Below are 110,379 nucleotides of genomic sequence, written 5' to 3'. Positions count from 1 at the left end.
GATGCCAAGGGAAGCCAGGCGTTTAAAAATAAATAATAATAATAATAATTGTGTATGTTTCATAATTTTCCTTCAATTCGCAAGAGGCTGAATGTATCTCACAGGAGAAAGCATACGAACGATTTAAACAGTGCCCCTATCTCTTTAAGTGTAGGCCATATATTTATATCTGATACTGTCTGGTCTAAACAAGTATGATATTGTTGCCGCCCGTAGAATTGAAGGCATGCGAAGCCAGCGAGCCCCTATTAAATCCCATTGAGAGCATACGTCCATTGACAGAAAAACAGGATTTGATGCATCTTGTTGTTTTGTCCTCCGGTGGCTAGCTTACCAACTAGCTAAAATTGAACCTTTCCTAAATTAGCTATGGATGGCGATATGGATTTGGACTTGTGGTTTTACTTAATTCTCCATACTGGCCAATGATTAGAACGACGAATGATTATAATTCTGATCCAACCATTATTTCATACACTTTAGTCCCCCTGGCCTGAGATGGAAGTTCAATATGTAGCTAGATGTAGAAGGCTAACGTTAACTAGCTAACATTGCCCATGAATGGAAATTAGCAAGAATTTTAGCCAGGTAGCCTAATATAACAAAAAATACAAGTGTATACTGTATGACAGAATCATATACATTTTCGTCAACATGAAAGAAGATGATGGCATTTGGCGTTTCTCTACAAGTAGGGTGAGTCAACATGTTTTCTACCTGAACCCCACAGAAAGAAATCAAAACCATGGACAGCCACATCATATTTAGCTTACATTGATTGGACTACATTTGTTTGGCTTCCCCAGTGATTTTACCCACGCACCGGTACTGCAAGCAGACCTGAATGCCAGCGAAAATGAAAAATCTGCTGTGGGGACTGTGGACATTGACCGCTTGGCCTCGATGCAATTGGTGCATTTCCCCACAGCCATAGACAGTCGGGGGGGGGGTGTAGGTCCTAAGGTAGTGCCAGCATGGAGTCGAAGACCTTACACGACACTTGCCCCGTACTCTCGACCACGCAGTTAACCAAAAGGCCAATCACAGTATATGTGCTGTGACAATGTTGTTGTCAATAAACGCGATCACTTTCCAAAGGGAAGCGCACAGATAATAATGTATCCAAATCATCCGGTAACACTGAGGCTAATGCCCAGAATTTGCGAACAAGCTGAAGGCACAGTAGGCTACTTCTAAATGGTGTTACAATGCCAACAGTGGTTACCTTTATAAAAGCGTGTAGCCTATGATTGTACCTGTCGACCATGCCATGGCAAAGCGGTTTGTATGCACCTGTGGGATCTAGATGAACTGCACTTGATAACAATTGTCTGGTGCTGTGCGGATTGGCCCGTTGGTGTGATAGGCGAATCAGTAGGTCTGACTGAAACCTAATGTAATAGGCCTAACAATGCCAGTAGACGACAGATGTTTTAGAGGCAGAATTTGCACAGGCAGCCCATTTCTGATCTTTTTTTCACTAATTGGTATTTTGGTCCATCGGATGAGCTCTGAAAAGATCTGATGCAAAATGATCTGATGTGATTTGGCAATTAGTGGAAAAAATATCAGAATTGGGCTGCCTGTGTAAATCTCTTACTGTTTTATGGTCAAGTCAACATGCATCTCTGGTTGTTATCAAGAATCTCACAAGTCATTCTAAATAGTTCAAGGTTTACCCACCAAGCAGAGCAGAGCAAATAGGGGTGTATGTACTGGTACTGGCTCAAATGTTTTACCACAACAGAGAGAGAATTCTCCTCACTAAAACTACAGTCAAAGTACACATTTGAGAGATTAATTGTTGCACTTTCATATATAAATGGATAATACAGACTGATTAAATTATACTGTTTATTTACAATGATCACAGGAACAATGTTAAAATGGAGACATAACTCCATTGATATATTCCTAACCTAATGGATTTTTATTTTACATTAATGGATATAAACAGGTTACTTTAGTGGTTGAGAAAATAGGTGTTTAAAAAACAACAATAGTACACTTATAAAATAACTCACAACATTATTACTTTTAACTCAACAAACCCATTCAAGTTCTTTGTGATTACAACACTCACTGTTTTCGGTATAAGAATTGTCAGACAAGTCCTTTGAGCACAGTGTCCTAATTTAAATTGAATTGAATTAAGTGCAAACTCTGCAAATAGCACTGCTGGGTGATTTAAAAAAAAGTCATAGTCATTGATCAATAATATAATAATACTCTTAGTTTCATGATTAACTTTCATTTACAATATGCAGAAATGATGAGAATAGAAAGGTTCAGAACTTTTGTGAAACATCCCAGCACAGTTGAAAAATATATGGCAAATACAAATCAAAACGGGATGGTGTTCAGAGATAGATGGGAGGTGTCGAGTAGAGCTGAAGGATGGGACTGGATGGTGTTCAGAGATAGATGGGAGGTGTCGAGTAGAGCTGAAGGATGGGACTGGATGGTGTTCAGAGATAGATGGGAGGTGTCGAGTAGAGCTGAAGGATGGGACTGGATGGTGTTCAGAGATAGATGGGAGGTGTCGAGTAGAGCTGAAGGATGGGACTGGATGGTGTTCAGAGATAGATGGGAGGTGTCGAGTAGAGCTGAAGGATGGGACTGGATGGTGTTCAGAGATAGATGGGAGGTGTCGAGTAGAGCTGAAGGATGGGACTGGATGGTGTTCAGAGATAGATGGGAGGTGTCGAGTAGAGCTGAAGGATGGGACTGGATGGTGTTCAGAGATAGATGGGAGGTGTCGAGTAGAGCTGAAGGATGGGACTGGATGGTGTTCAGAGAGAGATGGGAGGTGTCGAGTAGAGCTGAAGGATGGGACTGGATGGTGTTCAGAGATAGATGGGAGGTGTCGAGTAGAGCTGAAGGATGGGACTGGATGGTGTTCAGAGATAGATGGGAGGTGTTGAGTAGAGCTGAAGGATGGGACTGGATGGTGTTCAGAGATAGATGGGAGGTGTCGAGTAGAGCTGAAGGATGGGACTGGATGGTGTTCAGAGAGAGATGGGAGGTGTCGAGTAGAGCTGAAGGATGGGACTGGATGGTGTTCAGAGATAGATGGGAGGTGTCGAGTAGAGCTGAAGGATGGGACTGGATGGTGTTCAGAGATAGATGGGAGGTGTCGAGTAGAGCTGAAGGATGGGACTGGATGGTGTTCAGAGATAGATGGGAGGTGTCGAGTAGAGCTGAAGGATGGGACTGGATGGTGTTCAGAGATAGATGGGAGGTGTCGAGTAGAGCTGAAGGATGGGACTGGATGGTGTTCAGAGATAGATGGGAGGTGTCGAGTAGAGCTGAAGGATGGGACTGGATGGTGTTCAGAGATAGATGGGAGGTGTCGAGTAGAGCTGAAGGATGGGACTGGATGGTGTTCAGAGATAGATGGGAGGTGTCGAGTAGAGCTGAAGGATGGGACTGGATGGTGTTCAGAGATAGATGGGAGGTGTCGAGTAGAGCTGAAGGATGGGACTGGATGGTGTTCAGAGATAGATGGGAGGTGTCGAGTAGAGCTGAAGGATGGGACTGGATGGTGTTCAGAAATAGATGGGAGGTGTCGAGTCGAGCTGAAGGATGGGACTGGATGGTGTTCAGAGATAGATGGGAGGTGTCGAGTAGAGCTGAAGGATGGGACTGGATGGTGTTCAGAGATAGATGGGAGGTGTCGAGTAGAGCTGAAGGATGGGACTGGATGGTGTTCAGAGATAGATGGGAGGTGTCGAGTAGAGCTGAAGGATGGGACTGGATGGTGTTCAGAGATAGATGGGAGGTGTCGAGTAGAGCTGAAGGATGGGACTGGATGGTGTTCAGAGATAGATGGGAGGTGTCGAGTAGAGCTGAAGGATGGGACTGGATGGTGTTCAGAGATAGATGGGAGGTGTCGAGTAGAGCTGAAGGATGGGACTGGATGGTGTTCAGAGATAGATGGGAGGTGTCGAGTAGAGCTGAAGGATGGGACTGGATGGTGTTCAGAGATAGATGGGAGGTGTCGAGTAGAGCTGAAGGATGGGACTGGATGGTGTTCAGAGATAGATGGGAGGTGTCGAGTAGAGCTGAAGGATGGGACTGGATGGTGTTCAGAGATAGATGGGAGGTGTCGAGTAGAGCTGAAGGATGGGACTGGATGGTGTTCAGAGATAGATGGGAGGTGTCGAGTAGAGCTGAAGGATGGGACTGGATGGTGTTCAGAGATAGATGGGAGGTGTCGAGTAGAGCTGAAGGATGGGACTGGATGGTGTTCAGAGATAGATGGGAGGTGTCGAGTCGAGCTGAAGGATGGGACTGGATGGTGTTCAGAGATAGATGGGAGGTGTCGAGTCGAGCTGAAGGATGGGACTGGATGGTGTTCAGAGATAGATGGGAGGTGTCGAGTAGAGCTGAAGGATGGGACTGGATGGTGTTCAGAGATAGATGGGAGGTGTCGAGTCGAGCTGAAGGATGGGACTGGATGGTGTTCAGAGATAGATGGGAGGTGTCGAGTCGAGCTGAAGGATGGGACTGGATGGTGTTCAGAGATAGATGGGAGGTGTCGAGTAGAGCTGAAGGATGGGACTGGATGGTGTTCAGAGATAGATGGGAGGTGTCGAGTAGAGCTGAAGGGTGGGACTGGATGGTATTCAGAGATAGATGGGAGGTGTCGAGTAGAGCTGAAGGATGGGGCTAAAAACAAACAAAAGATAACTATTGTAAAATATACTGTGTCTGTGAAATGTATATAGCATGTATAAACTGGAAGTAGGAGCTTAAGTGTTGTTGTCTATTAGTATACTACAATTAAGGGAGGGCTGGTAGGGTTAGGGGAAAATAGTAAACGAAAATATATAAAATAAATGTATATTTTATATACAGTCAATAGTTTGGACATCTACTCATTCAAAGGTTTTTCTTTAGTTTTACTATTTTCTACAATGTAGAATAATAGTGAAGACATCAAACCTATTTATTTATATTTTACCTTTATTAAACTAGGCAGTTGTGTTGTGACAAGGTATGGGATGGTATACAGAAGATAGCCCTGTTTGGTAAAAGACCAAGTCCATATTATGTCAAGAACAGCTCAAATAAGCAAAGAGAAACGACATTCCATCATTACTTTAAGACAGGTCGGTCAATATGGAAAATTTCAAGAACATTGAAAGTTTCTTCAAGTGCAGTCACAAAAACCATCCAACGCTGTGATGAAACTAGCTCCCATGGGGACCGCCACAGGATAGGAAGACCCAGAGTTACCTCTGCCACAGAGGATAAGTTCATTAGAATTACCAGCCTCAGAAATTCAAGCCCAAGTTTCACAGAAGAAACTTGCTTAGGCCAAGAAAGATGAGCAATGGCCATTAGACCAGTGGAAATCTGTCCTTTGGTCTGATGAGTCCAAATTTGAGATGTTTGGTTCCAAATGTTCCAACTGTCTTTGTGAGTTGCAGAGTAGGTGAACGAATGATCTCCGCATGTGTGGTTCCCACCGTGAAGCATGGAGGAGGTGTGATGGTGTGGGGGTGCTTTACCAGTGACACTGTTGGTGATTTTTTTAGAATTCAAGGAACACTTAACCAGCATGTCTACCACAGCATTCTGCAGCGATACGCCATGGTTTGCGCTTAGTGGTACTATCATTTGTTTTTCAACAGAGCAATGACCCAACACACCTCCAGGCTGTGTAAGGTCTATTTGATCAAGAAGGAGATTGATGGAGTGCTGCATCAGATGACCTGGCCTCCACAATCACCCGACCACAACCCAATTGAGATGGTTTGGGATGAGTTGGACTGCAGAGTGAAGGAAAAGCAGCCAACAAGTGCTCTGCATATGTGGGAACTCTTTCAAGACTGTTGGAAAAGCATTCTGGGTGAAGCTGGTTGAGAGAATGCCAAGAGTGTGCAAAGCTGTCATCAAGGAAAAGGGTTGCGACATTGATTTGTTTAACAGTTCTTTGGTTACTACATGAGTTATTTCATTGTTTTGATATTTAACTAGGCATGTCAGTTAAGAACAAATTCTTATTTACAATGAAGGCCTAGGAACAGTGGGTTAAAGGCCTTGTTTCAGGGACAGAGTGACAGATTTTTACCTTGTCAGATCGGGGATTCAATCTAGCAACCTTTCGATACTGGCCCAACACACCACGAGGCTACCTGCCGCCACAAATAGTGACCCAATAGTGATGTCTTCACTTTTATTCTACAATGTGCAAAATAGTCAAAATAAATAAAAATCCTTGAATGAGTAGTTGTGTCCAAACTTTTGACTGGTACTGTATATATTTACATACAAATATCTGGGGGATTTGAAATTATGCGGACAATTACATAGATGGAACCCACAATCTCTCTGCAATATTAAAGCTGATCAGCCCCCTATTCTTTTTTATGTATATAAAATGAAATATACACTACAATTCAAACATTTTGGGTCACTTGGAAATGTCCTTGTTTTTGAAAGAAAAGCATTTTTTTCTGATAAAAATGATCAGAAATACAGTAACATTGTTAATTTTGTAAATTGCTATTGTAGCTGGAAACTGCAGATTTTTTATGGAATATCTACATATGCGTACGGAGGCCGATTATCAGCAACCATCACTTCCAATGGCACATTGTGTTAGCTAATCCAAGTTTATCATTTTAAAAGAATAATTGATCATTAGAAAACCCTTTTGCAATCATGTTAACACAGCTGAAAACTGTTGTTTTGATTAAATAAGCAATAAAACTGGCCTTCTTTAGACTAGTTGAGTATCTTGAAGCATCAGCATTTGTGGGTTCGATTACAGGCTCAAAATGGCCAGAAACTTCTGAAACTCATCAGTCTATTCTTGTTCTGAGAAATGAAGGCTATTCCATGCAAGAAATTGCCAAGAAAGTGAAGATCTCGTACAACGCTGTGTACTACCCTCTTCACATAACAGCGCAATCTGGCTCTAACCAGAATAGATAGATGAGTGGGAGGCCCCGGTGCACAATTGAGCAAGAGGACAAGTACATTAGAATGTTTATTTTGAGAAACAGACGACACACAAGTCCTCAACTGGCAGCTTCATTAAATAGTACCCGCAAAACACCCGTCTCAACGTCAACAGTGAATAAGCAACTCTGGGTTGCTGACCTTCTAGGCAGAGTTGCAAAGAAAAAGCAGTACCTCAGACTGGCCAATAAAAATAAAATATTAAGATGGGCAAAAGAACACAGACACTGGACAGAGGAACTCTGCCGAGAAGGCCAGCATCCCAGAATCACCTCTTCACTGTTGACGTTGAGATCCCTCCTCTGCTGTGCAGTTGGTGTATTTCCCTCCAGCGATCGACAGGCAGATGCCGACGATACCGGTCAGGACGGACATGATGATCATGGCTCTGGCGGCCTGGAGATCCTGGGGTAGTTCCAGAATGGAGTCGTAGACCTTACACTGCATCTGGCCCATGCTCTGCACCACACAGGTCATCCACATTCCCTCCCAGATGGTTTGTGCTGTGACAATGTTGGCTCCGATGAATGCTGTGACCTTCCACATAGGCAGGGCACACACGATGATGACCGTCAAACAGCCGATCAACGACATGACTATTCCCATGACCTGGATCCCCTGGGAAACCATCTTGACTAAATAGTTCCTCTCACACACACTGTCAACTGATTGTTCCTGACCTCACACACTCCAACCTGAGTACGGACAGATCCCGAGGAGTCCAGTTATTCCCAGAGTTCAAATATGGTTCACACAAAAGAAAACAGTATTTTTAGAGTTGTGTTGTAGAAGATAGTTTGTAACGCAAAAACAAAACAGCTATTCCTTCTGACTCACTACTATGTGACTGATATCAAAGAATGACTTGGAAACTGACTATGGAGATTTAACAAGAAGGCTGTGAAGAAAGAGTTGGGTTATTAGGAAATGTGTTATTTGGAGGTGTTTAAAACTATCGTTTTTTTATGACTGCACACTGATGTACACTCCTATCAGGACACAATGTTTTCACGGAGACTGACAAAATACAAAATGAAGTGGGGTGTAGTTAGCAGTGATGGGGACTATGTAACTGAATGTTGTTTTTACTTCTTATGAGGATGTTATATATTTCTATTCCTATAGGGGGCATCATTGGACAATGAAGGTTTCTCAAGATGCTATGGGAACTTCAAAGGTGAGTCATCCGACTCGAAATTCTAGTGTAGACTAAAGTAACAGTCCCATTCCAAAGGCAAAGCATTTCTCAACCCCAGGTCTTATCTAGCCATCAATCAGTTTTTTCTTCCTCTTATGTTAAATGTACCAATTTTGGTGCGTGTTATCAAATTGGGCTACTGTAGGAAATGTTAGGCCTACATTTCAGCATGGCTGGAGGGTATATATGGTATATATTTAAAAGAGAATAGAGATGTTTACTCTTAAGGTGAAATTGTCTACTAAATAGTAGTCTAATCTATCTACTCTGATTTCTCAATGAAATAGTCTGTTTGACGGTTGGTGTGGGGTGTGGCTGAAGAGCTAAGAATAAGCATGACCGTGCTGAGGGATAAAGATTCATTCATTTGATATATGATAAAAGGTTGTTGCTCATGTTCAGTCAAAGAAAACATGAGACAGTGCATTTGAAGTTGAACAAAAATATTTATTTACAGTTTTATCACCATTGAAATTCACATTTTCTGAATCACACACATTTAAAAAATATATTTAGTGAAAATGTTGAATGAAATGTATGCATTCAATGCAAGCGTTATGGGAAACCCATTCAGATCATTCTGAAATATTTTATACATGTTTTCAAATAATAGCTTTGGCTAGTTCGTATTCATTCTGCGTATTGTGAATATACGTCAGAAGGAGTATTAGCTGACAATGTCCATCCACACCCTTTTCTGGGTGCGTTACATGCCATCATGTCATTTCTTACTTATACAAGTGCCACTGTCTGGAAGTCTGTCTTTAATGAAATACATTGGAATTTTGTCATTTAGCAGTGGAAACAAGCTGTGATATCATACAAACATGATCGAACAATCACAAAATCACAATGTGAGACAGTAAGGATCACACTGCACGGCACCTGTATAAATATACAGAGTCTCGTTCTGTCTTTTATAATCTCTCTTGCTTTTCTTTCTCTTCTTTCTCTCTCGGGCGTTTCTCCCACTCAAACATAGTCCCTGGGTGCTGTGGACCTGGCAGCTGAGTACTTAGTGGGGTAATTGTCCTCTTTAGGGGGACAGTTGGCACAGAGGAACCCTCCTCCCATGATCATGAGGGCCGCGGCCCCCCATCCGATGTAGAGCGCAGCCCCCAGCTCCATCTTCTGAGAGCTGATCAGCATGGGGTTGTAAAAGTCCCTGATGATGGTGTTGGCCGACCAGCAGACGGGGATGAGACACAGGATGCCAGCGATGATGAAAACTACACCCGAGCCCACGCCTATTTTGGATTTGGCCCTCTCATCCTCCACGCAGTTGGTGCACTTGCCCCCGGCCACGGCGAGCAGGATGCCCACCAGGCCCATCATGATAGAGATGATGATGAGAGCACGAGCGGCCTGGAGGTCCTGGGGTAGTGCCAGCATGGAGTCGTATACCTTACACTGCATCTGACCTGTACTCTGGACCACACAGTTCATCCAGATGCCTTGCCAAGTGGTTTGGGCTGTGATTATGTTCTCGCCGATGAAGGCTGTGACCTTCCATTGAGGAAGAGCACAGACCACGATGGCCCCGATCCAGCCAATGATGCCCAGGGCTATGCCCAACATCTGAAACCCAGCAGATGCCATCTTTTCTTCTTCTTTAAGTCCTGGAGGAGTCGATGAAGGAAAACTGCCAAAAATGAGTGTCTTCTTAGAAATCAGTTGCTTGGTGTGTCTTGCTTGAAAAATATCCAAGTGTCATTGTTTAAGCCATACTGGGAGCATGTGCTTTTATACACCTGACTTGGAAGGGGCTTGGCACACAAACGTTCCAACACACCTTTGACATGACTTGCTGCTTCTCCCTCAAGGCATATGTCGTAATTCCGTTTTTTTGTCTTCTCTTGTCAGTTAAATGGTACAAGTGGAACAGTCTCATTGTGACTCACCATTGTTCAAACAGTTTTAGCCAAACTAAAGGGGAACCGTGTGTGTCAACACCCTTAAAATATAAAGTCAGTATCAGGATATCAGTATTCCCTCCTTGCCAGTTTCATGCTGACACGACACTGTGGAATGAAACTCATAGAAACACATCTGTTCATGTCTGAGAAAATCTGTGAATAAGGATTTTCTACTTTTACATCAAACTCAAATATCAAAATTAGACAGGTATAATTATAATCTGACATTTACACAATTATTTTGAAATTAGTTCCAACCTCTTTCCTCTTAATATGAACAGAGCCCTATAATTGCTCAAATGAAAGGGTTGGCTCTATATAGAGCTGAAGATTATAGAGTTTTAACTAAATGTTATTTTATTTTGGATATCTATTACTTGACATTCACTCTTCACCTTTGACTCAATGGCTAACCTTTGCAGCTCTGGGACTCCCATCAGATCGTATTGACTTGAAACAATGCCAGATTACATCAAGATATTCACTTATTTAGTTATGTGAAAAACCAATGTATCATCCTACAGATCCCCTTGAATACATAGGCCTACTGTAACTTATTATTTTCCTGCTTGACTTTACAATCCCTCACATAGAATATGTTAGAAGCAGTAAACAGTAAATATGTAAGGTGCTCTTTGGTTTCCCAGGCTTGTGACATTGTCAAAATAATGAAGACATGTTCCCTTTCCAAGGGATAATCTCTTTTCCCTTACAGAAACGGTACAACTACTAAAACTAAAGTTTAATTTCAGCAGGGGTGTAGGGCTGCAGGAGCACAAGGAAGCAGCGCTCCCTCACTTTTTTCAATTTGAGAATACACGGAGCTAGTAAAAATATTTATTGAAAATGATTAAGTTGAATCAATTACTAGCCAGATCACATAATGATGAATTAGTATTTTAAATAACATACTCGAATATAGTAGCATAGAATTGTAGGTCTTTAACACCTCATTTGTAGTGAGATTTTAGGATGGTTAGCTGAAGCTGAATAATCACATTTCTTTTCTCATGCAGCCAAAACTCAACAGTGGATGCCACTAGGCAGGATTTACAGTATGCTTTGATTGAAACAAAATGCAAGAAAGACTAATTGTTTGTTAACACCCTCTGTTCTAATTCACTCACAAAACAGTAATTCAAGAAAATGTAAATGCATATTCCCATGAAACTGATTGAGAGCTTGCAGATGCAGCTTGGACATTTCACCGGTAAAATGTGAAAATGATCATTCATGATTGACAGTGATGATGGCCTATTTTGAAATGAGGTAAGCCTAACGTAGTGTTTGAGGGTATAAAAAAATAAAAATGTTATTGTGTGTGGGCATAGGCTGACGTTGCCTTGTGTGTGGGCATAGGCTGACGTTGCCTTGTGTGTGGGCATAGGCTGACGTTGCCTTGTGTGTGGGCATAGGCTGACGTTGCCTTGTGTGTGGGCATAGGCTGACGTTGCCTTGTGTGTGGGCATAGGCAGACGTTGCCTTGTGTGTGGGCATAGGCTGACGTTGCCTTGTGTGTGGGCATAGGCTGACGTTGCCTTGTGTGTGGGCATAGGCTGACGTTGCCTTGTGTGTGGGCATAGGCTGACGTTGCCTTGTGTGTGGGCATAGGCTGACGTTGCCTTGTGTGTGGGCATAGGCTGACGTTGCCTTGTGTGTGGGCATAGGCTGACGTTGCCTTGTGTGTGGGCATAGGCTGACGTTGCCTTGTGTGTGGGCATAGGCTGACGTTGCCTTGTGTGTGGGCATAGGCAGACGTTGCCTTGTGTGTGGGCATAGGCTGACGTTGCCTTGTGTGTGGGCATAGGCTGACGTTGCCTTGTGTGTGGGCATAGGCTGACGTTGCCTTGTGTGTGGGCATAGGCTGACGTTGCCTTGTGTGTGGGCATAGGCTGACGTTGCCTTGTGTGTGGGCATAGGCTGACGTTGCCTTGTGTGTGGGCATAGCCTGACGTTGCCTTGTGTGTGGGCATAGGCTGACGTTGCCTTGTGTGTGGGCATAGGCTGACGTTGCCTTGTGTGTGGGCATAGGCTGACGTTGCCTTGTGTGTGGGCATAGGCTGACGTTGCCTTTGGAGGATGCATTTAGCATATTCTATAATAATATTCAATAGGCTACATCTGTCGGTACAAACGTTGATTTAGAAATGATGGCGTAATTAAACATTTTGGGGGCGATCCCGCACCAGAACAATAGCGTATTGAGTCAGTGAACGATTGTCCAGTTACTCTACTCATTCTCAAGAGAGAAAAAGTGAAGTCCCCTTCAGCCATGTCTGTTAAAGTATCAATCAACCAACCAATCAAATCATTATTTATGTCACCTAAGCAGTTGATAGATTCACAGCTGGCAAGTCATTCAGTTCATCCACCATTTTGTAAAGAGGCAAGACAAAAAAAGAATACTTGAAAGCTGACCTTGCATGGTGACGTCAGTCCTTGGGGGTTGGAGGGCTATAGACTGTCGTTCTTCCGTTTGCCTGGAGGACGTGTCTGCTTTGACGGACGAGGAGTTTGACTGGTTAGTTCTGTGGACGGGTCTGTCTTCAACGTGCCACAAACAACACCAAGGTGATCACAGTTGTCGGACTGTAAAGAGAATGGGGGGGGAAAAGAGAGAGAGATACAGATTGTTTCCATACATGAAAGAGGCCACTGTTAGCGAGCTAAAATTACCTTTAGGAACAATGCCTCTATTTAACCCAGGCAGGTAGCACGTTAAAGATACCCTGGCATGGAGCAACCCAAGGAGATTGAGTACCACACTCAGGTACTACGCATTGAGGAGGAGAGATTGTTTTGGAGCGTATCGCCTTCAAACTGAGATTATACTCCCAGCACTGGGAATCAGATAGGCCTCAGAGGGTCCACTATTTTAGGATCAGGAATCCTACACCAGATCATGTAGTCAAACACTCAAACATCAGCTGTACTGCTTCAAACAGCATACATCTGGTTCTATGGTGTAACGTTGATCTTATTGTTGTGGAACTCCTAATAAAGAGGCAGCTGAAACAGAATAGTAGTATTTCCAGACATTGTTATTGTTGTTCTGGGTGTGACAAATAAAGGCTTGTTGAGACACATGCAGTGAAAATAATGGGCACACACTACTCCCAGGATCACATGACGTTGGTCACAAAGACACAAAAACAACTACTACTCTTGTCTAAACCAGGGTTGTTCAATGTCGGTCCTGGATGGCCAAAACACTTCTGGTTTCATCCTCTCCTTCTAATAAGAGACTAGTTAAGACCTGGGACACCAGGTGAGAGCAATTAACTACCAAAACAGAACTATTTCGGCCCTCCAGAACCGGAATTTAACAGCCCTGGTCTAAACCTGTACCTTTCACACCACAGAAAGTGCTGAAAATGTGCTTGAAGTTAACTCATTTTGGCATGTGAAAATAGTTTTTGAGGTAAATTCCAGCGGTTTTTACAGTGATGTCGCAGATTAAGTAGAAAATTGCCACTGTGAATGAAACAGTTTGGCACTAAAGCTAAGTTATTTCACATTACAGGTAGTTCAATCCACCTGTGTGTAAGTCTTGGGGGGGGGGGGGGGGTAATACATGACAAGTGTCAACAGGAACAGAGGGCAGGCCGGGGCCTCATGCCTGGGCCTCACACACTCTAACGGATGCTGGTTTTGGATTATAAAAGTACAACCGAGTAAACTGGCTGGGTCACTATGGCTGTGTTTACACAGGCAGCCCAATTCTGATATTTTTTTCCACAAATTGGTATTTTGACCAATCACATCAGATCTTTTCACATCAGATATTTTTCAGAACTGTTCTGATTGGTCAAAAGACCAATTATAAAAACATCAGACTTCGGCTGCCTGTGTAAACACACCCTAAGTGTAGTGCTCATAGAACTGTAACTCCTGGGGTTGGATAGTCAAACATTGTTACTGTATCTTTTTGAATGAGGGATTCAGAGATCAAGGCTTATTTTATATAATACTAGGTGGTATCACCCAACCACACATTTATAATTCTTAAAAGTGTGAATTAGCTTATATAGAGGCTCACAAGTACTATGTTCAGATATTGTTATTGTTGTGGGTGTGAACTAAAGGTTAGAAGGCATGTTGCACCCCCCTGATGCTACTATGGGAGAATTTGGTATCAGTGTAATGGTTGATAAAACTGGGATGTGTGATGTTCTCCTACAAATACGGATACCTGTGTGTGTATCTGTGTGGGTGGTTGGGCAGGAGTTAGGGGTAGGTTGTTGTGTGTTATCTATGATGTATTATTCCGTGCCCAAGAGTCATGCTCAAGGGGACGGAGTCACAGTTTCAGTGGATTAACCAAGCATGCAACAAAGATCTCACGTTACCTAGAAACCATTAGAAGCACGGGACATTCAATGACTCATGTGGTTCTGGACTGACATGCATCAAGACATGTAAATGAAATCAAAGTGGATTCAGGTGTAATAAGAGTTGTTATAATACTTTATTTATCATGAGAATCTTTATAATTCTCAGAAGATTTAGGTGACTATCATCCAGACACAGTCAACTCACAAGTTCCTTTAAACTCACATGCTGAATGTATCCCCCTGTAATTTCATATTTTTTAATAAGGGATCAATTTAGAGGCAGTGATCACTTTTTAAATTATTATTTTTAATGCTGAGAGATGTGCCGTAGTGTGGCACCAGAGACACCAACCGTTACAGCCTGGATTGTGCAATAGGTAGGGAGTGACAGGGACAGAGAGGAATTCCGCCTCCAGGGATTTTCTGTTATTTATTTTCTGGAACCTTACCTTAACTGTGAATGTACTAGAGTACAGGAACGTCAGAGAAGTACATTTCTCCCAAAGTTCTCTCTCTGTTTACTTTTGGTTGTTTCATTATTTCAGATACTAGAAGAAAAAGAGTCACAAAATAAAGTTTAAAATTGAAGAATTTCCCTTCCTACACTCCCGACACTCTTCAGCTGTCCCCATAGGAGAACCTTTTGAAGAACCCTTTCCACAGAGGGCTCTACTTGGAACCCAAAAGAGTTCTACTTGGAACCAACAATAATTATCCTATAGGGACAGCCAGAGAACCCTTTTGGAACCCTGTTTTCTAACAGTGTACCTTCCACTCTCCCTTCCTCCCGCTCGTAGTTACCTGTTCCCAGAACGCAAGTCTCTACTTAAGCAATAAGGCCAGAGGAGGTGTGGTATATGGCCAATATACCGCGGCTAAGGGCTGTTCTTATGTGCAATGCAGCGTGGAGTGCCTGGACACAGCCCTTAGCTGTGGTATATTGGCCATATATCACAAACCCCCGTGGTGCCTTATTGGTCACCAACGTAATTAGAACAGTAAAAATACATGTTTTGTCATACACATGGTATACAGTCTGATATACCACGGCTGTCAGCCAATCAGCATTCAGGGCTCGAACCATCCAGTTTATAATTGTTAGTTATTAATGTAAGGCAGGCAGCTGCCTGGTGTGTATAGTGTAGTGTATCTATACATGGGCAGGAGGTAGTGAGCTAGCCAGGCACCTGTAACCCTGGAAACTGGTCTAACCTGCTCCTGTTCCCATGGCAGGTGAACAACTGGGAAGTGTTTGTGCTTGTTCCCTTTCCAGGGAGAACTCTTACCAAATACCTGCTTCAAACCTGATGACTCCCTAAATTATACCAATAGTAAACATTTAATTTCCACAGAAATAAATGAGTTGGTTAGTCGCACCTAAATGGTCAGAAAATAACTTGTATCCTAGAGTACCGGGTCTCAAACAACTGCATAGTCATAGTCAACAGCTAACTTCCTCCACCACATGGTGTCTCCTTCAGTTGCAGTCTGTTAGGGAAGGTTGCACCAACATGGATTATCTCCTAAACTGGGTTAAATCAAAGTTTATCTATGAATCTTGTTGCACCAAATCTTTAACCTAGTTCTAAATTAATCCTAGTTAAATTAAATCCTTCCTCTAATCTAAGTTTAGTTTTCACTTTAAACCAAGATTACTTTTAAGCCTGTTGCTCAATTTAAAAAAAAAATGAAAATACATTTAGATTAGAATTTAATTCTAAACTGCCACTTGAGTTTGCTTAACTGATAAAATGGCAGCATATCTACTGTGCAGAGACGAAAGTGACAGAGTTCCTCTGAGAATAATTAGAGACAGGTTGAATCCTATTGAGTTTTATGATAGTGATCAGTTTTCACGGAGTTACCGCTTCTCCAAGGACTCTGTAATGCAACTGGAAAGAAAGGCTGGGCCAACCTGTCACGCCCTGGCCATAGAGAGGTTTTTATTCTCTATTTTGGTTAGACCAGGGTGTGACTAGGGTGGGCATTCTAGTTTCTTTATTTCTATGTTGGTGTAGTTCCCAAGCAGCTGTCTATCATTGTCTCTGATTGGGGATCATATATAAGTTGTCCTTTTTCGTTTGGGTTTTGTGGGTAGTTGTTTTCTGTTTAGTGTCTGCACTTGACAGGACTGTTTCGGGCTTTTGTTTGTTTGTTTGTTTGTTTGTTTGTTTGTTTGTTTGTTTGTTTGTTTGTTTGTTTGTTTGTTTGTTTGTTTGTTTGTTTGTTTGTTTGAGTGTTTGAGTGTTTTGAGTATTACATTTTCCATGAACACTTACCACACTGCGTTTTGGTCCACTCCTTCATATGATGATCGTTACACAACCATTAAGCATGGGAGTGATGGGAACACGGCTGAACCCTAACTACTTCAGCTCCAGATGGTGGATGGGGATCTTATTTGACTCCACAAGTCAACCGTCTGTAGGATTGTAGTCCATGTCCAGTGCTATTGCCGCTCTGAAGAATCGGTACATAAGGTTCAATACTACAGAGGAAACGGCAGCTGGATTTTACAGAAGAGCTAGATTTTCCCAGGTGTACTAGGGGCAATAGACTACACACATTCCCAATCCTGGTGGCCAACCCATGAGAACCTTTCACGATGGGATTGCAGCAGGGCTACACAGTTATTATTTTATAAGGAACATCAACTTTGTGGCCTCATTTGTCAAGTAGGCCAGCTACTTCGTTTCAACTCACAAAATACCTCTCATATTGGTGTACCATGTCACTAATCATAGTTTAAAAACGTTAATCATAGTTTTACTGATCCAGATTTAAAATGAAGTGGTGCAATACATCTCCAATTAATTATAGAACTAGATTTACAAAATCTAGATCAGCTCTAATCCTAGATTAATTTAACCATGTTGGTGCAACCCACACTTAGGTTTAACTAGGATTAATTTAAAACTAGGTTAAAGATTTGGTGCAACAAGATTCATAGATAAACCTTGATTTAACCCAGTTTAGGAGTTAATCCATGTTGGTGCAACCTTCCCTAACAGACTGCAACTGAAGGAGACACCATGTGGTGGAGGAAGTTAGCTGTTGACTATGACTATGCAATTGTTTGAGATCCGGTACTCTAGGATACAAGTTATTTTCTGACCATTTAGGTGCGACTAACCAACACATTTATTTCTGTTGAAATTAAATGTTTACTATTGGTATAATTTAGGGAGTCATCAGGTTTGAAGCAGGTATTTGGTAAGAGTTCTCCCTGGAAAGGAAACAAGCACAAACACTTCCCAGTTGTTCACCTGCCGTGGGAACGGGAGCAGGTTAGACCAGTTTCCAGGAGGTGTTCTGTCTATGGGGAGCCTTCTCTAGGTGTTCCTGGACACGTTTTTTTGTATTGTAATATGGGTCTAGGATTATAGCCAGTCTCCCTAACGCTACCACAGACTGGTACAAGGCTGCTGCCAATTGTTAGGAAAATAGGCATTTTGCAACAACGAAACTATGCATTTCTGATTCATTTTGAGTCACAAAGCTGCTCACACATATTTTGTTTGCAAATATTATAGTAACTACAGTAACAGGAGCTAATATATACAGCATAATTATGTTGAACTTAATCATAGCTTCAGTCTTCATGACAAGGCTTGTGTTATTGAGGCTTATCCTCACACAGCACTGAAGTCTTCAGTAAACGGAGATCAATTGTCTCTTTTTACCCCTCAGTTCCCCTTCGTATTAGGAAGTAACCACTGAGATCTTTGAATGTTTAGTTGACACTTTTTAATTTTTTTTTGTAGTTTGCATTTAACACCACATTTAATGAGCTTTATACAATGTGCTGGAGGCAAAACTGCAATAGGGTCAACCTGAGATCCGGTGTAAACCAGATCCTCTTTGGACCATTTCGACAGACAGACAGCTATTCAGTAAGACACTCACGGGATGATAATGTTCAGTACAGTTTAACTGTACCAGTACTTCACGTTGCTCCCTCTGGCTGTAAAAACATTATACACACCCATAAACAACTCTGGCTGCAACCTCCCCGTTCTGATCTGAATAGGACATTCTGCATCTCACAAAAAACAGAGAGTTCATAAGGTATTTGGTAATTCAGTGATGATTCAGTGATGATAATGTTCTAGCCTTCCAACAACCTGTAGTGGAGATCATCCAAGTGAGATGGTACGTGTTCTTGGGTGTTGATTTCACTATCAGGTGGGTGGTATGAGAAAGCAATGACCCCTGTTTTGACCTATGACCCCAATGATGACCCCTGTTAGTGAGACAAGGGCCTATAATGGGCGATAGATCACATAGAGCTGCCCAGCCAACCCTAACAACCCTACCAGGAAAGGACAGTTGTTTGTCTGTTAAGTGAAGTGTACAGAGCCACCCTTTATCATTTTATTTACATCCAGAGGACATCCATTACAACTTGAGTGAGCACGCTAACAAACAAGGGCAAACGATGATAGGGCCATTAGAGTTTTTCCTGTTTAGGTCACATGTTTCTTTATGGTTTAAGACAAACTTTATTGAACAAAACATGCACATGTTCAGAGACACATGTTCAGTGCCAGGCCTGTTCTGAACAGAGCAGTTTTACCCAAGAGGTATAATGTGTCTGTCTAACTGACTGAACAAAGCCTGTAATTTTCTCTCGTTTGCAGAGACGGTGATTCAGCGTTTGGTGTTATTTGAATGTAAACTGACTCCACCTTACAGTCTTCTTAGCAGTATAAAGAAAGGAATAATCGGTTTATCCCACTCTTCTTCTCTTTCCCCCACTCTTGATAACTGACTAAGTATTATCCAGGGCATTCTGAGCCAAGGAGATCTGATATCGTCTTTAGAGGGCTGTGCTCTGAGACAGAGCACCTTCTATCCAGACCAGACCTGAGAGACCTAGGGATAGGGAGTGACTGCTGCAGCCCAACACCAGCCCAGAGAACTAAGGGACCCAGAGAGACAACAGCCCAGCACCAGGGGACAAGGGGAGACTACGACAGCCCAGAATCAGGGACAGACCACTGCCCCAGATCAAAGCACCAAGGACAAAGAGAGACGACAGCCACAGACCAGCACCAGAGCACCTAGGGACAGGGAGAGACCAGTTCCAGAGATGGCCTCGGCCGGCCTGGAGATCCTAGGTATGATCCTTTGTGTGTCAGGCTGGCTAGGGGTCATGGTGGCTTGTGGCCTGCCAATGTGGAGAGTAGCTGCCTACATTGGCCAGAACATCGTCATCTCTCAAGTGATCTGGGAGGGCCTGTGGATGAACTGTTCTGTCCAGAGCACGGGCCAGATGCACTGCAAAGTCCACGACTCCATGCTTGGACTCCCTGTGGACCTACAGGCAGCCCGTGCCCTGGTCATCGTCTCTATGGTGCTGTGCATCATGGGCATCGGCCTGTCAGTAGCCGGGGCCAAGTGCACCAACTGCAGCTCAGACACAGGCAGCAAGCCTCGCATGGTGCTGGGGGCCGGAGTGACCTTCATCGTGGCGGGGCTGTTGCTGCTGACGGCCGTATCGTGGACGGCTAACACCATCGTCTTGGATTTCTACGACCCGATGCTGGAGGAAACGGGGAAGAGGGAGTTTGGGAACTCACTGTATTTTGGATGGGCTGCCTCCTGTCTGCTTCTCCTAGGGGGAGCTCTGCTCTGCTGCTCCTGTCCCCTGAAAGCACCCCAGGGTGTTAGCGGGGCTGGGTCTGGACCCAACAGGGTGATGAACTACTCTGCGGTCAAATACCCCATGTCTGTCAATGGATATGTGAGGAGGGACTATGTGTGAGAGAGAGTGTGTTCAATGGCTTTAGTATAGAGACAGCCCGTTGAGACTGATGGGACTAAGGGGATAACTAGTGTTAGCGTCCCCCCTTTCCTGACTAGGTTGGCGAAGAATAAATGCAGTATGAACGATTGGCGATTAATGCTAGATTGTGTTTTACATATATGATTTCTGTAGAGTTGGAGACATGCATTTATAGACAATTCAAGTAAATGTAGATGGTAGGATTAGAGAAATATCTTATTCATGTTTTGCTGTTCGGAAATATTTTTTGTACTAAATTTCACATGAATGTTACTCAGTGATGACGATGTAGATCATGAAAATTTTAATTTAGTTTAAAAAAATAAATAATAACATTTCCATTTAACCTTAAGTCATTTTTGCACACTCAGAATTTTCTTGCACATGGTGATACAAAATGAAGATAAGTTCACCCTTGATTTCATAATGTGAGGAAATCATGCATTGCGTTAACTAATGTTTGTATACAAGCAACTTCTTTTTCTTTGCTTAATTGGCTTATAACAGGGCCATTCACATCTGAAAGTAAGGTCTTATCACAGAGGATGTCACCACAGGAATGTTATGTGAGTGAGGAGAGGTAGTCTTGCCTACGTTTAAGGACAAATCTGGCTTAATAAGGTCAGGCTACCAACAGAACACTGAGACAGGACAGGACATCCCATCGAAGACACAGGGTCTAAAGAAATAGACCAAAATATGGGGCAGGAATGCCTGCAGGTCCATATCACCTGAAATCTAGAAAACTCAGCCCCTCTACCCCGCACAATACGGTTTATGATTTCAATGCAAATGTGAGTGAGTAGCAACATTGACCCTTTTGTTTCATTTGGGAGAGTGAAACTGAGCACGACAAAAAGCAGCCATTTTGATAAGGAGGAGTGTAGGTAACCCGCACTGTAATCATAGGGTGAACCAATTTCTTTCACAATCCTCCCATTTATTAAAGATAAGACAATGGCTTTATTTACATTCTAGTCTAAGAACAAGATAAGGGAAACTACTTTTAAGACATTCTTATAGCATAGACTTAAAGTACTTCCTAGGGAAGTTTGAGTGTCGTACAAACAAACATAGCCTCCAATTGTGCTAGTCAATCTGTTCACTTGTGGAGTATAAGTACTCGTCTATAACCAAGTAAAGTGCCTGTGTGTGGAACTTCTTGAGCTGATAGACACGTTTCTAACTTTGATCCCTAAATCTGTCAGCCAATCAAAGACAAAAGACAACTTATTCTCACTTTTTGTCATCAATATTCAATGACAGTCAGAAACAAGATATCATTTACTATGAAATTCAGGCTTGTCTGTTTCCTGAATCATGGCAGTGGGAAACAATGAGCAAATGCAGATTTGCATTAATTCATTGTGCAACGTTACCTCCAAATATGATGTTATCTGGTACCAGAGAGAGCATTCATTGGCTCCTGACCCAGGTCAGTTCATTTTGAAAGAAACGGATCCAAGAAAGAGCCCTGCTGATGGGGTTGGAAACCAGATGAAACAATATTCAGCAACTTTTTCTATAGGTCAATGGAAGTTTGTTTAAAGATATATTGATTATTAAAACCAATGCAATTCATCTTATGCCTTCATCAGGGTATTTTGGGTTGGAAACTAGCCAATAGTGCTTGTATACAGTAGGCTGCCACAGATCAGCCATAGATCAGCTCTCTCTCAGGGTTAGCAGTAAGACACAGAGGTTAACACTCCATAGAGAGCTAAATATTTATTTTGACCTGAAAATAACTGTACACTGGTAGACACTTGTTGAATGAACACATTTGTAAATGTTATTCCCAATTCCTCCACGTGTAACTATTAACTTGTCTATTCTTAACCTGTTCGTTATCCTTTAACTATTTAGTATTGGTACTTTGGCCATTTATTGATTTTCCCCCTCAGCCCAAACAGTGGGGGAACAACCATGGCCCTACCATTCAATCATTAATGTGTGCAGCCAAGCCGTTCACGTGGGGTTTGTTGAGAAGAAAGAAAAGAAAAAACATTTGAAAACCTCCTTGGCCAATGCCCATGAGACTCTACCTTCAGTTTGTGGAGTGCTATAAAGATAGCTCTGAATATACAGACGGTGAGAATTACAAAAGCAGAACCCAGACAGTGAAACCCTTTTGTGTGTGAAGTTGAGACAGTTAAGAGAGTGAAGACACGTGTAGACTTACTTACAAAGGAAGGTAAAACAAGAAAATGACCGTGTTGGGACTAGAGATCTTGGGAGTGATCCTGGCTGTCCTGGGTTGGATATTAAGCATCGTGTCCTGCGCCATGCCCATGTGGAGGGTGTCCGCTTTCATCGGGGTCAACATCATCACAGCTCAGACCATGTGGGAGGGCATCTGGATGACCTGTATGGTGCAGAGCACGGGCCAAATGCAGTGTAAGGTCTACGACTCCATGCTAGCCCTCAGCTCCGACCTGCAGGCAGCCCGAGCCCTCACAATCATCTCTATAGTTGTGGGCATCATGGGGGTGCTGGTGGCCGTGGTGGGGGCTAAGTGTACCAACTGTGTTGAGGACAAGACGGCCAAGGCCCAGGTGATGATCGCAGCCGGGGTGGCCTTCATCGTAGCATCCCTGACCCAGCTGATCCCTGTGTCCTGGTCAGCCAACAGAATCATCATGGATTTCTATAGTCCCATCACTCCTGAGGCTCAGAAAAGGGAGATTGGAGGGGCTCTCTACCTGGGCTGGGCAGCAGCCGCATTACTCCTCATCGGGGGGGGGATCCTGTGCTGTAGTTGCCCCCCACAGCCTGAGAAGAGGTATGCAGGGCCACCCTCACAGATGGTGTACTCCCCAATCAGATCTGTGGCCCCCAGCGGCTATGACAAAAGAGACTATGTTTGAACTGACCTGCGTATCTGGCAGCAGCTTTCTGCTCACGTTTTTCCCACAGTCGATGATGGACATCTGATACCAACTTTGAATTCCAGAACATATCAAATGGGGGTGATTTCTACTGAAACTATTTTGTTATATGTTTTGACATGAAGAAAATACTGCTTTTAGTGGATCATTTTTGATGGTGCTCCGTTGAAGAGAAACAACATCAAACTGGACTTGATGTACTTGCATTTCATACTGTATGCCTATTTAAAACATGCATAGGTGTTGTAAATATTGTTTTGGAATCTTACTATTTGAAAGGAGTTTAATTAAAACATCTGCATTGTTAGATTTTATATTCTATAGACTGAATTAATAACAGCTTATCTTGTGCATATGTTGGATAACAATGTGCCAAATTCTGACAGTTTAGCATCTTTCGTTAAGTGTGAAAATATGAATGATTTTGATGTTTTAAAGTGTGTCAATTTCACAATAAAAACTGTTTCATAATACTTGCATTTTTCTTAAAATATTTTAATCCGATGACAGAAAAATACATTGTTGCAATAAGTTACTTTATACAGTACATTTAATTAACATTAGTAAATGCTTTGCTACATGAGAAGGGAGCACTAAGTCCGGTGGTACTAGCTATGCAGTTTATAAGAAAAAATATGTTTGAATCTGCTGCCAAAAAAAGACGTAGGCTAAGGCTAACTGCCTCCGTGTCATTCATTCTGCCCAGATCAGGATATAACAGGCATTTTCCTTCACTGATCCTTGGGTATCTATGGTAATGATGTGTTGAGATGGATTGTCTTTCATAGCTGCTATCTACCTGGCTGACTCTCATATCTGTTGGCCCTTAGATAACAAGAAGCCTTCCTTTGTCAGCCCCCCACTATTCAGCCATTCCAAAATGACCCCCAGAACAATGGGTCAGTTTCATAGCACGATGGAGGTCAGAGTGAGTCATCAACACTGGGTCATGAAATGTTGGGGGGAAAGACTATTATCCCAGTTTCTGGGGCATAATTAGGCATAAACCACCACCCATAATTAGACACTCCAGTTGTAAGGAATTCAAGGGCACTGGAGTCAGTGACAGACAGACATGGCCGTTAGACCACATCAAATAGAGTGAACAAGATTATTGTAAAGGAACTGAGGTCAGGCATTCTTCTTTTACAAGCTGCTTCAAATAATGTTGTGAGAGAGTGATTGCTCTGAGGAGACTAGATTAGTGCTAATCTATTAATGAGTAAAGGGCAATTCCACCACTCTTCAACCTCATTTTCATTATGTTTTGCACATTATGTAAAAACTGCGCATTTATTTAAAAGGTTAATCGGTTCTACCCAATGACGACATCATCAAAAGTTAAAACATTTTAAAAACAGTGATTTCCAAACACTATGAGATTCGCAGTGATGTGGGGAGCAAAATAATACCCTCCCTCTGGCTAGAAAACTCCTTGCAGGTTTTGAAAATCACTATTGTTTTTTTACTTTTAATCCCACACTGTGATGTCACAGATAAGCATTTTTGGGGGGATCTTCCAGGGCTCCTCCCTTCAGCTGATCTGGGATATAAAGGATACCAGAACATCACACATCACACACTCACAGGTACTCAGGCTAAATAAATTGGTGTTATTGTCTCTGGCTCTGTCTGGTCTCCTTCTTTCTCACAGATCCTCTCAGGTCTCTCAGGTGTGACGGAACACGGAGCACTGAACGGAACACAGAAGGAGCTCCAGCAACAACTGAACTATCACCATGTCTGCAGGGTTGGAGTTAGTGGGGATCGCTCTATGCATATTAGGATGGATCATTGCCATCGTGTCCTGCACCCTGCCCATGTGGCGAGTAACAGCCTTCATTGGCAGCAACATCGTCACGGCTCAGATCATCTGGGAGGGTCTGTGGATGACCTGTGTGGTCCAGAGCACAGGCCAGATGCAGTGTAAGGTCTATGACTCCATGCTGGCTCTCTCCCAGGACCTCCAGGCCGCCAGGGCTCTCACGGTCATCTCCATCCTCCTGGCCATCCTGGCCGTGCTCATCGCCATCGCCGGCGCCAAGTGCACCAACTGCATCGAGGACAAGGCATCCAAAGCTAAAGTCATGATAATCTCTGGGGTGTTCTTCATCGTGTCAGGAGTCATGCAGCTGATCCCAGTGTCCTGGTCGGCCAACACTATCATCAGGGACTTTTACAACCCGCTGCTGACTGATGCACAGCGCAGAGAGTTAGGGGCAGCGCTCTACATTGGCTGGGGGGCCTCAGCCCTCATGATCCTCGGGGGAAGCCTCCTCTGCTACTCCTGTCCCCCTAGGAAGTACAAGCCCTCACAGATGGCATACTCTGCCCCAGGCTCTGCCCCAGGTGGGCCGGGGTTCCAGAGAAAAGACTATGTGTGATGGGACAATGGATGGGACAAGGACTATTTATGTAACAACCAAATACGTTATTCTACACCTGTTTCTAATGGTGTGTCTAAGAAAGGGCTTCATGAATGAAGGAGACTCCGTGATGAAGGGATGTGTTTTATCATTGTTTTGTTGGATTTGTCTATGTGTGTACAGTATTTGTCTCTGTATTATCTCTTCTGAAAGGAAAGCATAGAAGTTCTGGCTGTGTAAGAAAACATTTGAGAAGGATCATGTACTTTCCATTTGGGTTTAGTTGAGAACAAAGGAAATTAAGAATACGATCAGTAGTTATTAAATGTTTTAATTATTAAAAAATTTTAAGTGTTGAATTATTGGTGAGCTATGCATATTCATTGAAACTATATCAAGCTCATTTAAAAACATTCACAAGCCTCATATAATTATTTACATAATGTTTGTACTTTAATGCATATTCGTCTCTAAGATGTTAGTCATTGAGTCCATTTATATATTAAATCACTAACATTGAATTATTTTCCTAGCTTCAGGCAACTACGCTACATCAAATAATACTTTGTAGAATATTAATTCATTATCTTCTCATTGACATTTCTCTATGTTATTGGCTCATATAAATGAGGCACCGCTTAGGCTTCAGAAACTAAGGAACACTGTTAAAAAGACAACATTTGACTGATGCTTTCACAAAAAGATAGAGGTGGAAAGGTGTTTCTTTTACTGCAAGAATACAGTAGAGTACAAAATCAGTATGTTCACATTGTTTTTTAAGGAACTATGTTTCTTTTTATGTAGGATTTTTTGTATGTTGGGAAATGTTGTACATTTTCCCCCAAATAATTTGTGAGAGAGATGCATTTGTTTGATGGTGATGTTCTATCATCAGTGTTAAGGGTGTGATTGTGTCATGTACTCAACTGTTTGGACCCCAGCAAGAGTAGCGGCTGCCTAGGCAGCAGCTAATTGGTATCCAAATAAAATACTAAATACTACTAACATACAGAATACTGTATCTGTACTGAATTCTGTCACCTGAACTCCTGACAGATGACAGATGTATTAAACAGAGTGTGGCTAGCAGTGCACAGAGGGAATGGGGAACAGTTTGGGAGCAGACAAACTGAAGGCCTCAGTGTTTTGGGGCAATGAGGAGTAATGGAGGCATTGTGCACCTGTGTCCATACAGAACAGTGCTAATGTGTGTGTTAGTCCTGCAGTGTTAACTGCACATCACCTGCTTTTTAATAAAGGTAGTTGTTGTTTTATTAAGGTTTGCATCTCTACTGAATTCATTCAGAAAGCAATAATCAATTTTGTATATTTTCTCTTGTTTTATTGAATTACCATCTGCACACAGAGATTCACACTATCAACAATATATTTGTTGGACTTCAGCAGTTTTGTCATGCATTTTTTTACCTAATGAGAAGGTGACGGATGCTGAGATAAGGATCAGTACATGTGCCAGTGTAAAGGTAGCCTGATATGCAATCCAAGAGGCCATGTTACCGGCCACCAATCAGCAACTTCACCACAAGAGCTCTAAACAAGTACCAACAAGAGATCACCTCATAGGTGCAGGTGACAAATGTTATGTCAGCAGAGAAGGACAAAGAAGACTGAAAGAAATAATGAAAAGGTAGAATTATAATCAGTAGCAGCAGGCCTAGAGTATATGTCATCTTCAATTAAGGAAATAGAAATTTCCAATTGTTTCTATAAGTAATTTCAAGTCTGTTTCCTGCATGCTGGCTGTGTCTTTAAGACTTCCAGTCTCATGTTTAAAACACATCTTGTAGCACCTTACAAAAGCCTCTATGTGAAATATTGATTAGGATCTCATAGTAAATATGGGAGAGAAAAGTTCCTGGAGACTGGAGTCTCACCTTACCAGCACTTTATCAGCCAACTGTTGAGTCTCTTCCTCTACATATCATTATGACAAAAGATCTATCAAGTCATTTGACATGTAGCCACCATGACTGGATCCATTGATATTAACTATTGATATTAACTACTGTACATTGATATTAACTATTGATATTAACTACTGTACATTGATATTAACTATTGATATTAACTACTGTACATTGATATTAACTATTGATATTAACTACTGTACATTGATATTAACTATTGATATTAACTACTGTACATTGATATTAACTATTGATATTAACTACTGTACAGTTTCAGTTTCAGCTAGTATACAGTCCATTGTTCAGATTATTTCCTCCAAATAGGGGGATAACATGTACATTAAAAAGCTAAGATATGCATATGAATAGAATAAGCATCTCTACGGTTATTGATGCATAGTGTTTATATATTTTTCAGTTGACTATTCAATTTACTTTTTCAACTGAGTCAAATGCAGCCTTTTGAAATTACAACAAGCGTTCAACATTTCATACAGTTGAAAAACAAAACCACTGTATTTGTAATTTGCGTTGTTTTGGTTGGCTGACTGATGGTCCTACTAAATGAAAGTTAGGATAATGGGATATAATTTATATTTCTAAGAGGGTTGGATATCTTGGAAGTGTGATGCTCAAAAGCTTCAGTTTCAACATATGTAGAGCTGGCGAGAGACTATTACTAGACTGACCATGTTCAGTGATACCTGCTACATATGAAGTTCAGATTACTTTTCCTTTATAAGACAGGCAGTTTAGTGTGTTTGCAGGGTGTTAATCGTTGATCCCACCTCAGGGTTATTTCAGCAGTATTACCATGGTGGGCTGGAGATCTCTATGCCTCATAAAGTACATTTGGTTTGGGGGTTATACAGCAGTCAGTGCAACATATTAAATTGAAAGGACTAAGGAAAGTAATGTAGACATGGTAAACAAAGCACAAGTCATAAAATTGGAGTTCAGAAGTGGCGAGAGACTATTATTAGACTGATCACGTTTAGTGGTACCTGCTGTGTTACATATGCAGTTTAGATGTCTCTCTCTCTCTCTCTGCTGGCTCTGGACAGCGAAACCCTGGCGGATCACATGACCGATACTGAGCTATGTGAGGGATGGAACAGAGAGAGAAGTTGCTAGTCTGCAGGAGTTGTCAGGGAAAAGGCCTTCCTTTATTCATCCACCATGAAAGGAACAACACGGCCCCTTTGTGGGTCCAGTCCTGTCTACTCTGTCGGAACAGAAACGTAGACACTGCCGTTGGCTCACATGCTCCCACAATAAAACACATGCTAAGATCTACAGTATGGTTCCAATGGCGTGTTGCTTTGCAGATGAGGCACTATCGTTTTGGTGCAATAAACCAAGTGTGGCTAACAAAGTGACTGATCTGCGGAAGCTACTTCCAGCCACTTCTCAATATGTCTTCTTCCTCTATCTTCATCAGTAAATGGAAGTTAAACAAACAGCTAACAGCTAACAGCCAACAGATAATGATATCATGAAGCAGGTGAGCATAACATCTTTATCTTGGTCCGACCACACACAGCCAATCATTCTAGATCTATTTTGTGGTGGTTTCACAAACGTCTTAAAGGTCCAATCAGCAGTTGAAACAATACTAAAGAGTACTCCCTGCCATTGTTTCGGTAAAAAGCTGAGGGATGGTCCACTCTCAAATTCATAGACAGAGCTATGGATGCAAGGACTGACCATCCATGATATGAAAATGATAGTTTTAACCATGTTTTGAGGCCATAAAGTGTTTGTTAATATTTACTTTGTTTACAAACATTGGAGTGAAACAAGCTTATATTTTGGGTTCTGATGGGGTACGACAGTTAAATTAAGCTCACAAGGCATTTACAAGTTATATTCTTCAAGAATCAATGGGTACATATAATTCAATAATATGTCCAAAAATAGATGTAGAAACTGCTGATTGCCCCTTTATTAAGTCCACTCCTGGGGGTTTGATATCCAAGCAGACCCTCTGCCAATAGCCTCACCTAAGGACGGTCAGAGACAGAGAGCACGGCCTGTACCTGACACCCATCTTTAATAAACAACAGTTGCCACATATCAGTGTTTTTCTTGTTGCTATTAACCTCCCTACATTCCTGTGTTCTGTCTTCCAACTGACTTAATCTATGAAAATAGCAAACAAGGCCTGAGATTGAAGCCCAACCACACAGGCCATGTATATGCTTTCCTTCTTTTATCCCACTCCAAAACACAGCCAGAAGTTTACTGCCTATCATGTTCCTGTCTAAACACCTCGTTATTCTGAGAGAGATGCCCCATTAGCTGCATACCAGAACATTGAAGCTACACTCTAAAAATAAAAAATTCCTGGAGTATCCTTTAAGGGTTCTTCCAATTGAAACTGTGAGGGAACCCCTATAAGTTCTTTGAAGAACCCTTTAAAAGGATCCTTGAATAACCTTTTGTGGTCAATTTTTGAACTACGCCCACTCCACTATTATTATAAATGTTTTAGTTGTCAGTGTTTATGATTTTAGTGACAAAGCAGAATAAAGTAGGGTCCTGTGTGGCTCAGTCGGTAGAGCATGGCGCTTGCAACGCCAAGCGTCGTGGGTTCGATTCCCGCTGGGACCACCCATATGTAAAAAGTAGTGGCCCCAGCCGACTTGTAAGTCGCTTTGGACAAAAGCGTCTGCTAAATGGGATATATTATTATTTATTATTATTAAAAAAATCCAAATATGAGGTAAGCTCCCAGCAGAGCCCCAAGTCCATTGGGTATATCCTCTGGCGTGTTGATGTTAATGTGTTGATGTTCTCTGTATAAAGAGCCAGAATGATTTAGCAGTGCATAGTGATCGAACAGGTTTCCTGTTATATTCATCAGAGGTGTAGGGAGGGGGAAGTCTGTGAATCCAAAAAATTGTACTTATACAGATGATTAACAAAAAATGCACATGACAGTATTCATACCTTGTTTTCTGTGGTGAATGTGAATGAAAAACACTATTTTGATAATGGTTTTCTTACACATACCTTGTCCATAATGTAGAGGCCTGTGGGATATTCATTGACGAGGTAAGGGAGGAGGATGGTAAATGTGATCTGCATAACATCTGCATAAATGGGAACTGCATTTGTATGCCTCTTCATCTATACACCTGCAGACACAGATACAAAAGTGAGCAGCTCAGTCATCTGCACACAATACAGCCAGCCAACATATTCTTATAGCCTACATATTATTAACTCTATTTTGTTCATTTTCTGTTTAAGAAAGATTTGCACAAATATGAAAAGATAGATTGTATCATCATACAAAACTATCAATTTAGATCATACAAAGGACAACACTTACCTTAAATTGAGACCTTTACATTTATCAGTTATGTGCCTGCACCTGCTGTCCTTTCAAATTCAAATCTAAATGTTTCAGTTGGTTAGCTCGGTTCCTGCAAGAACCCCCACCAACTAAGGAGGTTCCTCAAATAACATTTTAAGGGCAATTTTCAGTGCCTTGAACCTTAAGGTTCTTCAAAGAACCCTTGGTGAACCCCACATTTTTTAAATGTATAGTCTGCGATTCGAAAAACAACCCAACAACATCCCCAAGACATGTTTTGGTATTCAGCTGAGGGATGGTGCTGGAGAAATGTTTAACGCCTTTCAAATTCTTTAGGTTGTGATGAAAACATGTGTGCTAACCTCATAAGGCATTCCTAAGTCATTTTCTTCAAGAATCAACAGTTAAATATCAAGTATTGAAATGACCATTGAACAGATTCCCAGATCCCAGACTATTTCAGGTGAAACTGTGAACAATATGAAATCTATTGTAAGGATCAGTGGTGGTGTCGGAACAGAATAGAACAAGACGTATAGATCCAGGTTGTAATACACACCCTTATTATGAGCCTGGCCAGGCCAGAGGGGTATAATTCAAAGCAGGATCAAGAATTAGCCAGACAACTTTTATAAGCAACCAGAAATGACTATTGATTTTCTGGGTCATTAAGAAAGTTAAACTTAGATATATGTTTTTGGTTGTTGAGTCAATTAGACCCTGCTCACTTCAAGTTTATCTTTCCAAAAAAGTTATTTCAGAATATTTAGCAGATGGGCCTTACTGGTATGCAGTGCCGATGAAATAAATACTTCCAAATCTGAATACTTCTACAGTACATTTCTTACATATAGCAGATATAGTTTTGAGAAAATCGAATGTGTTACAATATTATGTTTTAAAATGTATTCTTCATCTTTCAAGTTTGACCTGAAATGATTTAATGTTTTTTCAAGGTGAAGATGCTTCTATATGGAGTTAATGTGGATAACCAGCTTTATCTTGTAGGCCTATGCGATGTATGCAACAAAGTATTTCATGCAGTCCATGCAAACTATCAATCAAAGGCATTAGCATATTAAGTACTGTTTAAAACATGACTTTATTTTCAGTGTAAAGGACATTCTGTGTTCACTAATACATATATAGTATAGAGTATAGTATATAGTATAGATTTTTTGTTTATTTAACTAGGCAAGTCACTTACTATTTACATAAACACCATCTACATACAGAATACATCAACTACATACATCATGACACACAACAACATGCATGGACTTTGATAACATTCATATATTACAACAATAAGTCATATGAATCTAGAGTTTTGCTATACTTCTTCAGCAATGACAGGTGCAAGTACTAGACGTTTCAGTCATTCAATCAACATTGTCCTGTGTTTTTACTAAATCAAATCATCTGAGGACATTCTGATTCTGTCAATAAAACATAAATGAAAATAAACAATTAGCAAATGTTGATGAACAACAGCACCAACTTACATCATGTATTGACAGCATATTGCATGCATTCGGTCCATTAGATTATTCTGGTACTTTGATCAAAATACCTTATATGACCTTATATGACCTGACCATCCTAGTTAGAGTTGATCTATATCATTGATCTATATTGATCTATATTGCACCCTTCCCCCAAAATGTCCCCTTCAGTAGTGTGGCAAAAACTAAGGCACATAAGGGAAGAATGCAATGCAAGAATGCAAAATGCATTTTGGACATATTTCATAATGTATCTAGTTCCCACAACATTTCATGACATTCTGTAGATGATTGGTTTATTTATGAGCACCAATTTTGTATTTGGTTATGTTCTACTAAGGCCTGTTATCTATGAATACATAATGGCAAACATTTTGCATCGACAGCAGGCAACATTTAATCTTATTACATCTTTTGAAAAGACTGTAGTGAGTGGAATATCACTTATATCTGGATCCTCTGTGTTTCTAAAAATCTAAATATTTACAACATTCATTATGTGCAATGACTGGAGTCCAGTCACTCTATCAACTTGCTTGGATGAAATAATTAGTCTGAGCAAATACTGTCAGTATTCTTTCAAACATTGACATTCACACATACATTTACAATCTCGGGCATCAATGACTTCATTATAAGGCAGAAGACGGACACAACTTCTAAGCATCTTTCGTTGTCGTAACTCTCACCATCCGAGTGTGTGACTCCCTGGCCATGCTAGCAATTACTATCCTAGTGTGTGACTCCCTGGCCATGCTAGCAATTACTATCCTAGTGTATGACTCCCTGGCCATGCTAGCAATTACTATCCTAGTGTGTGACTCCCTGGCCATGCTAGCAGTTACTATCCGAGTGTGTGACTCCCTGGCCATTCTAGCAGTTACTATCCAAGTGTGCGACTCCCTGGCCATGCTAGCAGTTACTATCCAAGTGTGCGACTCCCTGGCCATGCTAGCAGTTACTATCCAAGTGTGCGACTCCCTGGCCATTCTAGTATTTACCATTCTAGATGCTTTTTAACCTGCTCTAACATGATTTGAATGTTCTTAGGTTATTCTCAGTGACAGTGGGGAAACTACTGTCTACTTACTGATAACTCTTTGTCCATTAGGGCTCTTATCTGGTCCTTGTTTCCAACACACCATGGTCTTGAATTCTAATACTCTACTGAAGTCTACTATATAACATTGCTGAGTGTTCAGCCTGTCCTGTTTTGCTTGGTACTCTATCTACCAAGACTGATAGTTCCACTCAGTAGTGTTCCACCAGCTTGTTCTTGCCTTGATGACTCAACTCGCCTTCAATGGCCAGCTGGTCAAGACATTTCTGTGCTCTGTGCCAGTCCTCCAAGGTGAAGCAACAGACATTCCAGCTTACTATTTGCCTGGCTGTGTCGCCTTGCCCCGTCGAAGCCAGTTGCTCCAGGGGGACTGGGGCTTCTCTTGCCCAGCTTCTGAGGTCCAGGAAGCGGGGGAGGAGAAGGGCCGGCGGGGCCTGGTGGAGGTAGCTGTGCTGGGTCTCCTCCAGAAGGACATGGGGTTAGAGGCAGGCTTCTTCTCGACCTGCTCCAACTGCTGCTGGGTCCTCAGCTGCTGGTTGATGATGATCTGGATATCATCCTGTAGAAAACAAGTAAGAACATTACACCTCTGTTGATAATTTTTATTTATTTATTTCACCTTTATTTAACCAGGTAGGCTAGTTGAGAACAAGATCTCATTTGCAACTGCGACCTGGCCAAGATAAAGCGTAGCAATTCGACACATACAACAACACAGAGTTACACATGGAATAAACAAAACATACAGTCAATAATACAGTAGAACAAAAGAGCCAAATTACACTTTAGATACATTTTAAATGCAAAAGCTGGATATAACAAGATATTAAATACGCTTCTAATAGCATGAGGTTGAAATTGTGGGAAAGTTTCAATCGTCTTTATTGAACTGGTCAGTTCCAGTGAATGTGTTGCCATGTCTTCATATGACCACTAGAGGGAAGTAGTCACCAAGCAGATGGCCTGGCACTAGCACCATGACTCAGCAGTAGACGAGAGTAGTAGAGAGACTCTTCTAGTCTTGGCCACCTGTCGTTTTGTTCAGGTCCCTTCACTCCAACTTAGAGGGCTGTTTAAAGGTTGATGTGTCCCTAACACCAGTGAGGATACTATAGTTAAAGAGCAGTCTCTATGGAACACTAGAGTTCTGACTCTGTGACCAGCGATTAGATTACATTGAGACTATAGGAGGTGCCCTAAAGATAACAGGCTTAACAATATTTTCACAGAGTTTATGAAAGTGCCCTAATGTGTTACGAGAGTGCAAGAGAGGAGCAGAGGAAGGGAGAGACAGAAATAGGATAAAGAGAAATCCAGAGATGGAGAGAGAGAGAGAAAGAGAGACAGAGAGAGAGTGAGGGGGGTGACAGAAACAGAGACAGACAGAGAGACCGTGGAAACCCACCTGCCAGGCCTCTAGCTCCTGAGACAGCTCCAACTTGCGTTGTATAGCCTCCAGCAGCTGGTTGTTCAGACACATCATGTCATTCTTACTCCTCACCAGCTCCGCCTCCATCAGGTTCTTCCTGCCATGTTGTAACAGCGGGACAAACACATGTTAGGTCACAGTGACATCATCATAGATTCATAGCAAACAAATATGGCAATTTTCCGACGACAACCAAGCACAGGGACATATCTTACACTTACACATAAAATAGCATGAACTACGTATAAATGCAACATGTCATTTTAAGAATGACAAATGCTGTGTGAAAATTACATTGACGGAAATTACAGAGTGTAAATAATTCAATGATAATGACAGAAAATAACTAAACAATAAAGGCAAAACCACACCTACTTAGCTATGGCTTCATCTCTATCTCTGATGGCCTGTTGGGCCACCTCTACTTCATCCTGTCTGTTTCCGAGCCTCAGCCTCAGCTCAGCATTCTCTTCCTGGAGCTGGGAGATTTTAAAGGAGGGGAGAGGACAAGAGAGAATATAGTGAACTGAAACCAGAGTCCAATATAAGTAACTCCAATGTCTTGGGTTCAACTCCTGCTGTATCAAGAACTCATAACCAAAATGACCACAAGGTGGTGCACAAACCACACACACTGAGATGAGCCAATGTAACCACGACAAAAGCAGAGTATTCAGTGTCTGTGGTACTTAGTTATGCCCAAATTAGGTTAAAATTACATTAGAGGGCATAGTTTCTAGCCTGGGGTGACCTGCCACTCTATGAGTGAACACACAGGACAGGTGGGTGTTGTGTTATAAAACAGAAGCTCATGGTATTTACTGGACATTCAGAACTGTAGACTGACTGTCATTGTACCAAAAAAACCCTCTCACTCTCTCTCCAGCCCAGTCCCCAGCTCCTAGAGCCCCACACAAATAGACCAGCAACACAGAAACTCATTTTAATCAGTGGTGGAAAAAGTTCCTAATTGTCATACTTAAGTAAAGATACCTTAATAGAAAATGATCCAAGTATAAGTGAGTCACCCAGTAAAATACTACTTGAGTAAAAGTCTAAAAGTTTTTGGTTTAAAATATACTTAAGTATCAAAAGTAAATGTAATTGCTTAAATATACTTAAGTATCAAAAGCAAACGTAAAAGTATAAATGAATTAATTCCTTATATTAAGCAAAACAGGCGGCACAATTTCTTGTTTTTTTTAATTATCGATAACCAGCGGGACACTCCAACAATCAGACATTATTTAAAAACAAGCATTTGTGTTTAGTGAGTCCAGCAGATCAGAGGCAGTATAGAAGACCAGGGATGTTCTCTTGATAAGTGCATGAATTGGACCATTTTCCTGTCCTGCTAAGCATTCAAAATGTAACGAGCACTTTTGTGTGTCAGAGAAAATGTATGGCGTAAAAAGTACATTATTTTCTTTATGAATGTCAAAAATATAAATAAAGTACAGTACAGATAAAAAACTACTTCAGTAGTCCTTTCAAGTATTTTTACTTAAAAGTACTTTACACCACTGCTTTTGTCTAAATCTAAATCTCCATGGAACGCAGGCTTGACTGACACCTGATCTCTGTGTTAATGTCTCTGTCTCCGAGGGGATGAATCAGGACTTTGTTGTCAGGGCCGGCAATCCATGTGAGAACCCAGGCACTGCACTGAGGACTCTGAACAATGAGCCCTGGTGTGCTGGGCTGAGCAGACTGTAAGAGGTGGAGGTGATTTAGTATTATCTATGTATCAGTGTTGTCCTTGTTGCTGTAACTGTTGTCCATCTCATATTCAGGTCAGTTCTCCTGTAGACGATGTTCATTTTCATTTTTCATCTTCTGTTAGTGCTTTTTGTTTCATCCTTTGGTTATTTCCCTTTTTTGTCTGATATTATCATGATTTCACCAGTCTCGTTTCCCTTTCCCTCTCTATGACCAGTGTAGGCACTAAAACTAGGGGAAACAACACTTGCATTGTTTTGACAGGCACTTTCCTGGAAAAGTGGGGTTCCCAGTGGGAATAATAAACCTTACCTGCTGTGATCTGTGAAGCATTCAACATTCCCAACCACTCCTCTCCCAGATCGCAACCACAGGCTTCTAACAACAATGTCTCAACAGAGACGCAAACCAAAAACCACAGCACTGACATAACTCCAACGTCATCTGTCCTTATACCGGTCCATAGTATTGTATGACACAAACACAATAGCACCTTACAGGTAAGGTAGACTGTGGTGTTTCTGTCTTTCAACCTCTAACAACAGAGCATATATTAATTAAGTGGGGAAATTGAATAAAGGCTTTGCATTTAGGCCAGAAAGTGTATTTCTTTGCCATGTTTTTTTGCAGTGCCTTGTTGCATACAGGATGCATGTTTTGGAATATTTGTATTCTTCTTTTCACTCTGTTATTTTGGTCATTATTGCAAAGTCACTAAACTGAGGATGGATCAACAACATTGTTCTCCCATCACAGCCATTGGACTCTGTTTTAAAATCACCAATGACATCATGTTGACATCACTGAGCAGTTTCCTTCTTGTCCTGCAGTTCAGTTCAGAAAGATGACTAACGTTGATGTGGCTGGGTGGTTTAATACATCATCCAGAGCATAATTATTAACTTGACCATGCTTAAATAGTTATTCAATGTCTGATTTGCTATTGTTACCCATCTGCCAATTACTGCCTTTCATAATGAGGCATTTGAAAAGCTCCCTGGTCTTTGCAGTTGAATCTGTGCTTAAAATTCTATACTTGACTGGGGGACCTTACTGATGTTGTATGTATGGGGGACAGAGGAAGGAGTAGTTATTCAAAAATAAAGTCAACCCCTATTACTTGCATGTAACGCATTATGAGATTTGCTTCTTGTATTAATGGTTCTTGTATTGCTTCTTGTATCCCCCCCAAATGGATTTGGATGGATTGGATGGTAGGCACAGATCGACAAGAGCTTTTGATGCAGTTTTAGCACATTTGGGGATTTTAAGCATAACAACCTTTATTTATTCTATTAAAAAAAGCTACCCTGCCTACCCTGGCTGCACATCACTGGTTAGAGTTAGTTAGCTTGCCCTGGTTAGTGGCTTGGTTTCAAGGAAGACATCTCACCTGTGGGATGTGTGTGTGGTTGGCCAGTTTCTGAGCTAAACCCTTTAACTGTCGGAGCATGGCCTGCAGATCTCCTTCCTCCTGACCTTTAAACTCTGACCTCTCTGGAGTCTTCACTACCCGGATCAGGGGTCGCAGGAGCTCCATGATGGACAGAACCTCCTGGGTCATCTATTGGAGAGAGAATAGAGAGAAAGAGAGAGCGAAACAGAGAGATGAGATTAACATTTAAACTAAATCAAATTGTATTGGATAGAGTTTACAACAAAAACATTTTAACCCAGGTAAACCGGCCTAAACCTGTCCGCCTATAACAAGCAGTAGCACCGTGGCAAGGAGAAAACGCATTTGAAAGATAATAAGACTAATGATGTGACTATGGTGTGTTAGGTCAATAAGTTATGTGTTATTTTAACACTACAGTATGTGTAGCTCAAGACCACTGCATTATGATCAGCCTAAATTATGACTAGTCTTCTTTCCTTTCAAAAGTGTCAAACTCATTCCTTAGGAGAAAAGGTAAAAGAATAGTAAAAGTGGGTTAACAATATTAAAAAGTTGGGGATCCCATTTTCTTGAAATTTACACTTCTTAGGCTTAGATGACATCAGAGGAAGGAACATTGTGCAGGGCTGTGTTAATTATTTATATAACACGATGGTTGAGTCATATACAGTGCCATCGGAAAGAATTAAGATCCCTTGACTTTTTCCACATTTTGTTACGTTACATCCTTATTCTAAAATTGATTACATTTTTAAAAATCCTCAGCAATCTATACACAATACCCCTTAATGACAAAGCCAAAATATATTTGTAGAATTTTTTTGCAATACAAAAAATAAATACTTTATTTACATAAATATGAGATTCAAAAAATTTAGCTCAGGTGCATCCTGTTTCCATTGATCATTCTTGAGATGTTTCTACAACTAGATTGGAGTCCACCTATGGTAAATTAAATTGATTTGACATGATTCTGTCTATACAACGTCCCACAGTTGACAGTGTAGGTCAGAGCAAAAACCAAGCCATGAGGTTGACAGAATTGTCCGTAGAGATGCGAAACAGCATTGTGTCGAGGCACTGATCTGGGGAAGGGTACCAAAACAATTCTGCAGCATTGAAGGTCCTCAAGAACACAGTGGCCTCCATCATTCTTAAATTCTTAGAGCTGGTCGCCAGGCCAAACAGAGCAATCGGTGGAGAAGGGCCTTGGTCAGGGAAGTGACCAAGAACCCGATGGTCACTCTGACAGAGCTCTCTGTCAGAGAGCTTCGGGACAAGTCTGTGAATGTCCTTGAGTGGCCCAGCCAGAGCCCGGACTTGAACCTGATCGGACTTGAACCTGAACATCTCTGGAGAGACCTGAAAATAGCTGTGCAGCAACGCTCCCCACCCAACTTGACAGCGCATGAGAGGATGTGCAGAGAAGAATGGGTGAAATTCCCCAAATACAATGCTTGTAGTCTCGTACACAACAAGTATCGATGCTGTAATCATTGCCAAAGGTGCTTCAACAAAGTACTTAGTAAAGGGTATGAATACTTTAGTAAATGTAATATTTTCGTTTTTTATTGTTTATAAATTAGCAAAAATATTTAAAAAATGTTTTTTTGCTTCGTCATTATGGGTTATTGTGTGTATATTGATGAGTTGGGGGGAAAAAAACTATTGAATCAATTTTAGAAAAAGTCTGTAACAACAAAATGTGGAAAAGGTAAAGGGGTCTGAATACTTTCCGAAGGCACTGTACCTCACCTCACTACCTAATCGGTCTTTCCCTAGCGCTTTTATGAGTCATAGATCACAGTTTCTTTCTTTGAGACTACTGAGTTCTATAGGAAAAAACCTTCCATAGGTATAACCCCTTTAACACAAAACCTGACTGAATGTGTGTGTTCTCTGACAGTGAGCGGTGGAAAGACACATCTAGCTTATGTGGTTCAACCAAACAGGAAATGTAGGCTAGCGAATGACTCATGGGTGCACTAAAACATCAGTTTCCTGGTATGGAACAAAACAAATTGAAATAATGACAGAATCAGACAGTCAAAATGTGGTATAATTTGTCTCTTTCTTTCTTACCTTTTATGCTTGGTTTCAAGCATTCATTATCACAATGTTTCCTACTAATTGTACCCTGTACTCAGGAGATGTAATATGCCTCAGTAGCTAGCGGCAAAGCTCTTGCAAGAGGTAGGTACTGTACCATCACACAGAGTCACCAAGAACATATCCAGAATGTTATGTTGCTATGTATCATTCTTCCATTACAGTGTAGTGGGAATATTTAAGTGATCAACACAAAATATTTTGCATAGAGTTTCTGTAATACACATCATTTCCAGTGTTCAATTTGTGACACTCAAGGTGCAGACTGACGGTCACTAGACTTGACGCTGAGTGTTATTGATTATTCTCATATCTGTCGATAGTGATTGACGCCAGACTGGAGGTACAAGGGCAGAGGACACACGGATTATTCACTATTGTATTGATGACATTCTATGGACACTGTGCGATTCTGTAGAAGCTGACAAAGTTAATGCCTTTTTGTTTTGACTTCCTACAATTAGGATATGAAGGGCCTGTGTCCAAGAGGCTGGTGTTTAAAGAAGCTGGTGCAACTTGTAATCAAGTCCAAGAGGCTGGTGCAACTTGTAATCAAGTCCAAGAGGCTGGTGCAACTTGTAATCAACGAGATAGATTTTTGAAAGACTGCTATCCTTTTTGTTCACCTGGAAATTCCTTTTACATACCGTGAATGGACTTTGATTGCATATCTCTCTTTATCTTTCTAACACCTCATACTGTATACACTTTTTTAGAAAAAAAGGGTTCCAAAAGGGTTCTTTGTCTGTCCCCAAAGGAGAACCCTTTTTGGCTCCAGGTAGAACCCTTTTTGGTTCCATGTAGAACCCTTTTGGGTTCCATGTTAACCCTCTGTGGAAAGGGTTCCACATGGAACCTAAAAGGGTTTAACCTGGAACCAAAAGGTTACCATCAGTAACACACTACACCGCCAGGGACTCAAATCCTGCAGTGCCAGACGTGTCCCCCTGCTTAAGCCAGTACATGTCCAGGCCCGTCTGAAGTTTGCTAGAGAGCATTTAGATGATCCAGAAGAAGATTGGGAGAATGTCATTTGGTTAGATGAAACCAAAATAGAACTTTTTGGTAAAAACTCAACTCGTCGTGTTTGGAGGACAAAGAATGCTGAGTTGCATCCAAAGAACACCATACCTACTGTGAAGCATGGGGGTGGAAACATCATGGTTTGGGGCTGTTTTTCTGCAAAGGGACCAAGACGACTGATCCGAATAAAGGAAAGAATGAATGGGGCCATGTATCGTGAGATTTTGAGTGAAAACCTCCTTCCATCAGCAAGGGCATTGAAGATGAAAAGTGGCTGGGTCTTTCAGCATGACAATGATCCCAAACACACCGCCCCGGGCAACGAAGGAGTGGCTTCGTAAGAAGGTCCTGGAGTGGCCTAGCCAGTCTCCAGATCTCAACCCCATAGAAAATCTTTGGAGGGTGTTGAAAGTCCATGTTGCCCAGCAACAGACCCAAAACATCACTGCTCTAGAGGAGATCTGCATGGAGGAATGGGCCAAAATACCAGCAACAGTGTGTGAAAACCTTGTGAAGGCTTCTGTCATTGCCAACAAAGGGTATATAACAAAGTATTGAGATAAACTTTTGTTATTGACCAAAAACTTATTTTCCACCATAATTTGCAAATAAATTCATTAAAAATCCTACAATGTGATTTTCTGGATTTTTTTTCCACATTTTGTCTGTCATAGTTGAAGTGTACCTATGATGAAAATTACAGGCCTCTCTCATCACTTTAAGTGGGAGAACTTGCACAATTGGTGGCTGACTAAATACTTTTTTGCCCCACTGTATGTACTAAGAGTATGTATGCACCAAAGGGTATTAAACCCAGGATAAGTGTCCTAACCATTGCCTTTGTCTTATGTCTCTTATGTTCTATGCCCCTGTCTCTTATATCCGTGGTCCTCTGTATCTTATGCCCCAGGTCCCAGGTCCCATGTCTCCTAGTTTCTATATTGTTACCTGTTCTCTGTCTTGGCCCAAGCCCATGGTGTCCAGACTGGTCTCCAGCTCAGACAGTAGGGATGTGTTTCCATGGCTACTCCTGTACTGCAGAGAGACCTCCTCCTGCAGCTCCTCCACCTGGACCTGAAGCTGCTGGGAACGCCCCCTTGCAGCCGCAGCCTCCTGCCATGCCTCCGTCAGCTACCCACACACAGAGAGGGGCACACACACACACAGAAAAACACACAGAGGGAAACACACACAAAGAGAGATACATAAGGTCTGGTCAGTGTGATCTAAAATCAACCACATTATTCAAACACAATGAGATTCAGACCCCATCAGTCTGAGTATTGCAAAGCAGATCTAGCTCTAGAAACACACAAGTATACATAACATGCAAAAATGTCATCCATAAATCACATATTAGACAACATGTGCACAATATCAACATACAGTGCTATTGTAAAGTTATGTCAAAAATGTAAACTGACATGCCAGAGTTCAGCCTGGTGCAGAAACTCCACTATGGCCTGTGTGGAATCCAGCATTGCAAGTTGAAATGACATGTGACAATGGGAGGGATGAGTCTATTGTAAAGCAAAGTTCTCCGTAGATCAGAGGTTCCCAAACTTTTTATCCCCGGCCCCCCTTTCGCGCACCACGTCCATTTCAAAGGCATAAGCACTGTTCATGACACAAACTGTTCACACCCCTCTTGTGGCCAGAGAGAACATTTTGGAGGTTTAAAATTCATTTACTGCAATTCTACACATTTTGTCATGGGGTGCAAAGAAAATGTTCCCGTTTTAAAGCAAATGTTCTTGTAATTTTACACATCTTTTACACGTCACTCTGTTGTTAAACCCCAATTACCAACAGTGTATCCCAGGGTCACAGTCACTTAGACAAGTGTGCACTATTGACGTGATATTAGTGAGTAAACAAGGAGAAAGATACCAAAACTAAATTATGTGTGTATACCTGTTGGCTCTGCTGCTGGTTGTGTTGGTCCTGTAGAGTGGAGCGTGTGTGTAGGGAGGCCAGTCTGTCCCGTAGGTCTGCGTTCTCCTGACACACACTCTCCAGCTGTTCCTCTAGAGCCTGACCCCTCTGGGACAGACGCACCACCTGGACACACACAAGGAGCGAGACAAAGCGTGTCTGTGTGTTTTTGTTTAACAGTCCTTGTGGAGACCAGAAGTCTTCTGGTCTTTAGGGGTTAGGTTTAGGGTTACAAGTAGAGTTAGGATTAGAATTAAGGTTAGGGTTATGGTTAGATTTAGGGTTAGGGGTTAGAGGAAATAGGATTTTGGATGGGAATCAATTATTTGGCTCCCACAAGGATAGCAATGCAAAACTGTGTGTACGTGCGTGCGTGTGCGTAGCCTACCTGTTCACTCATGGCACTGAGCAGCTCCTCTTCCTGTGGTCTGTTATGGTGGCCTCTCTGACAGAGCTCCAGTTTCAGGGTCTGCAGTTGACTGGTCATTGCCCTCTCCACCTCCATCGCCTAGACCGCAGCACAGACAGACACCAGAGACAGGTATTAGATATACATAGAGAGACAGGGGAGGCAAGAGAAACAGGCACCAGGTTTAGGAGACATGAGATACCTTAGACTAAAATGGTAGAGACATTTAAGTCACTAGATATTAGATCCAGAGATACATATCTAAAATATAGACATAATACGAGGAAGTGTAATTTTAAATAAGTGAATCTGTATTATTGGTTGCTGTTAGCCACGCTGCAAATGGAAAACTAAGATCACATACTACAGTCAAAGGAATGGTTCTTGCCTCCAGCACATGTGCTTATGTTTTTGTTATAACAAAATAACTAGAAACATCTCTCTGTGGGACCAGTGTTCCATTAACTACCAGATGGCATAGTAAGCAATTATTGACATATGCCTACACAAAAGGTGCTATCTAGAACCTAAAAGTGTACTTTGGTTGTCCCCATAGGGGAACCCTTTGAAGAACCATTTTTGAATTCAGGTAGAACCCTTTTGAGTTCCATGCAGATCCCTTAACATAGATGGTTCAAAATGGAACCCAAAATAGTTCTATCTGGAACCAAAAAGGGTTATCCTATGGGGACAGCCGAAGAACCCTTTTGGAACCCTATTTTCTAAGAGTGTACCAAGAGAGTTGAGGAAAGTAAAAGTTCTCCCTTTCTAAAAAGGTTATATGCCATAGGTTCCAATGTAGAACTCATTTTGTGTAGTTGAATGAGCACTGACGGACAGAAACAAAAACAGGGGGCATGTAGACACACACTATAGGGGGAGTGGCAAGGATGCATGTTTGTGTCAGTCAGCCCCAGAGTCCCGCCCGCAGCTTATCTTGGAACGAATATGGACAATGGGGCAAGCGGCCCACTAGGAATCCACAGAGGGATGCTCCATTTTTTAGGGACACAAAATCAAATACAATACCCCCCTACTAAGGTACAAGACTTGGCCTTCCCTTGTCTAAACTATGATGCACATAGAAGCTGATTCCTACTGCAGTAGTAGACCCCCAAGAGCCCTCTCAGAGTGGTGGGACAAAGCATTCCCCTGGGATGGGAGGACTCATAGATAACATTAGCACACGCATCATGAGAGTAAACCCCTCAATGGAAAGAGTGATAGATGTATATCTTCTCCAATGATAGATCTTCCTGGCGCTTCCCTCTCTACACGGCGTGACGCTGTCTGAGTCAAAGGTCAAAAAAGGGGGCCTCAAATTGCGTGTCTAATTCTACATAAACGTAAATCAGGAGTGAGTGATATAACAGGTGCCATCACTGTGGAAATCAAAGTATATCCTGTTGGCAAAATCCCAAAGAAAAGTGCAGGTGTTTCAGGTTACAGAGTCATTTTATTGGTGTCTAAATCTAAAGTTGAAAACCTTAGCTAAACCCTTTTAGGCTCAATGTCTTTTTCACCTGTTTTCACATGATTCATCACACCAGTGATGAAAAAGCAATCTTATTAACTTCCTTGTTTGAGACATGTGCACTTGTTTCTTTCTTATGTTGGAAAAATAAATGATTTCCTTGAAGGCCTTTTCCTGTAAGTTAGATTGGACAATAACGTCATTTCTGAAAAGGTACTAACTAACTAGATGTTTAATCAACCAAGAGTTGTTCTCATTTCCAGCTTATCAAACCACAAACATACTCCCTTCAGAGTAACGTGTTCCTTCGCCAAAAGTATGTGTACATCATGTTATTTAAATGCAAGTGTTTGACTTGAGCTTCCACAGAACATCTGTATGAAGTACACTAGAACCAACAGAAGTGAATGCTAGACTCTGAGTGAAGCATTGTTCACAGAGGAATACGGATTAGGTATTCTGTGGAATAGTGAGGCCAAGATCCATCAAACCTTTTGTATCATGTCCATGTTCACATTCGAAACTGCTGACAGGATAGAGAATGTAATAAAAACAATGACACTGCCAGGCAGTCACAGATGTCTAAATACTAATTTCCTCTCACACTCAAATGTTTGAATAACCTTCATAGATGCAGCAAAAACCTGATAACGAACCAGTTTCTGACTGGCAAAGATCAACATAGTTTTCACACTTCCTTTACAACTGAGGTGAACAGCAACAGTAAGCATATCTAGTGGTCTCTAGAGATATTTATTAGCTGAAAGGGATTTCTGTTTTCCTGGTAGTGTGACCATAGGTTGTTTTATGGATGTTAGTTTAATACCTGGTAGTCAAGGTGATATATCGAAGCTCTTTGAGTGGTAACCTCCCTCCCCCTGATTCCTGTCATGCTCTGTCTAATTTCTCACACTACAGTTACACCCATCAGACCCTGGTAAAATAGAACCACTTCAACCACACATACAATCCCATTCAGGCACCGTTGTACACATACCCTATTGAAATCTCTCTTTAGGTACACTGATTGTATAGTTATACAAACCACCATTCAGATATTAAACACATCGATGCCCCCCCCCCTCTCTCTCACATACACACTCACCGCGCCAGGCAGTGCTGCACACCTGGAGAGAGGGGTACCACCACCACCGTTCACTACCACGTCCGGTAAGAAGACGTCAGCGACCGGACCGAGAGAAACACTCTTCAAACCTTTCCTCTCCACAACAACAGCTTCTGAAGTACTACTCTCTAGCTGTTCTTTTACTTTAAAATGTCCAGAGAACTCAGAGTCATCCATGGTGGAAGCCAGTCAGCAGAATAAACCCACTTCTCTCCACTTCCTCCTCTGCCAGAACTCAGATAGAGAGCTCCTGTAAATATAATGTTTTCTGCCCCTTTTGGAATTCTGGAAGACTGTGAGTGATAAATGAAAATACGTCCTCTACATCTTCTGACCACAGGGTGGTGACGATCATGGTTCCTCTATCTGAACTGAAGAATACTGAGCAGACAAAGGGAGGTTGTGCTTTTTTCCATTGACTTATGTCCATGCACTGGAATGAAGTTAGATATTCAACTTCCACACTTAAGACAAGCACAGAGTCCAGGTGGTTAGTCATGTGTTTCACTAACTGTAAGTTTACGTCACAATCATAAAATTCAACAATGCAAAACAACATCCTTGTTGTTAGTTGGCACAGAACTAGTCTAGCGGCCCACTCAAGGTTGCTAGCCTAGTACACAATTGCCTATTATTTAGCCAATCAGTTCTTCTACTGTACCTACAAAACTGATAAGAGACTATAAAATACCTAATTGACTGCAACGGAAAGCTTCCAGTCTTAGGTATTATGGTTTTCACCTACACAGCATTTATAGGGATAACCCAGGACCTCACCTTTACAAAAAAAGTGTTGTAGGGTTAGTATTAGGTATCACTGTGGATATAGTTATAATAAAGTAAACATGAGTCACATTGAAGCATGAGTACACAGCCTGACAGCTGTGGTTTTCCAATCACGTGGTCTAGGTCTTCTACAGCTCAGAGCCACATGGCTCAGTATACAATTAATTCCAGTGATGACAGATACAATTCATAGACCAATTTCAGATATGAGACTTTTCCCAAGGTCCACTGATGTCTCCCTGCTCTGAAGACCTGGACCACATTCAAATTGAGTTGATATTCTTTCAGTCCCACTCCCTACTCCTCTTTATAAAATGTTGGCATCCACTCCTATAGCCTCCCAGCTAGATGGGTTGCCTTTAGGCTGTACCTTAATGACATTCACGTTAGAAGATCCTGACCTTTCACCTGATCCTGAACTGTTGAAGTGGTTTCACTTAATCACAGGTTTGTTTTTTATCTACAATTTATTGCTTATATGTACAGTCTGTGTATTACTTAGCTACTATTACTATGTATTACCTAATATCTGTGGCCTTGCTTTATACAGCGGTAGTCTTAGTACAGTCCATTTATTTTCAGTAGGTAGATTGGGTAACACCCCACCTGATCGCTGTTGGCGCTATCCCCAGGCATAGAGTGGTTAGGTTTCACTAAGGTTAATGTGTTACTACAATGACTGGCTTTTATTTACTTCTGCCTTAATAGAGAAATATTTTCACATGTCACTTTATATGACCAAAATAACAAAGGGTCTTATATACAGCATTCTTTATTTTATTTAACCTTTATTTAACTAGGCATGTCAGTTAAGAACAAATTCGTATTTACAATGACGGACAACCAAAAGGCAAAAGTCCTCCTGCCAGGACGGGGGCTGGGATAAAAATATATATATATATAGGACAAAACACACATCACGATAAGAGAGACAACACTACATAAAGAGAGACCTAAGACAACAACATAGCATGGCAGCAACACAACATGACAACAACATGGTAGCAGCACAAAAAATGGTCCAAACATTATTGAGCACAGACAACAGCACATAGGGCAAAAAGGTTGAGGCAGCAATACATCACACAAAGCAGCCACAACTGTCAGTAGGAGTGTCCATGATTGAGACTTTGAATTAAGAGATTGAGATAAAAGGTTAGCCTTCCTTGCTGGGCTTATTGCTAGCAAATTAAATAAATGTAGTTTCAGTCGGTTTACGTCCATTTGTTGCTTAATGAACATGACCCAGGTGTGAAGGGGTGGTAGGTACTCACGGTGCTGAGCTGTTCTCTGAGGCGCTGGGTGTGTTCTGCGTCTTCCTCCTGGGCCCTGGTCTTGTCCCTCTCTGCGTCGGTGAGGGCCTGGGTCAGCCTGGCCACCTGGCCACTCAGATCCCTCATGTCTCTCTCCAGGTCCCCAACCTGGCTCACCCACCCAGACTGGCACCCCTCCAGCTTCAACCGCAGATCATGCCTGCTCTGCTCCAACTCCTGTGGGCAACACATAACAAACAGATGGGCACAGTGAATGCGTGCCAATGGGGGTCTCTTTGGTCTGTGATTAGGATACTACCACTGCTATTTCATTCTAATCCATGATATTACTGAAAGAGAACATTAAGAGTATTTGTTCAGTAGCTATTGCTGTGTTATTACTGTGTACTTATTGAAGATAGGTGATGCATAATTGGTATTTCAAAAGTCTGGTACACCTCTGTTATTTTTTTATTGTAACTATAAACTCTACAGAGCTCACAGCATTGAAGACCAGACATGGTTAGACTATGACATAATGACAAGTGTGTAATATACTTTCTGTAATAGAAACTATAATTATTTCATAATAGTAAACCAATAAATCAGTTTGGTGACTGGTCTATATAATATTCCATGTGTTTGCCCCTCTGATGCCTAGACAGCCCTACATTAGATCTATCCATCCACACAGACAGCAGTAAAACTGTCTCTGAAACATCTCCTAATGTGGATTCATCCCTGGCTGTTAAAGACACTTATTGGATCTAGGAAAGCTACAGCTGTCACGTTCTGACCTTCATTTCCTTTGTTTTGTCATTATTTAGTATGGTCAGGGCGTGAGTTGGGGTGGGCAGTCTATGTTTGTTATTCTATGATTTGGGTATTTCTATGTTTCGGCCTCGTATGGTTCTCAATCAGAGGCAGGTGTCATTAGTTGTCTCTGATTGAGAATCATACTTAGGTAGCCTGGGTTTCACTGTGTGTTTGTGGGTGATTGTTCCTGTCTCTGTGTTTGCACCAGATAGGGCTGTTTAGGTTTTCACATTTCTTGTTTTGTTAGTTTGTTCATGTGTAGTTGCTTTATTAAAGTACCATGAATAGAAACCACGCTGCGTTTTGGTCCGCCTCTCCTTCACCGCAAGAAAACCGTTACAAAAGCCCTCTCTGGGAAGCTTATAAAATTCCATACAGCATTGCAGTAAGAGAAAAATTGTAAATCTGAGAGACTGGGTGACAACCGTAACTACATTATTTCATGGGGAGGGGGGGGTCAATTTTTTTCCTTCCACTCATACAGGAGCAATAAAGGCCTAGTTCACACATTTTGTGATTATTATGACTTATTTTATTTTGATATATCAGGGGGTGCCGCAGCAGCCTCAGCACCCCTACTTCCCACGGCTATTTATGAATTAATACTCTCCAGATACAGACAGGGCATCATATGTTTCCGGTGGTGTTTACTACATGGTCAGGCCTAATGGGAATGAGGGTGCAACAAACTGCAGATGGCTCGAACTAAACCTGTCAAGGACTCAACAAGTACGGAAGGTGCACAAACAACAGAATGTGCTTGTTTTGTTCCTGAGAAGCTAGACAGACATTTGAGGAAGATGCAGACTGCAGGTGTAACACCCTTCCCTACCTGATGTTGGATTAAAGTTATATGCTTTTCCTCACATGGAGCGAGCAATTTATTGAATAAATCTCTGTGCTGTTTTAATGCGATGTCCATATTAATTAGCAACCCAGTGAGGGGAAAAGGGTGCGTGGAACTCAGGCTTATCACACAAACACAAAAGAGCTATTCAGAGAGCAGAGAAAGAGTGCAGTGTTATAACATTGGCCTTTGTTTTACGGGGAAGCTCAGACTCAGTACATTCTTATGACATCTCCTTTGAAGAGGGAAGTGCTAGCCTCCTTAGATGATGGTCTTATTGGCTGTAGACCCCTAAGAATACAAGATCCATCCACCTATAACATGTTTGTGAATATTTTCAAAGGCCTACCTAAAAACCTTCCATTCTTTCTCAAGCCACAGGTGAACCTGAAGTTTAATAATTTGGGTGAAATTGCGCTGCTTTATAATTGCCTATTTATACATTGTATAATAAAGACTTGCATGATGTAAAGACTGTGAGGGAAAATGTTACATTTGTGCTTTTCTAATAACCAATTAGATTGGGTTCATGCAAGTGACTGATTGATCGTGCCTGGGAGGAATTCTCACTATCGTAAAAGAAATTTGGCAGTACGCCCAGAACATTGCTTTGAGAAACGAAAGGGGTATCTCAGTTTCAAGGTCTCAGCTTGGAGAAAAGAAGCCTTGAGGTATTGGTCGGTCACAGACAGGAACCAAACGTTAACGATGAATTAATGATGAATAATGAATAATGTAAATCACGCAAATATAACTTGTCCGTGTAAGCAGTATATGAGAGAACTAACTGGACTGCCCCGGCAGAGCTCCCGACCGACGTGTACTATGGTGCATTAAGATGGTTGGAACCTCTCCAGCATGCTGATAATAAATAATTATTCATTTAAGACTGACTTCAGGTGTCCCTGCTGGTAATTTCCACAACTATTTGTTTGTTGTTGTTTACCTTGAATGATATGTCAACACATAGCAAATAAAATACAATTTTATTGGCCATGTACAGGGGTTCCAAAACTGTTCTCCGGCTGTCCCCATAGGAGAACCCTTTTTGGTTCCAGGTTGAACCCTTTTGGGTTCCATGTAGAACAATTTGTGAGAAAGGGGTTCTACCTGACACCAAAAAGGATTCTTCAAAGTTTTTTTATTTAATTTTTTCATTTCACCTTTATTTAACCAGGTAGGCCAGTTGAGAACAAGTTCTCATTTATAACTGCGACCTGGCCAAGATAAAGCAAAGCAGTGCACGAAAACAATGACACAGATTTACACATGGGATAAACAAACATACAGTCAACAACACAATAGAAAAATCTGTATACATTGTGTGCAAATTAAGTAAGGGGGTAAGACAATAAATAGGCCAATAGTGGCGAAGTAATTACAATTTACACTGGAGTGATATATGTGCAGATGAGGATGTGCAAGTAGAAATACTGGTGTGCAAAAGAGCAGAAAAGCAAAAACAAATATGTGGATGAGGTAGGTAGTTGGTTGGATGGGCTATTTACAGATGGGCTGTGTACAGCTGCAGCGACCAGTAAACGGCTCTGACAGTTGACGCTTGAAGTTAGTGAGGGAGATATGGTGCGCGCTAAATAGCGTTTCAATCGGTGATGTCACTTGCTCTGAGACCTTGAAGTAGTGGTTCGCCACGCCTTTTGTGGAACGATGGGTAACCATGCTTCGAGGGTGACTGTTGACGTGTGCAGAGCGTCCCTGGTTCGCGCCCAGGTCGGGGCGAGGGGACGGACGTAAAGTCTATGCTGTTAAAGGTTCAGCGAAATGCACATTCTATCAATGGCTGTTGGTTGATTCTCTGTCTGGAATGATTAGAAAAGGTAGAAACCAGTATCCTACATAACTATTATGTTATATTTCTCCCAGTGATGAATTACGTTTCCTGTCACATAGTCGGATGAGAAATGTAAAAAAAATGAGGAAAAAAACCTACCCTAAATATTGTTTTTAATAAACCCTATCAAAATAAATCTTGAACAATAGTTTATAAATTGACTCATTTCATAGGCCTACTTTTCAAGATCTAAATTAGATGCGCTTTGTGATTCATGTTTTCATTAAATTTCAGATAGGAACAAGCGCGCATATTACACTTTCACTGGAGCGACCACAACAACCTTCATCATCTCGTACAACACACAGGGCTGCTTTTAACCCTTTACTCTTACCTCAAGTTTGTATGCATACTGTTCATTAAGTTTGTCGCTCTGTTCTTTCAACTGACGATTTTCCAAAAGCAATGCATTTCCCAACTGGGCCGCCAAAAGGACTTCTTCCTCCTTTTGTTTCAAAGCAGCTAAAAGTTGATTGGGGTCTTGATAATCAGATATTTCTCCCGCATCATAATCAAAATAAAAACCATCCTCCAATTCCACTTTCATCTTCTTCGGTTTGAAACTCCATTCACCAAGTCGATCCATAGCTCCTGATTTAATGGAAATAGCCACATAATAATATATTACATTTAAAATCTAAAAAACTAAAATGGTGGCATATTTGCCAACTCAGTCATTCAGATCCATTCCAATAACTATTTAGCAGTTACCTATGCCCCAGTGCGCAGCCTGTGCGCAAATGAACCTGTGGTTTGACAAGGCGGTCTCCAATATGATGCGAGTGAAAGTAGGCTGGTCCCCAGAGAATCCATTGCACCTACTTAAACCTGCGCGTCTGATGCGTCGCTGTGCAACAGTTACCTCCCCGAAGTCTGTTTGTACCACCATAAACATATACATTTGACAAGTCAAATCAGTTACTGCCCCTTGCAATAAAAGTGCGCTAGCCTAACATCTTACTCCAAATTAGAAAATGGTGTATTATTGTTCAATGACTGACTAAATCAAATTGCTGTTCAATTGGCCTAACTGTGGAAGAGTAGCCTATTAGATACAGAGTATTAGATATTTGTTGACCTTCCCTCTCCCACTTTTTCATGATGCCTCTGTCTCAGGTATGTTCTCTTTCATGCCAGTGAGGCACTCCTTGAACAAATGGCACCCTGTGTGGACAGATCCAGAGTCCCAGCCTAGGCTGGGTTGCAGCCCTGCCTGTGTCTGCATGTGGAATGTGTCCCGCTCCTTTGTATAGGCGCTACCCTGGGGTAGCCACAAGGCTACAATAGCCACAAGGCTTCAGGGAGCAGGGGCCAGCAGCACCACAATAAAAGACACAGCATCCTGAAGTATTGGAACTGCCATTGTTCCAGGGCATCTGTATATATGGCAGGGCTCCTAAAGGGAGTGTGCCAAAAGCATGACAGGATGCCACACATGGGCCCTAATCACTAAATTTGGGGACTCAAGGACAAGGCTATACAGAGAGGTATCACAATATGAGGTCAACGAGGACACACTTATCCTTGCCTACTCAGAGTCAATGGTCTCTATAATAGACATCACAATCACATTGTTTGAAGGTAGCTCTCCAGGACAGGGTTGGAGAGCCCTGGTCTAGATCAATACATTATAGAAATGTAATTGTGGAACCAATTACTCACTTCCTACCAATAGCCTACCTGATAACCTCAGTTAACCATAAGCATAAAAAACATCTGAAACATTCCCATTTCAAATGTGAAACTAATTACACAGTCAACTCCACCCAGCCTGGTCTAATACACTAGACGTAACATAGTAAACGGTTGTGTGTTCTAATCTCATCATGGACAACTTTCGTATTTCAGCTAATTAGCAACTTTAACCTCCTAACATTAACCCCTAGCCGAGCTAAAGTTAGCATTAGCCACCTAGCCACAACAAATTAGTAATATATTGTACCAATTGCAATTCGTAACATATCACACGAACTGGAATTCATAACATATCATACAAAATGGATGATGAACATCCACTAATTAATATACCATAAGAAACATAACATATCATACTAGTTTGAGTATCTCAGATGTACATTTTCTATGTTATGTCTACACCTGAGTCCAGGTTGCTCCACCACCAACTCTTCCACCACCATTAGGATTCAACACTTTATTTAATTGACTTAAAAACAAATATTAGCCTATGTAGGCTAGTATAAATAAATTAATATGCTAATGCTAATAATAATACTTCTTCCATTTCAAGTTTTTGACATTGAAAATACAAATGCACTGTTAACTCCCCACCAAAAGGTTTCACACTTGGATAAACTGAAATTCAATGTCCAAGGGCAACATCTAGTGGAAAGATAGAAAAACTGCATTTCCAGAACTTCACTGGGCACTGGAGATTAGATTTTTTTCAGCACTCGAAAACTTAATATGCTAAAACCACAAAATATATATCAGAGAATACTTAGCGTCATGAGCTAGCCTTACATACGAAACGTTTTTTTTGGCACGGAGTCATGATTATGAAAGGCTACATATTACAACAGATTACAAAAGATTCAAAACGTGTCGTCTTTTCACCGGAAGTTACACGTACAAAATATGACGTGACACTTAGAAACTTCCGGAACAGCAGTCCTTTTTAGTCCTACGAAGGTCGATTAGACACAGACACTTTAGCTACTGTACTGAGTTGCTTTCTTCAAATACGAAGTACTTTTCTTGTTATATTTGACTAGCTAGCTATCTTTATCAAAAATGCCAAGAGGAAGCAGAAGCCGGACGTCAAGGATGGCCCCTCCAGCCCGGTATGAAAATTGACAAAGTCATGACATTAACAACGCATTGCCAGCTAGCTAACTTGATGCTAAATTTACTAACGCTAGTTACCTGATTTTACTTGCTCGCAAGGCTTGTATAATTTCCCTAGTCTATATTTCAAGTGGTGTCTGTATTTCAAAGGTGTTATAATAGTCATCTAACGTTAGCAAGATAACAAATATAGTTCGATGTAGTAGTTAGATATAAATATGGTATTTTGGGCTAGCTAGCTAGGCAGCTGGCACAACTACTAGCTAGCTTGCTAGACACTGCTGGTGACGTTAGGTGAAACTGATAATAATAATAAGACAAGTAACTAAATGTACTGAATAAATATCTGGTAGGCTAATGTTTACACTACCCTAATTTACTTTGATCTATGTTACTGAATTGGCCCAGAATAATTTACTGAGGTTGATGCTGTTCATGGACATAATTCAAGTTTTTCAGTGACACATGATTGAGTGTCACTTGATTGCTCATGTAATGGACGCACTCTCTCTTAAAAACCAGGATGGCTCCACCACCCCCCATGGCCAGGGCTGCACCACCTCCATCCTACGCCCCAGCGCCTGCCCATGCCCCCCCGTCCGCCATGGCTGCCCCAGCCGCTGTTGCCCCACGGCAGCCAGGCATGTTTGCGCAGATGGCCACCACAGCCGCTGGGGTAGCCGTTGGCTCAGCCGCAGGGCACATGATCGGCCACGCAATGACTGGAGGAATGGGTGGGGGCGGAGGAAGCCAAGAGGCTGCCAAGCCTGATGTCACCTACCAGGTAGGTGATCACTGCTTAGTCACAGTGAGTGACAGGGCCATGGGATTGAAGTGGCTTTGTGTCATGTAGCCCAGTTAGTAGTGATGAGTATGAGTGAGTCAGAGAGAGGATAAGCCATTTAGGATTATACCCTGTGCCAGGCCTTAAAAAGCATCTAAATAGTTGGAGAATAACATCAACACTAACCTCCATTGTTTGTTTCGCAGGAGCAGCCCCAGCAGTACCAGCAGCAGTACCAACAGCCACCTCCCATGTACCAGCCAGCCCAGTATCAGCAGCAGCCCCAGTCCATGTTCCAGCAGGAGCCTGCACCACAGCATGGATCCTGCTCATATGAGCTCAAGCAGTTTATTGAGTGTGCTCAGACCCAGAGCGACCTGAAACTCTGTGAGGGCTTCAGTGAGGTGCTCAAGCAGTGCAAGTTCTCAAATGGTGAGTCTTAAAGTGTGTGTTAATACAATCTTAGCTGTTAATGGACGTATGTGAAAGAGGATGCTTTTATGTATCCCTGAATGTTTTAAATAGTGATGTTCTATCATGACTATTTTATGCATTCGTTAGATTTGATCTATTGACTTGTTGCCTATCGCTTGCCTTACCTGGTGTCACTGTCACCTTTTGGAATAGGATTAATAAACTCAGCAAAAAAATAAACATCCCTTTTTCAGGACCCCGTCTTTCAAAGATAATTGGTAAAATTCCAAAACTTCACAGATCTTCATTGTAAAGGATTTAAACATGTCTCCCATGTTTGTTCAATGAACCATAAACAATTAATGAACATGCACCTGTGGAACAGCTTACAGACGGTAGGCAATTAAGGTCACAGTTATGAAAACTAGGACACTGAAGAGGCCTTTCTACGGACTCAGAAAAACGTCAAAATAAAGATGCCCAGGGTCCCTGCGTCGACGTGCCTTAGGCATGCTGCAAGGAGGCATGAGGACTGCACATGTGGCCAGGGTAATAAATTGAAATGTCTGTACTGTGAGACGCCTAAGACAGGACGGACAGCTGATCGTCCTCGCAGTGGCAGACCACGTGTAACAACATCTGCACAGGGTGGATACATCCGAACATCACACCTGTGGGACAGGTACAGGATGGGAACAACAACTGCCCTAGTTACACCAGGAACGCACAATCCCTCCATCAGTGCTCAGCCTGTCTGCAATAGACTGAGAGAGGCTGGACTGACAGCTTGTAGACCTGTTGTAAGGCATGTCCTCAGACATCACCGGCAAAACTGTCACTTATGGGCACAACCCACCGTCGCTGGACCAGACAGGACTGGCAAAAAGTGCTCTTCACTGACCAGTCGCGTTTTTTTCTCACCAGGGGTAATGGTCGGATTTGCGTTTATCGTCGAAGGAATGAGCGTTACACCGAGGCCTGTTCTCTGGAGTGGGATTGATTTGGACGTGGAGGGTCCGTCATGGTCTAGGGTGTTGTGTCACAGCATCATCGGACTGAGCTTTTCATTGCAGGCAATCTCAACACTGTGCGTTACAGGGAAGACATCCTCCTCCCTCAATTGGTACCCTTCCTGCAGGCTCATCCTGACTTGACCCTCCAGCATAACAATGCCACCAGCCATACTGCTCGTTCTGTGCGTGATTTCCTACAAGACATGAATGTTAGTGTTCTGCCAGCGAAGAGCTCGGATCTTAATCCCATTGAGCACATCTAGGACCTGTTGGATCGGAGGGCTAGGGCCCCCCCCCCCCAGAAATGTCCTGGAACTTGCAGGTGCCTTGGTGGAAGAGTGGGGTAACATCTCACAGCAAGAACTGGCAAATCTGGTGCAGTCCATGAGGAGGAGATGCGCTGTAGTACTTAATGTTTCTTTTGATTTTGACCCACCACCCCCTTTGTTCAGGGACAAATTGTTCCATTTCTGTTAGTCGCATGTCTGTGGAACTTGTTCAGTTTGGCTGTTGTTGAATCTTATATAAATACAAATATTTAGTTTGCTGAAAATAAATGCAGTTGACAGTGAGGATGTTTCTTTTTTTGCTGAATTTATAAAGTTTTATGGCAGCGACTGTTCTTTTATCGAGGAACCAGACTAGTGTTCTGTAGGTGTCAGGTATTCATTTTATTAAGACTGACTTGAGTCAACTGACCTCATTTGTTGAACACCACTCAAACTGTACCAAGGCCCAATAATGTATGTCATCATAGTTACAAGGTCCCACTTAATATTCTTGGCCCCCAAGATCTTTAACCACAAATGTATGCAATACACTGAGTGGCCACAGGGTGATGCAGAACTATGGGACATGAAATCATGAAATGTGTAGGCGCTCATGCCAGGCTCTCACACATTTGATTTCACTGTGAGTAAGGACTGTCCTCCATTCCCGGTTAGGGAGTTAGTTTTTTATTTCACAAAATGTTTTCTTTAATGTTGATCTTGGGGTTGTGCTGCTGCCATGCATTGTAATTTTTATTGATAGAGGACGTGAGGCAATGTACAATTTCCCTAATGTAATTTTGTATTTTTCCTCCACAGGGATGTCCTGAGAGACAAACAACCCCAGCAATGCTCAACATACACACACACACACAATACTATTAAAGAAGTAATTTACAAACACTTGATAGACTTGGCTTTGTTTTGGCACTTGATCAAATAACTGTTAATCATATGGACAATTTAAAAACATTTTCCTAGGATTGATGCTGTGAAGCTTGTAATAAGTCATTTCAAATGAAAACATGCAAAAAAAAAAAATAAACTACACGTTTGTCTTTAATGCTTAAACATGGTGTATTCATTGCGTATTGTAACGGAAACTTTTGTAACCGACCATGTTTTGCTACAGAATCGTAATGAATACACCCCTGTTGTAAATTAGTCTGGTCCCTAGTCTCAGCAGGCTGGGGACAAGATTAGTTGTAAATCTACCTGATGTATTTTAACAGTAATATTCCCTCAGCCTGGTTAAATCAGACTGAAAGTAGTGTTTGAAATCTGTTCGGATGCCAGGCTAACTCCCTCATAGATCACAATGTAAACTTCATTGTTGGTAGATATTCCCTTGGTCCACCCATTTCCATCATATCTGGATTAGGGTTGTACAGTGGCAATTTGCTTGTAACAAGCTTAGGATCTAATAAAGCTCTTCACATTAAAGACTCTTCTGAATCACATTCTCCTATCCCTGATAATGTGACGCAGTGTTACATAAATTGGATCATCAATCATTGTGGAACATTTGTCTTAAGTAACGTTAGGCTACAGCAAGAAGAACATGCCGTTTCTTTTATTGAAGGTTTACTACTACAGTACGTCTTTGTGCCAGCTGTTATGCTCAGTTTTACACGATTATGTTGCATGCAAACTGAAGGGGATCGAGCAGAGAGGAATCGGTTGTTTTTTTTTGGGGGGGGGGGGGTGTACTGTCACAGGTGAGAATGTTAACCCGTGTGTTAGTGTGTTATTTCATCAAGAAGATGTGTACACGCGTTGAGTGCCTTTGCTCTTGATACGGTAAGTGTTGATCGTAAGTGTCGTTTGTTCAACTTGACAAGATTGCTATTTAAAATGGCACATGTTGATAGGAGCCAAATGTACGACAGCAATTATGGCAGATTTGTTTCTTCTCCAAAATGACTTGATATTCAATCGGTGAGCCTCATTTCTATCAACGTGTGACAAAGGCTGACAATGCTCACGAAGAACGGAACAATAGTCTCGTCGTGTATTCCAAAAATGCAACGCTCGTTTGTATCATGACAAAATTCTATCTAGTAATGGTTACATTTGAGTCCATAATATTAAATATTATTTCTGAAATATATTGGACACTTTTGGAATATTTTTAACTAAAATGTAATCATTATATAATGCCGATTTAATTCACGTGCTAGTCGGAACTAAGAAATTCAGAAATGTCCCACTTGTTAACTGGTTGAAGCGACACGTGTATAACTGCAACCAGTTAGCTAGTCGAACATTACCAGTATCCTAGTTCCGGCATAACGCGTGAACGAAATCAATGTTTTATTTTTTATATTGTCATGGTTTTATGAATTACCTAGTGTGAAATATCATAGATATGTCTACATTCTGTCACACGTTCTTTCCCTCTTCATGGCTACCCGCGGGGGGCGCTTCGAAATGTCAGTACAGAGGCAGCATTTACACCAATTCAACATGGCATCTGCATCTCTATCCCGGGTCTCCAACCTAGCTATTGTTTATTAGACCTATATCCAGACCCAATCATTAAAGGGTCCATTTGCCGTTTGCACATGCCTCCTGTGTGTTTATTTTATACAACCATTTGTTTTTCAAAACAATAGGGCTACTGTCATCAAAAACCTACATCAATTGTCTCATGTACTTACTTATATTGCTGTTAGAGTTCGGAATGGAATTATTTTGGGGGAATTTTTACTTAATGTTATACATTTCACTGTGTTAGTTTTGATAAATGTATTACATGTTTTGTTAAAAGGGCAATCAACTTCACAAATGCAGCTCAGTTCAATGAGAAAGTGAGTTTGCCCTGTATATTACCTGCTGTTTTTTCTTCAGCATGTGGGCAGCAGCATCAGTACAGTAGTCTAGTAGCCCTCTAACCAGTCACGCCAACATGACCAAAGAGGACGAGATCCCGGATTGGGTGGGAGCTCAGGAGTTCTATGGCAAATATGACCCCAATGAGATCCTGGAAGGTATGGTATGTGGGACTGTTGACATGAACCCCGCAGGAGGTAAAGAGCATGAACCCATTTTCTATTCATTCACTGCATAGAAATAGCCTGGCTCCAGATCTGTTTGTGTTGCACACCCGTAACAAACTTGCATGTCAACTCAACAATGTTTGGCAATGCATCACAATGACCATATTATCTGGGACTAGACTAGAGCATAAATACTCTCCACAGAAATGAAACTCTAAACAAAAGACCCAATTCAATGAGATGTCCAACTCTAAACACACACCAACCTCACCTCAGTCTAGACTGGTTATGGAAGGGAGTTTGGGTTCTGTGAACTCACTAGTAAACCCTGTCATCAGTGACATCCTTTATGTCACTGTGTGCAGTTTGTTTGTCGAGCGGTATGCCATTACGTAACTAAACTGCATTGTTGAGCCGGGCAGTGTTCATTTCAACATGTTTTAGGACCAAGGTTTTGGCACTGAACACTACCAGTCATTGGTCAGCTAGTAGAGTCATGTCATCCCACTCGGATTCACACAATTCACAAAAATTTAACAAAGACAGGACAGATCAAAGGAGTCAATTCATTGTAGTGTTTTGTACATAAAAAAAACATGCAGTATGTGGGCCACATCATACCGCTCAGAAATGATACAGTCTGTCTCCTAGAGATGAATGTACTTTGGTACGAAAAGTGCAAATCAATCCCAGAACAACAGCAAAGGACCTTGCGAAGATGCTGGTGGAAACCGGTACAAAAGTATCTATATCCACAGTAAAACAAATCCTATATCGACATAACCTGAAAGTCCGCTCAGCAAGGAAGAAACCACTGCTCCAAAACAGTCATAAAAACAGCCAGACTACGGTTTGCAACTGCACATGGGGACAAAGATCGTACTCTTTGGAGAAATGTCTGGTCTGATGAAACAAAAATAGAACTGTTTGGCCATAATGACCATTGTTATGTTTGGAGGAAAAAGGGAGAGGCTGGGTCTGAAAATCCATGCCAATGGATTGCAGCTATTTGTCGCTTGACTGGTATGTCTTTAAAACCAGTGGTTCTTAAACCTCTCCTTGGGGACTCTAAGCTGTTTCATATATTTGATCTATTCCAGAGCTTGCACACCTGATTCAATTCGTCACCAATCATCAATGCTTTATATAGGTGAATCAGGTGAGCTAGTTTAGAGCTACAACAAAATTGTTAAACTTCTGGGCGTCCCAGAGTAGAGGTTTGAGAACCATCATTTTAAACAATAGATTAATTATAACGAAGACGTGAGAAATGTCCTAGAACTATACCCTCCAAGACCTGCACTGAGGAATATTGGTCCGCTGTGTTTAGTACAGAACAAGTAGCTAGATGGCATCCACAGTGAAATATGTTTATAACAATCACTTATACCCTCAACTCTGACCTCAAAGCCAGTGACACTGCATTGATAAAGAATGGTGTCCATTCTATTATATAGATTTCTGTGTTCTAAAATATGGCACCCTACTGAATTATTCCTAAATGGGAAGTGTGTTACATTATGGTTAAAAAGGTCATTTCAACTGTATGAGCTTCAACTCAGCACTGCTGCAAAAGCTTCTTAGTACTATGAAGCTAGTGATTTTCTTTCCTTTTTATTTTTTTTCTACATTGTAGAACAATAAGGAAGACAAACTATGAAATAATGTAACCAAAAAAAGTTTTAAATATTTTAAATAGCTACCCTTTGCCTTTGACAGCGTTGCATTCTCTCAACCAGCTTTGAGGAATGCTTTTCCAACAAATGCTGAGCACTTGTTGGCTGCTTTTCCTTCACACTGCAGTCAAACTCATCCAAAACCATCTCAATTGGGCTGACATCGGGTGTTCTGATGCAGCACTTCATCACTCTCCTCGCTCAAATAGCACCTAACACAGCCTGGAGGTGTTGGGTCATTGTCACGTTGAAAAACAAATGATAGGCGCAAATGATGGCGTATTGCTGCAAAATGCTGGTACATTGAATACTAAATATATCTGTAACCAAAAAAAAGCACCATCACAACACCTCCATGCTTCATGGTGGGAACCACACACGGAGATCATCCGTTCACCTATTGTCTCTCACAAAGACAGGGCGGTTGGAACCAAATATCTCAAATTTGGACTCGACAGATTTCCACCAGTCGTGTTTCTTGGCCCAAGCATGTCTGTTTCTTTCTTCTTCTCAGCAATTCAACCATGAAGGCCTGATTCATGCAGTCTCCTAATTGAACTCTGAAACATTTGAGGTGCAGTCAACTAATAAACTTATCCTCTGCAGCAGAGGTAACTCTGGATCTTCATTCCGGTCCTCATGAGAGCCAGATTCATCATAGCGCCTAATGGTTTTTGCAACTGCACTTGAAGAAATTTTCCAGACTGACCATGTCTTAAAGTATAATGATGGAATGTTGTTTCTCTTTGCCTATTTTAGCTGTTCTTTACATATGGACTTTGCCCCATTTGGTAAAAGACCAACTTCTGTTTACCCCCCTACCTTGTCAGAACACAACTGATTGGCTCCAATGCATAAAGATATTTCATCAATTAACTTAAGGCACACCCGTTAATTGAATTACATTCCAGGTAACTACCTCATGAAGCTGGTTGAGTGCGCAACGCTGTCAAGGCAAAGCGTAGCTACTTTGAAGAATCTCAACTGGAAAATATATTTGAATTTGTTTTCGTTACTTCATAGTTTGTCTTCACTATTCTATAATGTAGAAATAAACTTGACTGGTACTGTACATTGTAGGTTATACTGCAAACTGCTTAAGGGAGTGTTAGAAAACTTAAATTGTGTGCTAATTTTTGGATGAATTTTATTTATTATAAATCTGAAATTGATGCATCCTAAATTGTGCAAATGTATGACTAAATAGATGGGTTATAATGAGCTGCAAACTCAACATCACAGAGCCAAGCTACAGGTTTATTACATACTAAGAGTGAAGGTTTATACACATTCTTGGTATGATCCATAGCAAAAAACAAAACAAGAACACATTTTTGGGTGGGAAATTAACTCATTTGTGGGATGAAATGGAGTGTCCATGTATAATATGACAGAAGGGACATATCAACAAGCAGGGGAACAAGAGCATTCTCCATTCATCACCTATGAGAACCTAATACTGGTCCATTTATTCCCCTAGTTATTCTACGAGGCTGCTCTAATAACTAGAATCTTAAGCGGTAGTCATCCACAAGAGGTCATCGGTTCTGACCTTAGCCCTTCAGGGATGACATGCCTGCTCTCATGATCTCATCCACCAACAGGATGTTGCTGGCTATTACCGTGCTGTGTACAGAAAAAAAACCGAATCAACATCAGTTTAATCCAAAGGGTCATTGATTCTTAAATCTACAGGGTAATACTGATTTGAGATTTTAAAAAGGGTGTGTTCTTCTTACCATGAATGAAGGAGTTGTTTCTTAACACTGTAGTTATCCCAAACACCAGCTTCTGAAGCGACCATTGGTTCACCTAAAGAAAGGTAATGCGTCAATTTTAATAGTTTTTTTTATTTGACATAGGAAATGGGTATGATGTGAAATAAAGCCATATATATACCCAATTTGAGCATTTAGGAAAAAAGCATTCCATACCAGAGCTCAGGTCCACTCCAACCAGCTGACCACTCTGTTTGTACTCAGTCTGGAGTTTGACCAGGGTCTCCATTGGATCATACCCAGAGTTCTGGGCTAGTACCTGAAGAGAAAGAAACAGTCAATTAGCAGTAGACAGCAAGACTTTTCTTAACTTCTTCGATATAGGGGGCGCTCTTTTAAGTTTTGGATAAAAAAAAAAGTTTCCTGTTTTAATTAAACAAGATATTTTGTCACGAAAAGATGCTCGACTATGCATATAATTGACAGCTTTGGAAAGAAAACTCTGACGTTTCCAAAACTGCAAAGATATTGTCTGTGAGTGCCCCAGAACTAATGCTACAGGCGAAACCAAGATGATATTTCATACAGGAAATGCCCCAGATTTTGAATGCGCTGTGTTCCAGTGTCTCCTTATATGGCTGTGAATGCACCAGGAATGAGCCTACACTTTGTCGTTTCCCCAAGGTGTCTGCAGCATTGTGACGTATTTGTAGGCATATCATTGGAAGATTGACCATAAGAGACTACATTTACCAGGTGTCCGCTTGGGGTCCTCCGTCAAAATGATTGCGCAATCCCCAGCTGCGTCCACTTTTCCATTAGGTTCAGAGGAGAAAGGCAACTGCCACGAATGATTTATCATCGAATATATGTGAAAAACACCTTGAGGATTGATTCTAAACAACGTTTGCCATGTTTCTGTCGATATTATGGAGTTAATTTGGAAAAAAGTTTGGCGTTGTAATGACTGAATTTTCTTTCTTTTTTCTTAGCCAAACGTGATGAACAAAACGGAGCGATTTCTCCTACACAAATAATCTTTTTGGAAAAATTGAACATTTGCTATCTAACTGAGTCTCCTCATTGAAAACAACCAAAGTTCTTCAAAGGTAAATTATTTTATTTGAATGCTTTTCTTGTTTTTGTGAAAATGTTGCCTGCTGAATGCTAGGCTTAATGCTATGCTAGCTATCAATACTCTTACACAAACGCTTGTGTAGCTATGGTTGAAAAGCATATTTTGAAAATCTGAGATGAGTGTTGTTAACAAAAGGCTAAGCTTGTGAGCCAATATATTTATTTCATTTCATTTGCGATTTTCATGAATAGTTAACGTTGCATTATGCTAATGAGCTTGAGGCTATGATTACGCTCCCGGATACGGGATTGCTCGACGTTAAAGGGTTACTTCAGGATTTTGTCAATGAGGCCCTTATGTACTTCCCCAGAGCCAGATGAACTCGTGGATACCATTTTTGTCTCGGTGTCCAGTATAAAGGAAGTTAAGAGGTAGTTTCACAATCCAATGCTTGCTAACACTACTTAAGAATTGCACTAGCTACCAACTTTCTTCAAACTGCACGCAGAAACATAAGTTCATCAGACTCTTGGGAAGTAGAGAAAGGGTCTAATTGTCAAAATCCTAAAGTATCCCTTAATCTAAAAGCTAGATATCCTTAATTGGCAGCGTTATATCAAATCGAATGTCAAAGCATGGAAGGCATTGACAAAGAAAACATTAAACCTTTGTTTTAAGACTCATTACATACCTTAGGGATGATGAGGAGGGCATCCGCGAAAGCCTGCACACCCAGCTGAGCCCGGCCCTTCACTAACAGTTTGTGCTTTATCAGAGCATCATGCACAGCCACCTCAAAGGCCCCGGCCCCTGACACCACGCAGCCTGCAAAGTCAACACTGGGGTCAGTCTCTGAACAACAGCTGATAAGCAGTACTGAAGAGCTCAGTCAGGCACACATTGACAAACACAATAAAGTGATTTGAGGCTAAGTTTGAAGATGTGAATGGATGCTATCTGACCAGACTAATCAACATTCTTTTGGGTCTTGACAGTGGGACGTAATCTGAAATTTGTATGCACTAAAACTAGCTACTTCGAGAGCTGAGGACTATAAGGTTCTATCTGCAAAAATATGATTGAGATAATTGGCTTTAAAGTTCCGAACCCTCATTGGTTTGAATGGTATCAGCAATTCCTATCTTGTATTCTTTTGAACTTAACCACATGAATTGAGGTATTTAAAGGATATACATAAGTAGAGAACATTGAACAGAACAAGGCTATGGCAATAAAATAAGATAAAAAAGCAGATAGAACCTTATAGTCCCAAGCTTGACTTGTATTCACTCCTCTTGAGTAGGTGAGGCACAGGGCAGCACTCACTCTTAGTAAAGAAATGAAAGGATGCTTTTGCATGGAGTCTGACTGCATCCACTACTGACAGAGTGACACAGAATTCATCCATGCCTACAAATCTATTTTAGCAATCAGCATTTACAGAATCAGCCACATCTTGATCAAATCAAAGACTCCCCCACTCAATCTATCATCTTATGGTAAAGCCTAACGGAGCAGGATTCAAATAGTTTCGGATTAATCCTGCCTGGAGTGCCAGATGAACAGGGTTTGAACTTCCATTGCAGCGTTACGTACCGTCCTCGATGGCGTTCTTAACGGCCCTGAGCCCATCCCTGACTGCGTCTTTGATCTGGGTCAGGGTGTGTTTGTTGGGTCCCTTTACCAGCAGGGTCACTGACCGGGGGTTCCCACACTTCTCTATGAATGTGTACTTCTCCTCACCCTGTATGGGGGAGAAACCACTACACATTTAACTTCATGATAAACCACAACATTACATCTTTCACCACCATGATATCTTATACACATTTTTACCAAATCATAGATTTTCATAGTATTGGAAAGAAGGGACAAAGCAAGCTGATAGGCCCCTTTAGTATCCTTACTCAGTGTGGTGAATTTGGACAGTGATTCCACACACACACAACAGGAGGAATTCTGTACCAACTGTTTGGGAAGCAGACTGGTATGGACTATTTATGACTGCTTGTTCTGGTCATGAGGTAAAGAACCAGCATGTTAACTCACCAGTGTGTGTTCATAGACCAGACCAGCCTGGCCCAGGCATTCTGGAGTGAGGTCTTCAAAAGAGTTCATGGCAATACCTCCACAGGCCAGGGTGAGTCTGGGGGGGGAGACCGGGGGCAGACAGGTCAACAAAACAAAGTAAATAATTCAAAAGTAGTAACACAGACACATTGTATTCACTCCCCCATTGAGTAGGTGAGGCACAGGACTGCACTCACATTTGGTAAAGTAGCAGTGAAAATGCTTTCGCATTGTATCGGACTGATTTTACCACTGACAAAAGAGTAACATAATTGGTCCAAGCCTAAGAAGTGTACCTCAGCAAAATGCACTGTTTAAGCTTGTAAACAAACGAGGCAGGCTATATTTATTTTACCTTTCCATGTTCCTCCTCTTGGTCCTACGCAGAGCTACAATGCCCTCTTTGGCCAGAGCATCCAGGGAATATGGGTCAATTCCCTGTGAGGAAAATAGAGTTGGGTTCATTAAATATAATTCCAATCAATGCAACTTTAATATGGTGCAACCCTGAATGTACTGGTCTGCTGAATACATGCGGAGGAGAATGCAGCTCAAAGAAAGCACACAGGGATGTTCATTGTACCGTCATAGTATTGCACGAGTCTTCAAATAATTTCCCTTGAAAGATCACAGTCCACATTTCCAAAGGAATTTCTTCACTGGTGAAAAAAGCAACTTCCTGGTCATACCTTCTGGTTGAGGACCACAAAGCCTTTGTTGTTATCAGCACACACTGCATTCTTGAGCTCGATTATCTTCTTCACACGCTCCTCAATGAACTTCCTCTCAGCAGCCACCAGCTTCTCCCTCTCGCCAGCACTCTTGTAGAAGAAGCCAGAGTTCACCTCGCTGAAAGTAAAGCAGGGGGTTTATGTGAACTGAGTTTATAAACCCATGCATGCTCTTTTCACAAACTGCTGAGGACACTCCATTGGGAAAGTATACAACATAGACGGACACACCACAAGCCCCCTTACTGTAGTAGGTACATCCTATAGTGACTTTCCAATTACCAAAATTCACTGCTGCTTAAAAAGAGCGTTGCCTCATTTCTTAAATGAACTCAACTGCTGTACTTGTATTAACTTCTCCATGCAGTAGGTGAGGCACAAGACAGCACTCACCTTAGTAAAGAAGTGAAAGGATGCTTTTGCATGTTGTCAATGCATCTACTACTGAGAGTAACACAGAATGTGTCCATGCCTACAAATATATTCCAGATAGTAAAAGGCAAAGCTAGCTGCGCCAACATTATACCGACGTTTTCTCATATTCCAAAGAGGCGTTGCAAGTAAGCACAAAGGCATCCTCCACCCGTTTCTTCATGTCAGGATGACGGGCACCGTGGTCCAACACCAGGCCTCGTATCAGCCTAGGGAGGGGACACAAAAGTCACAATGTTGGACAGAATTTGAATGTACTCCGTGTCAGTGACTGTCATCTGAGTGTGTATGAGAGAGATGTACACTCACTGTGTGTCGCTGTCAGTCTTATGCTTCATCTCCATGATCTCCACCATGAACAGGTCAATAGGCTCGTTGGGTCTGTGGATAGCCAGCACAGCATCCACCACAGCCTGCAAAATATCCACAAAGTGAGGGGGTGAAGTTAGATGTACTTATCATTCAATCAGATGACAATCAATTACAGTATTGCTTGATTGAGCTTGTCCACAGAGTGAAAATTTAAAAATCGCAAAAAAAAAAAAAGTGGACTAGTGTCATGCTCGCCCCGGACGCTTGTTCACGTCTGCTAAACGTTCTCCAAAAACCTGTCACTGAAATTCACACTTCTACTCAATACAACACACACATTGAATGGGAGGAAGGAATATACATCAGTGGAGGCTGCTGAAGGGAGGATGGCTCATAATAATGGCTGGAACGGCACAAACGGAAAGGCATCAAACACATAGAAACTAAAGATGCACGATATAATCGGTGAACATATCGAAATCGGACGATATTAGCTACAAATGAGAACATCAGTATCGGCCCGATGTCTAGTTTAATGGCGATGTGCAAAACCGATGTCAAGGTTGATGTGCATACCTATATAATGTATGTAAATGACACTATAGAAAATTTTGTGCAACACGGCATTCCTAACCTAACCCACAATGTCTGCTGTGTGGATCGAGCAGTCATTTGAAAGACAATTTCCGTGAGACAACTCAAAAGGCAAAATCCATAAAAAAACGGCAAGATAATGGAATTCGTTGCCCTTAACAAGCAACCATTTTCTTTCGTGGGTGATGTTGGCCTTCGTGACTGGTCGAGCACCGGTACACACTAACGTTATCAAGTGCGCTATTTTCCAGATTTTGCCCTATCGGAGTACCACAGTAATAGCATCACTGCTATTAGCTTCACAACATACTATGGAACGCCGTTTGGGTCTGCGTGTCAAATTATACACGTCAAACACTATTTGACGCATTAAATAAGTGGTTAATTTGACATGTCAGATGACAGTTCTATTCTAGAATGTTGTGTTCTGAATTTGCACATGCAAGCCAAGCGCCACCACTACCATCAGTAGCACTGCCATACACAAGGTCTTGTGGCATTTTTTGGTTAAACTATCCCCAATTCAATCGAATTGCAACCCTCTGCATGCAGTGCATTCTTCCATCACATGTACAGCTGATTCTCAAGATCTTGCACACTAATGAGATGCTATCGAGCCCACTACACTGTGAGCCAAGGACTGCATGCTCTCTGGTATGTTTTGATTACAATACTGGGTGGGGAGAATATATTTTACGACATACATGATTTTTTGTTGACTAGTAAATAGAAGCCTACAGCAAAGTGTGTTTAAATCATATCTAACTTGTTAACAATTTCTGCTAGTTGCTACCATATGGGTTTTTAGCTAGCTTGAACCTGCTAACTAGGGTGCGTTAATTCACCTGTTTCCATACATGTTTCATTTTAAAACATGTATCTTACAAAGGAGTTGTTTAATCTAACTATTTATCTGTACATGGAATTGTATTTGGGGTCTAAAAAAAAAATGTTTTCCCTTAATTTTTACACGAAAATGCCACAGGCATTATATGATGCGTGGAGACATTTCACTGCAGCTAATGTAGAAGGAAAAGCTGTGTACATTTGCAAATACTGTGCCAAATTATGTGAAGAATGCAACAAAGATGCAGAATCATCTGGCCAAGTGCATAATGTTCCCTCAGCGCTCACAAGAAGCAATCTCTGACAAAAGTCCCTCTACTTCTATTCGAGGTGAAAACTATAAATCAGACACATTATCGATAGCAACAGCTCATGGTTCTCCTGGAATCAGAATGTTTTTTGACCAAATGGAGGAACGTAGTCAGAAATGCTGATGAATGTCTTGCTCGAGCTGTGTATGCAACTGGTTCACCTCTGATGATCACAGGAACTGTGTATTGGAAGAGATTTATGAATGTTCTTCGCCCAGCATACACTCCAACAAGACATGCTTTATCTACTCATTTGCTGGATGCAGAGTTCAACAGAGTTCAAGTGAAGGTCAAGCAAATCATCTCTGATGGGTGGTCGCATGTTTGTGGGCAAGGAATAATTAGCTACATCATCTTCACCCCTCAACCAGTATTCTACAACAGCACAGACACAAGGGACAACAGACACACCGGTCTCTACATTGCAGATGAGTTGAAGGCAGTCATCAATGACCTTGGACACAGAAGGTATTTGCACTAGTGACAGACAATGCTGCATACATGAAGGCTGCTTGGTTTAAAGTGGAGGAGTCCTACCCTCACATCACACCCATTGGCTGTGCGGCTCATGCATTGAATCTGCTCCTCAAGGACATCATGGCACTGAAAACAACGGACACTCTACAAGAGAGCCAAGGAAATTGTTAGGTATGTGAATGGTCATCAAGTTATAGCAGCAACCTACCTCACCAGGAAAAGTAAGAAGAATAAGAAGACCACATTGAAGCTGCCCAGCAACACCCGTTGGGGTGTTGACAGTCTCCTGGAGAGGAAGGAGTCTCTCCGAGAAATGGCCATATCAGTGTGCCGATGTGGACAGCCCCATCAAGAGGATCCTCCTGGATGATATATTTGGGAGAGTGGTAAGCAGACAGAAACCTATTGCAGTAGACATTGCATGGATTGAGGGAGACAATGCCATCCTGTCTGATGTTTAGACTCTGCTTGCAGATGTAAGAGAAGAAATCCGTACTGCCCTGACCACTAACTGTTGCTCCAAGCAGAGGACACTGCAGTTCTGAAATGTATCAAAAAGCATGAAGACGTCTGCCTGAAGCCCATACATGCCGCAGCGTACATGTTGGACCCCAAGCATGCTGGCAAGAGCAGCCTGTATGGTGCAGAGATCAATTTGAGGCTTTTTGAGCTTGACAACGATCCATCCTCAACAAGGTTGGAAAGTGACAGTGAAGATGAGGCCTCAGCATCTGAGGTTCAATAGGTGGACATTGAAGAGGTTCAATGAGAAGGCATGAAAGCCTATCATTTTACTCATGTTCAAAACATTTTTGGGAGATGCGATGGATCATTCAATATTCCCTTTTTGTTGTTCCATAAAATCATCCCATGTGAAGAGTGAACTCATTTAATTAAAAGTTCAATTCTTAACTAAATTGTTTTTATTTCTATTGGAAGGATTTAATCATTTGCAATTATGTCTACCTATGATAAGGTAAAAGGGTTTATGTTTCTGTCGCCATGTGATAAATATATCTAATGCAAAAAACATCTATATTTAAATGGTATTAATATTAATTTGCATACATTTGTTAATTCCCATGGAAAGTTTCCACGTCTGAATAATCCCCAAAATGTGCAGCCCTACCAACCACCATTAATCAGATAAGAACAGTCTTCTGAATTAGATTTATTTTAGATGATATACCTACCTATATAGTTAGCTAGCTAACTATATACAGTGGGGCAAAAAAGTATTTAGTCAGCCACCAATTGTACAAGTTCTCCCACTTAAAAAGATGAGGCCTGTAATTTATCATAGGTACACTTCAACTATGACAGACAAAATGAGAAAAAAAAATCCAGAAAAATCACAGTATTTTTAATGAATTTATTTGCAAATTATGGTGGAAAATAAGTATTTGGTCAATAACAAAAGTTTATTTCAGTACTTTGTTATATACCCTTTGTTGGCAATGACAGAGGTCAAACGTTTTCTGTAAGTCTTCACAAGGTTTTCACACACTGTTGCTGGTACTTTGGCCCATTCCTCCATGCAGATCTCCTCTAGAGCAGTGATGTTTTGGGGCTGTTGCTGGGCAACACAGACTTTCAACACCCTCCAAAGATTTTCTATGGGGTTGAGATCTGGAGACTCGCTAACTCAGCATTCTTTGTCCTCCAAACACAACGAGTTGAGTTTTTACCAAAAAGTTATATTTTGGTTTCATCTAACCATATGACATTCTCCCAATCTTCTTCTGGATCATCCAAATGCTCTCTAGCAAACTTCAGACGGGCCTGGACATGTACTGGCTTAAGCAGGGGGACACGTCTGGCACTGCAGGATTTGAGTCCCTGGCGGCGTATTGTTAGGCTTCATGGTAGGCTTTGTTACTTTGGTCCCAGCTCTCTGCAGGTCATTCACTAGGTCCCCCCGTGTGGTTCTGGGATTTTTGCTCACCGTTCTTGTGATCATTTTGACCCCACAGGGTGAGATCTTGCGTGGAGCCCCAGATCAAGGGAGATTATCAGTGGTCTTGTATGTCTTCCATTTCCTAATAATTGCTCCCACAGTTGATTTCTTCAAACCAAGCTGCTTACCTATTGTAGATTCAGTCTTCCCAGCCTGGTGCAGGTCTACAATTTTGTTTCTGGTGTCCTTTGACAGCTCTTTGGTCTTGGCCATAGTGGAGTTTGGAGCGTGACTGTTTGAGGTTGTGGACAGGTGTCTTTTATACTGATAAACAAGTTCAAACAGGTGCCATTAATACAGGTAACAAGTGGAGGACAGAGGAGCCTCTTAAAGAAGTTACAGGTCTGTGAGAGCCAGACATCTTGCTTGTTTGTAGGTGACCAAATACTTATTTTCCACCATAATTTGAAAATAAATTCATTAAAAATCCTACAATGTGATTTTCTGGATTTTTTTTCCTCATTTTGTCTGTCATAGTTGAAGCGTACCTATGATGAAAATTACAGGCCTCTCATCTTTTTAAGTGGGAGAACTACCACAATTGGTGGCTGACTAAATACTTTTTTGCCCCACTGTAGCTACTGAAACAGATGTCGTTTTGCTATGTTTTTTGGGAAGAACATTGTTTGCATCCATGAGCTAGCTAGCTTTATTATTTTATTTTATGACTAGCACTGCAGGTGCGCGAGACAACTCTACCAGCATCATAGCATACGCATTGATGAATCATTGTGACATGAAATACGATTGATAGCGTAATCAATGTGTAATAACTATGTAAAAAATGTATGAACGTGTTAAATTATTATGTGACGTGCAGTCATATTCGGGTCCTGATTGCGTGTCAAATAACACTATTTGACCATAGACCCAAACTGCATTTTATAGAAATCCTGGTGGAGAATGAAATGACAAAATTAACAACGAAACAGCACAGCAAGTAAGTGAAAGAAATCGGTTTTGATTATGTTTTACTGGTAATGGGGACATATGTAAATGCCAACAAAATAACTTTTTGGTGAGTGTGGTGTGTGTAATCTTTATTTAACTAGACAAGTTAGTTAAGAACAAAATCTTATTTACAATGATGGCCAAACCCAGACGACGCTGGGCCAATTGTGCGCCGCTTTATGGGACTCCCAATCAAGGCCGGATGTGATACAGCCTGGATTCGAACAAAGGACTGTAGTGACGCCTATTGCACTGAGTTGCAGTGCCTTAGACCGCTGCGTCCATGTGTGTGTGATAAGCATTCTAGTACAGTTAAGTGGTTAAAAGGCCGCAAAATCAGCGCATCACTAATAGAAACCATGTGTTTGACACCAATCCACCAAATGCGCTCCAGCCATTACCACGAGCCCGTCCTCCCCTGATAAAGCTGCCACCAACCGCCTGTGATATGCATGCATAATGATCTGCATGTCATTGTGTCAGTAAGGGGAAAACACTGCATGAAACCTTCACTATTCAGTTAACATGCACTCTTAAACACACGCCACTCTCCCACAAACACACATACTCCCAACTTTTAAAACATTACATGCCATCTAGACCAGGCACAGAACTTATGTAGCAGGCAAAACCCCCGAGGACTAACTGTTCAGAATTTTTTTCTTTTTTTGCCTCGGCCCGTTCTCTCTGTTGTCTTTGCCAAGGGATGTTTGATAGGGACCATTTTACAGTTCCTACCACTTCCACTGGATGTCACCAGCCTTTGGAATTTGATTGATGTTATTCATTTGTGCAAAGAAGAAGCACATCCTGGAACAAGGTTGCCCTATTGAGAGTTGTGCAAGATGTGAAAAGGAGCATTGTTTGTTTACTCGCTGTATTGAATACAGATTGCCCCATCTTCAATTTGATCGATTATTTACAATTAAAAATACCTTAAGTTGTATTACAAAAGTAGTTTGAAATATTTTGGCAAAGTTTTGAAATGTTTTAGTGACGTTCTGTTTTTGTAAGCTGTTTTTCTGGATCAAATGTGCTTTATAAATGGACATTTTGGGTATATATGGACAGAATTAAATCGGGGAAAAAATGACCAATTGTGATGTTTATGGGACATATTGGAGTGCCAACAAAAGAAGCTCGTCAAAGGTAATGCATGTTTTATATTTTATTTCAGCGTTTTGTGTAGCGCCTGCAGGTTTGAAATATGCTACCCTCTTTATTGACAGTGCTATCATCAGATAATAGCTTCTTAATGCTTTCGCCGCAAAGCTTTTTAAAATCCGACATGTTGGCTGGATTCACAACGAGTGTAGCTTTAATTGAGTATCTTACATGTGTGATTTAATGAATGTTTGATTTTATATCATTATTTGAATTTGCCACGCTGCATTTTCCCTATTCCCCCCAAGTGAGACGCAAGCGTCCCCTATACCATAAGAAGTTAAATTCACCTAGATTTAAACAAAACTGACTTTATAAACATTTTATCAACAAGTGCCATCGGGTTCCATCAGGTTCTTTAGAACGGTAGGGCTAAAAAAGTCAATAGTATCATATGAAACGTTACTACGGTATTCTAAAATGTTGGTATCATAAGCATCATGACATTTTGGTACTGGTAGACAGTGCAACAGCACCTGACTCAAGTAAATCAGCTAAAATGAATATCATGATGATGATCGTGATGGAGAAGAAGTGTGACATCACTCGGTCCCCCACAGACTGGAGTTACCCATCCCTGCTCTAAGTATCTGAAAGATTTCAAATCGTTTGAACACAGAGCTGGACAAGTGCTTGCTTGACAAGCAATAAAATAATGTAAGCCAGATTCATGAACTCTCCAACCCACCACTCACAACAAACAGTCAAACACACACTCCTACCTCTGTGAGGAGATCAGCCAGCTCAGCATGGACCTTGGTTCTGAGGGAGGTGCGGGCCACGTGGATGAGGGTCTCTCTGTCCATCTCTCTGGTCACCTTCATCTCCTCCAGCACCTCCAGAGCCTTATCCTTGGCTGCCTCAAAACCTTCTGCTATTATCCGTGGGTGGAGACCCTTTTTGGTGAGGGGAAAAAAAAAATCACAAAACCGGTTAGGGGGAAAAGAAACACAGGAATAGGGGGTTAACTAATGGTACTGGGATGCAGATTCTGCAACCTGCTTTAGTTGCACCGATTCTACATTTCTACATTTATCAATTAACTATCACACAACCTTGCTAAAAATGTAATTCTTCATCAAAATCCCTTCTTTCAACAATGAAACTACCAGTGTTGAAAAGGGTATTTCAATGACATGTTGGAGGCTTCTCCCAAGCCAAATCTCACCTCTGACACATACAAGTCTGCTTGTTTCAGGAGCTCCCCAATGATGAGCACATTGGATGTTGTACCGTCACCTGTGATGTCATCCTGTGCCGTAGCCACTTTGGCAATCAAGGATGCTGTCGGATGCTGGATTTGCTGATTGAAGAAAAGACATAAGTGTCAAAGCAAGAATATAAAGCAATCTATCTCACACTTAGTAAGGTTACAGCTGTTAGATGAAATGTACTAGTCTGTTGAATACATGTGGAGGAGAATGCAACTCCTCCAATACAGAGGTTACAGACCTAACTTTACTCTAGCACAGAGTAAAATCCAGGGGAGATACAAAAGAAGCAGACATGGGTGTTCACTGTGCATCAAACTCATGGGAACATTTTTCTTACCATTTCGTGCAACAAGACATTACCATCTTTGGTCAACTTTATGTCACCAGCCCCTGATACAAGCCTGCAAGTAAGCACACAAAAATAATTTGTTAGAGAGTCATGTTTACATATTTAATACATTACTAGATGCATTGTAGGCTTATGTCTCTAATCATGTGAGTATAGCTAGAAGGCAATAAGACTATTTGTATATAAACTATGATACAGTCAGCTTTTAAGTTAGTCTCTAAAGTAGAGGTCGACCGATTATGATTTTTCAACGCCGATACCGATTATTGGAGGACCAAAAAAGCTGATACCGATTAAAATCAGACAATTTTTTTTGTAATAATGACACTTTCAACAATACTGAATTAACACTTATTTTAACTTAATATAATACACCAATAAAATCAATTTAGCCTAAAGTAAATAATGAAACATGTTCAATTTGGTTTAAATAATACGTTTTGGAGAAGAAAGAAAAAGTGCAATATAAGAAAGCTAACGTTTGAATTCCTTGCTCAGAACATGAGAACATATGAAAGCTGGTGGTTCCTTTTAACATAAGTCTTCAATATTCCCAGGTAAGAAGTTTTAGGTTGTAGTTATTATAGGACTATTTCTCTCTTTACCATCTGTATTTCATTAACCTTTGACTATTGGATGTTCTTATAGGCACTTTAGTATTGCCAGTGTAACAGTATAGCTTCCGTCCCTCTCCTCGCTCCTCCCTGGCCTCGAACCAGCAATACAACGACAATTAGCGGGCGCTAACTAGCTGGCCATTTCACTTCGGTTACACAAGCCTCATCCCGGGAGTTGATAGGCTTGAAGTCATAAAAAGCGCAATGCTTGACGCACAACGAAGAGCTGCTGGCAAAACGCACGAAAGTGCTGTTTGAATGAATGTTTACGCGCCTGCTTCTGCCTACCACCGCTCAATCAGATACTTAGATACTTGTATGCTCTGTCAGATTATATGCAACGCAGGACATGCAAGATAATATCTAGTAATATCAACCATGTGTAGTTAACTAGTGATTATGATTGTTGTTTATAAAATAAGTTTAATACTAGCTAGCAACTTACCTTGGCTTACTGCATTCGCCTAACGGGCAGTCTCCTTGTGGAGTGCAACGAGAGAGAGGCAGGTCGTTATTGCGTTGGTCTCGTTAACTGTAAGGTTGCAAGATTGGAACCCCCGAGCTGACAAGGTGAAAATCTGTCGTTCTGCCTCTGAACAAGGCAGTTAACCCACCGTTCCTAGGCCGTCATTGAAAATAAGAATGTGTTCTTAACTGACTTGCCTAGTTAAATAAAGGTATAACAAATTATAATAATAAAAATACAAAATATTTTTTTAGTATTATCATTTATTTTTTATTGGCAAATCAGCGCCCAAAAATACCTATTTCCAATTGTTATGAAAACTTGAAATCGTCCCTAATTAAATTGGCCATTCCAATTAATCGGTCCAGCTCTAATTGTGACGTTGAACAATAAAGTGGGATTAGAACGTTCAGAAGGTGAGTTGATGCCACAGTGCTCAACAGAACTAATAGGAGCTGGCAGGGTGAAAAAATGCCCTAAAATAAGGCTGTTTTTTTTCATGATTACTTAAACTATGGCAGGCAGCTGGGACATATGGTAATACTATGAAACTGGGCTCCAGCACAGATGCAATGAACTAGTTGTTATTAAGAGAAAAGCGTTACAAATGTCATGTGTCCAGCCTACTAGGGGTTAGATTATGGTGAAAGATAAGCTTCACCCATTTTTAATGTTATATTGTTTTTGTGCATCTGAGCAATGTTCTATCGATTCCCAGGGTCATTTCATGTTTTCATGTGTATCTGAGTTATTGGAGTTCAAGCAGGCAGAAATCCAGCCAGTATGATTTAGCATTGTGATAAGAGTTTGCAAAGCTGTCATGGTGGCAAAGGGTGGCTACCTTTTTAACCTTTTTTTGTTACTACACGATTCCATGTGTCATTTCATAGTTTTGATGTCTTCACTCCATTTCTACAATGTAGAAAATAATTTAAAGATATATTTTTTAAACCCTGGAATGAGTAGGTGCCCAAACTTTTGACTGGTACCGTGTGTGTGATATATATATATAAATTATATATACATATATATTTTTTAATAGTTCCCGCGGCTATGCTCAGACTTTTAGTGACTGTTCTAATGCTAGTGCATTGTTCAATTGTGCTAGTTAGCAACTTCCTTCAAACTGCACGCAGAGACAAACATGGTATCCACGAGTTTAACGTTACCCAACTTTGGAGAAGTAGATAAAGGCCCTCATTACCAAAATCCTGAAGTATCCCTGTAAGGAGTACTATTGTACTAGTAACGGTAGGTTCCTATTAGTACTTATTCGGCGAGCTAAATCAAAACTAACAGTAACGTTAGTTAAAACAAGTATTTTGGTGTTGGCTAGGAAATCCACTATCTAGCAAGCTGAGTTCCTTAGAAACTACTGTCTACAATGGATCTGACAAAAGAAAAATGTTTAATACCATAAATGGCCTACTGGCTGCCAGGCTACCACGATGCTAGCTAAAGCTAGCAGCAGTAGTAGTAGCATGCTAGCTAGCATGACCAGTCGCACTCACATTTTCATTGTTCCTTTTGGTCCCAAATTACTTTTGAGCACATCCTGAAGACCACGCGCAGCGCTGATATTTACTGCAAGAGCGGCTTGAGCACGGGCCACCTCAGCTTTCGGGTTTAATGCCTTTATTGCAGTCATGGTGTAAGCATGAGCTATTCAGTTAATCCACGCTGTATAATTTACAGTAACGGCTAAACTAACAGAGGCCGGTTTCTGGAACTCTCTAGGCTTCACGTGCGGAAATTGACAGTGGTCCCGCCTTACTGTATTTCATTGGCCAGCTGTTAGACGGAAATCCAAGTTACCCTGATTGGTGGAACAACAGTTCACTCAAATATCGAAATAAAGGAGTCAACCTGTTTGTTCACGAGATTCAATTTGGCGCTGAACGGGACATAATACAAATCTGTTCAAACTGAGCTGTTTATAAATGTATGTGATTTATAAATCAATTACAAAGTGCACTCACTGCGCCTTTCTAAGCTCTACCATCATGAGCAACAGCTTTGTATTGCACATGTGTAAAATGAAATGCTATGAGTATGAACATAAAAAGAGATGTCATTGGTCACACTGTCAAAAAGACAATGCAATTGGAGGCGCTATACCGATCGTGGCATGAGGCCACCACTGCGTAGTGGGTAAACTAACGTTACGTAAAAGGAAACAGTAGTGGGCGGTCTCACGTACCGGCTTTCATTTGATTCGCGCAGCTTTCTCTTCCTCACCAGTGAACCTATTGAATGCATCTGGGAAGTCGGACAATACTGAAACCGGGGACAGTGCTATATTAACACTTTAGCAACCAAGAACATTTTACACTAAATTGTTTTCTTATTGAATAAATTAGACTTAGCTTGCAGGTCCAGCACATGCCAATAAATACATGACGAGTACCATTTAACACCATCAAGGACACTTTGTACAGGTAATGCAGATTCATAAATTGTCCTTAAATTGATACATTTATGTAACGCAATTGCATGATTTCAAATGAACTCTATTGTTTTGCTCTGTGATGCCAACCAATACAAATGTATTGCAGTGAAAACGCAATCTGGCAATGGCATTCATTACCTTTTGCGCGCATGCAATTCATTTTTCTCGAGGAGAGTGTTACACAACAGTTCAATTGCGGGATAGTTTTCTCCAAGGGCAGGGTGCTGTTGTGCTCTTTGTTTCTACTGCCAGCGCCTAGAACTAAACGTTGCACCAACAGACTTGGTTATTTCGATTAAATTTTTAACTATAGAAAATGAAAGGTAAAGTTGTTAAATTCAGTGGTGGAAAAAGTACTCAATTGTCATACTTGAGTAAAAGTAAAGATACCTTAATAGAAAAGGACTCAAGTAAATGTCACACAGTACAATCCTAGTTGAGTAAAAGCCTAAACGTATTTGGTTTTAAATATACTTAAGTATCAAAAGTAAATGTAATTGCTAAAATATACTTAAGTGTCAATTAAAAGTTTAAATAATTTCAAATTCCTTATATTAAGCAAAACCAGGCGGCACGATTTTTGTAATTATTTTTTATTTTCGGATAGCCCAGGGCACGCTTCAACGCTCATAATTTACAAACAAGCATGTGTTTGAATCCGCCAGATTAGACGCAGTAGGGATGACCAGGGATGTTCTCTTGATAAATGTGTGAATTAGACCATTTCTGTCCTGCTAAGCATTCAGAATGAAACGAGTACTTTTGGGTGTCAGGAAAAATGTAGGTAGTAAAAAGTACATACTATTCTTCAGGAATGTAGTGAAGTAGAAATGGTAAAGTAATGTACAGATACTCCCCCCCAAAAAACTAATTAAGTAGTACTTTCAAGTATTTTTACTTAAGTACATTACACCACTGGTTAAATCATCAGATTGTTGCACTGCATCTGTTGATCAATCATGTATGGTACAGATACTATGGCATGCTTGAGCTGATCACATTTTATTTTTCATGTTGTCGCCAAATGTTCAGCCTGGTCTCATAGTTAGACATAACATGGTAAATGCAAACTCCGGACACTGAAATCAGTACGGTATGTTATGTTTGGTATGGTTACAAAAGACAGAAGGTTACTTAAGGCAAAAACGAAAGGAGGGTGATTGGTCGGGATGGGTGGGCATTTTAATGTGAATGTCTAGCAACTCAGTTGTGTGTTTGAATCTCATCACAGACAATATTAGCTAATTAGCAACTATACTGAACAAAAATATGAACGCCAAGTGTTGGTCCCATGTTTACTTAGCTGAAATGAATCTACAGGTAGCTAAACACTAACCAACTAGGTTCAAAGTTAGCTAGTTAGCTAACATTAGTCTACAACTAGCAACGCAAATGGCTCTAAGATACGAATACCATTTTTTTCTGACAAAATTAGAAATGTAGTATATCTGAAAATGTAGCTAGCTAGACTCTCTTACCTGAATACATGGATGAACGCTTCTCCGTTTCTGTCACGGATGCCATGGTTGCCCTTAGTTTGAAGATGTAATCCGGAGACCGGAGATATTTTATACAACAACCTTCTGTGTTCTCTTTTTGACTCCCTCCGCATTTGCAATCAAACATCTGAATTTTCTCCATCTCATTAGCTATAATACTCTGCTTCCATGGGGCATTGAGTCCTCCAGAAAGTGGAGAGCTATCTTTAAAAAAAAAGCTGTGTTAGTAAAGATTATCCACTGAGCAGCTCATTATAGACAGAAGCGTGATACATGGCAGACCAATCCAAACTCATCTCTAGGCATGTCCAGCCCATCCATTATCTCATCCAATCATGGCTAGTGGGAAGGTTCATGCCGTTTTCAGTGGCTAAACCAAGTAAGCTCTTAATTTAACAATTGTATTCGTATTTACAAATGGCATACACAGTTGTTATTAAGGCACAAAAAAATCCTCTCCTGTGAAGTAGTGATGTGCAACATATGCCTCGTTTCCTGAAATAAGTCACAAATGTGGTGTTTTGTCACGCAACACAATGCTACAGAGGACTCAAGTTTTGAGGGAGTGTGCAATTGGCATGCTGACTGCAGGAATGTCCACCAGCGCTGTTGCCAGAGAATTGAATGTTAATTTCTCTACCATAAGTCGCCTCCAACGTTGTTTTAGAGAATTTGGCAGTACATCCAACCGGCCTCACAACCGCAGACAACGTGTAACCATGCCAGCCCAGAACCTCCACATCCGGCTTCTTCACCTGCGGGAGGGATCATCTGAGACCAGCCACCCGGACAGCTGATGAAACTGGGGTTTGTACAACTGAAGTATTTCTGCACAAACTGTCAGAAACCGACTCAGGGAAGCTCATCAGCATGCTCATCGTCCTCACCAGGGTCTTGACCTGACTGCAGTTTGTCGTTGTAACTGACTTCAGTGGGAAAATGCTCACCTTCAATGGCCATTGAAACTCTGGAGAAGTGTGCTCTTAACGTATTAATCATGGTTTCAACTACTTGGCAGATGGCAGACAGCATCTTATGGTGTCATGTGGGCAAGTTGTTTGCTGATGTCAACATTGTGAACAGAGTGCCCCATGGTGGAGTTATGGTATGGGCAGGCATAAGCTACGGACAACAAACACAATTCAATTTAATCCATGGCAATTTGAATGCACAGAGATACCGTGAAGAGATCCTGAGGCCCATCGTCATGCCATTCATCCGCCACCATCACCTCATGTTTCGTAATGATAATGTCCCATGTAGCAAGGATCTTTGCACAATTCCTGGAAGCTGAGAATGTCCCAGTTCTTCCATTGCCTGCATATTCACCAGACACATCACCCTTTGAGCATGTTTGGGATGCTCTTGATCGATGTGCATGACAGTGTGCTCCACTTCCAGCCAATATCCAGAAACTTCGCACTGCCATTGAAGAGGAGTTGGACAACATTCCAAACACCACGATCAACAGTCTGATCAACTCTATGTGAAGGAGATGATGATGGTCACACCAGATACTGACTGGTTTTCTGAGCCACGCCCCTACCTCTTTTTAGTATCTGTGACCAACTAAAGCAAATATGTATTCCCAGTCATGTGAAATCCATAGATTAGGGCCTAATGAATTTATTATAATTGACTGATTTCCTTATAAACTGTATTTCAGTAAAATATTTGGAATTGTTGCATGTTGTGTTTATATTTTTGTTCAGTGTACATAGGGGAAGGGTTAGCTAACATGCTAACTTTAACTGAACTCCTAATCCTATCCACTAGCCTAGCTAACGTTAGCAGCCTAGCTAACGTTAGCAGCCTAGCTAACGTTAGCAGCCTAGCTAACGTTAGCAGCCTAGCTAACGTTAGCAGCTTAGCTAACGTTAGCAGCTTAGCTAACGTTAGCAGCTTAGCTAACGTTAGCAGCCTAGTGGTTAGAGCATTGGACTAGTAACCGAAAGGTTGCAAGTTCAACTCCCCGAGCTGACAAGGTACAAATATGTCGTTCTGCCCCTGTTCCTAGGCCTTCATTGAAAATAAGAATTTGTTCTTAACTGACTTGCCTTAAATAAAGGTAAAAAATAAAATAAAAATACGAATTGTATTTTAACAATACGAATTGTAATTCGTAACATATACGAAATAGATTATGGACATCCACAAATTAATACATATCATACTGAGGGAGACGGATTTATGTTGAAATGTTAGCTAAATGTCAAAGAAAGTGTAATTGATTTAGGCATTCAATAATATATATTTTCAGTATCAACCATTGTTATTGCATGCATATTAGTATGCATATAGCACCGAGAGTAGCAACAGTGTAAAAAAAAAGGGGGGGGGGGGCTGGGGGGGACAATGCAAACAGTCCAGGTAGCAATTTGATTAGCTGTTCAGGAATCTTATGGCTTGGGGGTAGAAGCTGTTAAGAAGCCTTTTGGACCTAGACTTGGTGCTCTGGTACCGCTTGCCATGCGGTAACAGAGAGAACAGTCTATGGCTAGGCTGGCTGGAGTCTTTGACAATTTTTAGAGCCTTCCTCTGACACCGCCTGGTATAGAGGTCTTGAATGCCGGGAAGCTTGGCCCCAGTGACGCACTGGGCCGTACACACTCCTCTTTGTAGTGCCTTGCGGTCGGAGGCCGAGCAATTGCCATACCAGGCGGTGATGCAACCATGCTCTTGATGGTGCAGCTGTAGAACTTTTTGAGGATCTGAGGAGCCATGCCAAATCTTGTCAGTCTCCTGAGGGGGAATTGGCATTGTCGTGCCCTCTTCACAACGGTCTTGGTCTGTTTGGACCATGATAGTTCGTTGGTGATGCGGACACCAAGGAACTTAAACCTATAAACCTGCTCCACTACAGCCCCATCGATTAGAATGGGGGTGTGCTCGGTCCTCCTTTTCCTGTAGTCCACAATCATCTCCTTGGTCACGTTGAGTGAGAGGTTGTTATCTTGGCACCACACCGCCAGGTCTCTGACCTCCTCCCTACAAGCTGTCTCATCGTTGACAGTGTTGTGTCATCTGCAAACTTAATGATGGTGTTGGAATCGTGCTTTGCCATGCAGTCATGGGTCAACAGGGAGTACAGGAGGGGACTGAGCACGCACCCCTGAGGGGCCTCCGTGTTGAGGATCAGCGTGGCAGAAGTATTGTTACCTACCCTTACCACCTGGGGGGCGGCCCGTCAGGAAGTCCAGGATCCAGTTGCAGAGGGAGGTGTTTAGTCCCAGGGTCCTTAGCTTCGTGATGAGCTTTGAGGGCACTATGGGGTTGAATGCTGAGCTGTAGTCAATGAATAGCAATTTCACGTAGGTGTTCCTTTTGTCCAGGTGGGAAAGGGCAGTGTGGAGTGTAGTAGAAATTGCATCATCTGTGGTTCTGTTGGAGTGGTATGCAAATTGGAGTGGGTCTAGGGTTTCTGGGATAATGGTGTTGATGTGAGCCATGACCAGCCTTTCAAAGCACTTCATGGCTACAGACGTGAGTGCTACGGGTCGGTAGTCATTTAGGCAGGTTGCTTTGGTGTTCTTGGGCACAGGGACTATGGTGGTCTGCTTGAAACATGTTGGTATTACAGACTCGGTCAGGGACAGGTTGGTCAGCGCATTCTCTGAGTACACGTCTGGCCCTGTGGCCTTGTGAATGTTGACCTGTTTAAAGGTCTTACTCACATCGGCTATGGAGAGTGTGATTACACAGTCGTCCGGAACAGCTGATGCTCTCATGCATGCTTCATGCATGCTCAAGTAGTTAAGGCTTTGCTTTCTCTTCTCATGACCTCTGTAACTGTCTACTATTGATAAATTGAATTACTTGTTATCTGATGCACTTTCAATGTACTGTCCTGTTCAAATAGAAATGACCACTGTCAGTTAAATAATCGATTATGTTTTTGTCTCTCCTGCATGCTTTTGTTTCAGCATAATGACAACTTTATCACAGACAAAGGAAATCTTCCGGAGAGCAGACGCTGTGTGCTTTGATGTTGACAGCACTATTATCAGAGAAGAAGGCATTGATGAGCTAGCCAAATTCTGCGGGGTTGGAGATGCTGTCACAGAAATGTATGTTGTGTAGCAATTCATAATGATTTTAAGATGAAAAGCATGTGCTTTCTTCTCTCGTTTATCTAGGCCCATCTACATTCCCCTCTACATTTCTCTGTGCCATAATTTTCTACATGATATGTTCTAAATGTTTCATTCTCAACATAATTTGTTGAGTACATTGAGTTTCTCTCATTTCAGGACTCACAAGGCCATGGGGGGGTCAGTGACTTTTAAAACCGCTCTGACAGAGCGCCTGTCAATCATCCGATGCTCGAGGGAACAAGTGAACAAACTGATAACTGACCACCCTCCCCAGTTGACGACAGGTATTAAGTAAGTGGTTGCTGATTTCAATTGGTCAATTTTTTTTCCACTCAACACTATTTAATTATTAGCAGAGGCTATTGTAATTTTATCGTCATTCGCACATAAAATGGTTGAACCTCCAGTAGTCTCTTCAAGCTGGGTGTCTAACCTCAAGTTGCACAATTGCCTTTGAAACATGTACTGATTTCTGCATGTTGTAGAATAAATGGACACAATTCCATCCATTATCCAGGGAGCTTGTTGATACTCTGCACCAGCGCAACGTGAAGGTGTTCCTGGTCACTGGCGGTTTCTGCTGTATCGTGGAGCATGTTGCCACTCAACTCAGCATTCCCCTCCATCACGTGTATGCCAACCGCCTCAAGTTCTACTTCAATGGTAAGAGCAGATCAGAGCAGCATCAGAATCACCTCACACTGTTGCAGGGATGAACTGTAGTTGATTACTGTATGATCATTAATGTTTGAATATTATGGGTTATTTTGGTTTGACGACTTGAAGCAAAAACAGGTGGCCATCTTCTCACTCCAGTATCGCTGTACATTTGGTATTGGCACTGACCCTGCATATATAATTATTGTGTTTTCTTTATTATATACAGTACCAGTCAAACGTTTGGACACACCTACTCATGCAAGGGTTTTTCTTTATTTTTATATTTTCTACATTGTAGAATAATAGTGAAGACATCAAAACTCTGAAATAACAAATATGGAATTATGTAGTAACCAAAAACTTGCGAAACAAATGTAAATATATTTGAGGTTCTACAAAGTAGCCACCCTTTGCCTTGATGACAGCTTTGCACACTCTTGGCATTCTCTCAACCAGCTTCACCTGGAATGCTTTTCCAACCATCTTAAAGGAGTTCCCACATATGCTGAGCACTTGTTGGCTGCTTTTCCTTCACTCTGCGGTCCAACTAATCCCAAACCATCTCAATTGGGTTGAGGTCGTGTGATTGTGGAGGCCAGGTCATCTGATACAGCACTCCATCACTCTCCTTATTGGTCAAATAGCCCTTACACAGCCTGGAGGTGTGTTGTGTCATTGTGCTGTTGAAAAACAAATGATAGTTCTTCTAAGTGCAAATCAGATGGGATGGTGTATCGCTGCAGAATGCTGTGGTAGCCATTCTGGTTAAGTGTGCCTTGAATTCAAAATAAATCACAGTCAGTGAAACCAGCAAAGCACCCACACACCGTCACACCTCCTCCATGCTTCACAGTGGGAGAGATCATCCGTTCACCTACTCTGCGTCTCACAAAGACACGCTGTTGGAACCATAAATCTCAAATTTGGACTCATCAGACCAAAGGACAGATTTCCACCAGTCTAATGTCCATTGCTTGTGGTTTTTGGCCCAAGCAAGTCTCTTCTTTTTATTGGTGTCCTTTAGTAGTGGTTTCTTGGCAATTTGACCATGAAGGCCTGATTCACACAGTCTCCTCTGAACAGTTGATGTTGAGATGTGTCTATTACTTGAACTCTGTGAAGCATTTATTTGGACTGCAATTTCTGAGGCAGGTATCTCTAATGAACTTATTCTCTGCAGCTGAGGTAACTCTGGGTCTTCCTTTCCCGTGGCAGTCCTCGTGAGAGCCAGTTTCATCATAGTGCTTAATGGTTTTTGCGACTGCACTTGTAGAAACTTTCAAAGTTCTTGACATTTTCCATATTGACTGACCTTCATGTCTTAAAGTAATTATGGACTGTTGTTTCTCTTTGCTTATTTGAGCTGTTCCTGCCATAAAATGGACTTGGTCTTTTACCAAATAGGGCTACCTTCTGTATACCACCCCTACATTGTCACAACACAACTGATTGGCTCAAATCCATTAAGAAGGAAATAAATTCCACAAATTAACTTTTAGCAAGGCACACCTGTTAATTGAAATTCATTCCAAGTGGCTACCACATGAAACTGGTTGAGAGAATGCCAAGAGTGTGCAAAACTGTCATCAAGGCAAAGGGTAGCTACTTTGAATAATCTAAAATTATAACATATATTTTCATGTTTAACACTTTTTGGGTTATGTGTTATTTCAGTGTTGATGTCTTCACTATTATTCTACAATGTAGAAATTTTGAAAAATAAAGAAAAACCCTTGAATGAGTAGGTGTCCAAAATTTTAACTGGTCTGTGTATTTTTTATTTGCATTAGTTATACTATTTTGATATTGATTACTGCACTGTTGGGTAGCGCTTGCAAGTGAAGCATTTTACTGTACTTAATAAAACTTGAACTGAACTTCAGAGGGCTGGTTTCAGCCAAGCAAGCAGTAGATTGGCCTCTACAGGGAGGAATTCTTTACTAATTCAAACCATAATATTTTCCTCCTAGGTGAGTATGCTGGCTTTGATGAGACCCAGCCCACATCTGAGAGTAATGGGAAGGGGAAGGTGATCAGCATGCTCAAGGAGAAGCACGGCTTCAAGAACGTGGTGATGATTGGCGATGGAGCCACAGACCTGGAGGCCTGTCCCCCTGCAGTAAGTGTTTTGTCAATACACTTAAAGACAGGTGACAAGCTTATATTTAAAGCTGTTATTTATGTAATCTCCGGCTGTCTGTCATAGAATACTTCATTATCCATCTTGAGAAGGAAATGTGTATATTTGTCTCTGCTCCCAACACTCCTAGACACCACAGAAACACACACAACACATTTTTGGGGGAGCAGTGTTAACAGCAGAGCAGAGCAGTGCCTGTGGAGGAGTTAATTATTAATTGCCTTTTTCAAAGACACAATTACAGGGGTGTATTCACTAGGAACCAAACAGAAGTAAACGGAACGAACCGACCTGAATTTGTCCAATAGAAACTCAAGTTTGCATTGCAAAACGTTTTGTTATGGTCTGCGACTAATGAATACACCCCAGTACCAGATTGTCAGGTGTTAAAGGCAGCTATAATGTAAAGTAGCACTGGAATAATGGACACTGGTTGCCTTTTAAGCAATTTTCCTCAGCACACTTTTGTTTTTCAGAATGCATTCATTGGATTTGGTGGAAATGTGGTCAGGCAGCAAGTAAAGGAGAAAAGTTTGTGGTACGTCACAAGTTTTGGAGAGCTGCTACAAGAACTGGAGAAGATTTAACAAAGAAATACTATACAAACCTGAAACCTCTTACAACTAGTGTTACTAATGCTAACATCAGTGTTTTATTTTCACCTAATGGTGTGTCTTATGGTTTTATCCAATGCACACTTTTTTTCTTCCAGTCAATAATTTAAAAAATAATGTTTTAATTAAAATGTTTCCACAACAATAGTGTCTTCTTGGGTTTGACCCTTAATTTTTCTACTAGAGAATATAATTCAGGTTAACCAAATGTTATTATTTTTGGAGGGATTGGAGTCAATTCCATTTCAATTCAGCATTTGTTTAATTCGGGAATTGAATTGACCCCAATCCTGGATGTTTTAAACTGCACTTTTGTGGTTTTGTCCTCATTTCAATGTTTTAGTGGTCAGGAAAATACAACTACTGCATTGTACAATATGTGCCATCAAATGTGCATTTATAGATGTTTTAATTTTGCTATTGACACTAATAGTAAAAGTGTAAAATGCAGTTCTGAGTGTGCGTGGTCATTTAATTGCTTGTTTTCTTTGTGTCAGACTCATGGTACCATCCACTAAACAATGACAAACACATCCATATTGTACTGGCTAGCGCACAGTCTGGCAACAAAGGGCAGCAGTTTCCACAGTTACCAGTTTCTCTTTGAATAACTTTGTGCTGACAATTCTTGCCACCTTTCATAAATACCCTGTAAATCAGGGGATAAAACTAGTATGAGGCATGCTACTATCAACCCTTAAACATATTTTAAAATCATAACGAGTAGCAGCATAACTCCACAATTAAACTTTAATTTCAGTACATTGGTAGTTGCACCTGGGCACAGAAATGTTCCATGATAATATTAGACTTGTGGTTTAACGCAGAACAGATGATTCATTATGCCTAACCGAAAACATGTTAAATCTGATCAAACTGGGCAATATCTTCATAAGGTTAAAACAAGCCATGTGCACTAAACCAGTACAATAACGTCAAGCTTATTGCAGATGGGAAAGAAATAGGGAGAGAATGCCCACAATTGCAATCAATACATGCGCTTGAAAAAATTCACAGAAGACATGTTGGGTTAAAATAGGCATGGGCTTTTGCTCTGTATTCATCATACCAGTTCTCAAATAAATCCAAATTTATTTTTCACATACACAGATTAGCAGATGTTAAAGTTGGTGCAGCGAAATGCTTGTGTTTCTAGCTCCAGCAGTGCAGTAAATGTCTAACAGTACAATACTAATACACAAATGATCCCAAGAAGAAATAATCCCGCTCAGTGCCTTCACTTCAAAGTTACATAATTGACCATTAAGCAGATATTCTCTGACAAAAACAGAAACCATTTGGACTGTCTTTCTAGCACTCTGTTTTAATCAGTAACAGCATTTCTTAGATCAGATTTCAGCCAAAAGTGTAATTTTGCAATGCAACTATGTGATTCATATATTTACATTAAATAAACAAAATAACCGCTAAATCACACATTGTGCATCTATAGTGATTTTTTTTTTGTCAAGTCGTGCCCCAGTTGCCCAATTCTTATTCACTGCAAACAGAACACACTGCTAGGCTAGCCTTCTTTCCAAAGCAGCACTTTGGTTGGTTCAAAAACAATATATATACTAGATCTGCTGTGGCCAAGTGACCAGTGTTAATATGACCCAGTATGTTGGACATCAGTTCTCCACCCAACCACTATCAGGAGGTTTCAATATGATGATTTTGCACTGTTGAGCTCTCGTGCCATTGCCTTAGTTCTTCCAATTATAGAAAGAGTATTTTAGGCAACAGTTTCCAGATGGGATACGATATTTTAACCTCCTGTGTCTCAGTGATGTTTTTTGAGTACCAAATATTGCTTGCGGGTGCAAAGTCAGAAATGGGTAAAGTAAAAGACAAAGCAAATCAGAGGTGGGTTGGTTGGCAACATTAACTAGAGATTGAGACCACGGCAGTGAGATCCTTTTTACTTTGTTACATTTAAAAACAGGTGAGGTTTGGCATTCGGCCTTCTGTGTTCTCTCATAGGTTACTGCAGCGGGGAAGCCTTCATTGGGATCATGATTCTGGAGTCCATGTGCTGAATGAGAGGAACTGAAACAGATACATGGTCAGATGAGAGTTCAAAGTAATTCATATTATTTTTCATTTAAAAAGTGTGCACACTATGTGAAAGTACACTTCATAACTGATTTTGCTGACCTGTATAATACACAACCTCATCCCAACCCTCATGTTGCCAAGCTGCATTCCTTGTGGCTTCTCTGGCCTCAAGGTCTTTGTAAGCTGAAATCAACAATGAAACACTATTATAAAATTAATGTTTGTCTTGTTTTAGAAAAAGAATAACACCTTTGTATATAAGATGTACTAGGCTTTTAGGCTGAGGCTACAAGAATGTTAGATCTGTGTGAATGAACGAGGGGAAAGGAGAGAGGAGCGATACAGCTGGTCTGCCTGGCCTCACCCCAGAGGTGGTGCACCATGTAGAGGTTTCCAATCTGGGAGAAGAACCCTCCAACAGCCTCACTATTGTGCTGGCGGTAGCCAATAGCTCTGGCCCTTGGGAAAACATGCCAATCACAGCATCAGTCACAACACTTCCCCACAACCAATGCTTCATCTTCACATTTGCTCAATGCCACCCCATGCAGATTATAATTGTTATATCTATTTAACCTTACTTTATACAAGTATTCAATTAAGAACATATTCTTATTTGTCATGATGACCTGTCAAAGAGGCGAGCACAGCAGCCATATACAATTATAATGGGCTACTGTGCATGTGGTGTCTCAAACAATGTTGACTGTTTGGACACTCATTTGACTACTCATACGGTTTGATTGAACTTGCTTGAAAACTATCATTCCAGTTTGGCAGAACCAGTTGGCTATACAGACAGTTGGATTGGACGTACTCATGCATTGAGACTGCTAACTGTATGGTGTGGGGTTGGAGACATTTCATTATTGGCTCTGAAGCAGTCCCATTAGTCATCGTATATACCATATCAATACCAATCATATACAGTAATTTTAATTAGCCAAATCATACTGACTTAATTCATGTTGCTTTAACAATGTGGCATGACTTTCTTTTTTAATTACATTTTCCCCAATTAGAATTGATAACTCTGATCAATTACTGAATCAAATAAATCAGAGGGAGTACGCACAATCACAAATTAAACTTATTTTGGCAGACAAGTTTGAATAATTCGGGACAATTAATTAACATTGAAATATTGAATATTTGTCATAAACAAACAAATGTTTTCAACATAAACCTGAGAGAATGGAGTCATCCAGGCTCATAGGCTCCTGTTGAATGTAAACAACTAAATTCAATCTGAAAATAGCAAGGACAATAGTATAATCTCCTTTTAAATCCTGTGCACTCTAGGATCTAACAGAGTATCAAAATAGTGTCTCACTGGAATAGCTTTAATTAAGGAGAAAGTGGGGAAGAAAGTGTTAACCAGAAAATAAAACTATATACTGAAAGTAAAGATGATGAGTAGTTCAAATGTCATCAGATTGCCTTACCAGTAATTACCCCACTCAATCATGGTGCCAGGCTGGAAAAAGGAAACATGAGAAAAAAGCTTTTGTATTTTACAGGAATATCAAAGTGTGTGACACAATTTCCTCCACAATTCAAAATTAATCATAAAGTCCCTTTCACATGGATTGCAATATAGGCCTACATTTATGAGCATAATGTTTCCATAGAGCATACACAAACTCTCCAAAGTTTATGTCAACAATTGCCCACCTTTTGCATTATCTCATGGTGATTCATATTTGTTCAGAAATATAGCACCATCCTAAACTAAACCCCTAGTAGTACTATGGTTAATGAGGTTCAGTCACTAAATACTCACTCTGAGCTGGTAGGACCTGAGCTCGTAGATGTTGGGTCCCTTCCTGGGGATGGGCTCATTCCAGAAGCTGAACTCCAGGAGCAGTTGGTTCCTACGAGACAACAGCATCTTTCCTCTCTCCTCCCGGTACTTCATGAACTCCTGTGGATGAACGTCAATCTGGGTGTCAACCTCATATCAATAAGCACATATGATACCACACTATCTAGAGAGGGGTTCTTTAGCTGTAGATTATAAGCCAGGGGTTATAGTAGGGCTGGAGCAAAAGCCAGCACACCCAGTAGCTCTTCAGAAGGAAGGTTGGCCACCCAGTATATGAGTTAATGTGACAGGTGACCTCAGACAATACTAGCATATGAAGCTATATTCTAGAATACTATATTCAAAGTGAAGGCTTCTAGATGCTGCCGGGGAGGAATTTACAGTCATGCAACAGTTTGTTACCTTGTTCTGCCTAAGTTTGCTCATGACCTCAGTCAGAGCTGGGTATCCTCCTCTATACCGCCACATATGGACTGGAAAAACACACAACAGAAATTCATTGGCAAAGCAATAATAAGCATATTCAGAGACATATCCATAATCCTTCTGATAAGTGTAAGGGCATTATTTCAGCAATGCAAAACCAACAGCCAGGTAACTACGGACAACATGTGTAGACATTACATGGGTAGGCTGGGGTTAGGCAAAACTGGTCCTGGAAAGGTAGATGTCTGCGGGGGCTGAGCAATTAGTGCTTTTTGAGGTCGCTTTGGTTTCGGTTCGACTATAAAAACTATAATCACAGTTTTCAATTATAAAGGTTGATTGCTGTAACACAGAATAAAACAATTAATACAAGTCCCATGATGGTTGTGACTGCCCATTACTTCTTATTACTTAATAACCATTAATTGATAAGCAGGTAGTGACTGCCCATTACTTTACGTGAATACATTATTTCAGTTGTTGTGTATATTACATTTGTTTTATTTGATTACTTTATTATTTAATTCCAAGTCTTCTTCTCATCTCTTCTCATCTCTATAGAGCTGCTGCCTATGCTTTCTGACAAAATCATTATTTTGTAGTTCTTCAAAGTAAATAAGTCATACTTTTATGACTGCTGAATACCAACTATTAATCACTTATATCATGTATTTTGAGGTAACAGCTGCTCTCTATATCACCTCACGATTGCACATTCTTCTCATCTGTAGCAGGCGTAAAAGAAACACTGACTGGCCAAGTATATGCACAATGGATTATGGTCATTGTAGGTAATTACCACGTTTTATGTGCTAAACTATGTAGAATATTGGCCTGTTGGAAACTACAACTCCCTACTACATCGCACAGTTCAGGCTGGATTTGATTTAACTCTATAGAGAACCTGCGCAATGTGCGCATTGAGCTCACAGAAAAAAGCTAATGAAATGGTATTCAAATAATTGAACCAACATTCTTCAATTAGTTGCACAGGGGGCTGCTGAGGGGAGAATTGCTCATAATAATGGCTGGAAAGGAGCAAATGGAATGGCATTAAACACCTGTACATCATGTGTTTGATACCATTCCACATACTCTGCTCCAGTCATTAACACGAGCCCGTTCTCCCCAATTAAGGTGCCACCAACCTCCTGTGATTAGTTGTTTAAAAAAACAATAAATAACCAACATTTCGGTTAAATGCTCAGCACTATTTGCAGGCTTTGTTATTATTGCCAAGTGGGTGTAACGCCGACTTAATTGAATCATCATATCACTACGAAAATGTGCGAGACTGGTTCAATGAAGGCCATTTCTCCTGAACTTAGGTTGCATATCCCTACAGGTGTGCCAATTCCAGAGAATGTGCAGTTCAACTAGACTAGAAAGTGGAGGAGTGTGTACTCTGCTGCCAGCATTCTTACCAGCCTGGTCCTGCTCTCCATACCAGGTGTTCCAGGTACCCACCAGCTCACATGGATAGTACTTATCATTATGGATAGATGGCAGGGTCTCCTCACTGTCAAGGGAAAACAATAACAAACACATTCTACCAGGGAGCCTAGCGGTTAAGAGCGTTGGGCCAGTAACCGAAAGGTCGGTGGTTCGAATCCCTGAGCCAGCAAGCTGGGAAAATCTGCCGTTCAGCCTTTGACCAAGGCATTTAACAACCACTGCCCCCCGGGTGCTGATGACATGCAAGTCGATTAAGGCAGCCCCCTGTTGGGTTAAATGCCGAAGACAGATTTTGGTTGAATGCCTTCAGTTGTGCAATTGACTTGGTACCCCTTTTCCCCTTATAATAATTGTTTGATATATAATATAAAAATGTGACTTATTATGACTATAACAGATTAACTGTTATTATTGAAGCCTGGATGCAATAATTTGATGTTAGCACAGAAACCACTGCAGCTTTCTTGTCAGGTTTCTCTTAGGACTTCAACATACACTTCCCAGCTAAATAGAATGCTCTATAACAATCCCCATCCCAAATGTTTAAAATATGCATTTTGGCGGTGTCTTCTGTCTTCTGTGTCAGTTGTGCAGATTATACGATAAGTAAAAGGTTATTATGACTTAGTCATCTTAAGTATAAGCATAGATAAATTATTCTACACACTGTTGCCATGCAAGTGAGTCAATTGCATCACAGGAATAAAACTGAAAACATTTTGGCAAACTCTGCCCTTACAGAAAAACCACATGAATTTCACGTGATCTTATGTGACGTTAATTTGATACCATGTGGCAACGTGTTCCAAAGACATGCTTTCATGTGTGGAAAATCACATGACGTGAAAACGTGTGTTTCTTTTCTATAAGGGTGCACAACCCACTAGTGACACCAGCTGTGCAGTCATAATATCCCAGCTACTACTACCGTTTACCTTATATTTCACACATACTCAACAACCAAATTAAACAACCATTTGCGACAGTACTACCCTCAGTATGGCTACTACTTGAGCGGCTTTAGGTATAAAGGCCTAGACTGAACAAGGTCCTTTTTACTTACCAAAGCTGGTTGTAGGCATCCAGGCACTCTGGTTTCACGTTATGGACTGTAACAGAACAAGCTCTATTAGACAGTGCCCTCTGTGTTGGAAGGGGTTAAATTGGTCACACTTTATATTACAGTCAAGGTCTGTAAGTACAGTGAAACAAGTATTGTAATTACACATTTCTACATTATGCTTATGGTTATTACACTGCACTCAAAACACTGAAATATAAAAAAGTAATTAAAGTGAACAAGTTACAGTAAAGCACAACTTACACTGGATTTTGTAGAGGTTGCTTTCCTCATTCTTGGTAAGCAAGTGGGAGTGGGCATCCTTTCTGGGATCAACTTTACGCACAAATAGCGACTTGAACCAGCTGTCTTCACGACTCCTATGGTTTGACGCTGACAACCCCCTGGAGAAAAAAAATACAGATGGTAGTGTTAATACACATGTGAACGGAGACATCTTGTGAAGTTACTGACTCATCTATTCCTGCAGCAAAGGATTTCACTGCTGAGTAGTGAGTTGAAGTCAGATCTGCCCATGCATGTATTCCACATTTCTCTACAGGTGAATGACAGCAAGGTCTATCTATGAATAATAACAGTAACTCATGCACTGTATGACGTTGATGCCCAAGCTGCCGACACACAATGTTTGAGAAAATGCACAGTAGTTTCCTACATTCAGTACCATTTCTTGCATGTCTCTGGCTGTTTCCAAAGTAAACAACAAGCATTGACAGTTACAGCTTGCCACAGACTACCACTGCTGCACATACAGTGGTGCTTATAAACTAAAAATTCTTAAAATAAAACCGATGCATCATTGACTAGTTGACATAAAGAAATGCTGATGTAGTAACATAGTCAATTAATGTCATGCAAAATACAGTAAGCTACACTATATATACACACACAAATGTGGATAACCCTTCAAATTAGTGGATTCGGCTATTTCAGCCACACCAGTTGCTGACAGGTGTATAAAATCTAGCACACAGCCATGCAATCTCCATACACAAACATTGGCAGTAGAATGGCCTTACTGAAGAGCTCAGTGACTTTCAACCTGGTACCATCATAGGATGCCACCTTTCCAACAAGTGAGTTTGTCAAATTTATGTCCTGCTAGACCTGCCCCGGTCAACTTTAAGTGCTGTTATTGTGAAGTGGAAACTTCTATGAGCAACGCCGGCACACAAGCTCACAGAACGGGACTGCTGAGTGCTGAAGCGTGTAGCATGTAAAAATCATCTGCGCTCAGTGGCAAATTGCATCTTGAAGCAACTTCAGCACAAGAACTGTTCCTTTGGGTGATTCATGAAATGGGTTTCCATGGCCAAGCAGCCACACACAAGCCTAAGATCACCATGCACATTGCCAAGCGTGTAAAGTTTTTGCCGCCACTGGACTCTGTAGCAGTGGAAACGCGTTCTCTCGAGTGATGAATCACGCTTCACCATCTGGTAGTCCAACGGACAAATCTGGGTTTGGCAGATGCCAGGATAACACTATCTTCCCCAATGCATAGTGCGAACTGTAAAGTTTGGTGGATGAGAAATAATGGTCTGGGGCTGTTTTTTATGGTTCAGGCTAGGTCCCTTAGTTCCAGTGAAGGGAAATCTTAACGCTACAGCATACACTGACATTCTAGACGATTCTGTTCTTCCAACTTTGTGGTGACAGTTTGAGGAAGGTCCTTTTCTGTTTCAGCATGACAATGCCCCTGTGCATAAAGCGAGGTCCATACAGAAACCGTTTGTCAAGATCGGTGTGGAAGAACTTGACTGGCCTGCACAGAGCCCTGATATCAACCCCATCGTACACCTATGGGATGAATTGGAACGCCGACTGCAAGCCAGGCCTAAACAGCCCTCATTAATTATCTTGTGGCTGAATTGAAGCAAGTCCCAGCAGCAACGTTCCAACATCTAGTGGAAAGCCTTCCCAGAAGAGTGGAGGCTGTTATAGCTGCAAAAGGGGGGACCAACTCCATACTAATACCCATGATTTTGGAATGAGATCTTCGATGAGCAGCTGTCCACATACTTTTGGTCATGTAGTGTATATCCACAACAGTAGCTCTACCTTTATAATAATGACCTTGAGCATGTGTGATAATTCACTGTTAGACAGACACGTACACTAGTAACTGGGTATGCCGTGCATTAACTTCAAGAATGTAACCATTTTAGAATAGCTCAAATTAGAAGGTGCACTAATTAGTAGCTTATCAAATAGAAGACAGGCCAATAGTTGACTGGCTAACAATTTATGCTAGCTTGCTAGCAGTCATTTGTTCAGGTTCTCTCCTGCACACTTGCAGCATAGACGAGTCAGTGGGAGCCTCTATTCTCCTAAATCGTCAATGGAACAGAAGTCAGAACCGAAACGCTTTAAATCCTAAACGTGAAAAGTAATAATAGTCACACCTGGATAAAACGACGGTCTGTCCTGTTGACTGGGCCGTGTTTTTTGCCTGACTCAGGCCATTGCCAAATCTCTGAAGGACTCGCGTCGCCATCTTCCATTGCGTGTTCATTACGCCGAATCGGTTGCAAAACATTTCTTAAACGGAAGCAAACGGAACAAATGGGGCGGGACCTAGCTGAATTTGTCCAATAGAAGCTCTCGTTTTGTTCTGTTTGCTTCCGTTTGGTTCTTAAACGATAAACGGTTTCCGTAATGAATACACCTCCGTCTTATGCAAAAACACTATTATTACTTTGTCTACAATGTAGCCACCAGGTGGTAGTAAAACACAAATAAATGAATGTTGTGACCAGGGGAGGACCACCTGTCCTCGGTACTATATTACTGTTTTTACATACACACTTGAAAAGGAGACTGGTGTGTGTTCCTCTTCTTTGTAGACTTCATTTCTTTATTTTTTGCTTGACTGAATATATCTACTGTATTTTCTATGATTGGGGATAAATGGAAGACTTTATTCATGCATTCTAAAATCTTTGATGATGTGCCTGTTCTAAATTCCCCAGCCTCCAGGACAGTCTACATCAGGTGACTGGAATGATATACTATTTTTTTATGTACTCTTCCAGCCGACGCTTGACTGACCTTCATGTCTTAAAGTAATGATGGACTGTCGTTTCTCTTTGCTTATTTGAGCTGTTCTTGCCTTAATATGGACTTGGTCTTTACCAAATAAGGCTACCTTCTGTATACCACCCCTACCTTGTTACAACACAACTGATCAACTCAAACGCATTAAGAAGGAAAGAAATTCAACAAATGTACTTTTGGCAAGGCATACCTGTTAATTGAAATTCATTCCAAGTGACTACCTCATGAAGCTGGTTGAAAGAATGCCAAGAGTGTGCAAAACTGTCATCGAGGCAAAGGGTGGCTACTTTGAAGAATCTCAAATACTTTTTTTGGTTACTACACGATTTCATATGTGTAATTTCATAGTTTTGATGTCTTCACTATTATTTTACAATGTAGAAAATAGCAAAAATACAGAAAAACCCTTGAATGTGTAGGTGTGTCCAAACTTTTGACAGGTACTGTATACACACTACATGACCAAATCACCTGCTCATCAAACATCTAATTCCAAAATCATGGGCATTAATATCCAGAGTCCAATGGCGGCAAGCTTCACACCATTCCAGCCGACGCTTGGCATTGCGCATAGGGATCTCAGGCTTGTGTGCAGCTGCTCGACCATGGAAACCCATTTCATGAACTTCCCAATGAACAGTTCTTGTGCTGCAGAGGTAGTTTGAAACTCGGTACTGAGTGCTGCAACTGAGGACAGACGATTTTTACGCACTACGCACTGTCCCGTTCTGTGAGATTGTGTGGCCTACCACTTGGCGGCTGAGCCGTTGTTGCTCCTAGACGTTTCCACTTAACAATGAGAGCACTTACAGTTGATCGGGCAGCTCTAACAGGGCAGAAATTTGACGAACTGATTTGTTGGAAAGGTGGCATTCTATGACAGTGCCACGTCATAGGATCACTGAGCTCTTCAGTAAGGGTCATTCTACTGCCAATGTTTGTCTATGGAGATTGCATGGCTGTGTGCTCTATTTTATACACCTGTCAGCAACGGGTGTGGCTGAAATAGCCGAATCCACTAATTTGTAGTGGTGTCCACATACTTCTGGACATGTAGTGTGTACAGTGCCTTCGGAAAGTATTCAGACTCCGATACTTTTTCCACATTTTGTTATGTTTCAGCCTTTTCCTCATCAATAGTGGAGCAGGTTGAGAGCTTCAAGTTCCTTGTTGTCCACATCACCAACAAACTAGAATGGTCCAAATACACCAAGACAGTCGTGAAGAGGGCACGACAAAGCCTATTCCCCCTCGGGAAGCTAAAAAGATTTGGCATGGGTCCTCAGATCCTCAGAAGGTTCTACAGCTGCAACATCGAGAGCATCCCCACTGGTACGGCAATTGCTCGGCCTCTGACCGCAAGGCACTACAGAGGGTAGTGCATATTGCCCAGTACATCACTGGGGCTAAGCTGCCTGCCATTCAGGACCTCTACACCAGGCGGTGTCAGAGGAAGGCCCTAAAAATTGTCAAAGACCCCAGCCACACCAGTCATAGACTGTTCTCTCTGCTACCGCATGGCAAGCTGTAGCGGAGTGCCAAGTCTAGGACAAAAAGGTTTCTCAACAGTTTTTACCCCCAAGCGATAAGACTCCTGAGCAGGTAATCAAATGGCTACCCAGACTATTTGCATTGTGTGACCGCCTCCCCCCCCCCCCCCAACTCCTCTTTTACACTGCTACTACTCTCTGTTTATCATATATGCATAGTCACTTTAACTATACATTCATGCACATACTACCTCAATTGGGCCGACCAACCAGTGCCCCCGCACAGTGGCTAACCGGGCTATCTGCATTGCGTCCCACCACCCACCAACCCCTCTTTTCTGCTACTGCTACTCTCTGTTCTTCATATATGCATAGTCACTTTAACTATACATTCATGCACATACTACCTCGATTGGGCCGACCAACCAGTGCCCCCGCACAGTGGCTAACCGGGCTATCTGCATTGTGTCCCACCACCCACCAACCCCTCTTTTCTGCTACTGCTACTCTCTGTTCTTCATATATGCATAGTCACTTTAACTATACATTCATGCATATACTACCTCAATTGGGCCGACCAACCAGTGCCCCCGCACAGTGGCTAACCGGGCTATCTGCATTGTGTCCCGCCACCCACCACCCACCACCCACCAACCCCTCTTTTCTGCTCCTGCTACTCTCTGTTCATCATATATGCATAGTCACTTTAACCATATCTACATGTACATACTACCTCAATCAGCCCGACTAAACGGTGCCTGTACAGTATATAGCCTCGCAACTGTATACAGCCTCGCTACTATTATTTTCCACTGTTTTTTCTACTGTTTTTTTAATTCTTTACTTACCTATTGTTCACCTAATACCTTTTTTGCACTGTTGGTTAGAGCCTGTAAGTAAGCATTTCACTGTAAGGTCTACCTGTTGTATTCGGCACACGTGACAAATAAACTTTGATTTGATTTGAATCTACACCCAATACCCCATAATGACAAAGCCAAAATAGGTTTTTAGAAATGTTTGCAAAAACAGAAATACCTTATTTACATAAGTATTCAGACAATTTGCTATGAGACTCAAAATTGAGCTCAAGTGCATCCTGTTTCCATTGATCATCCTTGAGATGTTTCTGCAACTTGACTGGAGTCCACCTGTGTTAAATGCAATTGATTGGACATGATTTGGAAAGGAACACACCTGTCTATATAAGGTCCCACAGTTGACAGTGGATGTCAGAGCAAAATTGTCTGTAGAGTTCCGAGACAGGATTGTGTCGAGACACAGATCTGGGGAAGGGTACCAAAATATTTATGCAGCATTGAAGGTCCCCAAGAACATACTGGCCTCCATCATTCTTAAATGGAAGAAGTTTGGAACCACCAAGAGCTGGTCACCCGGCCAAACTGCGCAATCGGGGAAGAAGGGCCATGGTCAGAGAGGTGACAAATATCCCAATGGTCATTCTGATAGAGCTCCAGAGTTCCTCTGTGACGAAGGGAGAAACTTCCAGAAGGACAACCATCTCTGCAGCACTCCACCAATTCGGCCATTATGGTAAAGTGGTCAGACAGAAACCACTCCTCAGTAAAAGGCTCATGACAGCCCACTTGGACTTTGCCAAAAGGCACCTAAAGACTCTCAGACCATGAGAAATAAGATTCTCTGGTCTGATGAAACCAAGATTGAACTCTTTGGCCTGAATGCCAAGCGTCACGTCTGGAGGAAACTTGGCACCATCCCTTCGGTGAAGCATGGTGGTCATAGCATCATGCTGTGAGAATGTTTTTCAGGGGCAGGGACTTAGAAACTAATCAGGATCGAGGGAAAGATGAACGGAGTGAAGTACAGAGAGATCCTTGATGAAAACCTGCTCCAGAGTGCTCAGGACCTCAGTCTGGGGCGAAGGTTCACCTTCCAACAGGAAAACGACCTTAAGCACACAGCCAAGATAATGCAGGAGTAGCCTAGGGACACATCTCTGAATGTCCTTGAGTTGCCCAGCCAGAGCACAGGAATTGAACCAGATCTAACATCTCTGGAGAGACCTGAAAATAGCTGTGCAGCAACGCTCCCCATCCAACCGTACAGCGCTTGAGGGGATCTGCAGAGAAGAATGGGAGAAACTCCGCAAATACAGGTGTGCCAGGCTTCTAGCGTCATACCCAAGAAGACTTGAGGCTGTAATCACTGCCAAAGGTGCTTCAACTAAACACGGAGTAAAGGGTCTGAATATTTATGTAAATGTGATATTTCAGTTTTTTATTTGTAATACATTGGCAAATATTTTTTGTTATTCTGGTGTATTGTGTGTGGATTGTAGATTGACGTCGCTTATAGTTAAATCCGCCACTGGATAAGGCTTTGGTTGTATTTTCTGTGCGTCCATTTCCGCCTAGCCCAACCTACACTTTTACCTGTGCAGACATGTGTGCTGGAACATTGTTAATGTGGCAGGCAACCTGTCTGCCTAGGGATACTACATTTGTCCCAGTCGAGTTTTTAGGAAATATGCCTTCACTTCTTCAACTGTGTAGTGAACAGTTTAGACTCCTGAGCATTAAACAAATATATGTAATAATTCTTTATTTTGGTTCTTTTGAACGAGTCTCCACCTTTTTATGGTCAGTTGGTGTGTGGAATTAACTGAAGGAATGGGAGGTGTTTAAGTCCAGGCTTTCTGGCGGTTGTGATTGTTGGCACATAGTACCAACGGACTCAATCATGGTTTCTCAACAAGCCCGGGAACAGCTAGGCCTAGGCTACCTCTTTCTCCGAGTGGAATATGCTTTCAGTATCCAGAGTGACACGCTCTCAATGCAGTAAAAATAACACAAAAATACAAATTATTTAATTTGAATAAAAATGATTTCAGTTTGTATTTCTTCTTCCATTCATTTTATGGTGGATAGTAATGATCTAATATCACCTTTTTAAATATCTATTGTTTTGGGCGGCTGTGGGAGACATGCAAAACAGTCCCTGTAGTCTGACTGTGAACTCTATTAGGAAAGTGGATCAGAAGATGGCTTCTTCTCCTACGTTGTGGTTACTTTGAAGAACTGCAGTGATGGACTTTCAAGTTCAATCTAGCCTTGGTACTGGCAGTAAATCTTAGCTGATGGTTGTGTTTTCAAATCTCACAACTGTACGCCGCAAATGATGGAGAACTCTATCAGTATGATTCAGCTTTACAATGCCAAGAGGAAATGAGTAAATGAATTGTTGAAACTGTTTACAGAAAACGGAAAGTGAGATGGTGTCATGGTCATGTAAACATTCAGCCCACATTTTAAAAAATGTTTCAGAGTATTTTACCTTCCCCAAACACTAAACAGCTTTAAAAATCAAATCAAATCAAATTTTATTTGTCACATACACATGGTTAGCAGATGTTAATGCGAGTGTAGCGAAATGCTTGTGCTTCTAGTTCCGACAATGCAGTAATAACCAACAAGTAATCTATCTAACAATTCCAAAACTACTACCTTATAGACACAAGTGTAAGGGGATAAAGAATATGTACATAAAGATATATGAATGAGTGATGGTACAGAGCGGCATAGGCAAGATGCAGTAGATGGTATCGAGTACAGTATATACATATGAGATGAGTATGTAAACAAAGTGGCATAGTTGAAGTGGCTAGTGATACATGTATTACATAAAGATGCAGTAGATGATATTGAGTACAGTATATACGTATACATATGAGATGAATAATGTAGGGTATGTCAACATTATATTAGGTAGCATTGTTTAAAGTGCCTAGTGATATATTTTACATCATTTCCCATCAATTCCCATTATTAAGGTGGCTGGAGTTGAGTCAGTGTGTTGGCAGCAGCCACTCAATGTTAGTGGTTGCTGTTTAACAGTCTGATGGCCTTGAGATAGAAGCTGTTTTTCAGTCTCTCGGTCCCAGCTTTGATGCACCTGTACTGACCTCGCCTTCTGGATGATAGCGGGGTGAACAGGCAGTGGCTCAGGTGGTTGTTGTCCTTGATGATCTTTATGGCCTTCCTGTGACATCGGGTGGTGTAGGTGTCCTGGAGGGCAGGTAGTTTGCCCCCCGTGATGCGTTGTGCAGACCTCACTACCCTCTGGAGAGGCTTACGGTTGTGGGCGGAGCAGTTGCCGTACCAGGCGGTGATACAGCCCGCCAGGATGCTCTCGATTGTGCATCTGTAGAAGTTTGTGAGTGCTTTTGGTGACAAGCCAAATTTCTTCAGCCTCCTGAGGTTGAAGAGGCGCTGCTGCGCCTTCTTCACGATGCTGTCTGTGTGGGTGGACCAATTCAGTTTGTCTGTGATGTGTACGCCGAGGAACTTAAAACTTACTACCCTCTCAACTACTGTTCCATCGATGTGGATAGGGGGGGTGTTCCCTCTGCTGTTTCCTGAAGTCCACAATCATCTCCTTAGTTTTGTTGACGTTGAGTGTGAGGTTATTTTCCTGACACCACACTCCGAGGGCCCTCACCTCCTCCCTGTAGGCCTTCTCGTCGTTGTTGGTAATCAAGCCTACCACTGTTGTGTCGTCCGCAAACCTGATGATTGAATTGGAGGCGTGCGTGGCCACGCAGTCGTGGGTGAACAGGGAGTACAGGAGAGGGCTCAGAACGCACCCTTGTGGGGCCCCAGTGTTGAGGATCAGCGGGGTGGAGATGTTGTTGCCTACCCTCACCACCTGGGGGCGGCCCGTCAGGAAATGGAGCTGTAGAGGGTGTTAGATGCATTTCTGCTTATGGTTTTCTGTCTCTCTCAGAGATTTGATCTGGATTCTAGAATGCATGTCTGTTATTATGTTCTTTGATGGTTCTTGGAGTGTCTTGTGAGTAAGATCAGGGATATTGGCCTTCACTTCCTGGATAGGAAACAGTATTTCCCCTTTGTTGCATGTCTTGTGTTCAAATGTTGACTTGTATAGAATGGAGAAATGACTGTACACTGCACAAATCAAAAGGGGAAGGTGCTGAGACACTGGCCAAATTGATTTGATGATGACGCGTGATGCATTTATAGGGCATTGTTTATTTTTCAAAATGTGTGCGTGAAAGTAGTTCACTCCTTATTTAGTTTTATGTTACATGTAGACCTATGCTAGTTTAAAAAAATGTAATTTCTGCAGCAATTTGATCATTATGCCATTGTTTTGTTTTAGGGCTGTTTTTTTTGTATTAATCTCATGATGTATAGACATATGTGGTGAATTACAATAATCAATACTGTACATAAAAAATACTGGTTTCTGTAAACTGCTGCCATCGTCTTTCTGGATGTGCCTTGAAATAAACTGATCAAAATCCATGTTCTCTTGTTGATGGGGCCTTGTAGTAATACTTCATATGGATATCACCACAGGAGTCCATTGCAAAATTTAGACTAGGGAGGTGAATTAAAATGTTCCCAGAACCTATTGCTATATGTACATTAGGCCTATCCCTATAGAGAATCCCAATGTTAGCATCTCAAGCTTATGGGCTTAAACTGAAACGCTGAAAGCCATTATGCTCTCTGAAATGTGACAGAACATTATGGAAAATTCATCTGACAGTGTCCCTGACAGCAATATAGCCAATAATACTGGTTTGGAAGGTGATCTTTATAAAAGCGTTAATGAAAGTCAACCCACTTTCGCCCTTATTCAAAATTGCTTTCACAAATTACATAGGCTTATATCTTGGTTAGGCAGCAGCATTCAGCAGCACACAAACTAAGTCCAAAGCTGGCCATTCCACTGCATTATTGGATTATAACAGAATGAAAAACCCAGGCCTGGCAGTAGATACACATTCCAGTTGAGTTTCCTTTCCTCTGTGAGGAGATGCAGAGAGAACCTTACACTGAGATGAGGTATATTCAGTCAGACATGCTGCATTCTGGGAAACCATATTTTTGTTTGGTTGGTATCAGCTGCTTCTACAGTACATCCTTTTCTGGAGGTGATGGTTGAAAAGCCTTGTTCCAATTTGTGCAGATAAGGGTAAATAAAGGGGGACAGATTGGAGTGGGTATGGCATGGGTGGTGGAAAAGTATGGATGGATGAACCAGATTAATTCTCATATGAAGAAAGACAGAAAAAGGAGGGCCAGGAGAAGAAGGAGAAGATTTTGTGTTCTCTGATTTAGAAGAATGCTTATCATTCCTGGAATTCAGCATGACTCTTTAGAGGGATTTGTTTTTAATCCAGAGATATGTATTATAAGTGAATGCATCAAAGGCAGACTTTTTGTCCAGAGCTGCCTCAGTTGAGACAAAATATGTAAATGTCTGGACGTAAACAGAAGATTGGGCTGATTGGCTAACATATTGCTAACATTTGCCTGGGACCTATGTTTAGGCGTTCTTTTAATCACTTGTGGTCGTTCATTTTGTAGTCAAACATTCGCAAACAGTAAATGTCTGTCGGATCAATAATTTACAATGTTATTGCAGTTGCCTGGTTCTGTACTTGAAGACACTACCCAGACAGAAATATGTGACCTTGCAGCAGCTTTCATGTTACAAGGGCACCAGAGTGGTGTACTACAAATCTATATATACAGTGGGGCAAAAAAGTATTTAGTCAGCCACCAATGTGCAAGGTCTCCCTCTTAAAAAGATGAGAGAAGCCTGTAATTTTCATCATAGGTACACTTCAACTATGACAGACAAAAGTAGAAAAAAAAATCCAGAAAATCACATTGTAGGATTTTTAATGAATTTATTTGCAAATTATGGTGGAAAATAAGTATTGACAGATATATACAGATGTACAGATTATGATAGAAAACACTTATACTCAAAACACAAATATTGTCTATGGGTATAACAGAACTGATATTGCAGGAGAAACCCTGAGGAAAATCAAACCAGGAAGTGGCTTCTATTTTGAAGACTCCATGTTCCATAGCCTGCCTTTGCTCCATTTAAAGGGATATCAGGCCGAGGTGTCAACAGTCTTTAAACATAGTTTCAGATTTTTATTTAGAAAAATGAGCGAGAAAGATACATCGCGTCATTGTATGGCTGGGTGCCAGCAGCGTTTTGCTTGGCGCAACAGAGTTTGGGCAGCCATTGCCTTTCCCTCTCCTACTGAAAAGGACAGTTGCGGTTGATATATTATCGATTATAGATTTTAAAAACAACCCGAGGATTGATTATAAAAAAACGTTTGACATGTTTCTGTGGACATTACGGATACTATTTGGAATTTGTCTGCGTTGTCGTAACCTCTCTTTTCGTGACTAAGCTACTTGATGCTAGGTGTACATAATGTTTTGTCGAGCGATTGAAAAACTTGGATTGCTTTCACTGCAAAGCATATTTTCAAAATCTGACACGACAGGTAGATTAACATAAGGCTAAACTGTGTTTTGCTATATTGCACTTGAGATTTCGTGAATATAAATATTTTTAGTAATATTATTTGAATGTTGCGCTATGCAATTCAGCGGTTGTTGATGACAATTATCCCGCTAAAGGGATGGGTAGCGTCAAGAAGTTAATTGTTAAACATTTTTGCTTATTTGTGACTTTGTCGCGCTTTGCACTTTTGCCTTGGGCTGGAGGTTTGTTGAACACTGTTGCATCCATCTGTTGTTTGCTTCTGCCGAATAACACCAGTGGCGCATACGCTGGCAGAATCCCACACCCACCCATGGAGTCAGCAGGAGCAGGTACCCCGGTTAGAGGAGTTGAGGAACGCGTCCGGAACACTCAGTAATGCTGCAACATCTCGGCGCCACGATGGATTGCGTTGTCCAGACCATGAACCGCTGGGAGAGACAGGGAGTCTCGACCAGCACAACCAGGGGTACCTATACCCGTCCCCCCCTTATCCGGTCCCAGTGGGATGCGTCTCTCCCTTCCCAGGGAGTATGATGGGACGGCAGCACAGTGCCACCGTTCACCCAGCTCCCTCGGGAAGCGGCTCTTCCACCTGAGGCAGGGGATGAGGAGCGCCCAGGAGTTCGCCCCAGAATTCAGGACCTTGGCAGCCGGAGCAGGATGGAATGACAGGGCCCTTATCGACCACTACCGATGCAGCCTGCGCGAGGACGTCCGGCGGGAGTTGGCCTGCAGGGATGCCACCATACCTTTGACCAACTGGTCGATCTGTCCATCCGGTTGGATAACCTGTTGGTCACCAGCGGACGTCCAGAGAAGGCTCTATTGGTTCCGTCTTCCAGCACCCATGGAGCTGGGAGGGGCTGTGCTTAGGGAGGCTGGAGGAGGGGCCTTCATGTGCACCATCTGTGGCCGCAGAGGGCACACTGCCGGTCGGTGCCGGGTTGGTCGCTCTGGGAGTCGAGGCAGCAGGCAGGGCTCTCTGTCGTCACCCCGGGTGAGTCTGCACCACTCTCATCCAGAGCCCTCTGCTGACCACCTGTTTGTGCATGTTTGTTTTCCTGAGTTTTCCCCACATTCCCAGCATAAGGCACTCATCGATTCAGGTGCGGCTAGGAATTTCACTGACAGCGCGTTCGCCCTTAGTTTAGGGATTCCCATTATTCCTGTGGTTAGACTTTTCCCGGTACACGCTCTGGATAGTCGACCATTAGGGTCCGGGTTAATTAGGGAAGTAACCATCTCCCTGGCCATGGTGACGCAGGGGAGTCACGAGGAGAGAATCAGTCTCTTCCTCATTGACTCTACTGCATTTCTCATGGTACTAGGCCTTCCCTGGTTGGCTAGTCATGACCCTACCATTTCATGGCAACAGAGGGCTCAAACGGGGTGGTCGCGAGAGTGCTCAGGGAGGTGTGTAGGGTTTTCTGTTAGTGCTACCACGGTGGAAAGTCCAGACCAGGTCTCCACTGTGCACATCCCCCAGAATATGCAGATTTGGCTCTCGCCTTCTGCAAAAAGAAGGCAACTCAATTACCACCCCATCGACGGGGGGATTGTGCAATCAATCTCCTGGTAGACGCTGCACTTCCCAGGAGTCACGTGTATCCCCTGTCGCAAGCGAAGACAGCGGCTATGGAGACATATGTCTCTGAATCCCTGCGTCAGGGGTACATTCGGCTCTCCATTTCACCCGCCTCCTCGAGTTTCTATGTCGTGAAGAAGAAGGAGGGAGGTCTGCGCCCGTGCATTGACTATCGAGGTCTCAATCAAATTGCGGTGAGGTACAGTTACCCGCTACCTCTCATTGAGTCAATGCACAGTGCACGCTTCTTCACTAAACTGGATCTCATAGCGCTTCCAACCTGGTGCGTATCAGTTAGGGGGACGAGTGGAAGACGGCGTTCAGTACCACCTCAGGGAATTATGAGTACCTCGTCATGCCGTTTAGGTTGATGAATGCCCCATCAGTCTTCCAATCTTTTGTAGACAAGATTTTCAGGGACCTGCACGGGCAGGGTGTAGTGGTGTATATCGATGACATTCTGATATACTCCGCTACACGCTCCGAGCATGTGTCCTTGGTGCGCAGGGTGCTTGGACGACTGTTGGAGCATGACCTGGAAGTCAAGGCTGAGAAATGCCTGTTCTTCCAGCAGGCTGTCTCCTTCCTAGGGTATTGCATTTCCACATTTCCAGGGGTGGAGATGGAGAGTGACCGCATTTCAGCCGTGCGTAATTGGCCGACTCCCACCACGGTAAACGAGGTGCAGCGGTTTTTAGGGTGTGCCAATTACTACCGGATAATATCCGGGGTTTTGGCCAGTGGCTGCTCCAATTACCTCACTGCTAAAGGGGGGTCCTGTACATTTGCACTGGTCGGCTGAGGCGGACAGGGCTTTTGGGCACCTAAGGGCTCTGTTTACCTCGGCACCCGTGCTGGCCCATCCGGATCCCTCTTTGGCGTTCATAGTGGAGGTGGACGAGTCTGAGCCTGGGATAGGAGCCATGCTCTCTCAGCGCTCGGGCACGCCACCGAAGCGCTGCCCCTGTGCATTCTTGTCGAAGAAGCTCAGCCCAGCAGAGAGGAACTATGATGTGGGGGACCGGGAGCTGTTAAAGCTTTGAAGGCGTGGAGACATTGGCTTGAGGGGGCTAAACACCCTTTCCTCATCTGGACTGACCACCGCAACCTGGAGTACATCCGGGCAGCTAGGAGACTGAATCCTTGTCAGGCAAGGTGGGCCATGTTCTTTACGCGTTTTGTGTTTACCCTGTCCTACAGACCAGGTTCCCAAAATGTTAAGGCAGACGCACTGTCCCGCTGGTAGCACTTTTACCTTTGGCTGGAGGTTTGTTGGACACTGTTGCGTCCGTCTATTGTTTGCTTCTGTCAAATAAAGTGTGCGCCTGATCACAAGTCTCTGCTCTCCTGCACCTGACTTCAACACCAGTAGTGCATACGCTGACAGCAACATGCAACAATTTCATGGATTTTACTGAGTTACAGTTCATATGAGGAAATCAGCCAATTTAAAATAGATAAATTAGTACCTAATCTATGGTTTCATATGAGTGGGAATACCTGCAGGACTCTGAGCTAAGCCAGGTGAGCACAGTAGTGCAGTCAGACCATGAAGGGATCTGCCCCAGGGGCACAGACAGCTCCTTCAATTCTGCCCCAGTGAGAGCTGCACTCAGCTTGGGGTGTGGAATGGTGAGTGTTGTGTGTGTGTCTGTGTGTGTGGCCCTGCTCATCCATGACACACAGGTAGGCCACAGAGCCGTAGGCCCTCTCGAAGGCATCACAAAAAAGAAGATTGGTAGGGGTAATATCCAAGTCGACACTGAGGGGTGTGTAGCAGTGTGGCATGGTAATATCCATCAGGTGGGGAGGTAGCTCTTTGACCTGGCCTCCGTGGGCATGTGGACCATGACCTTTGGAACATTGCTATCCCACTGCCTGATCTCAAAGTCACCCTTGGCCAGCAGGGTTCTCAT

General features: G+C 41.8%; 8 protein-coding genes and 2 non-coding genes across 12 annotated transcripts; 4 read left to right on the top strand and 6 right to left on the bottom strand.

The window, feature by feature from the left end:
• Positions 1–8,596: 8,596 nt before the first annotated feature.
• On the bottom strand, positions 8,597–9,959 carry LOC135546415 (claudin-4-like). The gene has a single exon (XM_064974827.1). It carries the CDS (start codon positions 9,767–9,769, stop codon positions 9,143–9,145), a length of 627 nt encoding a protein of 208 aa, XP_064830899.1. The 5' UTR covers positions 9,770–9,959; the 3' UTR covers positions 8,597–9,142.
• A 9,550-nt stretch (positions 9,960–19,509) lies between these two features.
• On the top strand, positions 19,510–20,542 carry LOC135545281 (claudin-4-like). Its single transcript, XM_064972907.1, has one exon. It carries the CDS (start codon positions 19,513–19,515, stop codon positions 20,185–20,187), a length of 675 nt encoding a protein of 224 aa, XP_064828979.1. The 5' UTR covers positions 19,510–19,512; the 3' UTR covers positions 20,188–20,542.
• A 1,645-nt stretch (positions 20,543–22,187) lies between these two features.
• Positions 22,188–26,741, top strand: LOC135546413 (claudin-3-like). The gene is made up of 2 exons (XM_064974826.1): positions 22,188–22,914; positions 24,846–26,741. Exons 1-2 carry the CDS (start codon positions 22,416–22,418, stop codon positions 25,478–25,480), a joined length of 1,134 nt encoding a protein of 377 aa, XP_064830898.1. The 5' UTR covers positions 22,188–22,415; the 3' UTR covers positions 25,481–26,741.
• Positions 26,742–31,795: 5,054 nt separating this feature from the next.
• LOC135546412 (BICD family-like cargo adapter 1) lies at positions 31,796–52,292 on the bottom strand. Of its 2 annotated transcripts, XM_064974824.1 has the most exons (9): positions 51,789–52,292; positions 47,961–48,176; positions 43,280–43,399; positions 42,871–43,017; positions 41,905–42,087; positions 37,819–37,989; positions 35,082–35,185; positions 34,683–34,803; positions 31,796–33,836 (listed from the first exon to the last, which is right to left on the bottom strand). In XM_064974824.1, exons 1-9 carry the CDS (start codon positions 52,038–52,040, stop codon positions 33,594–33,596), a joined length of 1,557 nt encoding a protein of 518 aa, XP_064830896.1. In that variant the 5' UTR covers positions 52,041–52,292; the 3' UTR covers positions 31,796–33,593. The 2 variants fall into 2 exon arrangements, with proteins under 2 accessions (XP_064830896.1, XP_064830897.1); XM_064974825.1 differs by lacking the exons at positions 47,961–48,176; positions 51,789–52,292 and adding an exon at positions 45,880–46,344.
• A 1,765-nt stretch (positions 52,293–54,057) lies between these two features.
• On the top strand, positions 54,058–57,810 carry LOC135546411 (coiled-coil-helix-coiled-coil-helix domain-containing protein 2-like). 2 transcript variants are annotated; one of them, XM_064974821.1, is made up of 4 exons: positions 54,059–54,255; positions 54,782–55,043; positions 55,250–55,475; positions 57,559–57,810. In XM_064974821.1, the coding sequence occupies exons 1-4, from the start codon at positions 54,206–54,208 to the stop codon at positions 57,567–57,569; spliced, it is 549 nt and encodes a 182-aa protein (XP_064830893.1). In that variant the 5' UTR covers positions 54,059–54,205; the 3' UTR covers positions 57,570–57,810. The 2 variants fall into 2 exon arrangements, with proteins under 2 accessions (XP_064830895.1, XP_064830893.1); XM_064974823.1 differs by lacking the exon at positions 57,559–57,810 and having other exon boundaries at positions 54,058–54,255; positions 55,250–55,486.
• A 4,840-nt stretch (positions 57,811–62,650) lies between these two features.
• LOC135546410 (T-complex protein 1 subunit zeta-like) lies at positions 62,651–78,455 on the bottom strand. The gene is made up of 14 exons (XM_064974820.1): positions 78,213–78,455; positions 75,607–75,670; positions 75,224–75,358; positions 74,778–74,951; positions 67,753–67,856; positions 67,542–67,652; positions 66,970–67,129; positions 66,636–66,718; positions 66,260–66,356; positions 65,807–65,954; positions 64,902–65,035; positions 63,349–63,451; positions 63,154–63,226; positions 62,651–63,040 (listed from the first exon to the last, which is right to left on the bottom strand). Exons 1-14 carry the CDS (start codon positions 78,347–78,349, stop codon positions 62,968–62,970), a joined length of 1,596 nt encoding a protein of 531 aa, XP_064830892.1. The 5' UTR covers positions 78,350–78,455; the 3' UTR covers positions 62,651–62,967.
• Positions 65,489–65,620, bottom strand: LOC135546758 (small nucleolar RNA SNORA15). The gene has a single exon (XR_010456619.1). It is a non-coding gene; the product is annotated as a small nucleolar RNA SNORA15 (small nucleolar RNA).
• LOC135546759 (small nucleolar RNA SNORA22) lies at positions 75,442–75,580 on the bottom strand. The gene has a single exon (XR_010456620.1). It is a non-coding gene; the product is annotated as a small nucleolar RNA SNORA22 (small nucleolar RNA).
• A 470-nt stretch (positions 78,456–78,925) lies between the features above and the next one.
• Positions 78,926–88,607, top strand: LOC135546409 (phosphoserine phosphatase-like). The gene is made up of 6 exons (XM_064974819.1): positions 78,926–79,139; positions 84,573–84,716; positions 84,900–85,034; positions 85,261–85,406; positions 87,374–87,522; positions 88,020–88,607. Exons 2-6 carry the CDS (start codon positions 84,577–84,579, stop codon positions 88,128–88,130), a joined length of 681 nt encoding a protein of 226 aa, XP_064830891.1. The 5' UTR covers positions 78,926–79,139; positions 84,573–84,576; the 3' UTR covers positions 88,131–88,607.
• Positions 88,608–89,182: 575 nt separating this feature from the next.
• Positions 89,183–97,543, bottom strand: LOC135546407 (protein NipSnap homolog 2-like). The gene is made up of 10 exons (XM_064974818.1): positions 97,408–97,543; positions 95,246–95,385; positions 94,985–95,030; positions 93,891–93,985; positions 92,443–92,513; positions 91,999–92,139; positions 91,661–91,692; positions 90,580–90,674; positions 90,315–90,398; positions 89,183–90,206 (listed from the first exon to the last, which is right to left on the bottom strand). The coding sequence occupies exons 1-10, from the start codon at positions 97,539–97,541 to the stop codon at positions 90,142–90,144; spliced, it is 903 nt and encodes a 300-aa protein (XP_064830890.1). The 5' UTR covers positions 97,542–97,543; the 3' UTR covers positions 89,183–90,141.
• Positions 97,544–110,379: the final 12,836 nt, after the last annotated feature.

The sequence above is a fragment of the Oncorhynchus masou genome, chromosome 9, assembly GCF_036934945.1.
Source record: "Oncorhynchus masou masou isolate Uvic2021 chromosome 9, UVic_Omas_1.1, whole genome shotgun sequence".
Taxonomy (NCBI): domain Eukaryota; kingdom Metazoa; phylum Chordata; class Actinopteri; order Salmoniformes; family Salmonidae; genus Oncorhynchus; species Oncorhynchus masou.
This window is presented reverse-complemented; position numbering and strand designations above follow the sequence as displayed.

What these genes read in the sequence shown, in the direction of transcription:
- LOC135546415 (XM_064974827.1), bottom strand. Translation starts at nt 9,769, where the DNA reads ATGGCATCTGCTGGGTTTCAGATGTTGGGCATAGCCCTGGGCATCATT.
- LOC135545281 (XM_064972907.1), top strand. Translation starts at nt 19,513, where the DNA reads ATGGCCTCGGCCGGCCTGGAGATCCTAGGTATGATCCTTTGTGTGTCA.
- LOC135546413 (XM_064974826.1), top strand. Translation starts at nt 22,416, where the DNA reads ATGACCGTGTTGGGACTAGAGATCTTGGGAGTGATCCTGGCTGTCCTG. An exon ending in TGGAGGGGCTCTCTACCTGG is followed by an intron (nt 22,915 to 24,845) that starts GCTGGGCAGCAG and finishes CCATGTCTGCAG; the next exon opens with GGTTGGAGTTAGTGGGGATC.
- LOC135546412 (XM_064974824.1), bottom strand. Translation starts at nt 52,040, where the DNA reads ATGGATCGACTTGGTGAATGGAGTTTCAAACCGAAGAAGATGAAAGTG. An exon ending in ACCAGCAGCAGAGCCAACAG is followed by an intron (nt 42,088 to 42,870) that starts GTATACACACAT and finishes GTGTGTGGGTAG; the next exon opens with CTGACGGAGGCATGGCAGGA. An exon ending in ACCACACACACATCCCACAG is followed by an intron (nt 35,186 to 37,818) that starts GTGAGATGTCTT and finishes AAAATCTCCCAG; the next exon opens with CTCCAGGAAGAGAATGCTGA.
- LOC135546411 (XM_064974821.1), top strand. Translation starts at nt 54,206, where the DNA reads ATGCCAAGAGGAAGCAGAAGCCGGACGTCAAGGATGGCCCCTCCAGCC. An exon ending in AGGATGGCCCCTCCAGCCCG is followed by an intron (nt 54,256 to 54,781) that starts GTATGAAAATTG and finishes CTTAAAAACCAG; the next exon opens with GATGGCTCCACCACCCCCCA. An exon ending in AGCCTGATGTCACCTACCAG is followed by an intron (nt 55,044 to 55,249) that starts GTAGGTGATCAC and finishes TTTGTTTCGCAG; the next exon opens with GAGCAGCCCCAGCAGTACCA.
- LOC135546410 (XM_064974820.1), bottom strand. Translation starts at nt 78,349, where the DNA reads ATGACTGCAATAAAGGCATTAAACCCGAAAGCTGAGGTGGCCCGTGCT. An exon ending in TGGCTGATCTCCTCACAGAG is followed by an intron (nt 67,857 to 74,777) that starts GTAGGAGTGTGT and finishes GATATTTTGCAG; the next exon opens with GCTGTGGTGGATGCTGTGCT. An exon ending in TGGTCTATGAACACACACTG is followed by an intron (nt 65,955 to 66,259) that starts GTGAGTTAACAT and finishes TCCCCCATACAG; the next exon opens with GGTGAGGAGAAGTACACATT.
- LOC135546409 (XM_064974819.1), top strand. Translation starts at nt 84,577, where the DNA reads ATGACAACTTTATCACAGACAAAGGAAATCTTCCGGAGAGCAGACGCT. An exon ending in GGAGATGCTGTCACAGAAAT is followed by an intron (nt 84,717 to 84,899) that starts GTATGTTGTGTA and finishes CTCTCATTTCAG; the next exon opens with GACTCACAAGGCCATGGGGG. An exon ending in CCTCAAGTTCTACTTCAATG is followed by an intron (nt 85,407 to 87,373) that starts GTAAGAGCAGAT and finishes TTTTCCTCCTAG; the next exon opens with GTGAGTATGCTGGCTTTGAT.
- LOC135546407 (XM_064974818.1), bottom strand. Translation starts at nt 97,541, where the DNA reads ATGTTTTGCAACCGATTCGGCGTAATGAACACGCAATGGAAGATGGCG. An exon ending in GATGCCTACAACCAGCTTTG is followed by an intron (nt 93,986 to 94,984) that starts GTAAGTAAAAAG and finishes TTCCCTTGACAG; the next exon opens with TGAGGAGACCCTGCCATCTA. An exon ending in ATTGAGTGGGGTAATTACTG is followed by an intron (nt 90,675 to 91,660) that starts GTAAGGCAATCT and finishes TGTTTTCCCAAG; the next exon opens with GGCCAGAGCTATTGGCTACC.